Below are 144,179 nucleotides of genomic sequence, written 5' to 3' on the forward strand. Positions count from 1 at the left end.
TAGGAAATGAAGCAGGAAAGTGATTGTTCAAATCTACCAAGAAAGATAGGAACAGCAGTGTATCATAGAATCATACAGCGCCCCTTCAAGTCCACAGCGACACATTAGAAGTTTAAAGTTTATTAGTGTCACAAGTAGGCTTACATTAACACTGCAATGAAGTTACGGCACGGTAGCACAGTGGTTAGCACTGCTGCTTCACAGCTCCAGGGTCCCGGGTTCGATTCCCGGCTCGGGTCACTGTGTGGAGTTTGCACATTCTCCTCGTGTCTGCGTGGGTTTCCTCCGGGTGCTCCGGTTTCCTCCCACTGTCCAAAGATGTGTGGGTTAGGTTGATTGGCCAGGTTAAGAATTGCCCCTGAGATGCGTAGGTTAGAGGGATTAGCGGGTAAATATGTGGGGGTAGGGCCTGGGTGGGATTGTGGTCGGTGCAGACTCGATGGGCCGAATGGCCTCCTTCTGCACTGTAGGGTTTCTATGATTCTATGATTTCTATGAAAATCCCCTCGTCGCCACACTCCAGCACATGTTCAGATATACTGAGGGAGGATTTAGCACGGCCAATGCACCCTAACCAGCACGTCTTTTGGACTGTGGGAGGAAACCTATGCAGACACAGGGTGAACATGCAGACTCCACACATACAGTGACCCAGGAATTGAACCTGTGTCCTGTAAGGCTAACCACTGTGCCACCATGCCACCCGTATATCATAAAACCAGAGAATCATACAGTGCAGAAGAGGCCCTTCAGGCCATCGAGTCTGCACCGACACATTGGAAACACCTGAACTTCCCCCTAATCCCATCTGCCAGCACTTGGCCGATAGCCCTGAATGCTATATAAATTACCTCGAGTAGAATGGCTGCAACGCAGGAGAAAGCCACTTGGCCCATTATCATGATACCAGCTCTCTCCAAGAGTAAATTTGTTAATCCCAGTCCCCTGTTTTAGGGAAAAATCCCTTGTACCAGTACATTCAAGGAAGTCGAGTCGCAAGGCAAGGTTCAAAGCGTTTTTCTTTATTGTACAATTACTGGGAACCCAGGGAGACCCCCGTAGCCAGCTTAAAAACAGTGCTTGGCCACGTTGATCTCAATAGTTATACATTTGCTCTGGATATTTATAGGAATCCAAATTCGAGCGGGAACATTTGCTCATACATTTTTACAATACTTATAAAGTGGCCTGTCTGGTCAGGAAGTTCCCTGAGAGACTTGTCAATTTGCATCTGTATGGTGTGTGTCCGTGTTAATGGGACTACCTGTTCGTGCCCCGGTGTTTTAATGTGTTTCCTATTATCCTCTCGATGTGTCCCCTTATCTAAATCGACCTCTACTGTTTTGTGTCTGTATTCTATGCTTGCGAGATTAGGTGTTAATGTCATTTTGCCCTGCTGTGTGTAGGGGGATTTAATCTAATCTTTTATTCTTTTTATCCTAGTTTATTAAGTTTCTTTGCCTGCCTTGGCCATTTTATTCCTGTAATATTTTATTGACAGTCCGTTATGCCATATAACCCACTCCAGGTCTTGACTCGCAGATATCCCGATCTTCTAGCCAAAGGCCGTTTTAAAATGCAGCTTCGTGCTGTTGCTGGGCAGAATAAGGATCTTTTGTCGGCTTTGAAATTAAAGGTCTCTCAGCTGTGCAGAGGGGGATTTAAACGAATGTCCGTTCGGGTGTTCCCCTCTGCATTGTGGGCACGTTATGAATGGTGCCAATCAGTCCAATAAATGAATATGTTTAATGAGGTGAATATTGATGAGATAATAAAAATATGGCTTTTGGAAAATGGCCTACTTCACCCCAATGTCACAGTACTCCAGGGGTGTTCTCACCAACTGAAGCAAAATCCCCCTGCTTTTGTTTTCAATTTCATAGAATCCCTATTGTGCCGAAATAGGCTATTCGGCACATCAAGTCTGCACCAACAACAATCCCACTCAGGCCGTGTTCCCATTAACCCCACGCATTTACTCTGCTAGACCCCTGAGACAAAAGGGCAATTTAGCATAGCCAATCCACCCAACCTGCACATCTTTGGAGTGTTGGAGGAAGCCGGAGGAAACCCATGCAGACATAGGGAGAATGTGTAAACTCCACACAGACACTCACCCAAGACTGGAAAAGAACCCAGGTCCCTGGAGCTGTGAGGCAGCAGTGCTAAACACAATGGCACCATGCCATACATTTTGTTTTCTCAACGGCTGCCTATCCAATTAATTTGTGAAAGACTGCAGTTTCTCCCTATCTTCTCAGACTGGGCCCTCATGATTTTGAACACGTCGATCAAATTTCCCGTCAATCTTCTCTTCTTGAAGAACAACAGCCCCAGCTTCTCCAATCTATCCAGGTAAGCAAAGACCTTTGTTGCTGGAACCACTCTCATGCATGTTTTTCTGCACTGTTTCTAAAGCCGTCACATTCCTTCCAAAACTAAGAACCCCACGTGTATACTTTGTCGGAATTTGAAAAACAACCATTCGCCACTGCTTTGTTTCCCGTTGCTCAGCCATCTTTGGACCCATGCTTCCATTTTTCCTTTTATTACACGAGCTCTTATGTTACACTTCATCAAGTGCCTTTAGCAAGTTCATGCACATCATATCAATTGCATTACCCCATCAATTTTTTCTGATACCTCAACAAAAAACTCAAATCAAGTTAGTTCATCACAATTGACTGTTAACAGATCCACGCTGGGTTTCCTTAATGAGTCCAGACTTATCCAACTTTTGTCCTGAATTATAGTTTCCTAAAGTTTCTCCACCGCCGAGGTTAAACTGACTGGTCTGTAGTCGCTGGGTTTATCATAGAATAAAATCATAGAATCCCTGCAGTACAGAAGGAGGCCATTCAGCCCATCAAGTCTGTACTGACTCCCTGACATGTCCATACACGCCCTATCCCCATAGCCTCACACATTTGCCCCACTAATCTCCCTAACCTACACATCTTTGGACACTAAGGGGCAATTTAGCATGGCCAATCCACCTAACACACATCTTTGGACTGTGGGAGGAAACTGGAGCACCTAGAGGAAACCCATGCAGGCAAGGGGAGAATGTGCTAACTCTACACAGACACTCACCAAGGCCAGAATTGAACCTGTGTCTCTGGCCCTGTGAAGCAGCAGTGCTGACCACCGTGCCACTGTTGCACCCTTTTTTGAACAAAGGTAATAATGAGGAAAGCTAATCGAATGTTATCGCTTAGTGTGAGGGAAATTGAATGCAAAAGCAGGGAGGTTTTGCCTCAGTTGTACAAGACACTGGTGAGAACATATCTGGAGTACTGTGGTATTAGTACTGGTCTCCTTATTTAAGGAAGGATGTAAATGTAAATGTTCAGAGAAGGTTTACTAGACTAATACCAGGAATGGATGGGATGTCTTCTGTGGAAAGGCTGGACAGGCTAGGTTTGTATGCACTGGAGTTTAGAAGAGAAAGAGGCAACTTGATTGAATCACATAAGACCCTGAGAAGTGATGACAGGGTGGATGTGGAGAGGATATTCCCTCTTGTGGGAAAACCTAGAACTAGGGGGTCACTGTTTAAAAATAAAGGGTCACCCTTAATGAATGTTACTTACCACTTGTCAGCCCAAGTCTGAATGTTGTTCAGGTCTTGCTGTATTTGGACACGGACTGCTTCAGTATCTGAGGAGTCGAGAATGGTGCTGAACATTGCACTATCATTGGCAAGCATTTCCACTTCTGATCTTGTGATGGAGGGAAGATCATCGATGAAGCAGCTGAAGCTGGTTGGGCCTTGGACACCAGCTTGAGGAACTCCTGCAGGGATGTCCCACGACTGAGATAATTGGCCTCCAACAGCCACAACCATATTCCTTTTTGCTGGATAGGAAAACTAAGAGCATTAATTAATAAAAATCCACCCATTATTTAAGGTACGCTCACTCATTTCCCACTGGCACAAGAGTAGACCATTCTAACCCATTCTGTTATTCCAAAAGAGAAAATGCTGGAAAATCTCAGCAAGTCTGGCAGCATCTGTCAAAGGACACGAAACATCAGCTCTTTCCTCTTCTTACAGATGCTGCCAGACCTGCTGAGATTTTCCAGCATTTTCTCTTTTGGTTTCAGATTCCAGCATCCGCAGTAATTTGCTTTTATCCATTCTGTTATTTAATGGCTAGCCTCTATCTCAACCTCATTTTTTGGCTTTTAACCATATCGCTTCATACTAATCAGGTAGCTCTTTAATTTCCCTCCCAAACCCCCATGAGTTTACTTTTTAAACCAGATCATTTTGAGCAGCATGACGATAGAGTGAACAGTAGGTGTCACCATTGGAACTTGAAGGCAGTTGCTGCAGTAGATTATCCAGTTTTTTAATATTCTAGCCTCCCCATTCACACAGAGACACACGCACAGGCAAACACACAGACAAACATAGTGACACACGCACACACATAGACAAACACACTGACAAACACATTCGCCGGAATTTTACCGCACCATCCGCCCGGGAATCTGAGCAGTCGAGGGGCAGACCATGGAAAGGTCCATTGACCTCCGATGGGATTTTACAGTTTTGGGACAAGAGAGGCCATAAAATCCCACCCATTGACATAGACAAACACACAGGCAAAACACAGTGACACACACAGACAGACAGACAAACACACTGACACAAATAACACAAACACACACACGAACAGACTGACACAGGCAACACAGACAAACACACACACAAACTGACAAACACACATACAAAGTGACATAGACAGACACACTGACACAGACAACACAAACAAACACACAAACGCACACTGACACACACACATACAAACACATTGACACACACAGACAGACAGACAAACATACTGACACAGACAATACAAACACGCGTGTACACTAATACACACACAAACACACGGACAAACACAGAGACACACACAGACTGACACAGACAAACACACACACAAACACAATGATTCAGACAGACAAACACACTGACACAGACAACACAAACAAACACACACACACGCACACTGACAAACACAGAAAAACACACATGCACACAGGCACATACATGCTCAACATCCCTCATCACCCCTTACACACCCCACTTTACAGTCATCTGTCTGGCTGCACTTTCTGTGACCATTGGTCTGGAACACATTTTTTTTAGCTGAATTCTTGACAGCAACCTGGATTTAAATAGTGCCTTTAACCTAGTAAAATATCCGCGGGCACTTCAGAGGAGTGTTACCAAACAACATTTGACACTGAGTCAGATAAAGAGATATGAGAACGGGTGACAAATAGCTTTGTCAAAGGGTTAGGTTTTAAGAAGTGTTTTATAAAAGGAGATAGAGGTCAGTAAATAAAGAGGGAGGGAATGTCAAAGTTTAGTGCCGAAGGCAAGGCCATCACCATTGGTGATGTGAGAAAATCAGGGATGCACGAGAGGTCAGAATTGGAGAAACACAGAAATATTGGAGTTTTGTTGGGGATTGGAAGCGATTACTGAGGTAGGAAGGGGCAAATCCACGCAGGGTTTGAAAACAAGGGGCAGAATTTTAAAATCAAGGCAGTGTGGATTGGAAGCCAATGAAAGTCAGTGAGCACAGGGGTAATGGTTGAATGGGACCTGCTGTGTGAAATGTAATTCGCCATAGTCCCAGAGGCAGCTCTCCCCTTTGAGAGAGAGCTGACTGGTAGTGATTTAACCTGAGGATTACCCTCAGTGCACATTAGGTTAATGGCAGCAGAGTTTTGGATGAATTCAAGGTAGGAGGACAGCCAGATGAGCATTTATGGAAAGATTAGAAGATTAGAGCAAGCTGATTTGGTACTCGAGTTTCCTGCCCAAAAAGCTGGCTAAAATTAATTGTTAGGGCTGAGCAGAAATTTCCTCCAATTAAATATTGGGAAGAGTGAAGTCAAGCATTGCTGCCTCACAGCGCCAGGTATCCAGGTTCAATTCTGGTCTTGGGTCACTGTCTGTGTAGAGTTTGCATGTTCTCCCCGTGTCTGCGCGGGTTTCCTCCGGGCGCTCCGGTTTCCTCCCACAATCCCAAGACATGCGGGTTAGGTGGGTTGGCCATGTTAAATTGCCCCTTAGCGTCCCAAGATTAGATACAGCAAATGTGTGAGGTTACGGGGATAGGGCAGGGGAGAGGGCTGGGTAAGATACTCAGTCAGAGAGTCGATGGGCCGAATGGTCTCCTTCTGCACTATAGGAATTCTATGATTATTTTTGGTCCCTACTGCAAGGTCCGTTCCCAAGATACTGACTCCATCCCTCTCCCTGTTATCAGGTTAACCCTGTCTGTTCATGACGTTGGTCTCAAATTTAATTCTGAGATGAGCTTCGGACTTTATGTTCACGCCATCACTAAGGCCACTTGTTTCCACCACAGTGTCAGTGCCTGGCTTCGCCCCTGACTCAGTTCATCTTCTGCTGAAACCCTCATTTATGCCTTTGTTCCCTCTAGACTCTGACTATTCCTGGTTGGTCTTCCACATCTAAAGCACTGCTGTCCATGTCTTAACTGTTCCTTCATTGTCGCTGGGTCAAAATCCTGGAACCCCCTCCCTAACAGCACCATGGGTGTACCTACACCAGCACACGGACTGCAGCAGTTCAAGAGAGTGGATCGCCAGCACCTTCTCAAGGGCAGTTAGGAATGGGCAATAAATGCTGTCCTAGCCAGTGACGCCCACATCCCTTGAACGAATAAATATCAAAAAACTGGCAGCTTACCTCTGTGTTTTCTGATTTACATTGGCTCCTAGTCAAACACCGTCATGATTTTACAACTCTCTTGCTTATTTTTAAACCCCTCGTGGCCTCACCTCTCCATCTCCCTGTAATCTCTTCCTGCTCCCACACCATTTTTAAAATATCTGTGCTCCTCTAATTCTGCCTCTAGAACGTCCCCAAATTTAATCCCTCCACCTCTGATAGTAATGTTATCAGTTGCTTGGGTGCTAAGCTCTGGGATACCCACCCTACACCTTGCTTTCCACCTTTAAGATATTCATAGAATCATAGAATCCCTGCAGTGCAGAAGGAGGCCATTCAGCCCCTCGGGTCTGCACCGACTCTCTCTGACAAAGTACCTAAAGTAAGAAGTCTCACAACACCAGGTTAAAGTCCAACAGGTTTATTTGGTAGCAAATACCATAAGCTTTCGGAGCAGAGCTCCTTCGTCAGATGTCTCAAACAGGTTTGAGAACAGATATCCACTCCATCTGACGAAGGAGCTCTGCTCCGAAAGCTTATGGTATTTGCTACCAAATAAACCTGTTGGACTTTAACCTGGTGTTGTGTGACTTCTTACTGTGCTTACCCCAGTCCAACGCCGGCATCTCCACATCAGAAGTACCTAAACCCAGGCCCTTTCCTCTAGCCTATCTCCATAACCCCACACATTTACCATGGCTAATCCATCTAACCTACACATCTTGGGACATTAAGGGGCAATTTAGCATGGCCAATCCACCTAACCTGCACATCTTTAGACTGTGGGAGGAAACAGGAGCACCCGGAGGAAACCCACGCAGATAACGTGCAAAGTCCACACAGAGTGTCACCCAAGGCTGGAATTGAACCCGGGTCCCTAGCACTGTGAGGCAGCAGTGCTAACCACTGTGCCACCATAGAAATCATAGAAATCATAGAAACCCTACAGTGCAGAAGGAGGCCATTCGGCCCATCGAGTCTGCACCGACCACAATCCCACCCAGGCCCTACCCCCACATATTTACCCGCTAATCCCTCTAACCTATGCATCCCAGGACGCTAAGGGGCAATTTTTAACCTGGCCAATCAACCTAACCCGCACATCTTTGGACTGTGGGAGGAAACCGGAGCACCCGGAGGAAACCCACGCAGACACGAGGAGAATGTGCAAACTCCACACAGACAGTGACCCGAGCCGGGAATCGAACCCGGGACCCTGGAGCTGTGAAGCAGCAGTGCTAACCACTGTGCTACCATGCCACCCAATTCCTTAAAACCTCTCTTTGACCAAGCTTTTGGGCATCTGATCTAATATTTCTTTATGTGGCTCGGTGTTACACTTTATTTTATAATGCCTCTATGCAACTTTGAACATTTAATTACTTTAAAGGCCCCTTATAAATATAAGTTGTTATTGCGGTTTTGAAAAGAGTTTATATTCATCACGCAGACAACAGAGTTCAAAAGTTTGATCTCCAATCTGATCTTCCTTTGAGACAGCAAGTCAGGCATGGAGATAGTCTCTGCGTGTCAGTCTGAAAGGAAGAATGTGCAGGGCTACAGGGCAAAGACTGGGGTGTGGCACTAGGTGAATAGTACCTTTGCAGGGCCAGCACAGACATGATGCACTGAATGGCCTCCTTTTGTGCTGTAACCATTCTGTGATTTCTGTGTCTGGGGCTCTTGAGGAAAAGGAAACAAAATCACTGAGAGTTTCCACTATCTCTCTTTGACTTGCCAGTGTTTTATGAGTCAACCCCAACACAGCCCAGCATATAGCTGAGTTATACAGACCAAAGACTAGCTGAGATCTTTGGTTTGTGTTGTTAGCTAAGCTCAACTAGGAAAATGGAGCAAAATTAACAGTAGCTCATAAATTATCAGAGAGGTGAAGGTTAATATTTCATTGTGAGAATGCCCTTAGCATTATTTTGCATTCTTTCTGCATCCTGTTGCTCTCCCATTCCCTTCCATGAAGATGCCATCTCATACTGGGCAAGCATTCCCTGGCATCGGAATGTTTCTACAACTCAGTCCAAATGACTGACTGCTCTTCATGGGTGGAGGAACCATCGGTAGGCTATGCAACTGCAGAACTGACATCAAAGTTAATCCCAATCCCAGGAACATTGGATCAGGAGAAGGTTATTCAGACTCACGGGCCATTCAACAAGATCATGGCCCATCTGCATTTTTGGACAGTTTCTCCATGAGTCTAGGACTATTCAGCGCACCTTTAGTGGTAGTTATTGTTGGTGCAGACTTGATGGGCTGAAGGGCGTTTTCTGCACTGTATGACTCTATGACACCCCTTCATAGTCTTAACTAACATAAATGAAAGTATTGTCTTAACCTGGTGACACATCACATCCACTCACAAAATTTGGGATCAGGGGCCAAAGAGCCACAGATGACTTTCCACTCCCGGGCTTAAGACTGCCTAGTGTCAGCGGTGGCTCAATGAGTTGCTGCTAAGTCAGATGGTTTGGGGGTTCAAGTCCCACTCCAGCCTTTGAAAATAAAAATGAAGACTGACACTCCAGTGCAGCAATGAAAGCACTGTTGGAAGTGCCGTATTATAGATGAGGCACTCAAGGTGGATGAGAAAGATCCCACTGCAATTTTTGAAGATGAGTCATCCCCAGTGCCCTGGCCAATATTTATCCCTCAATCAACACCACAAATAAAAATCTGATCATTATCCTATTGTGGGAGTTCACCTACATTACAACAGTGACCACGCTTCGAAAAGTATTCCATTGGCTGTGAAGCACTTTGGTAGGTCCGGTGGTGGGGAAACGTGCTATATAAATGCACCTGAGGGGACTTGGGAGGGGGGGCGGGGGGGGGGGGGGGGGTGATGTACTGGCTGAAACTAACTGGAGATCAGGAACTGTGACTCTCTGACTTGATTTAAATTGATTTATTATTGTCAAATATATTGGTATACAATGAAAAGTATTGTTTCTCGCGCGATACAGACAAAGCATACCGTACATAGAGAAGGAAAGGAGAGAGTGCAGAATGTAGTGTTACAGTCATAGGGTGTAGAGAAAGATCAACTTAGTGTGAGGTAGGTCCACTCAAACGTCTGATGGCAGCAGGGCAGAAGCTATTCTTGAGTCGGTTGGTGCGTGTTGGTCCGTGTGGCTTGGTTACTCATCGCCTCTTATTAACCTGAACATGTTTTATTTTGCCAACGCCAGGAGGTATCCCTTTTATCTGTACAGATAAAAATGTATCTTGGTGTACACCCTACCCTAATTATAAGCCTCGCTTATCTCTCTAATTGTTGCTCCAAGTCACCTGGACCTTGACTCGCTAATTTACCCTGTTGTGTCGTGCAATATTTAGGAAAACACGCAGCTCCTGTGAGCAGCTATAATGAGTTTCCTTCGCTTTGTGAGTAATAGGGTTGGGTGCCCTGTATATGAAATATCACCACTGCTCTAATTGTAGATTCCTTCCAACTGTGTCGAAATAGTGTTTAGTTACTTGGTTGGTATAGAAATGAAACAGCAAAGAAAATTACAGCACAGGAACAGGCCCTTTGGCCCTCCAAGCCTGCACCGACCATGCTGCCCAACTTAACTAACAGCCCCTACCCTTTTGGGGACCATATCCCTCTATTCACATCCTATTCATGTATTTGTCAAGACGCCCGTTAAAAATCACTACCGTATCCACTTCCACCACCTCCCCCGTAAGCAGTGACTCAAATATTTTGAAGGTCTGCTCAGTGCAATGGGAGGGGGGTTGAGTGCATGAATAAAACAAAGCGACCCCCACCAGCCGCCTTCTTCATCAATGGCGATTGAACCTTTGAAACTATCAAACCACAATGCGCTTGAGACAATGCTATCATCGAATTTTTTTAAAAACCTTTCACTATAATTCATTCCGACATCGTAAAAATGCATTCAACATTCCAGGAAGGAGCGTGAAGAGAAATTAAAAATAATTGCTTGGAGTGAACACAATAAAATATCATTTTGGGTCCTGCTAATGAGCTCAAGGAGCTTGAACACAGGACCCCTCTGACCCAGAGGCAGGAATGCCAGCAGAGGACAGACACACAATATTGTCTTCACTTCTGTTCCTGAAGTCTTTCATCTCCATTCAGATCTGCTGTTTTAATTACTCCATTTTAATACCTTGTTATATTTCTGGAGCACAGGCCCGGTTTGACTGGGCTATCCAGAAATCTCAAATACATGAAAGCAGCAACGGACGGGGGTTTAATTCCCCTGGCACCGCATCGGTTAAATTGTACACATGGAATTCTTTTGTGCCTTATTTTACATAGCCGTTTGCAACGAAATGGGTCAGGACTGAGTAAAAAAATAATGACCCAGAAAGGAATTTGATTCAAACATATTAACTGGGGCAGTAGCTGATGGAGTACACTGTGGAATAAAGACTTGCGTTTATATAGCGCCTTTCATAAACTTTGGGTTGACCCAAAGTACTTCACAGCCAATAAAGCACTTACGAAGTGTAATCACTTACAATGCAGCAGCCAGTTTGCACACAGCAAGATCCTGCAATGAGATAATGATAATTTGTTTTGAGTGTGGTTAATTGAGGGATAAATATTGGCCAGGACACTAGGGAGAACACCCCTCTTTTTCTTCGAATGGATTTTTTTTGTTGTCGATCTGAGAGAGTAAAGTTAATTTATTAGAATCACAGGTAGGCTTATATTAACACTGCAATGAAGTTACTGTGAAAATCCCCTAGTCGTCGCATTCCGGTGCCTGTTCGGGTACACTGAGGGAGAATTTACCATGGCTAATGCATCAATGCACCTAACCAGCACATCTTTCAGACTGTGTGAGGAAACCGGAGCACCCGAAGGAAACCCACGCAGACACAGGGAGAACGTACAGACACTACACATACAGTGACCCAGGCCGGGAATCGAACCTGGGTCCCTGGTGCTGTGAAGCCGCAGCGCTAACCACTGTGCCACTGTGCCAGCGTAGATGTGGTGGCAATATTTTACAGTTTACTCAAGGAGTCTGAGCCACTGCAGGAACATACACACCGTAGCCTGGAGCTATGGATGGCGACTCCAACTTATTTTTCCATTACTTGGCTGACCAGGAAACTCTCCCGCTCTTACCACCTGCCATTGATGTATGTTGGACAGATTTTCAACCCGTTTGGCCACAAATCAGTCTTTAATTTGTCCGTAAGGAGTAGATGATGAGACGTTGCTGTTGTTTGAGATGCTTGACTCCACGAGCGCTGACTTCAGTGGTTGAGTAGTTGGTTTGGAGATTCCAGGATCCTTTAGTTTAGGTGAGAAGTTGCCTTGCTTCTTTTTCAGCTGTGGATTTGCTGAGTTGGTTCACTTCAGCGATCAGAGAGATACTGAGACATGTATTTTTACCTACCGGGACAGGGGGGACTCTGCTGTCTTTTTGTTTTTGTGTTGCACACTCTGACGCACCCAGCACTAGTCCACACTGAACATGTTTCTCAGCCAACATAAAAGCAAATTACTGTGGATGCCGGAATTTGAATCAAACACAGAAAATACTGGAAAATCTCAGCAGGTCTGATAACATCCGAGTTAAAGTCTGGATGACTCTTCTCCAGAGCTGTTCTGTAGCTGGCTTTTTATCCCAGTCTCTTGTATATTCCTGGAAGGTAAAAATCCATAAACCAGTCTAGGACACAAGATATAATTCCTGCTGAGATGATAATCAGCTTCCATTATCTCCGTAGGAGATGACAGTTTAGATTTGGAAGGTTTCTTCCTTGCAAATGTTGTCTCAGACATGATGTGATATTCCATTGCCTCTCTTAGCATCACCCACACCAGTGTAATTCAGACATTGACTGAATTTACATTTTATGAAATTCAATGTAATATATGTGAGGCTGGCAGCTACAAGGATCTTGTGGAGAGTCGGCTCTGCTCCATCAAGCTTTTCTGTCAAGCTGGTCATCTGGTCTCGAGCCACATTGGCTGTTTCTGTCGACCGTGACGCTGAGAGGGAGTGACCCCCATCTCCACTACATTCCGCTACTGAGTCTGAACAATTCCTTCCCTTGCCATTTGCTCTGTGGGGAAGGAAATCCACAGCGCACCACAGACCACCTGGTCATGATCAATCCAATCTGACACTAATTACTGACATTAAGAATATTAATTAATCACAATCCGGCCAGTTTCAGCAGAGCCTAACCTTGGCTCATAACCAGTGTCCTTTCCTCCAACTTGGCAGCTGGAATAGGCATTGCAACAACTGATTGAAGCATTGATCGTGTGATTTGTAAGCCATTCAGATATATCCGTCATGCTGCCTTCTCCAATCCTGAATCGGCGTTTTCCGTGGGCGTGGTGGAGGTCCCTGACATAGGGAAGGTCCGCTGATATCTGCATTTTTTGAATTTAGAATTTAGAATTTCTACAGTGCAGAAGGAGGCCATTTGGCCCATTGAGTCTGCACCGACCACAATCCCACCCACTCCTGTAACTCTACATATTTACCCCACTAGTCCCCCTGACACTAAGGGGCAATTTAGCACGGCCAATCTACCTAACCCGCACATCTTTGGACTGTGGGAGGAAACCGGAGCACCTGGAGGAAACCTACACAGACACGGGGAGAACGTGCAAACTCCACACAGACAGTGACCCAAGCTGGGAATTGAACCTGGATCTCTGGTGCTGTGAGGCAGCAGTGCTAACCACTGTGCCACCATGTCGCCCATGATGTTGGCTGTGGTTGGCTGATAGCCAGTCCCTGACATAGGGAAGGCCAGGTGGTTACCAATCGGTCCTGGCATTCTGGAGTGTCAGATGCTACCCAAGTGCATGCTGACCTGGTGGCCAGTGCTGACTGCCATTGCCAGAAGCTGACCTGCTCCCAGAATGCTTTGTTTGGCCATCAGGAGACTGAGGTCGATTCTGGAATGGGCTCCTGGTCATTCTAGGAGGGTTGGTAAACCTAGGCAAGCCTTGTCCTAATTGCCCGAAGACTGGTGGCTCCAGGGGTGGCGAACTGAATTGCTCCGGGATCTCTGTGAGGCAGCAACGCTGACCACGCTGCCACCGGAACGGTTCTCCCGCTGGAGGCAACACTTGGATATCTTTTGGGAGAATTCTATCCTGAATAAACATTTGAAAAGAGAAAATTTAAGGTCTGTGGGGAATGGTGGAGGTCTGAGACTAACTGGATAACTCTTTCAAAGAACCACCACAGGGTGTTTTTAGCATGTTAAAGGTGCTACGTCAATGCACATTGCTGTGAATCTCAGTGCTCTGTGTAGATTTGTCTGTCCGAGTTTGCACTGTCTATTTGGTGGCAGTGTGGTCACCTGCCTCACAGCACCAGGGACTCGGGTTCAATTCTGGCCTTGGGTCACTGTCTGTGTGGGGTTTGCACGTTCTCCTCGTGTCTGCGTGGGTTTCCTTCACGTTGTCCAGTTTCTTCTCACAGTCCAATGACATACGAATTAGGTGGATTAGCCATACTAAATTGCCCCTTCGTATTCATGGATGTGTCGGTGAGGAGGATTAGCAGAGACTCAAGGGGCCAAATGGCCTCCTTCTGCACTGTAGGGACTCTACCATTCTGCAATGACAGAAAGTTATTTTCTCTGACGCTGAACCCAAGAAACAAAGGGATACAGTTTAAATTTCAGAAGACTGAGATCCTAGAATCATCAAATCCCTACAGTGCAGAAGGAGGCCATTCAGCCCATTGAGTCTGCACCAATTCAGTATCTCACCCAGGTCCACCACCCCCCCCCCCCCCCCCCCCCCCCCCCCATCATGGTCAATTCACCTAATCTGCACATCTGGGGCAATGACAATAATCTCTCCCTCAATGTCAACAAAACAAAGGAGGTCGTCATCGACTTCTAGAAGTGTAGTGGAGGACATGCCCCTGTCTACATCAATGAGGATGAAGTAGACATGGTTGAGTGCTTCAAGTTTACAGGTATCCAGATCACCAACAACCTGTCCTGGTCCCCCCATGCCGACACTATAGCTATGAAAACCCACCAACACCTTTACTTTCTCAGAAGAGTAAGGAAATTTGGCATGTCTGCTACGACTCTCATCAATTTTTACAGATGCACCATAGAAACTATTCTTTCTGGTTGTATCACAGCTTGGAATGGTTCCTTCTCTGCCCAAGACCACAAGAAACCACTAAGGGTCGTGAATGAAGCCCAGTCCATCACGCAAACGAACCTCCCATCCATTGACTCTGTCGACACTTCTCACTGCCTCAGAAAAGCAGCCTGCATAATTAAGGACCCCACTCACCCTGGAAATATTCTCTTCCACCTTCTTCCGTCGGGAAAAGATACAAAAGTCTGAGGTCACGTACCAACCAACTCAATGCAACTTCTTCCCTGCTGCCATCAGACTTTTGATCTACCTTGCAATAAGTTGATCTTTCTCTACACTCGAGCTGTGACTGTAACACTACATTCTGCACTCTCTCTTTTTCTTCTCTATGAACGGTATGCTTTGTCTGTATAGCGCGCAAGAAACAATACTTTTCACATGTGACAATAATAATTCAAATCAAATCAAATCTTTGGATTGTGGGAGGAAACCCATGCAGACACAGCGATATGCAAACTCCAAACAGTCACTCAGAGCTGGAATCGAACCCGGGTCCTCGACACAGTGAGGCAGCAGTGCAACTGTGGTGTGCCCCAAAAGATATTTTTATTAGGTGAGGTTAATAAGGAGCATGGGTAAAATTTGGGGGGATGGGGGGTGTGGTAAGGGAACAGATAAGCTATGCTAGAGTTAAACAGTCTCCTGATAGTGAATGACCTCCTTCTGTTCCCATGTTTCCCCCTCCCCCTCAACTGCACAGTGGCACAGTGGCTGGCATTGCTGCCTCACAGCGTCAGGGACCCAGGTTTAATTCCCAGCTTGGGTCGCTGTCCGTGCAGAGTCTGCACATTCTCCCCATGTCTGTGTGGGTTTCCTCCGGGTGCTCCGGTTTCCCCCCACAGTCCGAAAGACGTGCTGGTTAGGGTGTATTGGCCATGCTAAATTCTCCCTCAGTGTACCCAAACAGGCACCGGAGTGTGGCGACTGTGGGATTTTCACAGTAACTTCATTGCAGTGTTAATGTAAGCCTTGTAAGAAATCTCACAACACCAGGTTAAAGTCAAACAGGTTTATTTGGAATCACAAGCTTTCAGAGTACTGCTCCTTCATCAGGTGAGTTGATGAAGGGGCAGCGCTCCGAAAGCTCATGATTCCAAATAAACCTGTTGGATTTTAACCTGGTGTTGTGAGACTTCTTACTGTGTCTACTGTGTCCAATGCCGGCATCTCCACATCAATGTAAGCCTTACTTGTGACACCAATAAATAAACTTTAAAAAATCCCCTGATCTAGATTGCTTTAAAATTAGGTTGATGGGTGTGGCTTCATGTGGACAAAAGGTATCGCCCACTCAGCCTGCCATTGGGCAACACCTCAGCAGTCAATCATAGCCCAGCTATGATGATTGGTCAACCTTTCCATCCATCAACGGGTCCCTCCTACTCCCTTGCCTTTGTTGACAGGTGAGGCCCCGCCCAGCGGGCAGTTTCAGGGCGCCCCTCAGGATTGTATCCAGTCAGTGTTCCAAAGATACATTTCGGATGGGAATCCTGCGCTGAATCTGAACGCCGAGGGGAGGGGGGACATGAGCAGTCCAGCTGAACGTAAGTAAGCAGCTTTCAAACCAAATTTAATAAAAAGACCATTTCTTTTAAAAAAAAACCCCAACTCATTTCATTTTAAATCAAGGTGAATCCAGAAGGATGTGTTCCGGTTGGTCAGTTACCTTGCTTGTTGGAAATTGACAATCAGTGGGCTCTCTCTGTGTGGGGCACGCAGCGAGTTGGGTGATTTATTGTTTAAGCTGTCGGGTCCATCCAGCGGGGTGATCCCAACCCATCCCTGGGAGGGTGATTTTTTTTTGGTGGGGCAGTTAAATCCGGTGTGTCCCATTTTCTTTGTTTAGTTTTGAATGATTCGAAGCCTTGGACATTCGGGTTTTGCTGCCTGTCTTTGACAATGCAACTTTCATTCATATGTCTTTTTTATTGTTGCTCTTTTTACAATCAATTCATTGGCAGTAGGGGGGGAAGTGAAGTTGCAATTTCTGTCTCTCTGGTGATAGATCATTTCTTTGAGGATAATTGAAATTTCTGCAAAGCTTTCTGGCATAACCTCTGAAATTAGTGTGTTTTTTTTTGCAATGTCTGAGGGGGTAAAGGGATCACAGCTGTAATTACTCCACACTTTGCTTCCTCCCTCCTGGCTGGGCTCGAATAGGGGGTACCTGGTGAGGGTGTCAACCTTTCTCTACACCCTAGCTATGACTGTAACATTACATTCTGCACCCTCTCCTTTCCTTCCCTATGTACGGTATGCTTTGTCTGTATAGCGCGCAAGAAACAATATTTTTCACTGTATGTGACATTAATAAATCAAATCAAAAGGGTGAAAAATCATTCGGGGAATACCTCGCTTCTATCCTTGTTCAGTGAACCCTCCTGGAGAGTAAATGGTGTATTGGGATCCTTTGACGAGGACTAGGCTGAGGCTTGGCTGAGTAGCAGCAGGCTGACGGTCAGAATCTACTGGGCTCCTGTGTAAAGACTGGGACACTTAAGGCTGAGATGTGGGGAGGGCACAGAAAACCTACTGCAGTGAGTCAGCACCTTCACAATAGGAAGAGAAAGGGGGATAAAAAGCCACCAAATCACTAAAAATATAAATAAAGCATTTTTAAAACTGGTTTCATCTCTGAGAACAGTGCAAATAATCCCTAAAGTGGCACGGTGGCACAGTGGTTAGCACTGCTGCCTCACAGCACCAGGGTCCCTGGTTCGATTCCTGGCTTGGGTCATTGTCTGTGCGGAGTCTGCACATTCTCCCCGTGCCTGTGTGGGTTTCCTCCGGGTGCTCCGGTTTCCTTCCACAGTTCAAAGATGTGCGGGTGAGGTGGATTGGCCATGCTAAATTGCCCCTGAGTGTCGGGGGACTAGCTAGGATAAATGCAAGGGGTTATGTGGATAGGTCCTGGGTGGGATTGTGGTCGGTGCAGACGTGATGGACCGAATAGTCTCCTTCTGCACTGTAGGGATTCTATGAAAGCACTTTGTATAGAAATGGACTCTCTATAAGTTAATTTACTCATGACCTTTCAGTCAGGCAGATGAATGAGTTACACAAGGGACCAGTTAATTTTCTCTAATTTAAAATAAAAACATCCTGGTAATGGTCAGTGTGGGTCTGCAGCAAACTCTCCTTTGGGTCTGGATGGTCATAGAATAAAATAATAGAATCCGTACAGTGCAGAAGGGGGCCACTCAGCCCATTGAGTCTGCATGGACTCTTAGTCAAGCTTAGAACATAGAACATTACAGCGCTTACAGCAATTACAGCTTGCCCCTTAATCCCACGCGTTTACCCTGCTAATCCTCATAACTGTGGGAGACTAAGGGGCAATTTAGCATGGCCAATCAACCTAACCCGCACATCTTTGGACTGTGGGAGGAAACCGGAGCACCCGGAGGAAACCCACGCAGACATGGGGAGAATGTGCAAACTCCACACAAACAATGACCCAAACTGGGAATCAAATCCGGGTCGCTGGCGCTGTGAGGTAGCAGTTTGGTTTTGATTTGATTTGATTTATTATTGTCACAAATATTAACACACAGTGAAAAGTATTGTTTCTTGTGTGCTATCAGACAAAGCATACCGTTCATACAGAAAGAAACGAGAGAGTGCAGTATGTAGTGTTACAGTCATCGCTAGAGTGTAGAGAAAGATCAACTTAATGCAAGGTAAGTCCATTCAAAAGTCTGACAGCAGCAGGGAAGAAGCTGTTCTTGAGTCGGTTGGTATGTGACCTCAGATTTTTGTATCTTTTTCCCGACGGAAGAAGGTGGAAGAGAGAATGTCCGGGGTGCGTGGGGTCCTTAATTATGCTGGTTGCTTTGCCGAGGCAGTGGGAAGTGTAGACAGAGTCCATGGATGGGAGGCTGGTTTGCTTGATGGATTGGGCTACATTCCCGACCTTTTGTAGTTCCTTGCGGTCTTGGGCAGAGCAGGAACCATATCAAGCTGTGATACAACCAGAAAGAATGCTTTCTATAGTGCATCTGTAAAGCTTGGTGAGAGTCGTAGCTGACATGCCAAATTTCCTTAGTCTTCTGAGAAAGTGGAGGCGTTGGTGGGCTTTTTAACCATAGTGTTGGCATGGGGGGACCAGGACAGATTGTTGGTGATCTGGACACCTAAAAACTTCAAGCTCTCGACCCTTTCTACTTCGTCCCCATTGATGTAGACAGGGGCATTAAGCTTCCTGACGTTGGTGACAATCTCCTTCATTTTGTTGACATTGAGGGTGAGATTATTGTTGCCACACTGTTAACCACTGTGCCGCCCACAAAATGTGATGTGCGTCTAGAGTTCTGGAATTGAGCTCATACTCTAGGCTCCAGTGCTGCATGCAGTCAGGGCTTGTGCCGCTGATGAAATGATTTTTGCCTATTCTGGTGGATCCAGAAGATTCTATGTCAATTGTTTGAAGTTGAGCAGTGAGCCTTCCTGACACTAGCTAATATTTCCCTCACAACTGAAGCAGAAACAGAATAAACAATCATTTTCCTGCCATCTGTGCAACTTGGCGAGGTGAAAAATAGCAGCTGCCTTAGCGTATGTTGCTCTCCAAAGCAGCTCGGTCTATGTGAAGTCCTCTGAGATGTTTCAAAAAGATATAGGAAGCTGCAGGAATTCAAAAATAGTTCTGTCTCTCACAGTCTGCTACCTTTTTTTATTCTTATCAGGATCTATGATTCCCAGTTGTGATGCTGATAATCTGTACCTCAAATATTCTTGCTGGCTACCGATGATGTTGGAGTGATAGGGGAGATGCTGCAAGCTGGTCTGACTAGAATACGCAGCCTTTTGAGATTGCGGTTAGGGTTCAGGGATGTGACTGAGTTCTCACCCAGACACGGCGAAATACTTCACCCAAATAACGTTACTAAAAACAAGATGCCATTCGTCACGGGCCTATTTCCAGAAATGGTGCAGAATGCCGGCAGGGTGTCACAGTGGGTTAGCACTGCTGCCTCACAATGCCAGGGACCCGGGTTTTATTCCCGGCTTGGGTCACTGTCTGTGCGGAGTCTGCACGTTCTCGCCGTGTCTGCGTGGGTTTCCTTCGGGTGCTCCAGTTTCCTCCCACAGTCCGAAAGACGTGCTGGTTAGGTGCATTGGCCATGCTAAATTCTCCCTCAGTGTACCCAAACAGGCGCTAGACTGTGGCGACTAGGGGATTTTTACAGTAACTTCATTGCAGTGTTAATGTAAGCCTACGTGTGACACTGATAAACTTTAGAAGACACGTACATTTTCTTTCTTTGGCTAATGTTCTTTCCTCTTCTTGAAGACAGTATTCCTATAGGCTCCACAGGTCTGGTACTTCACCCAAGCTTTCGTATTTCACGTGAAACCCAGAACAATGAATATGTTGGTATCAACAACAACAACCTATATTTGAACAGCCCCTTTTAATGTAATGAAACACCCCAGTGTGCTTCTCAGGAACGTTATAAAACAAATTGTGACATCCAGCTGTATGAGGAGATATTTGCCGGAATTTTACCACCAAGCCTGCCCGAGGCTCGTAAGATCCCGCTCGAGGCCAATGGAGAATGCCGTTCTGTGAGCCTCGCCCGTCCCGATTCTGGGGCGGACGAGGTGATAAAGTTTCGGCAGATGATCAAAAGTTTGGTCAAAGAGGTAGTCTTTAAGGCGAAAATGGATGTGGAGAGGTGCAGGGCAGGAATTCTAGAGTTTGGGGCTTGGGTAACTAAAGATTTGGCCACCCAAACGTAGAGTGATTAAAATTGGGAATACTAACGAGTCCAAAATTAAGCGAGTGCAAATTTTGCAGAGGGTTGTGGGGTTGGAGGAGATTATAGAGATAAGGAGGAGCGAGGCCCGGTGAAGGATTTGAAAACAAGGCCAAGCCTAATTGGTGAACCATAGAATCCCTACAGTGCAGAAGGAGGCCATTTGGCCCATCGAGTCTACACCCACTCTCTGACAGAGTATCTTAACCTGGCTCTATCTCCCCAGCTCTATCCCTGTAACCCTGCACATTTACCATGGCTAAGCCATCTAACCTACACATCTTTGGATACTAAGGGGCAATTTAGCATGGTCAATCCATCTAATTGTGTTAGCACTGCTGCCTCACAGCGCCAGGGACCCAGGTTCAATTCCAGCCTTGGGTGTCTGTGGGGAGTTTGCACATTCTCCCTCTGTCTGCGTGGGTTACCTCCGGGTGCTTCGGTTCCTTCCCAAGTCCAAAGATGTGCAGCTTAGGTGGATTGGCCACGCTAAATTGCCCCTTAGTGTCCCAAGATGTGTGGATTAGGAGATTAGCAGGGTAAATGCGTGGGGTTATGGGGATGGGGTCTTAGAATTATCATAGAATTCTTACAGAAGGAAGTCATTTGGCCCATCGAGTCTGCACTGACAACAATCCCACCAAGGCCCCATGCCCGCAACCCCATGCATTCATCCTGCTAATCCCCCACATTAAAGGGGCTATACAAATGTAGGTTGTTGTTGTTGATACCAACATAGTTGGATAACCTGCCCTACATTCATTGTTCTGGGTTTCACATGAACTATGAAATCTTGGCAACTCTAACCGCTGGGCCTGGGTAAGATGCTCTGTCGGAGAGTTGGTGCAGGACTGATGGACTGAATGGCCTCTTTCTGCACTGTCGGGATTCTGCGATTCTAATCCTGGCACCACCCAAATGACTGCAAAAATATACAGTTTCTAGCAGAGCTTCTACACGGGGATCAGGAGTGGAAAGTCTGACTGATTTATCTTCTCTTTAACTGAGGGTCGCCAAGGCTGATTGTAGCATCTCTGCTGAGGAAGGCTAACTTGTTACGGCCCAGGAACGTAGCTGGCACTTGCCTCATTGTATGGCTGGGGATTGCACCAGGTGATTGATTTAAGCTGGGAGCATTTAAATCGAATCTCCGCTTACGTTTTGTAAATTGGGGGCAGTGGGATTCAATCTAAGACACATTTTGAATGCAGAGCATTCCAGCGACTCAGCTCAAAGTTGCACTTTGTTCTTGATGGTAATCTTGATGAATAAGGGGCTAAGCTAATTACGGCCAGTATGTGCTGCATTTGAAATACTGCAGTGGGCCCTCATCAGTATCTTAAGCTATTGATTGGATTCAAACTCGCTTTGCAAATTCAATTTAACCTTGCTGTCAATACTCTGAGAGAGACCACCCTGGTTGCTTGCAGGACAAGATGGTCCCAACTTCATCCTCCAACAAGTGGATAGATTTATTGGCCATGCTAAATTGACCCTAGTGTCAGGGGGATTAGCAGGGTAAATATGTGGGGTTACGGAGATAGGGCGTGGGTGGGATAGTGGTTAGTACAGACTCAATGGGCCAAATGGTCTCATTCTATGATAGTCCAGGGAAATTTTGAAATCCCAAACAGGCTGGTTTTGTTAGTTTCCAGCTCATCAATTGTTGTTCTGAAATACTGGAAGGAATTTTATCGCCTCGCTCGCCCAAGGCTCGTAAGATCCCGCCCGAGGCCAATGGAGAATGTTGTTCTGCGAGCCTCGCCTGCCCCGATTCTGGGGCGGGCGAGGCGGTAAAATTCCAGCCATTGTCCTGACTGTTGAGCGCATATTGAGGGTGTACAGAGGCAGATACACTTTTTTGTATCAGGACAATGTTTAATGATATACCACCATCAACAAGGAACAAGCAAATCCAACTACAGATGTAGCAGAAAACAAGTCCCAAGTGGGAGAATTGGGAAGAGACGTGAGGAGAAGTGAGCTAGGGTGAAATCAGAGGTAGATTTTACGGAGGTTAGAATCCGTACAGTTCAGAAGGAGGTCATTCGGCACATCCTTGACAACGATCCCACCCAGGCCCTATCCTCATAACACTATGTATTTACCCTGCTAATCCCCCTGACGTTAAGGGCAATTTATCATGGCCAATCAACCTAACCCACACATCTTTGGAGTGTGGGATGAAACCAGTGCACCCTGAGGAAGCCCACGCAGACATGGGGAGAACGTGCAAACTCCACACAGTCACTCGAGGCCAGAATTGAACACTGGCACTGTGAGGCAGCAGTGCTAACCATACTGTCCACAGGTTCTTGGAGGTTGGAGGTGGAAGACAACAAGAAGAAAGGGTTTGAGTGAAGTGACCCCCCCCCCCCCCCGCACCATACCACCACCTAATAAAAATCTCTCAGTTGCAGTTTGGAAATTTTCAACTGAACTCGATTCAACAGCTGTTTGGAGGAAGGAGTCTCAGAATTTCACTATTCTTCATTTGGAGAAGGTTTTCCAGGTGTCACTTCAAAATATCCGAACTCCAATTTTAAGATTATTTCCCCTTGCATTGGACATGCCCACTAGAGGAAAGTTTACCCTTATCTAAGGGTGCACAGTGGTTAGCACTGCTGCCTCACAGCGCCAGGGACCCAGGTTCGACTCCAGCCTTGGGTGACTGTCTGTGAGGAGTTTGCACGTTCTCCCAGTGTCAGCGTGGGTTTCTTCCCACAGTCCAAAGATGTGCAGGTTAGGTGCATTATTGGGGTAAATGCATGGGCTTAAGAGAATGGTGCAAGGGGTGGGTCTGGGCAAGATGCTCTGTCAGAGTGTCGGCGCAGACTTAATGGGCCAAATGGCCTCCTTCTACTCTGTAGGGATTCTATGATCCTATCTCACTAATTTACAAAAAATAATCTTAAATGCCTCAATTAGCAGAATGGGAAGAAGTACAATTGCAAACTGTGGGAAGAGCGGTAAAGGCCCTCTGGATTGATGGCGTTTGACTGATACTATATTGGGTTGGGGTGGAAGGCATTGGGGTAAAGTCAGGCATACGGCAATGATCATTTTCCAAGCCCCATTCATTCATGATCCTCTTGCCATGTGACACCTTCTCGGCTCCTCAGGAAATTCTCCACAACTGCGGACACGGTTGACAGCTTGGCGGAGGGGGGAGGTGGCGGGGGGGTGGTGGGTGCAGGGAGCACAGAGTTTCACAAGGGCCTCTCTTCTTGGCTCAATGGGGAGAAACCCCAGCACAGACATGCTATGAGGGATGGTGGAACTTCAATTCTGACAAAGTTGGAAAAGTTAGGACGTTTCTCTTGGATCAGAGAAGGTGAACGAATGGAGGTTTGCAAGACGATGAGAGGTTTTGATAAAGTAGATGGAAAACAGCTACTCTGTCTGGAAAGTGAGTGAATAGGTTCAAAATCGTTGCAAAATATCTAGAAGCAAAAGGCAGAGAAATACTTTCAGTCCGTGTTATTGGGAACTGGAGCATTCTATCCATAGAAGCGGTGGAAGTTGATTTCATTAATAATTTTAAAAGGAAATTGGACAGATACACATCGATGAGAAACTTACAGAGTGATGCACAATAAGGGGGACCAACACATGCATGACTGGCTAAATAACCTATTTCTGTGCTGTAGGTTTCCATGACATCTTCTTATATGTCACCTGTTGCACATTGGGAAAACTATCCTGGGAGAGGTGTCTCATTACATATCTCTTGGCCAAGTCCATTGGGCCCAAGTTGCTCAACTTTAAACTGCAAGCCATTGTATAAGAGTCACGCAGAGCTCCTGTTTTGATTCTGTTTTCTCTCTTCCCCGCCCTATTCCACTGCCAAATGTATTGACTTTTGACAAGGGGGATAGGGGTTGGGGAGAGCAAGGCATGTTGGAGCCTGCACTACCGCACAAAGATGGGAGGAGGTTGAAAGCACGGGATATATATGCAAAGTTTGAGCGGGTTTAAAAGGCCATCCGTGCCTCAGTATGCTGGTACCTGAAGCAAGCTGTTACTGCAGTGGACTCAGCCTCACTCACATCGATTCGACCTCCCCACGATTGGAAAGCCGGTCGATATTCAGTCAATCAGGATAATTGGGTCACATGTCAAAGCTTACTCTCATCCACCCCAATGAATAGGAACCGTGATCCAATATCAGTGCTATTAGTTACCAAAAGCTGTGTTGCAGGGATTGCAAAGACAGTGGCCGGCATTCACTGATGTCCCCGCTGCCAGCGAGAACGGGGAATCTGGCGCTCAGCCAAGTCTCCATTCATAGCAGCGGGATCGGACAATCCCAGCCGTGGGCGAAGTCAGAGAATTTTGGCCTCCATTCACTGCAGTGGGACTGGAGAATCCCAGCCGCAGGTCAGGTCAGAGAATTCCAGCCTCCATGCACTGCAGCGGGACTGGAGAATCCCAGCTGCAGGTGAGGTCAGAGAATTCCGGCCTCCATTCACTGCAGTGGGACCGGAGAATTCCATCCGCGGGTGAGGTCGGAGAATTCTGGCCACTGGAGTATAGATCACAGAGCTTATTCAGCACTTCTTGCGCATCCTTCCACAGTACAAGCCCACCAATACAGCTTTGCCTGAGTGGGAAACAGAGTTTTATTCAGCAAGGCAAGAGTTAATTTTGACTTGTGATAAATGATCGCCTGACCCGATTGCGATAGCTTTCCTGTCGAGGGTAGAGTTTGAGTAGTGACCTCACAGTGAACCTGTTTACACTCTTAAAATTATTCCAAACCACCTTCAAAGCATAGACCTTCATAAAATTAACAGCAGGGACACCGTTTGTGTTTATTTAACGTCTTGAGTGGCAAAATGTTCCAAGGATGTCCAACACTGATGGGAGATTTCGTAAGTGACAGAAAGATAGGCTGCGGTCTTTTAAAGTGGGGAGAGAGAGTGCGAGAATAGCAGCAACTTACTAACCAAAGGTACTCTCGCCTGTCGTGAAGGGAGCAAATGTACAGAAAAGCAGTGGTGTAGCTCGAAAGGCTTCAGAGATGAGGTGGGACAAAACAGGCAGGGATTTGAAGTTGAGAGCTAGGGAGTTGTATTTGTGGGAATGGGAGGAGGACATGAGTAACAGTGAGCAGGACTTCATACATGATATCTCACTCTCTTTCTCAAATCTTTGTCATGTCCCTCCTTTTTTTTAAAGCCCATGGTGGAATATAACGTGAGATATGACCTAAAGACTTCATCTGCCACCCTCAAAAGTAAATGTCAACTGCATCTACCTCAGGAAATGAGGTATCAATTAGGAGTAGGAATCCATGTGTGCGTGTGTGTGTGTGCCAATCCTTCATTTAATTCAGTACAAGCTTGATTGTGCCACTCCCATGTATTGTCCCAGCTGGGATTAGTTGATGCAGCACAAACCAGGGATTGCATGTGACATCTTCTACTCCCCTCAATTCCGTCCTCTTTGCGTGTCCTGATTTTAATTGATGATCACGCTTTCAGCTGCCTGGGGCCCTAAACTCTGGATTTCCCTCCCTAAACCTTTCTGCCTCGCTGCCTCTCTATTCTCCTTTAAGCCACACCTTGAAACCTATCTCTTCGAACAAACCTTTGGCCATCTGCCCTAATATCATAGAATCCCTACAGTGCAGAAGGAGGCCATTCGGGCCATCAAGTCTGCACCCACCACCATCCTACCCAGGCCCTACCCCATAACCCCATGCATTTATCCTAGCTAGTCTCCCCGACACGAAGGGACAATTTAGCATGGCCAATCCACCTAACCTGCACACCTTTGGACTGTGGTAGGAAACTGGAGCACCCGGAGGAAACCCATGCAGTCACGGGGAGAACGTGCAAACTCCACACAGACAGGAATCGAACCCAGGTCCCTGGCACTGTGAGGCAGCAGTGCTAACCACTGTGCCACCGTGCCACCCATATCTTCTTATGGGGCTCAGTGCCCAGTTTTGTTTGATAATGCTCCTGTGAGGTGTTTTTTTAAAAACTATGTTTAATGGCGCTATATGAATGCACAACGTTGTTTGCTCAGCTCTGCTGTTCAGGGCAGGAAACAGCTGAGCCATGGGGGAGAAGAGTTTGTAATACATGAACGGACATTCCCCTGCAGCGTGTATCTCGCATTACTTGGCCATCAGGGCTACGTTGGAAGAGGTACAGAAGCTACATTTACTCTGTGGTACCTTGATAATGTTACCGAGTAAAGGGCTTGCAGACACAAAGGAGCTTTGTCCCCGTTCTTGGCGAAGTGGGTTATTTCCAAGAGCAACTGGAGCACGTCAGAATATTCCACTGATGTTAAGTGCAGTGATGGCCCCAGTCCAGCTCTTTCACTGGCCAACATCCAGAGTTGGTGCAGTGCTTCGGAACTCCAACCTTGAGAATTGCTATTCCCAGATCAATTATATATGAAGAAAAGCCTCCTCCTTGCGGATCCATCAGGGAATAATGTCAATGTTTTGCAATGAACTGAAGCAAGCTGGAGATAGAGTCATAGAGGTTTACAGCATGGAAACAGGCCCTATGGCCCAACTTGTCCATGCGGCCCATTTAAAAAAAAAACCCTAAGTTAATCCCAATTGCCCGCATTTGGCCCATATCCCTCTATACCCATCGTACCCATGTAACTATCTAAATGCTTTTGAAAAGATAAAATTGTTCCCGCCTCTACTACTACCTCTGGCAGCTTGTTTTAGACACTCACCACACTCTGTGTGAAAAAATTGCCCCTCTGGACACTTTTGTATCTCTCCCCTCTCACCTTCAACCTATGCCCTCTAGTTTTAGACTCCCCTACTTTTGGGAAAAGATATTGACTATCTACCTTGTCTATGCCCCTCATTATTTTATAGACCTCTATAAGATCACCCCTCAGCCTCCTACGCTCCAGAGAAAAAAGTCCCAGCCTATTCAGCCTCTCCTTATAACTCAATCCATCAAGTCCCGGTAGAAAGATGATCTTTCTGTATGTTCAACGGCATCTCCACATCATGTTCAACGGTGATCAGGGGTGACGAAACATTCTGACCCCGGTAATATCCTGGAGTAGCTGATTCCAAGGTTCTCAGATCTTTGTGTGTTACTGTTTCCTAAAGGGCTTTTTGTTTGAACAACACCGTTTATGAGGCCACGGAAGTGTTTAAAATTATGATCGGACAGGACAAGATAGATAGAACCAACTGGTTGCAGTAATTGGGTCAAGGCAAGAGGATAAAATTAAATACATGTAAAGAGAGGAAACAAATAAAACCATTTTACGCAGAAGATTCCTGAGACAGTGGATTTCTCTCCCAGCATCAGTGATTGAAGCAGAAATGATGTTACTATTTGAAGGTTGGATGGGGGGATGGTAATGGGACGTTGGAAGAGGGTGGGTAAATGCGATTAGGACTATTTGTTTATTTGGAGGTAAACACTGACATGGGCTTCTTAAACGGCCCCAAATGACCACTTTCCATGTTTTAATGTCTAAGAATCATTAAAAGCTCTGGCAAAACCAACAACCATCATGTATTATGTGTACATCAAGATGAGGGATGTTATGGAATGGGACATGAGTTCCGTAATGACCTCAACGAGGCCCATGAGGTTGGCCTCTTGGAGTACGAGCTCCCTGATTGAGGTAATGATTGCCTGCCCAATCAGGGAGTCTCACCTGTGTATATAATGAGGAGCTTCGGGGCTGCTGACCCTCCGGATTCGGACTTTGTACCTGAAGCACTCTTAGGACTGGAGACAAGTTTGTAAATAAAGGGAATCTGGTGAAGGGACACCGGTCTCTGAGGAGTTATTTCAAGTTCCTCCTTTGAGATCCTCAGTGAATCAGCCCCAGATTCCCCGTTTTTTTTTGTGCCTCATGGTGATCCGCTACCTGGTGGAGACTTCCCGTCTCTCTCTCCCTCAATATTTTATCATTCACCCACTAAGAAAACTATTTGCTGTCATGTAATAGGAAATTGAGATATAAAGACAGCAGGCAAAAATGGAGCCCGTGATGAGGTTAAATGAGGTTATAGACTCAACGCTGGCTCTAGTCTCTCCCCACAGATGCTGTCAGACTTGCTGAGATTGTCCAGCATTCTATGTTTGTGTTATATTCTGACAGGTTAGTTTAGCAGTAATGCTATTTACCCAGTACATAATGTTTCAAAGACCCTGCTCATCATTGCTATCCCTCCACCGCTGACACTGGTTTTGAGGTGATGCATCAAACCTCCCCCCCCCCCCCCCCCCCCCCATCCCACCCACCCCTTCTCCCCATGAAGAGGCTCATTCTGCTTCAAATATTCTGCCTGCAATTTGTCAGAGCACTCTGGTGCATTATAGATGTTGGTGTGAATCTTTCATGCCATACCTTTTTGATGTTCAATAACTTAGGGGCAGCTCAGTGGAATGCTCTTTCGGAAAATCGGTGCAGACTTGATGGACTGAATGGTGTCTTGCTGCACTGGAGGGATTCTATGGTTCGAAAAAGTTACCCAGACTGCATTGGGGTGGCACAGTGGTTAGCACTGCTGCCTCGCTAGCACCAGGGACCTGGGTTCGATTCCCGGCTTGGGTCACTGTCTGTGCGGAGTCGGTACGTTCTCCCCATGTCTGTGTGGGTTTCCTCCGGGTGCTCCGGTTTCTTGCTGCAGTCTGAAAGACGTGCAGGTTAGGTGCATTGGCCATGCTAAATTTTCCCTCGGTGTACCCAACCAGGTGCCGGAGTGTGGCGACTAAGGGATTTTCACCGTAACTTCATTGCAGTGTTAATGTAAGCCTACTGTGACGCTAATAAATAAACTTTAACTTGACTGAGAAAAATCACCATGGAATATTTTGCTTCTGAAAGCTCTCAGCAGATCCTGCGTTATTCTTGCGTCCATTTCTGAAGGTGCTGGTACTTACCTGCTGCCGCATCCCATCAATATTCCATTCTTCATGTATGACCTTCAATGGGGGGTTAACGGTTTGACCTTGGAGATGGATCTTAACCCCAGTCTTGTCTCTACCTGGCATCAATACACCTACACTTTCTCGAGGGGCAACAATTTTAGTTCTCTCCGCAGGTGTGGATGCTAAGTCTAGCACGTGGTGCTGCAACTGTTGAGATTAACTAACGCAGCAGAAGCTGAGAATTAAAAATGTCTCCCCGTGGCTTCCTAACACACTAGGCAACACGAGGCACCTATCAGGGAACTGGGAGTGGAATGACAGCTGCACTGGAAAATTGAGGGAAAAAAAACTCCAAAGACAAAAGTCCAGGACTGAGAAAAGGTCATGGACAGAGGTCGGCACCTTGCAGCTTATTTCTCATCAAGAGTTTCCTCCTCCTCCTTTTGGTACCATACTCCGATGAGGCCATTGGTAACCATGGATTTCCATTGGATTGGTCCATGACTATGCTCGATAAAGAACTGCTCTGGTTTACCATTCCTTTCTGCAGTCAGGGCTGACCAGGAAACTCTCCTGCTCTGACCGCCTGCCATCAGTTGTACTGGAAGGATTTCCAGGCCTGGTTGGCCACATTATGAGTTCTCCCTCCGTGACCATCTAGTCCCAAAATGGGACCTGAACCCTGAGCTTCTGGCCCAGCCATAGGGATGGTACTCACTGCGCCACAAGACCTCACTTTCAAGCATGTCAAGACCATAAGATATAGGAGCAGAATTAGGCCATTCGGTCCATCGAGTCTGCTCTGCAATTCAATCATGGCTGATAAGTTTCTCAACCCCATTCTCCCATCTTTTCCTCATAACCTTTGACCCCCTTACCAATCAAGAATCTATCTGTCTCTTTCTTAAATGCACTCAATGACCTGGCTTCCACAACCTTCTGTGGTAATGAATTCCATAGAATCGCCACCTTCTGACTGAAGAAATTCCTCTTCGTCTTGGTTCTAAAGGATTGTCCCTTTACTCTGAGGCTGTGCCCTCGGGTCCTAGTCTCTCCCACTAATGGAAACATCTACTCTACATCCAATCTATCCAGGCCTTTCAGTATTCTGTAAGTTTCAATGAGCTCCATTGAGTACAGACCCAGATTCCTCGAACACTCCTCATACATCAAGCTTTTCATTCCTGGGATCATTCTCATGAACCTCCTCTGGACCCTCTCCAAGGCCAGCACATCCTTCCTTAGATAAGGGGCCCAAAATTGCTTGCAATATTCCAAATTTCAACTTGTGGAACTGCAAAAATGATGGGAGGTAAGAAGCTAAAAGCTCGATACTCCCACAGTCTGATCTGAGAGACTCTTAGTGAGACCTAAACTTCAGCAAGCAGTGGACATCCTTGTTCACGTATGACTGTGTGGCCAAATTCCCCTCCAACTCGATTTTCAAGTTTGCTGACAACATCACGGTAGTGGGTTGGATCTCAAATAATGACGAGACAGAGTACAGGAATGAGATAGAGAATCTGATTAACTGGTGCGGCAACAATAATCTCTCCCTCAATGTCAGCAAAGTGAAGGAGATTGTCATCGACTTCAGGAAGCATAAAGGAGAACATGCCCCTGTCTACATCAATGGGACGAAGTAGAAATAGTCGAGATCTTAGGTGTCCAGATCACCAACAACCTGTCCTGATTCCCCCCCCATGCCGACACTATAGTTAAGAAAGGCCACCAACGCCTCTACTTTCTCAGAAGACGAAGGAAATTTGGCATGTCAGCCAAGACACTCACCAACTTTTGCAGATGCGCCATAGAAAGCATTCTTTCTGGGTGTGTCACAGCTTGAGAACAAGAACAAGAACAAAGAACAATACAGCACAGGAACAGGCCCTTCGGCCCTCCAAGCCCGTGCCGCTCCCTGATCCAAACTAGACCATTCTTTTGTATCCCTCCATTCCCACTCCGTTCATGTGGCTAGATAAGTCTTAAACGTTCCCAGTGTGTCCGCCTCCACCACCTTGCCCGGCAGCGCATTCCAGGCCCCCACCATCCTCTGTGTAAAATATGTCCTTCTGATATCCGTGTTAAACCCCCCCCCCCCCCCGCTCACCTTGAACCTATGACCCCTCGTGAACGTCACCACCGACCTGGGAAAAAGCTTCCCACCGTTCACCCTATCTATGCCTTTCATAATTTTATACACCTCTATTAGGTCACCCCTCATCCTCCGTCTTTCCAGTGAGAACAACCCCAGTTTACCCAATCTCTCCTCATAACTAAGCCCCTCCATACCAGGCAACATCCTGGTAAACTTCCTCTGCACTCTCTCTAAAGCCTCCACGTCCTTCCGGTAGTGTGGCGACCAGAACTGGACGCAGTATTCCAAATGCGGCCGAACCAACGTTCTATACAACTGCAACATCAGACCCCAACTTTTATACTCTGCCCCATCCTATAAAGGCAAGCATGCCATATGCCTTATTCACTACCTTCTCCACCTGTGACGTCACCTTCAAGGATCTGTGGACTTGCACACCCAGGTCCCTCTGCATATCTACACCCTTTGTGGTTCTGCCATTTATCGTATAGCTCCCCCCTATGTTAGTTCTACCAAAATGCATCACTTCGCATTTATCTGGATTGAACTCCATCTGCCATTTCTTTGTCCAAATTTCCAGCCTATCTATATCCTTCTGTAGCCTCTGACAATGTTCCTCACTATCTGCAAGTCCGGCCATTTTCGTGTCGTCCGCAAACTTACTGATCACCCCAGTTACACCTTCTTCCAGATCGTTTATATAAATCACAAACAGCAGAGGTCCCAATACAGAGCCCTGCGGAACACCACTAGTTACAGGCATCCAGCCGGAAAAAGACCCTTCCACTACCACCCTCTGTCTACTGTGACCAAGCCAGTTCTCCACCCATCTAGCCAGCTCCAACTTGGAGCTTGGTATGGCTCCTGCTCTGCCCAAGACTGCAATAAACTACAAAAGGTCGTGAATGTAGCCCAATCCATCACGCAAACCAGCCTTCCATCCATTGACTCTGTCTACACTTTCTGCTGCCTCGGAAAAGCAGCTAGCATGATTAAGGACCCCACGCAGCCCAGACATTCTCTCTTCCACCTTCTTCCGTCGGGAAAAAGATACAAAAGTCTGAGGTCAAGTACCAACCATCTCATAAACAGCTTCTTCCCTGCTGCCATCAGACTTTTGAATGAACCTACCTCGCATTAAGTTGATCTTTCTCTACACCCTAACTATGACTGTAATACTGCATTCTGCACCCTCTCCTTTCCTTCTCTATGAATGATATGCTTTGTACAGTGCAAAAAAAATACTTTTCACTGTATACTAATACATGTGACAATAATAAATCAAATCAAATCAGGCTGCTGAAAGGTGAATGGCCATTCTGGGCAGTGTTGTCAAAGGAACAGGATCCCAGAAAGGGCCAGTCAGTTAATCGGTATCTAATTTTGGAGCGACTGCCAGAATGACCTGTGTGTTGATTACATGAGGGATCACTATGACAAGCTGTAATTAAAATGGCAACGTTAGTGCTTGAATAGCATGAATGAAAATGTAACTTTTAGTACTCGGTGTTTGGACTTGTCTTTCTACCTGGCACCAGTTCAGTTATGTGTTGATCCAGGATTAAATATTTGCCTAGATTTTAACTCCTGGTAGTCATGTGGACAAGAGGGCTTGGTGGGTGCAGGGAGCAAGGTGGATGACAGATTGTCAGGTCTACTGCTGACCTCACCTGTAAAATGGTCATCAAACTCCCACCTTAACATCAGTGTGATGTTGAGGAAAAGCTTAAGGTTGGGAGTTGGGGGGCGGTTGGACAAATACTTCCGAATGGAAGTTATTGTGAACTTGGAGCCACAACTGACTAACTAGCCAATGACTGTTTCCCATTCCCAGCACCTCATTACTCAGACTAAGGAAATTTGGCATGTCGGTTACGACTCTCACCAACTTTTACAGATGCACCACAGAAAGCTTTCTTTCTGATTGTATCACAGCTTGGTATGGCTCCTGCTCTGCCCAAGACCCCAAGAAATGACAAAAAGTCGTGAATGTAGCCCAGTCCATCACGTAAACCAGCCTCCCATCCATTGATTCTGCCTACACTTCCCGTTGCCTCAGCAAAGCAGGCAGCATAATTAAGGACCCCAGACTTCAGGACCCCAAGCAGCCTGGACATTCTCTCTTCCACCTTCTTCTGTCGAGAAAAAGATACAAAAGTCTGAGGTCACGTACCAATCGACTCAAGAATAGCTTCTGCTCTGCTGCCATCAGACTTTTGAATGGACCTACCTTGCATTAAGTTGATCTTTCTCTACACCCTAGCTATGACTATAACACTACATTCTGCACTCTCTCGTTTCCTTCTCTATGAACAGCATGCTTTGTCTGTATGGTGCGCAAGAAACAATATTTTTCACTGCATGTTAATACACATGACAATAATAAATCAAAAATCTGGTATTTTTGATAGTACAGTGTGTATTAAGAAGTAGGATCAAGATATTTGAAAGAAACATTTAGAGAACATGGCCTCCTCCTGTTCCTTTTTAGCTTTGACAAAGGGTCATCTGGACTCAAAACGTCAGCTCTTTTCTCTCCTTACACATGTTGCCAGACCTGCTGAGTTTTTCCAGCATTTTCTCTTTTGGCCTTCACCTGTGCTGTAACTATTCGATGCCACCTAGTCCATCACAGCTCATTTGGTAGTAAACAGGTCAGATGCTGTTTCTTGCGCACCATACACTAGTCACACTGCTTGCCACTTGGAAAAAGACCGTTTATTCCGACTCTTTGTTTCCTGTCTGCCAACCAGTTTTCTATCCATGTCAATACACTGCCTCCAATCCCATGCACTTTAATTTTGCACACCAATCTCTTGAGTGGGAGCTTGTCGAAAGCCTTCTGCAAGTTCACACCCACTGGCTTCCCCTCATCATCTCTACTAGTCATACCCTTGAAGAATTCCAATAGATTTGTCGAGCGTGATTTCCCTTTCATAACTCTATGCTAAGTCTGGTCGACCCCGCCATTGTTTTCCAAGTATCCTGCTATTAAATCTTTTATAATGGGTGGAAGTTGTTGAGATGAGATTACACAGTAATGTACTGGATGAAGAATTATTTAACCTTTCAAATGTCAGACAAAGTGCGATTTACCAAGAAAATATTTCCTCTATTTGTCATTGGTTTGTGTTGAGGCATTTAATTTGAGCCAGATATTTGGTGATTCTTGGTGTGTGATGTGCAAAAGATCAGTAGATTGCTGGAATGTTCTTGGGAAGATCCCACGTTCAGCACGGAGGGTTACACTTACGAGATCCTTATCTAGGGTATGTAGCAGAAGATTCCTTCTACCAATTATATCCTCAAAGAACAAAGAAAGTAACAACACCGGAACAGGCGCTTCGGTCTTCCAAGCCTGCACCGACCATGCTGCCCATCAGAACTAAAACCCTCTATCCTTCCGGGGATATTATCCCTCTATTCCCATCCTATTCATGTATTTGTCAAGATGCCTCTTAAAAGTCACTATCGTATCTGCTTCCACTACCTCCCCAGACAGCGAGTTCCAAGCCTAAAGCGGGCAATTATGCGTGTTGGCATCAGGCTCAAATCCTCAGACTGGACTTTTGGGTCAGATACCCACCACATGTCCTCAAGCCAAATCTGCAATCATCACCTAGCTCCTCAAGAAACATTGAGTTTAACTTTGGAGTATGAATTATCCTTCAACTCCACTCCATTTCCATTTATTTCATTTCTCTTTATCATATTAATCCATTACTTTACATTTTAGTATGTATTTTAAATTTTAATTTCTTCCATCGTGCTATTTGTCCATTTCTAAACCTCTCTTTCCATCTGGTCCTCCCTGGCCCACCTCAATAGGACTCTCTGCCACATTCCTCAGGTTGTCCTTTGACACATTTTCTTTATCTCTAGTTCTGATGAAGGGTCATCCAGACTCGACGTTGGGTCTATCCTCTCTCCGCAGACATTTCCAGTTTTTGTTGCAGATTCCGGCATCTGCAGTATTTTGTTTTTAGCCTCAGGAAATGCGACAAGCTTGGCTTGGTTGACAGCACACTTGCCTTTCATTCGGGAAGTTCAGGGTTTTAACTCGTTATTTGGAAGCTGAGGTTCCTGACGTTATGCTGACGGGTAACTCATTGTTGGAGGCGCCATCCTTTTGACAAGACTCTATATCCATCCCCCACATCCAGTAGCCCACCACCACTTCCATACATTCTACCAGTCAGATGCACTGCAACAACTCATAGAATCTACTTCACTGGCACCTCCCAGCTCTGCAGCCTCCATGACCAGTGAGGATTAGAAGCAACAAGAGCACGGGAACACTAGTGCCTCCAACTCACAGACAATCCATTCTTTCTCCACACCCTAGCCATGACTGTAGCACTACACTCTGCACCCTCTCCCTTCCTTTCCTATGAATGATATGCTTTGTATAGCACGCAAGAAACAAAGTTTAAAAAGTTTATTTATTTGTCACAAGTAGGCTTTCATTAACACTGCCATGAGGTTATTGTGAAAATCCCCTAGTCGCCACACTCCAGCGGCTGTTCGGGTACACTGAGGGAGAATTTAGCATGGCCAATGCACCTAATCAGCACATCTTTCGGACTGTGGAAGGAAACTGGAGCACCTGGAGGAAACCCACGCAGACACTGAGAGAACGTGCAGATTCCGCACAGACAGTAACCCAAGTCGCGAATTGAACCCGGGTCCCTGGCGCTGTGAGGCAGTAATGCTAACCAATGTGCCACAGTGCCTCCCTTTTCACTGCATACTAATACATGTGACAATAATAAATCAAATCAAATTACACAGTTACTTCACTGCTCCTTCATTGTGACTGGGTCAAAATCCCTTCTGGAAGCATCATCACCACAAAAACTAATGGTTCAAGACCCACACCCACACGTCACAGAGATCTGGGGACTGGCCATTAATTCTGGCCTAGGCAGTGCCGCCCATCTCCTGTGAGATCATTTAAAAAAACAAAGTCCCGTTTGCATTTTCGTGTGGACTTTTTTATTAAAAGCCATAAGGAAGAGAATTCTTTTTGTCTTAAAGTGTATCTTCACACCCACACTTTTTTTACCCTTTTGAGACATACCACAGGGAAGTATTCCTGAGGTAATTATCAATCCTTTGAATTGCATTGAACTCTCCTTCCATGGCCAACAAGTCCTGGCGCTGGACTCGAATCCAGAGTTTCCTGTCCAGTGGTAGGGTCGCGACCATTACAGCTACAAGGCCTCAACAAAGTTCCTAGATGACTGTGGGAGAGGAGAGCTGAGCTCAGCGGGAGGTAGGCCGGGGGGGCAGGAAAATTAGCAGCACCCTCATTGTAGACTGGCTGTCTATGCATATACATGAAATAGTCAGCGCAGACAAAGGGGATGTTTCACTATATCTATCAATCGGTCACAGATGAATGTCCTTGCTAACAGCACTGAAACTGTGATTAAGACATGATTAAATGACCATTGTCTGAGCGGACATTCCATCCATTTACCACTAAAGATTATGACATTACCGATGGGACGCGATTAAACAGCTATTGTCTCGGGTCTACCTCTTGTATGTAAATTTACCGGTGTGTGGGATTAGAAACAATTATCTTTATTAGAAGTTGTGCCCTATTTTTTAAAAAAGCTGACTGTACAATTGAGCAGAACAGACTGAAAAAGCCTTCGGAATTCCTCAGTTCTCTCCTTCTTGATAAGAGGGCAATAAAGGATCCATCACTCATGAACGCTGTGTCCGAATATCTTTTTTAGCTCCGACACGACAATCCTCCCTTAACACTTGAACTGGAAAACAAACTGCCCGTTCATCTCGTTGCTGTTTGGAGATGTTTCTGATGCAGGATTATTGTGGCATTTGCCTAAATAATAATCACTGCACCTCAAACTGGTGATTCATTGGGTGAGGCCCTTTGAAATCTTTCCATTAAGTGACAGGATGCTATATAAATAGAAGTATTTTCTTTTCAAATTACTTCCAGAGAGAACCTGTGAAGTCGGACTTTACTGGCACCGCAAACACACAACATTGCAATCACCCTGTCGTCTCTTACACAGAGTTGATATCAAACGTGGGAGAGTTGTTGGGTCTGTCCAGCCACCAGCTCCAAAGGAGCATTGACGGACACAACGGAATGTGAATATGTTTGTGAAAGAGAGAGAGACAGAGAGAGATGACATCTACCCCAAACGTTCATTTGATCAGAACAAAAGCAAAACACTGCGGATACTGGAGATCTGAAATAAAAACAAAATGCTGGATAAACTCAGCTGGTCTGGCAGCGTCTGTGGAAAGAGAATTTTGAGTCCGTATGACTCCTCTTTGGAACTGAAAATGTTTGGTAGCGGGGGGGGGGGAATTTCTGCTCCCATTTTTGGGGGGTGGGAATGTTTAGAAATCATAGAAACCCTACAGTGCAGAAGGAGGCCATTCGGCCCATCGAGTCTGCACCGACCACAATCCCACCCAGGCCCTACCCCCACGTATTTTACCCGCTAATCCCTCTAACCTACACATCCCAGGACTCTAAGGGGCAATTTTTTTTTTTCACCTGGCCAATCAACCTAACCCGCACATCTTTGGACTGTGGGAGGAAACCGGAGCACCCGGAGGAAACCCACGCAGACACGAGAAGAATGTGCAAACTCCACACAGACAGTGACCCGAGCCGGGAATTGAACCCGGGTCCTTGGCGCTGTGAGACAGCAGTGTTAACCACTGGGTCCCCCAGATGACGCACTGTCTTCCTACACCAACTGGAAAGCAAAAAGACTCATCCCCCAATTGGATAATGATTGACTAAACAAACTATTTTTCCCATTTACAATATTTTTATATCTGGTAAAAAGGAATGTTCAAAGAAAGTAGGGGGAAAAAAAGCTTTTTTAATGTCCCGATCATTTTTCTCCCGAGTTGTACATAGCTGTGTCCTGGAGATTCATCTTCAATTCCTGGAAACTCCAGCCCTAACCACAGCCCATTTTTTAAAAAGTACAAGAACATGTTTGAGGCTTTCCAAAAGGCAGTTGTTGCAAGCTTGCAGCAGTGAGATGTGAGTTAATGGAATAACTTTGTGAAACCCTGAAACATGTTTCTTCTTGTGTCTTGCAGAGTGATCCAGGTGTGTGACCATGTCGGTGAGTGAACATGAGATCCGCAGGAACCGGAGCAGCAACGGTGGCTCCAACAACATCTCTCTGTTCCACAAGCCTTCCCACCCGGAGAGTGTCCTGGCACAGCTCGACAGTCTGCGGAGGCAGCACCTCTTCACCGACGTGACCCTGTGGGCCGGCAGCCGATCCTTCCTGTGCCACCGGGCGGTGCTGGCCGCTTGCAGCCGCTACTTCGAGGCCATGTTTAGCAACGGGCTGCGGGAGAGCAGCGACCGAGAGGTGGACCTGCGGGACAGCGTGCACCCCGAGGCGCTGGAGCTGCTGCTGGACTATGCCTACTCGGCCCGGCTGGCCATCAGCGAGGAGAACGCCGAGTGGCTGCTCCAGGCCGGCGACATGTTGCAGTTCCCCGACATCCGAGAAGCGGCGGCCGCCTTCCTGGAGAAACGCCTGCGGGCCTCCAACTGCCTCGACCTCTTGCTCCTCTCGGATGCGCACCAGTGTCGCCGCCTCCGACAGCAGGCCCGAGCTGTCTGCCTGGCCCACTTTGAGCAGCTGGTGGCCGGGCAGGCCGAGGAGCTGTGCGGCCTACCCGAGGCCACTCTAGCCGAGCTGCTGTCCTGCGACGAGCTGGAAGCCGAGGATGAGCGGACGGTGCACCGGGCCGTCCTGCGCTGGGTGCGCCACGACCCGGCGGGGCGGCGGGGCTGCCTGGCCAGCCTGCTGCGCCACGTCCGCCTGGCCTTGCTGCCTGCCACCTACCTGGAGGACTGGGCCGCGGCTGAGCACCTGCTGGAGGACGACCCGCTCAGCCGGGGCCTGGTGGAGGAGGCCCGCCGTTGCCAGGAGCGGATCCGGCGGCGGGAGATGGAGAAGCCAGGGGAGATCCCTACGTTGGCGAGGCCACGGCGCGCGGGACACACGCTGCTGATCCTGGGCGGGCGGACATTCCTTTGTGACCAGGTGTACGAGCTGGACCGTGCGGAGGGCCGGATCGTTGCCAAGGCAACGCTGCCCAGCCCACGCAAGGAGTTCAGCGCCTGTGCGCTGGGCCGCCGCGTCTATGTCAGCGGGGGGCGGGGCCCAGAGAACGGGGTCTCGCGAGACGTCTGGGTCTATGACGCGGCGGCCGGCGATTGGTCCAAAGTGGCGCCAATGCTGGTGGCCCGCTTCGGTCATGGCTCGGCCGAGCTGAGGGGCGGGGTGTTTGCGCTGGGCGGGCACACGGCCTCCCCCCCAGCCTCGCCCTCTGTCTGCCTCAAGCAGGTGGAGCGTTACGAGCCGTCCGCCAACACCTGGACCATGGTGGCCCCGCTCCCTGACGGGGTCAGCAACGCGGCGGTGGTGAGTGCCCAGCTCCGGCTCTACGTCTTTGGTGGAACCTCCACCTCGGGCCTCCCCCAGGCCGAGCGGCTGGCCCGGGTGCAGCGGTACGAGCCACTGGAGGACCGCTGGGCCGTGCCGGCCGTCTGTCCACATCCCTGGCGCTACACGGCCGCTGCCGCCCTGGGCAGCCAGATCTTCATCATGGGCGGTGACACCGAGTTCACAGCGGCTTCGGCCTACCGCTTTGACTGTGACACCAACCAGTGGACGCGGGTGGGCGACATGACGGCCAAACGCATGAGCTGCCACGCCGTGGCCTCCGGTAACAAACTCTACGTGGTGGGCGGCTACTTCGGCACGCAGCGCTGCAAGAGCCTGGACTGCTACGACCCAACCTCGGACACTTGGAACAGCATCACCACGGTGCCCTACTCACTCATCCCCACCGCCTTCGTCAGCACCTGGAAACAATTTCCTGACTGACTCTTCGACTTGACACGGGGTGGAAGGACAAGCTAGGTGGGTCCTACAGAAAAGGCATGAAGTAAAATGAAGACTTGCATTTGTATTGCTGAAAAAAAGAGACATGTTGCAAAAGTTTTTCATCCGGTACTCATCAGGACAAATGCAAGAATGCCAAATTTCAAACTATCACAATTTGTTCTACTGTAGGAGAAAAGGGTGCTGATTGGTTCACAAGTTAACTTTGATTGAGGTATTGCCATGGAGAAAGCAATCAAAGTTAGCCTGTGAACCAATCAGCAGCCTTTTCTCCTGCAGTAGAACAAATTGCAATTGATTGAAATTTGACATTCTTGCATATGGCCTGATGAGTGCATGATGAAAAACTTCAGCAATGTTCGTGTTCTGTACTGCCAAGCGACTTGCATTTACTCTGATGAAGGGTCATCCAGACTCAAAACGTTGGCTCTATTCTCTCCCCATAGATGTTGTCAGACCTGCTGAGATTTTCCAACATTTTCAGTTTTTGTTGCATTTACGTGGTGCCTTTTACAACCCCAGATGTCCCCAAAGCACTTAACGGCCAATTTTTTGACAGTTGTTGTAAAAAATGCAGCCAATTTGCTCCCAGCAAGGCCCTACAAGCTGCAATATGTTCACAAAGAGACAACCTCTTTCTGTGGTGCTGTGTGTGGAATGAATATTGGTCAGGCACAAGACATAACTCACCTTTGCAGAATGAGAAAAAGGGAACAGGAGGTGATCACACAAGCCTCTCGAGCCTGCTCTGCCATTCAATACAATCATGGCTGATCTTCTACCATAACTCCACTTTCCCACCAACTCCCTTGAGATTCTTCGAGTCATAGAATCCCTACAATGCAGAAGGAGGCCATTCAGCCCTTCGAGTTTGCACCAACCACGATCCCTATTCCTGTAACCCCACATATTTACCCTGCTACTCCCCCTGACATTGGGGTCAATCTCACATGGCCAAGCAACCTAACCCGCACATCTCTGGACTGTGGGAGGAAACCGGAGCACCCGGAGGAAACCCACGCAGACACGGGGAGAACGTGCAAACGCCACACAGACCATGACCCGAGCTCGAATTGAACCTGGGTCCCTGGCGCTGTGAGGCTGCAGTGCTAACCACTGTGCCACCACGCCACCCAAAGACCTGAGACCCAAAATCTGTCTTTATGTGTGTGTGTATGTATGTATGTGATATATAATATATATTTATATATATTCTATATATTTATATATTCAATGAAGCAGCATCTTTCCAAAGATTCACAACCCTCTGAGTGAAGACATTCCTCCTCATCTCAGTCCTAAATAACCAACCCCATAGCCTGAGACTATGCTCACTTGTTCTGGATTCCCCAGCCAGGGGAAACATCCTCCTGGTTTTTGAAGCCCCTTCAGAATCTTGAGATGTTTCAGTGAGACGCCTTTTCAAGGACAATTAAGGATGGGCAATAAATGTTGGCTTTAACAGTGATGCCCACCGGGGTGGCACGGTGGCACAGTGGTTAACACTGCTGCCTCACATTGCCAGGGATCCGGGTTCAATTCCGGCCTCGGGTGACATTCTTGGCACTGCCCATCGAGCATCGGGCAGTGCCAGGGTGGTGGTCAGAGGGGGCAGGGCCCATCGGTGAGGGCAGGGATAGGGGGTCCCACTGCCACTCTGCATAGGGATCAGTGACAGAGGGAGGGAAGAGGGTGACCGGGACTGGCCATCTGGGTCGGGTCTGCTGGGGGAGGGGGTGTCGGTTCTGCCTGGGGAAGGGGGGGGGGGGGGGGGGGGTAACAAGTGCATCAGGGCGGGTTGGGGTTGGGGTGATCAGGGCTCGCCTGGGGGTGGGGGGAGACAATCGGGGCTTGCCCGGAGAGGTCCGAGAGGCCAGCAATCGAGGGGTGGAGGGGGAGTCGGAGTGGCAGCAGTTGGCGGGGGGTGGGGGTTGTGGGCCTGGCCAGTGATCGGGAGACCGGCAATGCGGGGCTGCAGCACATGCGCTGATCTCAGCGCTGACAGATCGGTCCATGCGCAGTGGCTCGCTCAGTGCTTTGCTGCCAGCCTCTCTGACGGGAATTGGCCCCACTCACTGATTTTCAGAGTGAATCCCCTCGGGTACTCTGCCGTGCTCAGAGTGTGGGAGATTCATTTGGAAAATCCCACTAAAGAAATCGGCGTGAGTTACTCCAGTTCTCACACGAATTCGGCATTTCGAATTTCTTTGGGAGAATCGCCCTCACCATCTCCTCTATATTCGCTGCTGTACGTTAGCTCCCAGTCACACAGTACCTCAATTTGAAAAATTCACCCCCTTGTTTTCAGACTGTTCTCTGGCCTCCCTCTCCTTCTCTCTGCAATCTCCAGCCCCGAAACCCTCTCGAGTATCACTGATATTTATCACTGCGGAATCAGCATTTGTACCTTCAGCTGTCAAGGCCCTAAGCACTACAATTCCCTCCTTCTATCTCTGTCTCTCTTTCCTCCTTCGAGATTCTCCTTACAACCTCTACTCCTTAAACCAAGTTTTTGTCGTCTGGTTTAATATCTCCTTACGCGGCTTGCCATCAAATTTTCTTCCATAATAACCCTGTGCAGCTCCTTGGGGATGTTCTGTTACATTAAAGGCACTTCATAACTGCAAGTTGTTGTAATTTTGACCCACAAACAAAAAGCATCTTCTCTACTTCTCAAATCACCCACAATTCTACAAACTCTTATCACCCCTCAGTCTTATCTCTCATCGAGGAAAGAGCCCCAGCATGTCCAACCTTTCCTGATAGTTGTAACCTCTCATTTCTGATGTTGTCCATCTTTTTTGACACTTCCTCTCATGCCTTTACATCCTTTTTCTAATCCGCGCACAGTGCTTTAAGCGTTGGCCTAAACAATCTTCTATCGCCTACAGGTTTGGCCGATAGCTGATGTGTGTGTGTGTGCTTTTATCTCCTTGTTCACCCTCAGAACTTTGAAATTGTGCGTTAGGGCCCCTCTCCTCTGCTGCTTCAGGCTGCCCTTTTAGGCCTCCTACTTAGGCATCTAAAGCAACAATTGGAGGGAGGAATTGAGAGAGATTTAATGTAGTCTTAATTTAAAAATTGACGTGGACTTCAGTAGGCGGTGAATCATCCCACGTGCTGAAAGCTCCCAATTGTGCTCTGTAATATTCATCATCAGTGTCAGAAAGTTCACCAGCATTGCTCTCATAGCAACAGCCTGATTCTGCAGGCCCCAAAAGGTTTAATTAACTGGTAGACACGGTGCTTTCCTCAAGCAGACTAATGAACGGGAACAAATTATTTTTCTTAAATTGGTTCCAAAGCATTTCATTCTCGTGAGGCTTTCAGTGCAGAGTCTAAGTGATAGATTTATTAATGTATTGGACACCTCAAAATGTGGGGGTACAGTTCTGTTATAAGTCCTCAAAGGCCCTTCACCAGAATCCCTTTATTTACAAGTCTGACAACAACATACAGAGTGCTCTCAGTTAGCAGCCTGCACTCGGAGTGCCAGAGGAACTGGTTAAGGAGAAAGCAAGAGGCTCCCTGATTGGCCCATCAGTTTGGCCCTTAATCAGGGAGTTCATATTCTAACAGGCCCACCTCAATTGCCTGATTAAAGTCATTACAAGTCCAAACTATATTTTGTTTCCCTCTTATTAGTATGGGTTATTTTTGTCCCCCTAGAACATAGAACAGAAACAAAAACAGAAAATGCTGGAAAATCTCAGCAGGTCTGACAGCATCTGTGGAGAGAGAATAGAGACAACGTTTAGAGGCTGGATGACCTTTTGTCAGAGCTCCGGTGGTTCCATTCTCTCTCCACAGATGCTGTCAGGCCTGCTGAGATTTTCCAGAATTTTCTGTTTTGGTTACAGATTCCAGCTTCTGCAGTATTTTGCTTTTATAGAACAGTACAGCACAGGAACAGGCCCTTCGGCCCAAGATGTTTTGCCAAACATGACACCAAATTAAACTAATCCCTTCTGCCTGCCCTTGGTTCATATCCTGCTATTTCTCGCATTTCAGGTGCTTATCTAAATGCCCCTATCGTATCTGCCTGCACCACCACTCCTGGCAGTGTGTTCCAGACACCTACCACTCGCTGGGTAAAAACTTGCCCCTTGCATCTCTTCTGTGCATCATTCCCGAGGCAAAAGGATATCCCCTTGCCAAGGTTTGACTTTAAGTTACTAGCTGGACAGTGGAAGGTCAGTGGGGTCACTCTAGAGCTTGAGTTGTCGGTGGAAATACATGAAAAACTAAATCCAGAACATAGCGGCTGCTAGATTGGCTCCCTATCCGCCATCTTAAATGTTCCTTCCCTAAATGCGCAAGGTTACGGGGATGGGCAGGCGGGGCAGGCGCATGGGTAAGATGTTCTTTTGGAGAGTCGGTGCAGATTCAATGGGCTGAATGGCTCCCTTCTCCACTGTAGGGCTTCTATGGTCAAATTCTTCCTTTTGTCAGTTGACTGCCTCTTTCAGTCCCCCTTCAAACAGGGTGTGGCCTCGTGTGACACCAGACCGTGCAGGCTGAAAGGTGCTGGGATTGACAGCCTAGGATCTGCGTTAGACAGATGCTGTCAGCCAGGCCAGCAGCTGCAGAATTGCAGTTGACCTCAGTGGAGATCAAAGCTGGAACTTAACTCACGTTCCCGCTCCTGGTCACTCCCTTGGGAGCTCCTTCTGTAATGGGCCTGTGTGCAAACCACAGACAAGGAGAGAGGATCAGATTTGGCTACGGTGCTCTTCCCAACTGAAAACCTCGCTAGGACTTTCTGTCTGACTCCACACGTACAACATGGTCGTTTGGGCGAGTCCCTGGATGGTGGCCGAGACCGTTGGAACTGTAACTGCTGGAGAAGCAAAAAAATTAATGAGATCGAGAAATTGAACAAGGGAAGGCAAAAAGTGACTGCCCTGCAAGAGTTAATTGAAAATCCTTTTGAGAGATCAAAGAGCCAGGAGCAGGCAATGATTATGGCATTGTTAGTCCCTAATTGCTCCGTGCCTGAATAATGGAAGCAGCATCCAAAATAGGAACAATGGAAGTAGCTGGGAACTTGGAGTGAAATCTCAAAGGCAGCTAAATCTGTGCCAAACTAGAATGGCTGTTTTGTTTTCAAGAATCACAGAACCCTACAGTGCAGAAGAGGCCCTTCGGTCCATCGAGTCTGCACCGACGCATGGAATGCCCTGACCTGCCCACCTAATCCCACTTGCCAGCACTTGGCCCATAGCCTTGAATGTTATGGCGTGCCAAGTACTCATCCAGCTGCTTTTTAAAGGATGTGAGGCGTCCCGCCTCCACCACCCTCCCAGGCAGCGCATTCTAGACCATCACCACCCTCTGAGTAAAAAGGTTTTTCCTCAAATCCCCCCCTAAAACCTCCCACCCCTCACTTTTAACTCGTGTCCCCTCATAACTGACCTGGCCCTTCAACTAAGGGGAACAGCTGCTCCCTATCCACCCTGTCCATGCCCCTCATGATCTCGAACGCCTCGATCAGGTCACCCCTCAGCCTTCTCTGTTCCAGAGAAAATAACCCAAGCCTATCCAACCTCTCCTTATAACTTAAATGTTCCATTCCAGGCAGCATTCTGGTGCATCTCCTCTGCGCCTTCTCCAGTGCGTTCCTATAATGTGGCGACCAGAACTGCGCACACAGGTTTGAACAGTTCCTCTCCATGCGAAGAAACAATGAATTGTGATGAGTTTAAAATGGCCTAAAATTCTTTTTAGTTGTCTTCATTTTAGCAATAATGTAATCTTAAATTTTATGGGCGGCACAGTGGCACAATGGTTAGCACTGCGCCAGGGACCCGGGTTTGATTTCCAACCTGGGTCACTATCTCTGTGGAGTCTGCATGTTCTGCCCTTATTTGCGTGGATTTCCTCCGGGTGCTCTGGTTTCCTCCCACAGTCCGAAAGACGTGCTGGTTAGGTGCATTGGCCATGTTAAATTCTCCCTCAGTGTACCCGAACAGGTGCCAGAGTGTGGCAACCAGGGGATTTTCACAGTAACTTCATTGCAGTGTTAATGTAAGCCTACTTGTGACACTAATAAATAAAACTGAAAAACATCTAAACCTGATGGCTGGAATTATACTGTCCCCCCCGCCACAGGAATCGGAGTGGGCGAGGGGCAGAGCATGGAAAGGTCTGTTGACTCAGGCGGGAATTTACGGTTTTGGACAAATGAGGCCACAAAATCCTGCCCAATATCTTATTTATAATACCAGTATATAGAACATAGAACATAGAACATTACAGCGCAGAACAGGCCCTTCGGCCCACGATGTTGCACCGACCAGTTAAAAAAAAAAAAAAACTGTGACCCTCCAACCTAAACCAATTTCTTTTCGTCCATGAACCTATCTACGGATCTCTTAAACGCCCCCAAACTAGGCGCATTTACTACTGATGCTGGCAGGGCATTCCAATCCCTCACCACCCTCTGGGTAAAGAACCTACCCCTGACATCGGTTCTATAACTACCCCCCCTCAATTTAAAGCCATGCCCCCTCGTGCTGGATTTCTCCATCAGAGGAAAAAGGCTATCACTATCCACCCTATCTAAACCTCTAATCATCTTATATGTTTCAATAAGATCCCCTCTTAGCCGCCGCCTTTCCAGCGAAAACAATCCCAAATCCCTCAGCCTCTCCTCATAGGATCTCCCCTCCATACCAGGCAACATCCTGGTAAACCTCCTCTGCACCCTCTCCAAAGCCTCCACATCCTTCCTGTAATGTGGGGACCAGAACTGCACACAGTACTCCAAGTGCGGCCGCACCAGAGTTGTGTACAGTTGCAACATAACGCTACGACTCCTAAATTCAATCCCCCTACCAATAAACGCCAAGACACCATATGCCTTCTTAACAACCTTATCTACTTGATTCCCAACTTTCAGGGATCTATGCACACATACACCTAGATCCCTCTGCTCCTCCACACTATTCAAAGTCCTCCCGTTAGCCCTATACTCAACACATCTGTTATTCCTACCAAAGTGAATTACCTCACACTTCTCCGCATTAAACTCCATCCGCCACCTCTCGGCCCAACTTTGCAACCTGTCTAAGTCTTCCTGCAAACTACGACACCCTTCCTCACTGTCTACCACACCACCGACTTTGGTGTCATCAGCAAATTTGCTAATCCACCCAACTATACCCTCATCCAGATCATTAATAAATATTACAAACAGCAGTGGCCCCAAAACAGATCCCTGAGGTACACCACTTGTAACCGCACTCCATGATGAATATTTACTATCAACCACCACCCTCTGTTTCCTATCCGCTAGCCAATTCCTGATCCAATTTCCTAGATCACCCCCAATCCCATACATCTGCATTTTCTGCAGAAGCCTACCATGGTGAACCTTATCAAACGCCTTACTAAAATCCATATATACCACGTCCACTGCCTTGCCCCCATCCACCTCCTTGGTCACTTTCTCAAAAAACTCAATAAGGTTAGTAAGGCACGACCTACCTGCCACAAAACCATGCTGACTATCACCTATCAATTCATTACTCTCCAAATAACTATAAATCCTATCCCTTATAATTTTTTCCAACATCTTGCCGACAACAGAAGTGAGACTCACCGGTCTATAATTCCCGGGGAAGTCTCTGTTCCCCTTCTTAAACAATGGGACAACATTCGCTAACCTCCAATCTTCTGGTACTATACCAGAGGCCAACGACGACCTGAAGATCAGAGCCAGAGGCTCTGCAATCACTTCTCTTGCCTCCCAGAGAATCCTTGGATAAATCCCATCCGGACCAGGGGATTTATCTATTTTCAGACCCTCCAGAATATCCTGCACATCCTCCTTATCAACTGTAATACTGTCTATTCTACTCCCTTGCAACCCAGTGTCCTCCTCAGCTATATTCATGTCCCCTTGCGTGAACACCGAAGAGAAATATTGGTTCAATGCTTCACCAATCTCCTCCGGTTCCACACATAACTTCCCTCTGCCATCTATAACTGGCCCTAAACTTGCCCTAACCAACCTTCTGTTCTTGACATACCTATAGAACGCCTTAGGATTCTCTTTAACCCTATCCGCCAAAGTCTTCTCATGTCCTCTTTTAGCCCTTCTAAGCTCGCTCTTCAACTCCCTCTTAGCCAATCTAAAGCTTTCTAGTGCACTACCCGAGTGCTCACGTCTCATCCGAACATAAGCCTCCTTTTTCTTTTTAACCAACAAAGAAACTTTTTTGGTGCACCACGGTTCCCTAGCCCTACCAATTCCTCCTTGCCTGACAGGGACATACCTATCACAGACTCGCAGTAGCTGCTCCTTGAAAAAACTCCACATGTCGGACGTTCCCAGTCCCTGTAATCTCCTAGTCCAACCTATGTTTCCTAATTCTCTCCTAATAGCCTCATAATTACCCTTCCCCCAGCTAAAACCACTGGCCCGAGGTTCATGCCTATCCCTTTCCATCACTAAGGTGAACGTAACCGAATTGTGGTCACTATCACCAAAATGCACACCAACTTCCAAGTCTAGCACCTGGTCTGGCTCATTTCCCAGCACCAGATCCAATGTAGCCTCACCTCTAGTTGGCCTGTCTACATACTGAGTCAAAAAACCTTCCTGCACGCTTTGAACAAAAACTGACCCCTCTAACGAGCTAGAGCTATAACAATTCCAGTCAATATTAGTCAAGTTAAAATCCCCCATAACAATTGCCCTATTACTTTCACTCCTAAGCAGGATTGACTCCGCAATCCTTTCCTCAACCTCTCTAGAACTTTTAGGAGGTCTATAAAAGACTCCCAACAGGGTGACCTCTCCTCTCCTATTTCTAATCTCCGCCCATACTACCTCAACAGATAAGTCCTCATCAAACCTCCTCTCTGACACTGTGATACAATCTCTGACCAATAATGCTACCCCTCCCCCTCTTCTACCTCCTTCCCTACTTCGACTAAAACATTTGAACCCCGGGACCTGCAGCATCCATTCCTGCCCCTGCTCTATCCATGTCTCTGAAATAGCCACAACATCGAAGTCCCAGGTACTGATCCACGCTGCAAGTTCACCCACTTTATTGCGAATACTCCTGGCATTGAAGTATACACATTTCAAACCCTGCTCCACCCCACCTCTGCAATGCCGTGCATTGCAGTCCCCATCCATGCATCCCTCACTTTCAGCCCCACTACTCAGGATCCCTCCCCCCCCCCGAATCAGTTTAAACCTCCTTGCATGGCCTTAGCAAATTTACCCCCCAGGATATTGGTCCCCTTCTGATTAAGGTGTAGACCATCCTTCTCATAGAGGTCACACCTTCCCCAGTACGAGCCCCAATTGCTTAAGTACCTGAACCCCTCCCTCCTGCACCATCCCCTCAGCCATGAATTCAAACCTTCCCTCTCCCTATTCCTCTCTAAACTATCCCGTGGTACAGGCAAGAGTCCAGAGATAACCACTCTGTCAGTCTTGGCCTTTAGTTTCCACCCCAACTCCATAAATCCCTGCCTAATATCCCCTTCCCCTATCCTCCCTATGTCGTGTGTCCCCACATGTACAATAACTTGTGGTTTATCTCCCTCCCCCCTAAGAATCCTGAATACCCTGTCAGACACATCCCGGACCCCAGCCCCTGGTAGGCAACACACCAACCCTGAGTCCCTACCTTTAGTTCCGACCCTCCTATCTGTCCCCTTAATTGTGGAGTCCCCAATCACAAGGCCCAGTCTTTTACAGCCCCTAACCACCTGAGCTTTCTCACTCGGCTCACCCCCAGAGATCTGCTCTCTATGCTCAGTTGATTCCTCCTCAACTGTAGCCTCCAGCACCGAAAACCTATTATGGAGGGGAACCGCCCCAGGGGATTGTCTTCCCGATTGCTTCTTACCCCTCCTCCTGGCATTGACCCAAGCCTCATTTCTAGGAGTTACTATTTCTCTATAACTCCTATCAACTTCCACCTCCGCCTCCCGAATTATGCGGAGTTCCTCTACCTCCCCCTCCAGCTCCTTTACACGCTCCTCCAGAAGCTGCAATCTAATGCACTTCTTACAACTAAAATCTCCTGAAACACTACTGGATTTCCTCACCACATACATCCCACAGGAGATGCAGCATACTGCCTGAACTGCCATCCCTGAAGCCATTACCAGCAAGAAAAAAAAAGAAAATATGTAGCAATTCTTTTGAAGTTTCATCTTCTCTCCTGAAGATGTACCTTTAAATTTCACCTGTAAAATGTCACTGAGGGCAGGCGATGGCCTAGTGGCATTATTGCTAGACTATCAATCCAGAAACTCAGTTACTGTTCCGGGGACCCAGGTTCAAATCCCACCATGGCATCTGGTGGAATTTAAATTCAATAAAAAATATCTGGAATTAAGAATCTACTAATGACTATGAAACCATTGTCAATTGTTGGAAAAATTCATCTGGTTCAGCCATGTCCTTTTAGGGAAGGGAATCTGCCGTCTTTACTTGGTCTGACCTACATGCAACTCCAGAGCCACAGCAATGTGGTTGACCCTCCATCCCCCTCGGGCATCTCGGGATGGGCAATAAATGGCAAAATACTGCAGATGCTGGAGTCTGAAACAAAAACAGAAAAAAGCTGGAGAAACTCAGCAGGTTTGACAGCATCTGTGAAGAGAGAATAGAGCCAGAGTCAGGATGGCTCTGTTCTCCAGCTTTTTCTGTTTTTGTTTCAAGGGTAATAAATGCTGGCCAGCCAGCGACGACCATGTCTCATAGAACCATAGAATCCCTACAGTGCAGAAGGAGGCCATTCAGCCCATCCAGTCTGCACTGACCACAATCCCACCCAGGCCTTATCTCCGAAACCACATGCATTTACTCTGGCTAACCCGCACATCTTTGGACTGTGGGAGGAAACCGGAGCACCCGGAGGAAACCCACGCAGACATGGGGAGAACGTGCAGACGCCACACAGACAGTGACCCAAGCTGGGAATCGAACCCGGGTCCCTGGCGCTGTGAGGCAGCAGTGCCGCCCCATGATTGAATAAAAAACATTACCCAGGGTTGGTGTGGAATTGGTTAGCGGGGGTGGGGGGGTCTTGATGTCATTCTCATCCTTTCTCATGCCATTCTCAGGGAAGGCAATGGCCTAGTGGTATTATCACTAGACTATTAATCCAGAAACTCAGTTCATGTTCTGGGGACCCAGGTTCAAATCCTGCCGCGGCAGACGGTGGAATTTGAATTCAATTTTTAAAAATCTGGAATTAAGAACCTGCTGATGACCATGAAACCATTGTCGATTGTTGGAAAAATCCATCTAGTTCACTAATGTCCTTTTAGGGAAGGAAATCTGCTGTCCTTACCTGGTCTGGTCTACATGTGACTCCAGAGCCACAGCAATGTGCCCTCTCAACCGCCCTCCAAGGGCAACAAGGGATGGGCAATAAATGCTGGCCAGCCAGCAATGGCCATGTCCCACGAATGAATTTTAAAAAAATCCATCTCTCCCAAACCTGTGCACCTGTCGGAAGGGCGAGTGAATGGGTACCCCTGGCTGATTTCCTCCACTCCCACGACACCTGTCCACCCCAGGGCTCACTGAAACAAGCCTGGTGGTGAGGTTAAGAGCTCTTCGCTGGGCTAACTCTGTGCAATTGAATCTGGGACCTAATAGAGCAGTTGGCTTCATTCTGCTTTACACATTGCAGGCACCCTATCCAGCACTGCTGGAGCTTTAAGTAATGAATATTAAACAAACACTTTATATAACTAGAACAAAGAGATAAAGAAAGGTTCAGAAGTGTGGTTGATTTTATTCTGAGAGTCAAAGTGGCTTCAGAAAATGACCAGCTGTGCCTAGATTGGTGACAATACGCAGACCTAGTTTAGTTGAATTGATGCAACTGTTATGGACTCAGCGAACGCAAAACTCGCAGATACTAGGTGGCTTTCAGAGCCACTGAATCGTTGGCTTCTCGAGTCTCCTGTCAAGTTGGTCTCCACCACAGCAGAACTGATTATGTGCTCTGTGATAAGGGAACAATGCAAGCCTGACAGGCTTTGTCTAGCAGACAGGTCATATTAAATCTGCGCCGTTCCACGTTGCTCTATTAAACTTCCTGCTCAGCTGTACAAAAGGTTCTCTGTGCTTTGAAAATTGTTGGATGCGGACGAGGTTGGTATTTATTAACCCATCCCTCACACCTGTAATATTTCAGTCCGTAGATATTTGGCCCACTGTGGACATCTTACTCCCAGTTTCATTCCCCGTGCTGAGGCAGCTCATCTCAACTGCGGGAACGTAGCAAAACTATCATCTGTTTCCATCATTAAGGTGGAGGCGAAAGTGGTCATGGTTCTTGCTCCTGATCGTTAAATAGTTATTGCTGCTGAACAGTAGCGGGTGGACGTTGTTTGAGAGTAATATTGCTCTTGGCTGCCACGTCAGATGACTAAATCATACAATCCCTACAGTGCAGAAGGAGGACATTCTGCCCATTAAGTCCTCACCGGCCCTCCGACAGAGTATCTTACCCAGGCCCTCTCCCTTGGTTTGATTTGATTTATTATTGTCACATGTATTGGTATACAGTGAAAACTATTGTCTCTTGTGCACTATGCAGACAAAGCATACCGTACATAGGGAAGGAAAGGAGAGAGTGCAGAATGTCGTGTAACAGTCATAGCTAGGGTATAGAGAAAGATCAACTTAATGCAAGACAGGTCCATTCAAAAGTCTGATGGCAGCAGGGAAGAAGCTGTTCTTGTGTCGGTTGGTACGTGTCCTCAGAGTTTTCTATCTTTTTCCCGATGGAAGAAAGTGGAGGAGAGTACGTCCGGGGTACGTTGGGTCCTTGATTATTCTGGCTGCTTTTCTGAGGCAGCGGGAAGTCTAGACAGTGTCAGCGGATGGGAGGTTGGTTTGAGTGATGGACTGGGCTTCATTCACGACCCTTTGTAGTTTATTGCAGTCTTGGACAGAGCAGGAGCCATACCAAGCTGTGATACAACCGGCAAGAATGCTTTCTATGGTGCATCTATAGAAATTGGTGAGAGTCGTAGTGGACATGCCAAAATTTCCTTAGTCTCCTGAGAAAGCAGCGTTTGGTGGGCCGCCTTAACTATAGCGTTAGCCTGGAGAGACCAGGACAGGTTGTTTCGTGATCTGGACACCTAAGAACTTGAAGCTCTAGCCCATTTCAACTTCGTTCCCATTGATATAGACAGGGACATGTTCTCTACTACGCTTCCTGAAGTCGATAACTATCTCCTTCGTTTTGTTGACATTGAGGGAGAGATTATTGTTGTCTCCCCAGTTCACCAGATTATCTCTTTTCTGTACTCCGTCTCGTCATTGTTTGAGATCCAACCCACTACGATGGTGTCATCAGCAAACTTAAATCGAGTTGGAGGGGAGTTTGGCCACACAGTCAGAGGTGTATAAGGAGTATAGTAAGTGGCTGAGGACACAGGCTTGCAGAGCACTGGATGATTGTGAAGGAGGTGTTGTTGTTTATCCTTACTGACTGCGGTCTGTGGGTTAGGAAGTCTAGGATCCAGTTGCAGAGGGAGGAGCCAAGCCCCAGGCCACAAAGTTTGGAGATGCTTCTCATAGGAATAATGGTGTTAAAGGCTGAGCTGCAGTCTATGAATAGGAGTCTGACATAGGTGTCTTTGTTATCTAGGTGTTCCAGGGTTGAGTGTAGGGCCAGCGAGATGGCGTCTGCTGAGGGCCTGTTGCAGCAATAGGCCAACTGTAGTGGATCCAGGCAGTCTGGGAGGCAGAAATTGATTTGTGCCATGACTAACCTTTTGAAGCACTTCATAATGTTGGGTGTCAAAGCCACTGGATGATAGTCATTAAGGCACGCTGCCTGGCTTTTCTTTGGTACCGGGATGATGGTCGTCTTCTTGAAACAGGTAGGGACCTCAGATTGGTGTAAAGAGAGATTGAAGATGTCTGCGAATACCCCGCCAGCTGGTCCGCGCAGGATCTGAGTGCTCGTCCGGGTACCTCACCTGAGACCGTTGCTTTCCTTGGGTTGACTTTTTGGGACACGTAGGGGTAATTTAGCATAGCCAATCCACCTAACCTATACATCTTTGGCTGTCAGTCACTGAAGGATGGACACTAGAAAAGCAGTGCTAGTGCCTGTGGGATCATATGTTTCACCAGGCAAGCAATCTTATTACCACTCTGGTTTGAAGTAGCGATCATGCAGAAATCTTGTCTAATGTTGGCTCTACATCAAACTGCTTGTTTTCTCCCTTTGGCTCTGGTAATGAAACTATAAACTTGCATTAATTAACACCTCAAAAATGAAGGACTTTCTAAATGTCATGAAGTTGCGAATAAATGTGATGCCTTCCTTATAGAAAATGTGACTACACCAGCAAGTACTAATAGAAATATCTTTGGATTAGTTTTTGTATCCTTATTCACTGTAAGACTAAAGTATAACTAATATGTTAATTTTGCTATTTTTTTTATGTGGGTGAGCTCATAAAACGTCATTTTAAAGTTGGGAGCATAACTACATTTAAATTTATTTATTAGTGTCACAAGTAGGCTTACATTAACACCAATGAAATTACTGTGAAAATCCCCTAGTCGTCACACTCCGGCGCCTGTTCGGGTACACTGAGGGAGAATTTAGCATGGCCAATCCACCTAACCAGCACGTCTTTCGGACTGTGGGAGGAAACCGGAGCACCCGGAGGAAATCCACGCAGACACAGGGAGAACATGCAGACTCCGCACAGACAGTGACCCCCCAAGCCAGGAATCGAATCCGGGTCCCTGGCGCTGTGAGGCAGCAGTGCTGTGCCACTGTGCCGCCCCAAATAGACCAATGACTCCATCATAGGGGAGGAAACCCACAAGGAACAAGGTCGATGTATCCACTACTCTTAGGTTGGCACCAGGCAAGAGAGAAGCAACCCAGACTTGTTCAAGGTGTCAGGAGGGAAGAAAGGTTGTCATTTAAAGAGTGTCTCCTCATGACTCTCGGGAATGTTGCAGAGCAATGATTTGCTATGCAGGCAAACAGCAGCTCCTTTAATAAGCACAGCAAGATCCCAAAATACCCATGAGGGAAATGACTGAACCTTTTGTAGTTTTAGTTAAAGGAATGCCTACCAGGACACCAATGCAGCATGGGATGTCTCATTATTTACATTTGTCTAACAGCTGTGTAAAACATATGGCAGAATTCTCTGGCTGTTCACGCCGGCGGGATTTTCTGGACCCAGTGAACGGAGATTTGCCCGAGCACTAAATTCTCCATCCTCGCTGACAACAGTGGTGGGATGTGAATGGTTGGAAAATTCCAGCCATGATTTCTATATGAGAGAAGAAAAAATATCTTGCGTATGGGAACAGATGGGGGATGACCAAGACAGTTAAAAGGATGAATCTTGAGAAGTTTTTTTTGTTTGGAAGGTGGGTGGATAAGAGTGAGTTCCAGAAAGGATGGCCACTCAGCAGCTGAGGGTTTTGCCCCAATGTTGGGGTGAATGGACCGAGGTGGGGTGGGTGGGGGAATGGATGTGGGCACAGGGGTGCCAGAGCTAGAACAAGCACAGGTCACCTCAGTTTTACATTCCTACTGAAGGGCTGCCCGCAATTCAGCTCTGGAGTGTCAAGTTATGGCTATACCACTGCTTAATTCCATCCCCTCCTGAGTTTCGGGTGTTACCACGCTATGCCAAGGTGAAAACCATGCACCACCCAGTTTCACAGAACTCCCATTGAAACGCCTCATGCACAGGCACAGCAGAGCGCTGTGATATCCTTATGTTTGTGTTGTTAAGCCAGGAAAGTTTACTGTGTTTCTGTTAACAATACCATTCAGGTGATCTTCCTTTCACTCAGAAAGACTCCTTTGTATTTTTCATGTCATCGGTTGACTTGTTTTCCAAAGATTGCCGGAAAGGGCAGTGTTCGGATTCTGAGCCAGGTGAAAGGAAGAACTATCAAATGGCAATACCCTTGAGAAGTGCAATTAGAGCCTATAAATACCTTAAAGAATGGTTGACCTAGACAGGAAGGGAGGAGCATTGCCTTTCTCTCCAGTTCAAGACAAGAGAAAGTGTCTGTAAAAGACTAGGCCTATGCACACAAGTCAAACTTTGACCCCTGTAACTGTTGCACTGTCCTTCTCCATAAAGCTTTATTTTCAGTTATTTGTAAGCTTTGAAAACGTCTCCTTTGATACACCCTGCCCCCAACTTTCTTTAATTCAGTGATTTGAACTTGGATTAAGGGGTCCAACAAAAAAAAACACTTACCTTCCTATTCTCCATGTGTCTCTTGAGATGAAGCCTTGGGATTGTTTGACCTTGAAATTTTCTGTCCTTTTAGGGCAGCACGGTGGCACAGTGGTTAGCACTGCTGCCTCACAACGCCGGGAATCCAGGTTCAATTCTGGCCTCAGATGACTGTGTGGAGTTTGCACGTTCTCCCCGTGTCTGCGTGGGTTTCCTCCAGGTGCTCCGGTTTCCTCCCACAGTCCAGAGATGTGCGGGTTAGGTTGATTGGCCGTGCTAAATTGACCCATACGCCGGAATTCTACTGCCCCACCCGCCACGGAATCAGAGCGGACGAGGGGCGGACAGCGGGAATGTCTGTTGATCTTGGGTGCAATTTTCCAGTCCAGACAGGAAAACCCCGCCCTTAGTATCAGGGGGATTAGCAGGGTAAATGCACGGGGTCACGGAGATAGGGCCTGGGTGGGATTGCTGTCGGTGCAGGCTCGATGGGCCAATTGGCCTCCTTCTGCACTGTAAGGATTTAATGGTTCTATAATTTTAACACTGCAGCAAGTTATAAAGCGTTAAACCTAACACTGTCGGTGCTTTCTACACTGGGAAATATATGTAATGTATTTCCTTGTTTTTTTACATTGACTCTCCTTCACGTTGATTTGGCTTGATTGGTGGCACTCTTCCTCTGATTCGAAGGTTGTGGGTTGATTATCTTCTTGGTGTTTCAATAGAGGGTTAGACCCAGCTTCAGGGGTGAGTATTCTTCACATCTGAACCCATGCATCCTGCATCAATCCTGATACAAGACATCGAGGGTGTCAGTCCCAGTTGGTCATAGCGAGAATTGCACCAGAATTTCCCAACACATTGGGGTCCCTCAGATTAACTTTTCCCAACTTGTCCCATGTTCTTGGGTTTGTTTAAGTGGATTGTGTCCCTTTAGGAATTATGTGTGCACTCGATATTGAGCAGAGAGAATCTCTACTTATGTACTTTCCATGGCAGTTTTTTTGTTTGAATCTTAATGCAATTTTGTGGTTGCATTTGGTTGTGAAGGCTCAGTTGTTGAGTTTAAGAAAATGATTGATAAATTTCTACATGTTAAAACATCAAGTGATCCTGGGATAGTGCAGCAAAATGGTGTTAATGTCGAAAACCAGCCATGATCTCATTGAATGTTAGATTGGACTCAAAGGCCTACCACTGCTCCTATTTCTTAGATTCTGCCACCTTACATGCCTGAGGCCTGAAGGCCTTGTGCGCTGAAGTTTGAAGTTTTAAAAAAAAGTTTCTTTATTAATGTCACAAGTAGGCTTAAATTAACACTGCAATTCTCTCTTCCGTCGGGAGAAAGATACAAAAGTCTGAGGTCACTTACCAACCGACTCAAGAACAGCTTCTTCCTTGCTGCCATCAGACTTTTGAATGGACTTACCTTGCATTAAGTTGATCTTTCCCTAGCTATGACTGTAACACTTCATTCTGCTCTCTCTCGTTTCCTTCTCTATGAACAGTATGTTTTGTTTGCATAGCACGTAAGAAACAATACTTTTCACTGTGTACTAATTCATGTGACAACAATTAATCAAATCAACGAAGTTACTGTGAAAATCCCCTAGTCGCCACACTCCTGCGCCTGTTCGGGTACACTGAGGGAGAATTTAGCACGGCCAGTGCACCTAACCAGACTGTGGGAGGAAACTGAAGCACCCGGAGGAAACCCACACAGTCACGGGGAGAATGTGCAGACTCCACACAGACAGAGACCCAAGCCGGGAATTGAACCCGGGTCCCTGACGCTGTGAGGCAGCAGTGCTAGCCACTGTGCTGCCCTAAGTGAAGCCTGCTTCCCAATCTCTCTCAAAATAGCTCTGAAGCAGTCGAATGAAGCTGATACCAGTGAGCTGAGGGAATTTGCTTACAGGAATGACCAAACTTGACAGTGTTGTCCTCCCACAATGGCTCTGAGAGCTTCACGTGGCTCTTTCGCCTTCAGTCTGACTGTTGTTACACTTTATTCGCCAGTTTTCCTCTCATCCCCTTCAAAGTAAAAAGTTCCTCCAATGAAAATACTCATCTTTATCAGCCCGGTTGACAGCCAGACAGATTTATTGCCAAGCACTCTGGTTTCATTCAGTAAGAGGTGAAATAAGGAGCACTTTTTTCCCTTTCTGCGCCCCATGTTCTGCTTTCCTCTGCTTCCATCTCCAAGCAGTAGACAGTTAAATATTAGCAAGGATTGGGAATGAGTCCAATCCTGATATGCACACGGGAGTTGTTGGATAGAAATCAAAAGCAGGGATATTGGATGTTTTAACTGCAGAGTCATCGGAGAGTTCTCTGGAAATCTATTTATAGATTAGTCAGATACCTAGTTCGTGACATCTGTTTTCCAACTTCCCAAAGTCAATTTCAGATGTGTTTGCGATACTTGTTAATGTGTTCCAACACATGCTTCTTTACAATTCTTTACAGTTGTTAAAACCTCAGTTATTTCTTGACGCCTATTTTGTGTTTACAAGCCAACAAGCCCAACGTGAGTAATAAAAACAAAACGTTGGAAATACTCACCAGGTTTGGCAGCAGCAGTGAAGAGAGAGTTAATGTTTCGAGTTGAATACGACCCTAATTCAGAACTGAAGTAATGTGATGAGTTTTATGCAGGGGGTTGAGGGTATTGGGAAGGGGGTAGGGGTGGGGCTGGTAGAGGAAGAACAAAAGGGAAAACTGTGGGATAAGATGGAGGGTGGCAGAGATTAAACGGCAAGAGAAATCATGGAACGAAAGGCAAAGGGAGTGGTAATGGTGATTGTAGTAAAGAAACAAATCATTTGTCCAGACTGAGGGCGGAATCTTATAGCCGTCCAGCGGGAATTTCTGGTCTCGCTGCAGTGAACGGAGATTTAACTGAGCGCCAGATTCTCCATCCTCGCTTGTATTGACACTGTCTAAACTTCCCGCTGCCTCGGAAAAGCAACCAGCAAAATTAAGGACACCACGCACCCCAGACATACTCTCTTCCACCTTCTTCCATTGGGGAAAAGATACAAAGGTCTGAGGTCATGCATAAAAGCCAATTACTGCGGATGCTGGAATCTGAAACCAAAAGAGAAAATGCTGGAAAATCACAGCAGGTCTGGCAGCATCTGTAAGGAGAGAAAAGAACTGACGTTTTGAATCCAGGTGACCCTTCACAAAGGGATTGGAAAGGGTGCAGAAGAGATTTACCAGGATGTTGCCTGGTTTGGAGGATATGGACTATGAAGAAAGGTTGAACAAACTTGGATTGTTTTCATTGGAGCGTTGGAGGATGAAGGGGGACCTGATAGAGGTTTACAAGATTATGACAGGCTTGGATAGAGCGGATAGTCAGAGCCTTTTTCCCAGGGTCGAAGAGTCAATTACACGGGAGGGATAGGTTGAGAGTGAGAAGGAGAAGGTTTAAAAGAAATGTAAGGGGTAAGGTTTTCACATACAGGGTGGTGAATGCCTGGAATGCGCTGGGGGATGTGGTGGAAGCAGATTCTGTAACAAGGTTCAAGAGGCATCTGATTAGGTACATGAAGAGGCAGGGAATAGAGGGATATGGACCATGTAGAGGTAAGAAATTATTAGATTAGAGAGGCATGTGTGTCGGCACAGACTTGGTGGGCCGAAGGGCCTGTGCTGTACTGTCCTTTGTTCTTGTTCTTTGACGCGATGCTCTGTTCTGCTTTGTCCGCAGGATATTTTTGCACCAAGCTGCCAGTGGCTGGCCCCTCCCAGGATCTTGGACAACGGCTTCCCTCGGCTTTCGACGGAGCAGCAGACTGCAAAACCTGTGCCTGGCCAGCGGATCAGATGGACTGCCATTGTTAGTGTAGCTGGGAGTTTGAAAAATGATGTATCATTTAGAAGCTTTAGAGGAAATGAAGGAGGAGATTGGGGGGTGGGGGGGTAAAATTAAACTATTGAACTTGACGTTGCCCTGACAACTTTGGAACTTGCCTGAGGGTGTTCTTGGCACCATTGGCCCAGCTGGTTGTGAGAAAGCAGTGCTGTTTTATCTAGAAACCTGTTCAATTGCACAGAGCCAGCTTTCGAGGGAACTGCTACCATTTATGAAAGGGATTTTTTTATGGGGGAAAGAGCAGTAGATCACCATTAGAGAATTTGGCGAGTTACTTTGAATATTTCAGGAAAACGCACACCTTTCTAAAATTTTGTTACTAGCAGTTACATCAGAAATAGATTAATCTTTTGAAATGTCTTTTTCAAATATCAGTTGGGAATTACTGTGGAACATGCAACTCAATAAAAGCGATTTCTGTGTATTGTATTGGATACGTTTTTAATTATAAAATAAAATTCAAACAAGAAATAAATCTTGAGGACTCTATTATGAAGCATAAAGGAAGAGGATTGGAAATGTATTTTTCTCGTTAAAATATGGAACACATTACCACAAGGAATAATCAAAGATGTGTGAATCAGCCTGAGAGAGTATGTTGTGTCTAACCACAGGAGAACCCAGGTCTGGAAACTAATCCATAGTTTTACAGTTTGTCACAGCCAGGGTGTAGAGAAAGATCAATGAAATATATAATAGGAATATTTAAAAGTTTGATGACAGCAGGGAAGAAGCTGTTCTTGAGTCGGATGGTACGTAGGCTTTTGTATCTTTTTCCTGACAGAAGAAGGTGGAAGAGAGTATGTCTGGGGTGCGTGGAGTCCTAGATTAAGCTGGCTGCTTTCCCGAGGCAGCGGGAAATGTAGACAGAGTCAATGGATGGGAGGTTTGAGTGATGGACTGGGCTACGTTCACAGCCCTTTGTAGTTTCTTGCAATCTTGGACAGAGCAGGAGACATACCAAGCTGTGATACAACCAGAAAGGATGTTTTCTTTTGTGCATCTCTAAAAATTAGTGAGTCATAGTGCCAAATTTCCTTAGCCTCCTGAGAAAGTAGAGGCGTTGGAGGGCTTTCTTAACTATAGGGTTGGCGTGGAGGGACCAGGCCAGATTGTTGGTGATCTGGACACCTATACCGAAATTTTACCACCTCGCTTGCCTGAGGCTCGTAAGATTCCACCCGAGGCCAACGGAGAATGTCGTTCTGTGAACCTCACCCGCCCCGATTCCGGCCCCAGAAACTTGAAGCTCTTGACAATTCCCACTTCATCCCTGTTGATGTAGACAGGGGCATGTCCTCCACTACACTTCCTGAAGTCAATAACTATCTCCTTGTTTTACTGACTTTGAGGGAGAGATTATTGTTGCTGCACCAGTTCACCAGTATCTCTACCACTTTTCTGTACTCTGTCTCATCATTGTTTGAGATCCGACCCTTAACGGGGATGTCATCAGCAAACCTGAAAATTGAGTTGGAGGGGAATTTGGCCACACGGTCAGAGGTGTATAAGGAGTATAGTAAGGAGCCGAGGACACAGTCTTGTGGGGCACCGATGTTGACGATGATCGTGGATACTGCAGGTATTGGATACTGAAGGGGGGAAGGGAGGATATAAACATAGGAATTAGGAGCAGTAATAGGCAAATTTAGCCCTCCGAGCCTGCCCCGCCATTCAATCAGTTCATGACTGATCTCTTCCTGGTCTTAAATCCACCTCCCCACCTTTCCCCATATCCCTTTAACCCATCTTTTTTATCAGAAATATATCTATCTCCTTGAAAGCATTCAATGATTCAGACTCCATCTACAAATTCACCACCCTCTGTGAGAAGTAGTTCCTCCTCATCTCAGTTTTAAATCTACCGCTTCTCAACCTATACCTGTGACCTCTTGTTCTAGATTGCCCCACACGGGGAAACATTTGGTCTATATTTACTTTATCAATTCCTTTTTAGTATTTTATATACCCTGATCAGATCCCCTCTCATCCTTCTAAACTCCAGCGAGGAAAAGCCCAAACTGTTTAATCTCTCCTCATACATCAACCCTTTCATCCCGGAATCAATCTTCTCTGAACTGCCTCCAATGCCACCACATCCTTCTTCAAATAAGGAGACCAAAACTGGACACAATACTCCAGATGTGATCTCACCAACACCCTATACAATTGCAACAACACTTCTCTACTTTTATACTCCAGTCCTTATGCAATAAATGCTAACATTCCATTTGCCTTTATAATTACATGCTGTACCTGCATACCAACTTTCTGTGATTAATGAACAATGACACCCAGATCCCTCTGCCCGGACACATTTTGAATCCGCTTTTCATTTAGGTAATAATTTGCCTATCCATTTTTTTCAGCCTAAATGGATAACATTGCACTTATCCACATAAACGCCATCTGCCAAATAAGGGGTCCAGACACAGGAGGAGCCCATGATCCCCTCTCCCTGGCTTTGTCTCCACACATCTTCCAAGATTTCTGCACTTCAATTCTGGCCACTTGCCTTTCCTGGATTTTGTTCGCTCTGAGTCCTGGAATCTTCTCCCTGAACTTATATACCTTTTCCTCCTTTTGACCTTAAGACCTGCTCCCTTGGCCCAGCCTTCTGGCCTAATATCTCCTTCAATAGCTCAGTGTCAAGTTTAGTTTTTTAATCGTTCCTGTGAACCGTCTTGGGTTATCTTACTGTGTTAACACGGCATGTTGTAATGGCAAAGAAAAATTTCAAGGGCCATTTGGCAGTACAGAACTTGAGCATTGCTGAAAAATAAAGACTTTTCTGTCGAAGCTTTTCATCTTGCATTCATCAGGACATTCGCAGGAATAAAAACCCAAACGAGACAATGGCCGAAATTCTCCCGTCCCGCACACTGTGGGAGTCGTAGCGGACGGGATAGAAAATTCAGAGGACCATTCAAAAGCCCGTTCAGCTGTGGCGGGAATGTCTGGTCTTGGGTCGAGCACAGCTGGAGAAGCCCACCCAACATCTTATACCATATGAGAAGAGGGTGCTGATTGGTTGGCAAGTGGATTTCTCATTGGTAGAGGCGTTGCCATGGGGAATGCACCAATTCAAAGTTATCATTTCCAAGATAATAATAGAAGAGGAAGGCCATTAAGCCCAACGAATCCATCCTTCCCTAGAAGTCTATAATCTCCCTTTATTCTGCCTTACTGCCCCTTAAATGACTCCAGAGTGTTTCTATTCCTCTTCACAGACACCAATACAGTTAGAAATAGCTCTTTGTGCGAAAGAGCACTTCCCAATATTGATCCTGAACTCATCCCAATTTGTACCTCCTACCCCACAGAGTAGCTGCGGAAGAAAGGAACCTGTGTTACTTCACTACAGGAAAGTGATAGCACTGTGCACGTGTATTCCTAACGTTTGGCCATGTATTCAATTGTGGCCAAACATTTTATTACCTTTTAAAACATCAGGAATTCTGGTGGCTTTAAAACAGCCGCTTCTATTTGATGAAAAGAATGCCAACTTTTTTTTCTGCCGTTAGATTACCTCATCCCCTTGCGATCTCAGAAGTCACTAACATCCGTTCTAAGGATTAATCTGTCTGATTCAATTAGTGCCAAACAAGCAGTTTTTAAGGAGTAAGAAATTGTTCCAGTCATGCTGGGTAATTGGTCGGCCCTTTTGTTTCAATGCGGTGAACCAGAGCAGCTGGTGATGCTGAGCTGAGCTCCTGTCAATCATAATTACCAAACCCAGTGCAGGGTGGTCCTCGGGTTTCTCCTTTACCTCTCCAACAGCCTCCTGGCCAAAGTCGAGAAATATACATCCTGCAACACAGGCTAGAAGCCTTCATCCATTAATAGAAACATAGAAGATAGGAGCAGGAGGAGGCGCTTTGGCCCTTCGAGCCTGCTCCGCCATTCATCACGGTCATCCAATCAATAGCCTAATCCTGCTTTCTCCCTATAACCTTTGATCCTATTCGCCCCAAGTGCTATATCCAGCCACCTCTTGAATACATTCCATGTTTTGGCATCAACTACTTCCTGTGGTAGTAAATTCCGCTTTGGGTGAAGAAATGTCTCCTCACCTCCATCCTCCATTGGGGTGTGGAATGGACTGCCTGCAGTGATAGTGGAGTCAGACACTTTAGGAACATTTAAGCGGTTATTGGATAGGCACATGGAGCACACCAGGATGATAGGGAGTGGGATAGCTTGATCTTGGTTTCAGATAAAGCTCGGCACAACATCGTAGGTCGAAGGGCCTGTTCTGTGCTGTACTGTTCTATGTTCTATAAACAGTCTACCCTGTACCTTCAGACTGTGACCCCTGGTTCTGGACCCTCCACTATCAGGAAAATCCTTCCTGCATTTACCCTTTCTAGTCCTGTTAGAATTTTATAAGTCTCTATGAGATCCCCCCTTATTCATGCGAACTCCAGCGAACAATCCTAACCTAGTCATGGTTATGACATGATCATGATTGATTATTGAACTCAATAGCCTGATTCTGCCTTCCCCCCCCATATCCTTTGATCCGCTTCACCTCAAGTGCTATATCTAATTGCTTCTTGGAAACATTCAATGTTCTGATCTCAACTACTTTCTACGGTGGTGGATTCCACAGGCACACCACTCTCTGGATGAAGAGAATGAGAACACCCTCTGATCTCCTGCATCATTGTCCAGAGACCTTCAGGAGGAATGGCCATTTGGATGAGTTACTGAAGGGAATGCAATGGCCCTTGGACTGGACCTCAGCAAGGATATCACCTGCATCCTAATCATCTCATTCTAAGAACGTATAGCCCTGTGGAGAAACCCTCAAGGCCAATAAGCTCCTTTCATTCTCAGATCAATCCCGTCTATTGAACTTCTCAGTACATTTCTGAGTCAAACATGCATCCAATTTGCTTTGCCCTCCGCTTATCCTGTTCACTTCAAGCTTCTTCCTTGATATCTAATATCACTCTCTTACATTTTTGTTCAAATGCTTCCCTTAGGACTTCCTTTTTTTGTCCTAACTTGATTATTTTTAAATTTGTGTCATAGTGCGGTTGCTGTGTAGCGGGTAATTTAAACTAATGTGGTTTAAAATTCGAATAAATACTTTTGAACACATTGATGGCTTCACCAAAGTAAGGAACAGAGGGACCGCTTCCCCGTTTGTTTAAAGGTTACCTTTCCCAGTGACCACAGAAAATCATCCGCACTCTCTTTTGATCTTCTTACCACAGTAAGCAATATGTGGACTTTGAGCTTTATTTAATCAGTCAGGAGGGTACCATGTCTCACCAAGAAGACAAACATGAGAGAGCCACAAAGCCTGTCTAATGCTGAATGAACCCTAAACTCCACAAGTTACTGTGTCACCCATCCTTGTGGACTACATATGTCCACTCACTCTTAGCTACAATTGGAAAGAGTGTGTGTGTGTGTGTGTGTGTGTATGTGGTGATTGGGGTTAGGTGTGATGCCATCCACTGTCAAATAGCCTGTAAACCCTCTCACCTGAAGAATTAGCAATCGACCGAGGTCTGGGCCCAGTGCCCATGGTTAAAGTCAAAGCTTGTTTATTAGTCACAAGTAAGGCTTACATTAACACTGCAATTAAGTTACTGTGAAATTCCCCTAGTCGCCACATTCTGGCACCTGTTCGGGTCAATGCACCCTAACCAGCACGTCTTTCAGAATGTGGGAGGAAACCGGAGCACCCGGAGGAAACCCACACAGACACGGGGAGAATGTGCAGACTCCGCACAGACAGTGACCCAAGGCAGGAATCGAACCCGGGTCCCTGGTGCTGTGAGGCAGCAGTGCTGACCACTGTGCCACCGTGTCACCCATGGGAACCGGTGACTTCAATAGAGGATTAAGGGATAAAATTGGCCCTCCAGCCATCCAGCCCACACTGGCTAAGTGCCTGTGGCTCGGTGAGACTTTCCCCTTCAGTACTTACAATGCTCCAATGAGGTTGGGCCACAGGAGCCCCCCCAATGCTGCATGGCCATGGCTGTGCAAACCACCCCACACCCTCTTTAGAAGCTTATCTCTGATTTAATCTCAATGTCGCGGGACAGAAATTAAGCTTGGATTCAGCTTTGCTTCGATGTTGCAATCTGGTGATGGGTGAATGGGCGCTTCTCTCTAAATTAGCTCTGGGACAAACAATTGCACTTTGATTGCAGAAACTGGCCAAGGATGAAGGTAAGCCCATCTGTCAGGCTGAGCTACATCATACATTCACTCAACCAGATGGGAGGAGCCTCCCCAGCCTGGGGCCCTGACTAAAAAAAGATGAACTTGCATTTACAGAGTTAATTCCCAGAAACATCTCCAGAGTGCTTCAAATGCAATGACTTACTTTGATCTGAGATGACAGTTGCCTTAACGCACTCAGCAAGATCTCACCAGCAGAGGGTTAACGACCAGGCGTTCCACGTTTGAGGTGGTGTTTGAGAAAGAAATGCTAACCAGCATGCCGGATATAATCCCTGCTCCTCCTCAAACAGGGTTAGGAAGAGACTTTGCAAAAACAGGATCTAAAATTTGAATGACCCACAAGTCAGAGCATTGGTATGATGAAGTGAAACTCTTGTCCTTATAAAACAGAGCGTCCCCTAACTTACCGCCTGCAACAGGTTAGAGTTATAGAAATGACATGTAATTCAGGGCATTTTATCTATTTTCACTATTCATTCTCAGGAAACGCTGGGAAGGCAAGGCCAGCATTTATTGCCTATACCTGTTCTGAAGAGGTGGTGGTGAAAGGTAGTGGTGAGCCACCTTCGTAAACTGCCGCTGTCCATGTACTGTTCAGGTCGGGACTTCCAGGATTTTGACCCAGTGATGATGGAGGAATGGCAACATATTTCCACTCAGTCTCTCAAACTCAGCCTGTGTTCTCCCAAGAATGAATAATTAAAAAAAATGAAATGCCCTGAATTACGTGTCATAGAATCATAGAATCCCTGCAGTACAGAAGAAGGCCATTCGGCCCATCAAGCCTACACCGACAACAATCCCACCCTATCCCTGTAACCTCACGTATTTACCCAGCTAATCCCCCCAAAACTAAGGTCAATTTAACATGGCCAATCAACCTAACCCGCACATCTTTGGACTGTGGGACGAAACCGGAGCACCCGGAGGAAACACTTTAGACACTTTAGGAACATTTAAGCGGTTATTGGATAGGCACATGGAGCACACCAGGATGATAGGGAGTGGGATAGCTTGATCTTGGTTTCAGATAAAGCTCGGCACAATATCGTGGGCCGAAGGGCCTGTTCTGTGCTGTACTGTTCTATGTTCTATGTTCAGACACAGGGAGAACGTGGAAACTCGACACGTACAGTGACCCAAGCCGGGAATCAAACCCGGGTCCCCAGTGTTGTGAGGCAGCAGACCACTGTGCCACAGTGCTGCCCTTGGTGGGTGTGTCATTTGTATAACATTGCTGGTGAACCTGTTGTGCTGTTGCACACAGTAAGTTAGAACATTGAGAGTGCAGAAGCAGGCCATTCAGCCCATCGAGTCTGCATTGACTCTCTGAAAGAGCATCTAACCCAAGCCCTATAGCCGTAACCCTATGTATTTAGCCCTGTGAAGGCCTCGTGGTATTATCGCTAGACTATTAATCCAAAAACTCAGCTAATGTTCTGGGGGCCCAGGTTCTGCTGTGGCAGGATTTGAATTCAATAAATAAAATTTGGAATTAAGAATCTATGGCTGACCATGAACCCATTGTCAATTGTCAAGAAAACCCATCTGATTCACCAATGTCCTTTAGGGAAGGAAATCTGCCGTCCTTACCTGGTCTGACCTACATGTGACTTCAGAGCCACAGCATTGTGGCTGACTCTCAACTGCCCTCCAAGGGCAACTACGGATGGGCAATAAATGCTGGCCAGCCAGCGATGCTCATGTCCCACAAATAAATTTTTAAAAATGTTAATCCGCTAACCTACACATCCTGGGACAACTGAGCATGCCCAACAACCTAACTTGCACATCTTTGGACTGTGGGAGGAAACCAGAGCACTCGGAGGGAACACAAACAGACAGGGGGAGAACGTGCAAACTCCACACAGACAAGGAATTGAACCAGGGTCCCTGGCACTATGAGGCATCAGTGCTAACCACTGTGTCACTGTGCTGCCCACGGATTATTTTTTATAAGAACAAGTGTTTCACTTTATCAGGACTTGTGGGTCATTAAAATTATAGATTTTGGGTTTGAAAATATGATACAGTTTATCGTAGGGCAAAATAGCTTTGAGTTACCATTTAAACAGGCTCCATTTGTATCCCCCAATCTTCATGAGAAGAGATTAAATCCCAGCCTCGAGATATTTACTGCTCCAGTAATAAGAAGGAATGATTAATGGTTCATAAAGCCTCTGCAAGCAACATCAATCACGTATCGCAGTACAATCAGTTATAATAGGAATCATTTGACACCGCCATGTGGAATGTATATGCAGTTACTGATCCCACTCCCTCAATAAATGATGAATGTAACTAGGCCCTCCCAGATTTTGTCATCTTTTCCTTAAGGCTGTCTTGACCTAAGCAACATTATTAGCTTCGGATAATTTATATCTTAATTACTCGCACACTTCATCCCCTCAACCACTTCTCCCCCCTCATGTTTCTAGTCTCACAATGCACCTGTAGGAAAAGGATCGCTGGGCAATGTTTATGGGTGGGTTCCCTAATGGGCCACTTTGAGTGATTGATATTCCGACTATTTCGCTCTGTTGTGTAGAAACACCTGGATATAACCTGGCATCTCCCTGCACTGATTTATTCGTGATTGGAGAGCCAGTGTGATGGGACTGTGGTTACTAATGTCTGACACAAGGTGGGCAGTCCTTTTGTTGTTGATCTGCACTAAATCGAATCGCTTAATGAGTGAAGATGAACGTGCAGAATGAACATGGTGTTTTGACCCTTCAAGCTATTTCCTCCCAATTGGAGAGATTGGCGAGATCTCATTCTGTGTTGTTGCCCATTCTGTGATCAGGGGCGGCACGGTGACACAGTGGTTAGCACTGCTGCCTCGCAGCACCAGGGATCTGGGTTCAATTGCAGCCTCAGGTCACTGTCTGTGTGGAGTTTGCACATTCTCCCCATGTCTGCGTGGGTTTCCTCCGGGTGCTCCAGTTTCCTCCCACACTCCAAAGATGTACGGGTTAGGTTGATTGGCCATGCTAAGTTAACTCTAGTGTCAAGGGGATTAGTAGGGTAAATATGTTGGGTTATGAGAATAGGGCCTGGGTGGGATTGTGGTCGGTACAGACTCGATGGGCCGAATGGCCTCCTTCTGTACTGTAGGGATTCTAAGATTCTACAACAATAGCTTATTTAACGGCTTCAGCAGAATTCAATAAAGTTTCATCCTGTTTCATGTAAACTAAATGAAGCAACATTATGTTTTGTCCTTGTTTGTGGGTTTCCTCGCTTTGTTCACAAGTCCTTTGACCTTGATCTTGGGATCTGCTTATCTCAAATCTCTCTGGCATTGACTCTTGTTTCTTTGCTTTGATCTTATTCCACCCCCCTCCACTCCACTCCACTCCACTCCACTCCACTCCTGTTCCTTGATTCTTTGTGTCGTGATGTTGAGTCCATTTTGTCTTGATGCTCGATGTGATCTCCTACGCTGTCTGTGATTTTATTTCTAGATCTTTGACACAAGTGTTCTCCAGCTCTGATATTGAAACACCTGGAATGGGGATTATAAATTTCCCTGACACTGATACCTGGGACTCTAATTTCTGCAGCTGACCTGCATTCATCTGAACAAGATGATAACTTGAGAATCATAGAATCCTGCAGTGCAGAAGGAGGCCATTCAGCCCATCCAGTCTGCACCGGCCACAATCCCACCCAGGCCACATCCCCATGCATTTACCCTAGCTAGTCCCCCTGACACTAAGGGGCAATTTAACATGGCCAATCCACCTAACCTGCACAACTCTGGACTGTGGGAGGAAACCGGAGCACCCAGAGGGAACCCACGCAGACACGAGGAGAAAGTGCAGACTCCACACAGTCACCCAAGCCGGGAATCGAACCTGGGTCCCTGGCGCTGTGAGGCAGCAGTGCTAACCACTGTGCCACTCAATGAAGTTATTGTGAAAATCCCCTAGTTGCCACACTCTGGCGCCTCTTCGGGTACACTGAGGGAGAATTTAACATGGACAATCCACCTAACCCGCACGTCTTTCGGACTGTGGGAGGAAACTGGAGCACCCAGAGGAAACCCACCAGCACAGAGAGTCCGTGCAGACTCCGCATAGTGACCCAAGCCGGGAATCGAACCTGGGTCCCTGGCGCTGTGAGGCAGCAGTGGTAACCACTGTGCTACCATGAACATATACCTGAACAGTGAGCTTTGAAGGTGTCAGTTGCACCTTGGCCAGAACATTTGCAAGATATTTGGGAGTGACCACTCTTTGCAAAACATCAGAAGAAAAAGTGAAAAGCAAGCACGATTCAGTGTGGGATCTTTGCCACCAGAATCTGTACCAATAAAGTGCACTTCAAAATCAATTCGAAAGGCTAGAATAAATAGCACAAGGCATAGCACTGTGATACACCAATGACAAGTGAGGATTTGTACCTGTGGTTTGCCAGACCTTTGACTACAATCTTGGTTGTGTCATTAGGAATATCTTGAGTAGTGAAGATACTCTTCCACAACCACCTGGACAATAATCTGTGGACTGAGACATTCACTACGATAAACCATTGATTGGATGGTATTTGGAGTGCAGTGTTAAAGGAGTTTTGATATCTTGGATGCTAGATGGCACCAGGGCACCATTTAAATAGAATAAATGGACCCATAGAGAGGAAACTAGGCCAGAGTGAGATGTCGACCGAGTGAATAGTTGGACATTTGGTTTAGGTGGGAGGTTCTGGTAAGTTTTTTCTCAAGTACAAGTCAGGTTCTGACATAGACCTTTCAAACAGCAAGCAGTTTGCAAACTGAAACAATCCTTGTCCAAATGCAATATCCAACATAGACAATATCCAGGTTGGGTTAATCAGTGCCAAGCAACATTCATGCCATACAAGTGCAAGGCAATGACAATCTCCAGAAAGAGAGAATCGAACCATCTCCCCCTGACATTCAAAGGCATTACCATCGCTGAATCCCCCACTAGAAACATCCTGGGGGTTACCATTAACCAGGAACTGAACCGGACCAGCCTTATAACTTCCATGGCTGGAAGAGCAGGTCAAAAAGCTAGCAATTCCGTGGTAACTCACCTCCTGATTTCCCAAAGTCTGTCCACCATCTACAAGGCATAAGTCAGGAGTCTGATGGACTTGCCTGGATGAGTGCAGCTCCAACAACGTTCAAGAGGCTCAACATCAACCTGGACAAAGCAGCCCCCTTGATCGATACTCCATTCACTACGTTTAACATCCACTCCCTCCATCACAGACATACAATCTACAAGATACAGCTCAGCAACTCACCACGATTCCTTTAAAAACGCCTTCCAAACTCACAAACTGTATCACCTAGAAGGATAAGGGCAGCACACACATTGGAACACCACTACCTGCAAGTTCCTCTCCAAGTCACACACCTTCCTTAGGAAATCAGAAGCACAAAGGGACTTGGGAGTCATTGTTCAAGAGTCTCTTAAGGTTAACGTGCAGGTTCAGTCGGCAGTTGGGAAGGCAAATGCAATGTTAGCATTCATGTCGAGAGGGCTGGAATACAAGAGCAGGGATGTACTTCTGAGGCTGTATGAGGCTCTGGTCAGACTCCATTTGGAGAATTGTGAGCAGTTTTGGGCCCCGTATCTAAGGAAAGATGTGTTGGCCTTCGAAAGGGTCCAGAGGAGGTTCACAAGAATGATCCCTGGAATGAAGAGCTTGTCATATGAGGAACAGTTAAGGACTCTGGGTCTGTACTCGTTGGAGTTTAGAAGGATGAGGGGAGTTCTTATTGAAACTTACAGGATACTGCGAGGCCTGGATAGAGTGGATGTGGAGAGGATGTTTCCACTAGTAGGAAAAACTAGAACCAGAGGGCAAAACCTCAGGCTAAAGGGACGATCCTTTAAAATAGAGATGAGGAGGAATTTCTTCAACCAGAGAGTGGTGAATCTGTGGAACTCTTTGCCGCAGAAGGCTGTGGAGGCCAGGTCATTGAGTGTCTTTAAGACAGAGATAGATAGGTTCTTGATTAATAAGGGGATCAGGGGTTATGGGGAAAAGGCAGGAGAAATGGCAGGAGAAAAGACAGCACGGTGGCACAGTGGTTAGCACTGCTACCTCACATCGCCAGGGACCCGGGTTGGATTCCCGATTTGGGTCACTGTCTGTGCGGCGTCTGCACATTCTCCCTGTGTCTGCGTGGGTTTCCTTCAGGTGCTCCAGTTTCCCCTCACAATCCGAAAGACATGAGGGTTGAGTGGATTGGCCATGCTAAATTCTCCCTCAGTGTACCCAAAGAGGTACCATAGCGTGGCGACTAGGGGATTTTCACAGTAACTTCATTGAGTGGCACGGAGGCACAGTGGTTAGCACTGCTGCATCACAGCTCCAGGAACCTGGGTTCGATTCCCGGCTTGGGTCACTGTCTGTGTGGAGTTTGCACATTCTCCCTGTGTCTGCACGGGTTTCCCCCGGGTGTTCCGGTTTCCTCCCACAGTCCAAAGATGTGTGGGTTAGGTGCATTGGCCATGATAAATTGTCCCTTAGTGTCCTGGGATACATAGATTAGAGGGATTAGCAGGGTAAATATTTGGGACTACAGGGATAGCTCCTGAGTGGGATTGTTGTCGGTGCAGACTCGCTGGGCTGAATGGCCTCCTTCTGCACTGTAGGGTTTCTATGAATGGTGATGAGAAAAATATCAGCCATGATGGAGCAGATTCGATGGGCCGAGTGGCCTAATTCTGCTCCAATGTCTTGTGGGCTTATGGTCTTCCTGACCTGGAAGTATATCGGCCATTCCTCTGCTGTCACTGAGTCAAAACCATGCAACTTGCTCCCTAACAGCACTCTGAGTGTACCTATCCTACATGGACCGCAGTGGTTCAAGAAGACATCTCACCACCATCTTCTGCCGGGCAGTTAAGGATGAGTAATGAATGCTAGCCTAGCCAGCAATGCACACATCCCATTAATGAATAAATGAGAAAATAGCCTTGTTAAACAAGAAGCTCTCTTGCAGTGGCAGTTATCTGTCAATCTGCGGGAAGTTGTTGGTATAATGTTAATTCCTGTAACAGGAAGCTAAATTGTCTAGTGACTCATCAGAGGCTCTCTGTAAGCAGATAGGTTTTTAAAATTGCTCAGAGTAAGGGGATGCATGGAGTAGAACCATAGAATCCCTTCAGTGAAGAAGGAGGCCATTTGGCCCATCGGGCCTGTACTGACTACAATCCCACCCAGGCCCTATTCCTATAACCCCACACATTTACCCTGCTAATCTCCCTGACACTAGGGTCAATATTACGGGGCATCAAGGAGAATTATTGGGCAGTTTGTTCCAGGAGGCAGTCCAGGAGGCCATTCAGCCCGTCGAACCTGCTCCATCATTCAATATGATCGTGTAACTAGTGTTATCCTTATATATATCTGGAAAGGTAAAGCTGTGAGTGAAGGAATGGTGTAATAAAGTTCATCTTTTCAGTTTAAATAAATATTTTATTCTTTTGTTAAAAGTTTATCAGTGGACTCTGTGAGTCTGCTCAGTAGCTACTCTCCATGCTTTGAAACAAAAAAATAAAAGTTAGAATCATAGAATCACTACGGTACAGAAGGAGGCCATTCAGCCCATCAAGCCTGCACCGACCACAATCCCACCCTGGCCTTATCCCCGTAACAACCACGTATTTACCCTGCTAGTCCCCCTGACACGAAGGGACAATTTAGCATGGCCAATCAAACTAACCCGCACAACTTTGGAGTGTGAGAGGAAACCGAAGCACCCGGAGGAAACCCACACAGACATGAGGAGAATGTGCAAACTCCGCACAGACAGTCACCCGAGGCCGGAATTGAACCGGGTCCCTGGCGCTGTGAGGCAGCAGTGCTAATCATTGTCAGGCCTTATTCCACCCTAGGATCTGACTTGTCCAGTATTAATGCCAGTTGGGATTGTAATAGGAGCAGAATTGTTTTTAAAAAGGTGTGAAACTTCTAAGTGTTGTTGTTCAAAGAGACTTGGGTGCGCTTGTACAAGAAATGCAGGACGTTAGCAGGCAAGGGCAGGAAGCAATCAGGAAGGCAAATGGACTTGGTTACAAGATTAAAGAAGTCCAGAGGGTCCAGAGGGCAATTTTTTCACACAGAGGGTGGTGAGTGTCTGGAACAAGCTGTCAGAGGTAGTAATAGAGGCGGGTACAATTTTGTCTTTTAAAAAGCATTTAGACAGTTACATGGGTAAGATGGGTGTAGAGGGATATGGGCCAAACGCGGGCAATTGGGATTAGCTTAGTGGTTAATAAAAGGGGCTGCATGGACAAGTTAGGCCGAAGGGCCTGTTTCCATGCTGTGAACCTCGATGACTGTATAAGTCTACAATTGTTCAGAGTTTTGGTGAGACCACATCTGGAATATTGTGTAGTTTCACTCTACATTTAAGAAAGGAAACACTTTCATTGGGGAGAGTACAGTGAACGTTCATTGGATTGGACCCTGGGATGAGGGGGTTGTCCTATGGAGAGAGGCTGAGTAAATTTAGTTTATATCCTCTGCAGTTTAGAAGAATGAGAGGCAATCTCATTGAAATCTATTCTGAAGAGGTTGACAGGGTGGACGCTGGGAGGTTGTTTCCATTGGCTGGAGGAGGGGGGGTGGAGTCACGGGAACATGGTCTCAGGATTAGCAACCAATCTTTTGGGACTGCGGTGAGAGAGGTTTCTTCATTCGGAAGGTTGTGGAAGCTTTGAATTCTCTACCTCCGAGGATTGTGAATGCTTCATGGTTGGATATATTTAATGTTGGGATGGGCAGGTCTTTGGTCTCTCATGGAATTGTGGGATATGGGAGTGGGCAGAAAAGTGGAGTTGAAGCCAAGATTAGCCATGATGGAGTTGAGTGGTAGAGCCAGCTCGACAGGCCTTATGGTCCACTTCTGCTCCTATTCCCTGTGGTCTCATACCTGTTCAGGTCATTGTTAAAGATCCCATGGAAATGTTCAGAGAAGGGCAGGAAGTTTTTGGAGGGTCTCACCAACATTTTGCCCTCCACCAAAGCCATGAGCAATAGTAGGAGGCACGCTTTCATAGAAGATAGGAGCAGGAGGAGGCCATTTGGCCCTTCGAGCCTGCTCTGCCATTCATCACAATCATGGGCTGATCGTTCAACTCAATAGCCCAATCCTGCTTTCTCCCCATAACCTATAGAAACATAGAAGATAGGAGTGGATTGGAAGTGAGAAGATTGGAGTGATAGCCTTTGGGTACAGAGGCTCTGCACCCAATCTGTGCAATGCCTGACCCTTCTAAATTCTTTCATGGGATGTGGGCATCGTTGGCAAGACCTGCATTTGTTGCTGTTCCAACCAGTCCCCAGACAAGGTCCCCAAATTTGTTATCCCGGGTGACAAGGGATGAACTGGCTTCCTTTCTTTATTCTTCTCCCTGGGTTGGACGCAACAAGATTAATTTAAAAAGGATTCCTTCCCTTGCGGATACCCTTATCCAGTCCAATATTTATATTTTAAAAGGAACCCATTTAACCAGCCTTTCTTGAGTGAAAGAGTGAGTTTGTACTAAACAGAGCTCGTAAACACGAGAAAAATGATAAAAATGATTTCCCTCCAGGAAACCAGATGTGTTTTTATGATAATCACTGATGGTTTCATGGTCACCATGACACTAGCTTTCAATTCCAGTTTTTATTAATCAAAATTACGTTCTGCTGGCTGCTATGGTGGGATTTGAACCATGTTCCCCAAAGGATTAGCCTGGGCCTCTGGATTCCTTGCCCAGCGACATTACCACCGGCCCAGCATCACTTCAGTTTGATGCTGGAAATGGGCATCTGAAATGGAAAATATAATTTCTGAACTGTCTTCAGGTGTAACAATTGTCAAAAAGAAAGGGAATATTTCCTAACTGTCTTTGTCTTATCCACAATCAGAGTGGCATTAAGAATTCTGCTATTTTCAAAGGTCCGGGTGATTTTTGTTTAGTGTTCTTTCATGTAATGTATCTTAAGGCTCAGAATCATAGAATCCCTACTGTACATAAAGAGGCCATTTGGCCCATCGGGTCTGTACCGACCACAATCCCACCCAGGCCCTATTCCTGTAGCCCCCCACACATTTACCCTGCTAATAACCAGGGGCAATTTAGCATGGCCAATCATCCTAACTCACACACCTTTGGACTGTGGGAGGAAACCGGAGCACCCGGAGGGAATCCACGTAGGCACAGGGAGAATGTGCTGACTCCACACAAACAGGGACCCAAGGCCGGAATTGGACCTGGATCCCTGGCGCTGTGAGGCAGCAGTGCCAACCACTGTGTCACCATGCTGCTTGAAAAATTATTTAAGAAATGATTGCGTTTTACCAAAGCCTTGTTTAGGCTGGATTCTGACTTAGAGGCGTTCAGTCATAATCCCACGGATGGTAGCTTCGCACCATTGGCTCCTCAGCCAAGCACATACACCAAATGTCCGAACCTGCGGTTCCTCTCGTACTGAGCAGGATTACTATTGCAAGCACCTTGCTGGTGCTGGCCCAGTATTGTGTTAACCCGGCGTCTGTGGTATGATAGTTATTCTTCATATCTTGATGCATCTGTCTCAGATGCACTTCACTTCACTGAATAGAGAATCACTTGTTTATATTGAGAGATTTTCAGCCAAGTAGAGATACACTCTCCTTCTATCACAGTTAGTATGCAACAGAATAATAATCCAGAGACCAAGACCAATGATTGGGAGATATGTATTCCTCTCAGGGGTGAGAAAGGCTTCAGGATAAACAGCTTCATGACATAATTGGGTTAAAACCAAAAACAAAATCTTGCGAATGTTCAAGATCAGAAATCAAACCAGAAAATTCTAGAAGCTCTTAGCTGGTCAGATGAGAAACATAGGAATAGGAATTAGGAGCAGAAGTTTGCAAATTCAGTCCTTTGAGCCTGCTCCGCCATTCAATCAGATCATGACTGATCTCTCCCTGCTCCCAAATCCACCTCCCCACCTGTTCCCCACATCCCTCTTTCCCTTTTTTTTATTAGAAATATATCTATCTTCCTCCTGAACCATTCAACAATTCAGACTCCACTGCGCTGGGGTAGCGAGTTCCACAAATTCACCACCTTCTGCGAGAAGTAGTTCCTCCTCATCTCAGTTTTAAATCTACCGCCTCTCAACCTATACCTGTGACCTCTTGTTTTAGATTTCCCATAAGAGGAAACATTTGGTCTACATTTAGTTTATCAATCCCCTTTGAACTTTTATATACCTCGATCAGATCCCCTCTCATCCTTTTAAACCCCAGCGAGTACAAGCCCAAACTGTTTAATCTCTCCTCATACGTCAACCCTTTCATCCCCGGAATCAATCTGGTGAACCTCCTCTGAACTGCCTCCAGTGCCGCAAGATCCTTCCTCAAATAAGGAGACCAAAACTGGATACAATACTCCAAATGTGGTCTCACCAACACCCGATACAATAAGCCAGCATTCCCACTTCTGGATCAGATGGTGCAGAGTTTGACCCCCGCTCCAGATAAACCCAGTGAGTGGAGCCCCAGCTCGGAATTCTGAGATAAAATCTGGCATGATATCTGCATCCTGTGGGGTTCCTGGTCCCCTGGGAGTGGGCCTGGGGAAGGCTTACATAATCATTGTCCAGTATTTTCACTTCACAGGGAGCACCGCACTACTGAGGGAGTGCCGCACTGTCAGAGGGTCAGTACTGAGGGAGCACCGCACTGTCAAAGGCTGGCAATGAGGGAACACCGCACTGTTGGAGGTCGGCAGTGAGGGAGTGCCGCACTGTCAGAGGCTGGCAGTGAGGGAACACCGCACTGTTGGAGGTCGGCAGTGAGGGAGCGCCGCACTGTTGGAGGTCGGCAGTGAGGGAGTGCCGCATTGTTGGAGGTCGGCAGTGAGGGAGCGCCGCACTGTTGGAGGTCTTGGCAGAGGGCACCATCAGCAGGCAAGGTGATTCATTTTGGCAGGAGGAATGGGAAGGAGCAATATATATATAAAAGCACAGAACTGAAGAGTGTGCAGGGACCTGGAGGTTCATCGGCACAGATCTTTGGAGGCGTCAGAACAAATTGAGAGTAATTGGCAAAGCATATGGGCTTGAGATATTGAAAACAAAATCAGGGAAGTTACGCTGAACATTTATAAAGCTCTGGTTAGGCCGCAAGTTGTCCGAATGCAGCAAAATCCAGACAATTTTGGGGCTTGGGCTGGCAAATGACAAGACATTCATGCCACACAAGTGCCAGGCAATAACCATCTCCAACAAGAGAGGATCTAACCATCTCCCCTTGACTTTCAATGGTATTACTGTCTCTGAGTCCCCCACTATCAAAATCTTGGGGGTTACCATTAACCTGAAACTGAACTGGACTAGCCATATAAACACTATGGCTAGCAGAGCTGGTCAGAGGCTAGGAATCCTATAGTGAGTAACTCACCTCCAGACCACCCAAAATCTGTCCACCATCTTCAAGGCATAAGTCAGGAATGTGATGGAATACTCTTCACTTGCCTGGATGAGTGCAGCTCCAACAACACTCAAGAAGCTCGACACTATCTGAGACACAAGGCAGTTCACACTTGATTGCTACCCCTTCCACAAACATCCACTCCCTCCATCACCGATGCACAGTGGCAGTTGTGTGTACCATCTACAAGATGCACTGCAGAACTTACCAAGGTTCCTTAGGCAGCAGTTTCCAAACCCATAACCACTACCATCTTGAAGGACAAGCGCAGCAGACAACTGGGAACAGCACCACCTGAAAGTTCCCCTCCAAGCCACTCATCATCGCTGTCTTGGAAATATATCGCTGTTCCATCATTGTCGCTGGGTCAAAATCCTGGAACTGCCTCCTTAACAGTACTGAAGGCGTACCTACACCTCAGAAACTGCAGCAATTCAAGGCGGCGGCTCACCAAGGGCAAACAGGGATGGGCAATAAATGCTGGCATGGTCAGCGACGCCCACATCCTGTAAAAATGAATTAAAGAAAACTCTAGAGTGTCACATCCAAGGGTGTGAAAGGCCCGAAAGGTGCACAGGGAGATTAGAGTCATAGTTTACAGCATGGAAACAGGCCCAACTTGTCCATGTCACCCTTCTTTTTAACTCCCAATTGCCCGCATTTGGCCCATATCCTTCTATACCCATCTTACTCATGTAACTGTCTAAACGCTTTTTAAAAGACAAAATTGTACCTGCCTCTACTACTACCTCTGGCAGCTTGTTCCAGATACTCACCATCCGCTGTGTGAAGAAATTGCCCTTCTGGACCCTTTTGTATCTCTCCCCTCTCACCTTAAACCTATGCCCTCTAGTTTTAGACTCTCCTATCTTTGGGAAAAGATATTGACTATCTACCTGATCTACGCCCCTCATTATTTTATAGACCTCTATAAGATCATCCCTCAGCCTTCTACGCTCCAGAGAAAAAAGTTCCAGTCTATCCAGCCTCTCCTTATAACTCAAACCATCAAGTCCCAGTAGCATCTTAGTGAATCTCTTCTGCACTCTTTCTAGTTTAATAATATCCTTTCTATAATAGGGTGACCAGAACTGTACACAGTATTCCAAGTCTTGTACAACTTCAACAAGACGTCCCAACTCCTGGAATGGTTCCAGGAATAAAGGGATTTTAGCCACAAGATTGGAGTAGCTGGGGATGTTCTCATTGGAGCAAAGGAGATTGAGGGTGGAATGGATAGACATGATTTCAATGAGGTAGGCAAATAAAAATTATTCCCTTTAGCTGATGGTACAAGTACTAGGGAGACACAGATTTTGGGATGCAGCAAGGGGTTGTGGGGAGGGGCATGTGAGAAAGAAACTTTTTGCACAGCCAGTCTTAATGACCTGGATGTCACTGCCCACGAGTGTGCTGGAAGCAAAAATAACCAATGATTCAAAAGAAAATTGGATGGGTACTTGGGTGAAGTAACCTTGCAGGGCCACAGGACTAGAGTGGGTGAATAGGACTGACTGCATTGCTCTACAGAGAGCTGGTGTGGGAAACCCCATAATTTGCAATGATGACATGAATCCAGCAAGGAGTTACTGGATATTGAGTAAGAATGGCACTGTGGTTAGCGCTGCTGCCTACACTGCCAGGGACCCGGGTTCAATTCCAGTCTCGGGTCACCGTCTGTGTGGTGTTTGCACTTTCTCCATGTATCTGCGTGTGTTTCCTCCGGGTTCCTCTCACACTCCAAAGATGTCAGGGTTAGGTTGATTGACCATGCTAAATTTACCCTAGTGTCAGGGGGATTAGCAGGGTAAATATGTGGGGTTATGGGAATAGGACCTGGGTGGGATTGTGGCCGGTACAGACTTGATGGGCCAAATGGCCTCCTTCTGTACTGTAGAGATTCTATGTGCAGGTTAGGGGGATTAGCCATGGGAAATGTGTGGAATTACAGGGATAGGGTGGGGGAAGAGGACCTGGGTCAGGTACTCTTTGTCAAATAATTTGTGTAGACTCGATGGGACTGTTTGGATTCAATGATAATTTTATGATAACATCACTTGCCAATGTCCCATCCTTTACTTCAATCCTAGGAAACTGAGACGGGAAGCAGTTTCTGACAGTTAGCAGCTGGCCCCAGGGGTTTGCTTGGCAGAAACCAGGCAGGGCAATGCTGTTACCAGCAAGGTTGTTCAAGCGTGAAATTTCTTCAATAAAAGGGCTGAAACTGCCACCATAAAGAAATCAGGATGGTTTGAAATGAAACGATTACTCCGCATCCCCTTTGTTGACTTGTTTTGTCCTCAGTTTTTGTCAAATTCTCAGCAGAAACGATTTGCAAACTCACATATTGATGCAGTCGGCCCTGTCCGTCCAATGGTTAAGCAGCAATGTGAGCCTTTAATTCGTCCCAACAATCACCCACACCAACAATCAGATTGCAATGCATCACTGGGGAGATTAGTTACTGAGCTATCAGCACTCAAAGCTTCCGCTGTTTGTGATTTTCAGTAAACACTGGTGACTAAGCAAGAACCATCAATAGAAAATAAAAAGGTTAATGACCTGCCAGTCATTTCCAAAAACAGACTTATTAAATCAAACTTGATTTCCTCCCTGCACAGCCATACACTCCTGACTTAATAAGTGTCACCCTCCCCACCAGTCAATCATCATGTACGGGGCTGGTCGACAGGCTATTCCATCGCAGGAGGCGTCACAGCCATGCCCGATCCCTTCCTCTGTACATCCACGTACAGCCCTGCAGGTGTCGCTGGATGGCAAGCGAGATGGGAGCTATGGGCCGAATGGCCTCCTCCTGTGCTGGAACAATTATCTGGGGGACTGTGACCACCAGGGTTGCTCTGGCAAAGAGCTGGCGTGGACACGTACAGCTGAATGATTTCCTTCTGTGCTCTAACCGTTCTCTGGTTCCTCCCCCATCCAACACCCATTTGGTTTACCCCAAGAGTAGGAGTCAATGGCAGCATTCCAAACTGCCCCTGTCTACATCAATGGGGATGAAGTAGAAATGATTGAGAGCTTCAGGTTTTTAGGTGTCCAGATCACCAACAACCTGTCCTGGTCCCCCCATGCCAACACTATAGTTAAGAAAGCCCACCAACACCTCTACTTTCTCAGAAGACTAAGGAAATTTGATATGTGCACTACGACTCTCACCAACCTTTACAGATGCACCATATAAAGCATTCTTTCTGGTTGTATCACAGTTTGGTATGGCTCCCGCTCTGCCCAAGACCGCAAGAACCTACAAAGGATCATGAACAAAGCCCAGTCCATCATTCAAACCAACCTCCCGCCCATTGACATTGTCCGCACTTCCCGCTGCTCAGAAAAGCAGCCAGCATAATTAAGGCCTCCTGTGATGGAATAGCCTGTCGACCAGCCCCGTACATGATAATTGACTGGTGGGGAGGGTGACACTTATTAAGAGTCAGGAGTGTATGGCTGTGCAGGGAGGAAATAAAGACGGGAGTTTGATTTAATAAGTCTGTTTTTGGAAATGACTGGCAGGTCATTAACCTTTTTATTTTCTATTGATGGTTCTTGCTTAGTCACCAGTGTTTACTGAAAATCACATACTCTCATCCACCTTCTTCCATCGGGAAAAAGATACAAAAGTCTGAGGTCACATACCAACCGACTCAAGAACAGCTTCTGCCCTGCTGCCATCAGACTTTTGAATGAACCTACCTCACATTAAGTTGATCTTTCTCTATGCCCTAGCTATGACTGTGACACTGCATTCTGCACTCTCTCATTTCCTTCTCTATGAACGATATGCTTTGTCTGTATAGCATGCAAGAGACAATACTTTTCACTGTACACTAATACATGTGACAATAATAAATCAAATCAAACCAAACTGGTATCAAAGGCAGTGATTGTCCAATTCAGCAAAGACCTCAAATCAAACCTGAGATCTTGCTGCCCTCTGAACAGTTCACTGCACCACACCATACGATGACCAACTACATTTTAAAAGGTCCCAGTGCTTCACAAATCCAACCAATATCTTTCAGGGCGCAGTGATTCCGCAGCACAAGGCAGAATACGCGAGTGTGAACATTGTATTATCATAGAATCACAGAATCCCTACAGTGCAGAAGGAGGCCATTTGACCCATCAAGTCTGCACTGACCGCAATCCCACCCAGGCCCTATCCCCATAACCCCAAGCATTTACCCTAACTAGTCCCCCTGACACTAAGGGGCAATTTAGCATGGACAATCCACTTAACCCACACATCTTTGGACTGTGGGAGGAAACCGGAGCACCTGGAGGAAACCCACACAGATATGGGGAGAACGTGCAAACTCCACACAGACGGTGACCCAAGCCGGAAATCGAACCCGGGTCCCTGGCGCTGTGAGGCAGCAGTGCTAACCACTGTGCCACCCGCATTGACGAGTTATTTGACTGCAGGTATCAGGAGCTAGTCCGATCGTGCCCACACCAGAAATGATGCTTGGCTCCTGTGATCACCAACTAAAACAGGTCCTCATAAACCCAACACACCAAGGTGCTTCACAAAGGGGCCAGATTGGGCTGTGACCAGGAGGTTTGTGGAAGGGAGTGAAAGGGTACGAATGCAAGCATAATACTCGGAGTGAACCTTACCACTTAAAATCATAGAATAGAATCATAGAATCCCTCGAGTACAGAAGGAGGCCATTGGCCCATCGAACCTGCACCCACAACAATCCCACCCAGGCCCCACCTCTGTGACCCCCACCTATTTACCTTGCTAACCCCTTACACTAAGGGACAATTTATCATGGCCAATCAACCTAACCCGTGCATCTTTGGACTGTGGGAGGAAACCAGAGCACCCGGAGGAAACCCATGCGGACACGAGGAAAATGTGCAAACTCCACACAGTCACCCGAGGCTGGAATTGAACTCGGGTTCCTGGTGCTGTAAGACAGCACTGCGCCACCGTGCTGCCCCGCTTCTGACACTTCAGTGCAGCACTGAGGGAGTGCAGCAGTGTTGGCATTTGGGGAATGAGATGAGACTGTCCTTTCGGGGGGAGGGGGGGGGGGGATGTTAAAAGCTCCCACTGGAACATTATGAAAAACAGGTGAGTTCTCCACAATATCCTTGACCCAATATTCATCCCTCCTGTGACATCAATAAAAATAGATCTGGTCATCTTTGCAATGCTGTTTGTGGGAACTTGCTGTGTGTAAATTGGCCTCTCTTTCCTACATTACAACGGCAACCAACCACACTTCAAAAATATTTTGTTGGCTTAAAATGCCTTGGGCCATTTGGAAGTCAGGAAAAGTTCTATCTCTTAAACATCTTAAAATATTTCAAATGACCAATTGAAGAGGTGCTGTTAACATCTGGGGGAGCTTTTGAAGGCAGGAAGATTGAGGAACAGGATTGAGAAGAACACAGTTGAATGACTAAAGGTTTAGCCAGCAATACCAATGGGGTGAAGAGAACAGGCCACAGAGGTGTAGTGTGAACTGGGAGATGGGCTGGAGGTAAGCTGTGGTCAGATAGGACTAGGCCATGGAGGATTAAGGCAGGACAAGGAATCAATGCATCGTTGGTTCAATGAGGAACCATTGCGAGGAAACAGTCTCGCCCTATCATGTAAAAAGTTTCAGTCAATATCACTGCTACACTTTAGGACAATTGACTATGTTAAAGACACAACATAAATCCAATTGCAGAGTTTCAGTGAGACTGTGTCTGGAATATCATGTGCAGTTTTGGTCTCCTCAGTTAAGAAAGGATATATTTTCACTGGAGACGGTACAGCGAAGATTCACTAAATTGTTCCCTGGGACGACGGGGGTTCTCCTACGATGAGAGGAAGAAAGATTGAACAGTTTAGGCCTACACTTTCTGGAATTTAGAAGAATGAGGGGAGATCAAATTGAGGTATACAAGATGATAAAAGTTATGGATAAGATAGATGTGGAGCGAATGCTTCCTCTTATGGGGCATTCTGGGATGAGAGGTCATAGTCTTAGGATAAGGGGTAGCAAATTTAAAACAGAGTTGAGGAGAAACTACTTCTCCCAAAGGGTTGTGAATCTGTGGAATTCGCTCCCCCAAAGTGCGTGGATTCTGGGACAGTGAGTGAATTTGAGGAGGAGTTAGACAGATTTTTAATTGGTAATGGGTTGAAGGGTTATGGGGAGGAGACAGGAAAATGGGGATGAGGAGCATATCAGCCATGATCGAATGGCAGAGCAGACTCGATGGGCCGAATGGCCTAACTCTGCTCCTATATCTTATGAACTTATGAGAGGCTGAGTAAACTGGGTCCATGTTCACTGGAGTTTAGGTGAACGAGAGGCGATCTCATTGAAACCTACAAACTTCAGAAGGGGTTTGATAGGGTGGACGTTGATGGTTTCGGCTGGGTGAGGAATCTGGGGGTGGGGGGAGGGGGAGGGAAGCAGTGTTAGGATAAGGGGCCGATCATTTAAGACTGAGAGAAGGAGAAATTACTTCACTCAATGGGTTGTGAATCTTTGGAATTCTCTTCCCCAGGGAATTGCAGATGTCCTATCGTTGAATCTATTTAAGGCTGAGATAGACAGGCTTATGATCTCTCCAGGGATTAAGGGGCAGGGGGAACAGGTGGGAAAATGCAGTTGAAGCCGAAGATCAGTCATGATCGGAGTGAATGGTGGAATAGACTCGATGGGGGTTTGTGGTCTCTTCCTGCTCCGATTTCTTATGCAAGTTGTAATAGATTCATAAAGATATAGAGTCATTGGCATCACAGTGGCAAACATTGCTGCCTCACAGTGCCAGGGTTCAATTCCGGTCTCGGGTCAGTGTGTTTGTGGAGTTTCCGCATTCTCCCGTGGCTGCGTGAGTTTCCTCCCACAGTCCAAAGATGCGCGGGTTAGGTGGATTGGCCTTCCTAGAGTGCCTCTTAGTGTCAGGGGATTAGCAGGGTAAATACGTGGGGTTACGGGGATAAGGCCTGGGTGGGATTGTTGTCGATGGGCCGAATGGCCTCCATCTACTCTGTAGGGATTCTGTGAGATATACAGCACAGAAACAGACCCATCAGCCCAACTCGTCCATACTGACCAGGTTTCCTAAACTGAACTAGTCCCATTTACCTGCGTTTGGCCCATATCCCTCTAAACCTTTCCCATCCATGGACCTGTCCAAATGTCTTTTAAATGCTGTAATTTAATTCATCCACATCTACCACCTCCTCTGGCAGCTCATTCCAAAAACGCACCACCCTGTGAGAAAACGTTGCCCCTGAGGTCCCTTTTAAATCTTTCCCCTCTCAGCTTAAACCTCTGCCCTGTAGCTTTGGACACCCCTAGGAGCTTGGCTATTCACCTGATCTCTGCCCCTCATGATTTTATAAACTTCATATAAGGTCACCACCCCTCATCCTCCTACGCTCCCGGGAAAAAAGTCCCAGCCGAGCCAGCCTCTCCTTATAATTTAAACCTTCCAGTCCCGGTAACGTCCTTGTAAATCCTTATTTGCACCTTTTTCAGGTTAATAACATCCTTGAGAACATGAGGGCAGACCTGATAAGATACATGCAACTCATCACTGCCATCTGGTGTACAGTGTTGGCCTTGTCCCTCGGGAAGAAAGCAAAGTAGTCAAAAAAAAAGCACAACTCCTTCAAGTAAACCTATTGTGTAAATGTTTATTGTGTGGGGGAGGGGGGGGGGGGGAGGGGAATGAAATTTACATTGGTTTATAATCTATTACGGGAAAATGATAAATAAAAGTTTAATTACAAAAAAGCTACCAGCGATCACAGAAACATTACAGAAATGTAACTATGTTTACAGTTTCCACTTTTATACACTAATTACATCATAGATAAAATAATTCGGTTTTCGCCCTTATAATTTTTTGTACACAGAATCGAGAAAAATACAAGGTGTACCTTGGTACAAGTAGATTTTTTTTGTTTATCCTCAGGAATTTTTTTTTTGAAAAGCAGAGAGGTATATAAAAATGCTTGAGAGACATCCTGAGTACGTCCACGATTCAGTTAGTGCATAAATGTTTTCAGTACAAGGCAGGTGCGTCTGAATCAAGCGGTTTGAAAACAAGTGTGGAGAAACTGGGAGCTGGGGAGGCGGGGGGGCTGGAGGTTGGAAAGTGCAGAGACCGTTTAACTAGCACTGGTGAATGCCTCTGCCCACCACCATGAGGAAGGCTGGTCTAGAAAAGTTCTGGAGAGTTCAAAACCTGACAGCACTCCTGAGAGTCGGATTCACAGGGAATGTCACCTTTTCCAGAAAGATAATGGGCCCGGGTTTCAACTCTGTGGAAATGAGTGAGTTTCAAGTGAATTAAAATTTCGCCCCCCCCCCTGATGTCTCCCTTTGGGAACTGGGCAATGGTCCACGATTATACACAGGCTGGTGAGGAGGAGAGGTAAGGTTGGTGTGCAGTTACCAAACTCTCAGTACACAGCGAAGGAAAGCGAGAAGCATTAAACACTTGTTAAAAATTCACTCAGCAAGTGATCACGAAATATATAAAATCCCTGTTCTCAGATTCCACAGGAAGACAGAATTCTTAAAAAAAACAAGGCTTCCAAAACTTAAATAAAAATCTCTCCTGTCAATTAAAAGAAAAAATCGATACAGTTTGGGGCTAAATTCCTCTGCCCCATCTCCAGCGGTTAATGCATTACTATTACATTTCTAAGCCTCACAACACCGGGTTAAAGTCCAACAGGTTTATTTGGAATCACGAGCTTTCGGAGCGCCACTCCTTTCTTAGGTGACTGAGGAAGGAGCAGCACTCCGAAAGCTCATGATTCCAAATAAATCTGTTGGATTTTAACCTGGTGTTGTGAGACTTCTTACTGTGCCCACCCCAGTCCAACGCCAGCATCTCCACATCATTATTACATCTCTGTCTCTGCTATTTCAAGAGACAAAAAGTCTCAAACGGATCAACTCTGCTGAATTAACACAGACAGGAATTTAATGCGAGTTAACCAGTGTACAATAATGATGTGGCAATTCTCAAAGTTGGAACAGTCAATAGCGGGGGGCTGCAGCTTTTGATAGAGGTGAACTCGTAAATAAGCAAGAGTTCCCACTCCTGTAGAACACTGTGCAAAGTGATGACGGCAACAGATAGAGGGAAAAGAACCACTTACGTTCTGTTGAACAGGGAGGACAGTGTAATTTGAAAAGGCGCCATTTTAAAACAAGACCGATATATAATTGCATCTATGGGTACCTGTTTACAAATAAAAGTATTACCCATTAACTGAATCTGCCAATCCTGTAGCTATTTAGTCAGCTCTCCAACTGAATATTTCAAACATGGGTTCTGAACAAAAGAGGAAAATAGGCAAATGCTGAAATCCATAATAAACAAAATGCCAGAGGGGACACGTTAATTGGGGTGTGAAACAAGAAAAGACCCATCAGCAGAACTGACCATTTAAATTTGCACTCGCTGTGTTAGCGCCCCCCGCCTCCTTGTTCCCCCGCTCCCCCCCGCCTCCTTGTTCTTTACGGACCTGCCATTTATTTCCCGTGTCAGATTTTAAAATTGGCCAATGTTTGGTATAATGTTTGACACTCTGCCCGCCAGCCCCTTCACAAATGAAACCAAATTCCACACGGATGCGAGTCTTGCGACAGAGCGCATATTTTAAACAAAAACACAGTAGGACTGACCAGCATCGAATGCTGTGTGCAGGCTCCACACAAACACCAGGAGGTGAACCACAGGCTCGAGTGGTTTCATGACATGCGAGTACCATTGTCGGATTGTTAATCCCAGTTTCCCTAGAAAGGAGCTTTATTCCAGTAGCACACGAGCACTGGTTTGCTACATTTAGCCATACTTGCACTGGATACACAGTAGCTCCCTCAGTGTTGGCGTCCTTCACTGGGGCAAGCCATTTGTACAAAGTCATTGGGCGCTTAATGGTCCAGAATTTAGCTACCCAGATAATGAAGCAAGCCAATTGCGGTGATGGTGCATTACCAGGATTTTCTCATCAAATCATCGGAGTCAATTCATTTCCCTTTGAAAGGAAAGTTGTGTTTCTGTTTGTATTGAACAGTCAAGACTGGAGTGGAAGTGTGAATGCTATCGCAGTCTGAGGATGCTGAAAGATGGCCGCGGGGTGGAAAGAGGGCACTTGGTCTGTGTCAGTGACACTGGCAACAAACAATATGTGCTTGCCTGCGCTTGGGCAACAGACCAGGATTAGATCAAGCTTGGACGTGGTGCCCTTCGTGGTAAATTATTAATAAATTACAAATATCAAAGTTAATTAATTTAGCTAATTAGCATATTGTTACAAGATGCCATCCTCATTAGAATATGGGAAATTGTCTTTGGGAATAGGTGATAAAACTCTGTGGATTGGTGAGCAAGACAAGAAATAAACAGTGAGGGGGGCATAAGAACAAGTGTCTCACCACAGAGAAGAGTGAATTTAATCAATAATACCATGTTTTCAATCTTTTTTTGGGGGAGCGGGTGAGGTGAGGGAGGGGATGGGTGTGTGGAACCTGCTGTGGATGTGTTCCCTTATTGAAATTACTGCTATTCCTTCTTTAATTACAAAATCAATAGCAGCTGTTAAGATTGTTAAATCGAAACTAGACCACAGGATCTGGTAGAAGCTGGTAACGCCGGCACAGTGGTTGTATTCTCCCTGAATGTGGACTGTGCATTTGGTAAAATGCATTTCCCCTGTCCCCTGGGGCAGGAGGAAGTTTAAAATGTAATTGAAGTGGCAGCTTACGTGAACATTTACTTGGTATGATTCCCTGGCACGCGCATTTGGAATCGACAATTGAAAGCAGTAAGAAAGCTTACAACAGTGTACAGGCTTAAAAAACGCTTTGTCCATTTAAAGTGCTTCACGGCATCACACCATGCTGAGAGATGATACCCCTTTCAAACTGGCCTTGTATCGTCTGGAGTGGACTATAGATCAGCAACAACTCTGACTTTTGTTAGGTAAGGGTATATTAAGGGTTAAGGAATCTAAATGGCTCACGTGGAGTTTAAGATGCAGAGAAGCCACGTTCTAATTGTATTGCAGAACAGGCTTAATGGGCTGAATGGACTCCTCCAGTTCCTATGTTCCTGACCCAAAAGGGACCACCTATTCCTTCACAATCCACAAGTCAAAAGTCATCTGAGACACAAGAGCAACTTGATCTGCTGGTTTCCCCCATGTGGCTCCAGTTTGCCTCACTTGGTCTCTGTTTTAAGCTTCAAATTCCCTCCTTCAGTGTTCTGGTACCTTGCAGTAAACACAGTAAGAAGTCTCACAACACCAGGTTAAAGTCCAACAGGTTTATTTGGTAGCAAAAGCCACTAGCTTTCGAAGCGCTGCTTCTTCATCAGGTGAGTGGGATTTCAGTTCACAAACAGGGAATATAAAGACACAAACTCAATTTACAAAATAATGGTTGGAATGCGAGTCTTTACAGCTAATCAAGTCTTAAAGGTCAGGCAATGAGACTGGAGAGAGGGTTAAGCACAGGTTAAAGAGATGCACATCTCTTTACACATCTCTTTAACCTGTGCTTAACCCTCTCTCCACTCACATTGTCTGTACCTTTAAGACTTGATTACCTGTAAAGACTCACATTCCAACCATTATTTTGTAAATTGAGTTTGTGTCTTTATATGCCCTGTTTGTGAACTGAAATCCCACTCACCTGATGAAGGAGCAGCGCTTCGAAAGCTAGTGGCTTTTGCTACCAAATAAACCTGTTGGACTTTAACCTGGTGTTGCGAGGCTTCTTACTGTGTTTACCCCAGTCCAACGCCAGCATCTCCACACCTTGCAGTAAGACAGAGGTATAAGGGCCTAAAGGTAAATTGGTGATTGCGATCCCTCTGCAGTAACTTCCTACCATGTCCCAAACCGGTGCTTTCCGTATCCAGTACACACCCCTCCAAACATCAACACTGACAAACCGGAGGGTGTTGAAGAAACTGTCCAGTGTCACTTGACGAGGTGTATTTGGAAAATTGTAGTTGTTCAGTGGCGACATGCGAATGTGCGCTCATTGAGGTGAAGGACTTTAGTGCCTTGTGGAGTAGGACACTTCCCCGCTTCGGGAAACTGGTGTTAAACTCAAGGACATACAGGTGAGAGTAAGGCTTCCTTTGACTGTATGTCTTAAGCACCACCCACCCAAGCTGCCAAGGTGACATTCCCCCATTTTCTCACACCAGCTAACCGTGTCCACACCTCACCCCGTGAGTGAGATTCCCTATTTAGTGCCAGATTAGAGGCAGTTTTGTGCTGTGACTCGACCGAGACTGCCCAAACTCGGTCCACGCAGGACTCTTTGTTTTTAGGCCGACTGCGGAGACTCCTCTGAACCCAGGTTCCGGTACCTTGCACACTCTGCCAGTTCATATTCCCCCGTCAAATCATAAGCAGGTCAGCCAAAAGAAGACACTTATCAATTTTTAAAAAAATAATGAGATGATCTAAACGTAGACAATTAAAATATCCCAATTCTAGTAGAATGGAAATTAAAGCAATAGGGAAAAGAAAATCAAGTATAAACCATCCTGCATTAATTCCACCTTTGTTGCTTTACAGTTTCTGCTTTTAAAAACATCATACATTCAGAATTTAATTTTACACCGATATTTGACAACTTCTTCGCCCTCAAGATTTAAATATTAACATGTTTGAAGGAAAAAAAATCTTAGGGGTGAATCTTTTGCTCCCTCAAATGGGAGAAATGCACAAATTAAAATTGCACTCACTGCAATTTCATTTACAATGTCTAGGTTGGTATTAGGGGAGAATCAATCGCGCGCACCAACGCCAGAAATTCAAAGAGACCCACACCTAGCTGACAAATCAATCTCTCTAGCCCCTGCATTTCTCGGCTTTGCCTTTCCTTATTTCAGTCGGTGGTTCAGTCACCAGAAGGGCTGGCTGATTTTGGAGGTTCAAAAATGCCCCAACCCTCAAGCCAACCACATCAACGTTAACAGCCAAGGCCAGAATGAATGCAAGAAGGGAGCAGAGTGTTGCTATTAGCTTGATCCAACGCTCATCCTGTGCTGGAACTTGTGTAAAAAAAAAGCATCACTCAAGTATTCCAATTCCAAATGTCGTCCTTCCCAACCAGTCAGGAGAAAGCATCTCAGGTTGGAGGTACTGGTGGCAACACAATGGTCACTGCTGGTGGTAGTGGGTCAATTCTGAGGTGCGATGCAACATTGCACAGAGCAGTGCTTGACTCCAGTACAGTATCTCCTGTATTAGAACAGGCTGAGTGAAATTGCCATGGCTTGGAAGACTGCACCACTTCAAGAAATACTGAACGATTTGTTTCTCCACTCCAATTAATCTACATCAATTTCCCATTGCATCTCAAAGCTTTGCCGACAATTTTGGTTAAAAGTTCCTGGCAAAGACGAACTTCAATTGTGTCAGATTTTGTTTTTTTTTGTCCTCTTGGTCAATGTTTTTCAATTAGTTTTTTTGTTATACAGAGAGAGAGAGAGAGAGAGATCGATGTACCAACTAAATATATATATATTATATATATATTATCTATGCATGCAGTTCCATCAATACCATCATCACAGAGCAATGGGGTAGGCAGTGCAGATGACACACATCTGGTCGCACAAGTTATAGACACCCACACAACCTTGGAGGAGTACTCTAAGGGGTCTCAGTCCTCTCTCGACAACCCCTCTCCTCCAATCTCCAAACAGTCTCTAAAGTAGGAAAGTTCAGCAGTAGAAAACCTCTTCGTTCCCCAGTAGTTCAGTTTGAGAGTGCTTTTTATCTGATGTTTTCTGATTCAGTGAGGAGCTGTCTGCTGCTGATAGGGCATCTGAAAATGTAGAACAGAAAGAAATGTACACGTTACTTTTATAAACATTCATATATACATAAATTATATATATTTTATTAAGACTTGTATTTACATAACACCTTTGACAATATCCCCTCAGTTTAACAGCTTTTAAAACCAAATTTTTTATTACCCAACAAGTAAAAATGAAACTATAAACTATTTTTTCCCACGTGTTTGCTCGTTGCTGTGTCCTGGGCATCAATGTTGAATCGCTGGAAAACTTTTCCTGGAGGGTTGGTATGATGTGGGGATGCTGGTGTTGGACTGGGCTGGACATGATGAGAGGTCACACGACACCACGTTATAGTCCAACAGGTTTATTTGAAATCACAAGCTTTCGGAGCGCTGTTCCTTCGTCAGCTGAAGTAGTAAGCACAGGTTCCTCAAATCCCCCTCAGAGCCTAACACTGCTCCAACTCAGACTGAGTTTCTGAGTATGGCTTGGTAGGGGTTAATTAGCCAAAACATTACAACACATCAATTGCTCTTTCAACAGCCAACCTGCGAAGAGTTAACGCAACATTCCACCTGGTCCAACTCTCAACTGCTGGCCATCACGTACCTGGATTGCACTCGGGTGGCACGTTCCCAGACCGGTGACCTTTGCCCTTACGGTGTTTGGACTTCTTCTCCTTTGGTTTTGCAAGCTTGAGTAACCGTGGTGGGAGTGGGTTGTTTGTGGTGTTCTGCGGCTGACCCGTGAGGTTCTTGGCATTGCTTTGTGTGGAGTCTTTCCAAGGGGGACTGGAAGAAGTCTCCGTGTCCTCCTTTTTAAGATGCACGTCCAAACGTTCCTGGTTTAATGATTTACAACTGAGGTGCTTTGTTAAGCTCGGGGTTCCCTCAGTCAAGCTACCTACTGGTGTTGTAACCTCGCGATCTGAAGCCTAGGAGCGGAAAGGAAAAATTGGAAACTGAATTTTGAAACGAGCACAACTATTTTTGCTCTAAATTAGTTTCTGCCCCGCCTGTCTTGCAAGTAAGAACAACCCCTTTGCTGGGTTTATTGGACACCGACTCCTTCACTGGATGTCTCCTTTTGTTGGCTGCCCTCCTCACTTGTGACCTTTCTTTGTACAAGTTTATACAGTGTGTGCCTGCAGGCTACAAAATAATCTGGGGGAGGGTGGGTAATTTTTAAAAAGGTTTTATTTATTAGTGTCACAAGTAAGGCTTACATTAACACTGCAATGAAGTTACTGTGAAAATCCCCTAGTTGCCACACTCCGGCGCCTGTTCAGGTACACTGAGGGAGAATTTAGCATGGCCAATGCACCTAACCAGCACGTCGTTCGGACTGTGGGAGGAAACTGGAGGGCCCGAGGAAACCCACGCAGACATGGGGAGAACATGCAGACTCCACACAGTGACCCAAGCCGGGAATCGAACCCGGGTCCCTGCCCCTGTGAGGCAGCAGTGCTACTGTCCTGCCCACTACGGGAATATGGGGAGAGTGGGCGGCGGACCATGCAAAGGTCCATTGACCTTGGGCAGGATTCTCCGGTTTTGGGGTGAGTGTGGCCAGAGAATCCCGCCCCAGATTCTGTTCTCAACCATGTGAGCCTGATAACAGGGATAAAGAACCAGGAAGCTGCCAATTAGGCCCTCCAGCCTGTTCTAACATTCAACTAATTCACTCAGTATCAGAATTTCATTTACCCATCACCCATTAATCATCACTCTTAATAGCCCATGCCTAATCAATTTCAGAAATTTTCAGTCGCCAGGTTATTTGGGGAAGAGTTTCAGATTCTCACTCCCCTTTGTGGAACAAGATGCTGACATCCCCTGGTCTGGACTCCTCACCAGAGCGAATAGTGTCTACCTACCCCGCCAATTCCTTCAATCACCCGAAACATCTCACTGGATGCTGCGTGATTCAGGAATATTAGCTGAATTTCCACCTCCTTCCTTCAGAAATTGGGAATCTTTTTGTAACCCCAGGTGCCCCCTTAAGGAAGTGACCTCAGCTCAGAGCAGGAATTGAACTTGGGACTTGCCGGCCTGTCTTAGAGACATCAGACAAGTACTTTCATCCACTGAGCCACCAAAATAGCGAGAAACAAAACTTGAAGACAAGATTATTGGAAGCGCTGGAGAAAATGGGCAGTGTTAATGGGCTGTAGAACCAATCTGGACGGCATATACAGTGAGAAGTGTACGTTTTTGGAATTTCATGTCTTAGTTTTGACCCCAAAAGGTTTTGGTGTTACACTAGGGACAGGCACCTCCACCCAATGGCGGGTTTTCCGGTGGGTAGTGGCCGCTTGCCATTAGCTGCTAATGGGATCTTCTGGTCCCACCGAAGTCAATGGCTACAGTCAACCGGACTTGAAGCGTTGGCTCTATTCTGTCTCCACAGATGCTATCATACTTGCTGAGTTTCTCCAGCATTTTCTGCTACTGATGTCAATGGCTACTTGCATTGCTCTCTGTGCCTCTGGGGAACCCTGCCTGGGGGAGGTGGTGGTGTGGGGGGCAGAATCACGGAACCAGAAAATTCCACCGGCCAGAAGAGCCGGAAAACATTGGCCAAGGATTTTGCTAAAGTTTAATGGTAGGCTTGTAAAGTTTTCACGTGTGTCTAAATGGGCTGAAAACACACAAGATGACTATTGTAGATTCTGCCCTTCCCAACCTAGATTGCATGTCTAATGTGTGCTTTGGTTTGTGGAACACCTGGGTGTTGGATTGGTGGTTGCAGTGGGAATAATCTAAAGAGACAGGTGAGAAATTTCACACCTCCTGAACAACGTCAACGTGAATTGGCTAAAGTGCAGTCTTTCATGCAGCACGTAGGGATCAACACGCGAAACAACGCCAGTGACACCAGTGCAAGGAGTTTGCTAATGTACAAACCACTGCCGCACCCAGCCACAATAAATTACTGAAGACCAGTCATAGACCAATTGGCATGGGCAGAAACAGGACTGCGAAACATATCAAGGAGTCAGATCATGGAAGGACATGTAAGATTCTGGAGGAAATCAGTGAGCAGGACTTCGTGTGAGACAGAAGAGAAGCTTTAAGCGTGTTGGGAATTTGGACAAGATGGAGATAAGGGGACTGGTGAGAAGAGCTTTGATGTAGTCCAATTTGGCGTTAGTGAAAGTTTGGATAATGGGAGTGAATAAGGGTGGAAATGCACAAGACTACGAGAGGTAAGTGATCTTAGTAATGGATTTGATAAGAGGTTGAGCCGGGGCAAATAGGATACAGAAGTCATATGCCATCTGATTCCATTTAAGCAAGCACTGGGGTGAGTGAGTAGAGTTGGGGGCTCAGGTTAGAATGTGGAACACACTGCCACAATGAGTAGTTGAGATGAATAGCACAGAAATATCTAAGTGAAAGCTAGACACACATGAAGGAGAAAGGAATAGATGGATAGGTTGCTGTGGTGAGTTGCAGCAGGAGGGGAGGAGGCAGTTTGGACCAATTAAGCTGAATGGACTTTTTCTGCTATGTTGGTGGGATCTGAATAGACTGGCTTCAGTTTTCCCCCCCCAATATTGAACTGTAGAAATGTCTGGTTTATCCAGGGCTTGAGGTCAGGCGACAGTCTGAAACCAGAGAGGTAGCTTTGGGGAACTGAGGCTGCTGGTGCAGAGGGAGCTGGATGTCATCAGTATACAGAACGAAACTTGCATCGTAACTAGATAATGGCTGGAATTCTCCAATCTTGTACTCTCCGCCACCAGCGAGAATGGAGAATTCGGCACTCAGCTAAAACTCCATTCATTGCAGCAGGCCTGGAGAATCCCAGCCGCGGGCCTGGAGAATCCCAGCCGCGGGCCAGGTCAGAGAATTCCAACTAACGTCCCAGGATAAGAAGTCAATAAAATAGCAACTCAATACAAGCAGCGCAGCATCAGATTGGACTGTATATACAGTGAGAAGTGAAAATATTTTACAATTTTACCTTTTCATTCTGACCCTGAAAGATTTTGGTGTCACACTGGGGCCAGGAGTTTTGCCTCCCCCAATAGGTAGGCAGCTCGCCATTGACTGCTGGCGGGATCTTCTGATCCCACCTAAGTCAATGGCCATTTACATTGCTCTTTGTCCATGCCTCCAGGGAACCCTGCCCTGCGGGGGGGGGGGGAGGGGGGGGACTATTGCGGGGTAGTCTTTAAATTTTGGCTTCTGCCAACCTTTGACCAAGTTCGATGGACTCAGCTAAGCGTGGGACGGCAATGCATACATTGTCTACAGTGGTGGTGGTTTGGAATCATTCAACATGAGGGTGAATTGCTATAGGTCACAAGCAGTTAGCTTGCATGTTTTGTATCGTCTTACACGCTGTTTCTTCCACCGAGGATAGTGGGGAAAAGTTAGAAGGATTACCAGACTGGATATCAACTATTTTAAACTACAACATTCCATGGCCAACAAGTCCCGGAGTGGGACTTCAACCCAGAGTTTCTGGCTTCAGTCAGGGCCATTGCCTATTGAGTGACAAGGTCTCCACGCTGCCAACTAACAAAAAGGAAGAGAGGATTCTGCTGGTACTGTGCTGTTTACTGGACGGGGAAATCTGTACCTGTGAACTGAGGGAGTCCGAGTGTGAAAGGTGATCCTGTCTTTGGTGAGTTAGCAACTCTTCTTTCTTCCTTAGCTGCTCTTTCTCCTTGTCCAGCTGCTTCTGTGTGGTCCTCAGCCTCTCCAGGTCTTGCTGATATTCCTCCTTTCTCAGCTGCAGCTCCTCCCTCTGTTTCTCCACTTCCTTCTGTAACCTTGCTGTCTCGGTGTCCTGCAGGGTCACCCTGGCCTCCCGCTCGCTGAGCTCTTTCTCCCTCGCCTCCCATTCCCTTTCCCACTTCTTCTTCTCCTCCAGGTGCTGCGCCTGTTGTCGCTTCAGGTTTGCCAGCTCCTGGCGGTGTTTCTCCAAACTCCGCTGCTTCTCCTGCTCAATCAGCGAGTTGGCCCGCAGTGATGGCCGTGTCAAACGCTCGCTCCTCTCACTCAATGCCTGTTTCTGGTCCTCAATGAATGAATCTTGTTGCACCACGACAGCCTGCCGGGGCCAGAAGGAAAACAATCGTTAATTACAGCAAGTATAGGAAATGATTTTTTTGGGGGGGACGGGCGGGGAATTACTTCAGGCCATATGACAGCTGGGAGTAAAACATTTTCACACACACTTGGTAAATTTTGTAACAAACATTCACAATTAGGCACACCTTTGGATCCATTGCCCTTGTTGTGTTGTGCAGCCATCATTTCAATTTATCCATTAAATAGTCTTAGAATCCCTACAATGCAGAAGGAGGCCATTCGGCCCATTGAGTCTGTATCAACAACAATCCCACCCAGGCCCTTTCTCCGTAACCCTTTATATTTATCCTACTAATCTCCCTGACACTAAGGATTACTTTACCATGGCCAATCCACCTAACCTGCACATCTTTGGACTCATTAAGAAGTGTCACAACACCAGGTTAAAGTCCAACAGGTTTATTTGGAATCAAAAGCTCGTGATTCCAAATAAACCTATTGGACTTTAACCTGGTGTTGTGACACTTCTTACTGCGCCCACCGCAGTCCAACGCCAGCATCTCCACATCATCTTTGGACTGTGGGAGGAAACTGGAGCATCCTGAGGAAACCCATGCGGAAATGAGGAGTCATAGAGGTTTACAGCATGGAGACAGGCCCTTCGGCCCAACTTGTCCATGCCGCCCATTTTAAAAAAAAAACCCTAAACTAATCCCAATTGCCCGCATTTGGCCCATATCCCTCTATACCCATCATACCCATGTAACTATCTAAATACTTTTTTAAAGATAAAATTGTACCCGCCTCTACTCCTACCTCTGGCAGCTTGTTCCAGACACTCACCACCCTGTGTGTGAAAAAATTGCCCCTCTGGACACTTTTGTATCTCTCCCCTCTCACCTTAAACCTATGCCCTCTAGTTTTAGATTCCCCTACCTTTGGGAAAAGATATTGACTATCTACCTTGTCTGTGCCCCTCATTATTTTACAGGCATCTATAAGGTCACCCCTCAGCCTCCTAAGCTCCAGAGAAAAAAGTCCCAGTCTATCCAGCCTCTCCTTATAACTCAATCCATCAAGTCCCGGAGGAGAACGTCTAAACTCCACACAGTCATTCGAGGCTGGAATTGAACTTGGGTCCTTGGCGCTGTGAGGCAGCAGTGCTAACCACCGTGCTACCATGCCGCCTCTTAATCTACATGTTTTTCCTAAGCATTCTGCCAAAGCTGAGAAGCTTGCTGGGCTGTTTCAGAGAGTTGTTAAGATTCATTATTGTGGATCTGGCACATGTGGGCCACACTGGGTAAGGACACAGATTTCCTTCCCTAACGGGCATCAGTGAACCAGATGGGATTCTGCAACAATGCAATAAATTTATTGTCACCATTACAGATACCATGGGGCTTGATCCTTCTCTCAATTTCTCAAAAGAAAATCTTCAGTAGATTTGCCTTTACAGTAAGTCTGTCAAAGTACACGCCCAACCCCAGGAGAGATTAATTTTAATAACTGAGCTTATTAAAAATGGACAATAGAGGGCAATGTTGGAACACAAAACAGATCTCATCTTCCTCCAATCGCTATTTAGCTCCTCTGAAGAAGCTTCTCAATTGGTACTAGGGAATGACCAACTCACTCCTTACTCATTTCAATAAGCACGGAGCAAACTCTCGCTGATTCCAGGGATAAATGCATCACCTAATGTGATGCTAGAACTACACATCAGGATGGTCCCCTGTTCGATTCTGATCTGCAGATGGGGCAGTAGTTGTTGGTCTCAGTATCCCTGGGCTGGGGAGTGGAAATCAGCAAGTATTCCCTGCTCCTGATCACTCCTGGGCATTGGGAGGACAATGGATGAAGACCATCTTCATTGGTTTATCATTAGCCTCCATCCATCAAAAGGTCAGGAGTGGGGAAGTTTGCTGATGATTGCAATGTTCAGTCCCATGCATAACTCCTCAAATAATGAAGCATTCCCTACTTGCATGCAGCAAGAGTTGGAGAACATTCAGGCTTTTGCAAAGAAGTATCAAATGACATTGGCCTCACACTAGTGCAAGTCAATGGTCATCAACGACAAGAGTAAATCTAATCATCATCCCATGACATTTAATGGCATTACCATTGCTGAATTTCTCAGCATCAACATCCTGGGAGCGGTGCTATATTTGAACAACTTAACTGTTAACTTAGGTAACTGTTATTAACTGTGTAATAAGAGTAGGGTTAGAGACTGGGAATTCTACGGTGAGTATCTCACCTCCTGACTCCCCACAAGTCAGGAGTGTGATGGAATATTCCCCATTTGCATGGATGAGTGCAGCTTCAACAACACACAAGAAGCTTGATACCATTCACGACAAAGCACTCCATTTGACTGGGACTCTTTCACTCCTTCCACCACTGACACAAAGTGGCAGCAGTGTGTACTATTGACAGAATATACTGCAGAAAATCACCAAGGCCCCTTTAATAACATCTTCTAAACCATGACCTTTATTATCTAGAACAAGGGCAACAGGCACATGGGAAGACTCAAAGCCAGACACCATCCTGACTTGGGAATATAACACCAATCCTTCACTGTTGCTGGATCAAAATCCTGGAACTTTCTTCTTGGCAGCACTGTGGGGAGACAGTGGTCTAATCGTATTGTCACTGGACTAGTAAACCAGAGACCCAGGCTAAGGCTCTGGGGACCCAGGTTCAAATCCCACCATGACAGATGGTGAAATTTGAATTCAATAAAAATCTGGAGTTAAGAGTCTAATGATGATCATGAAACCGTTGTCAATTGTCGTAAAAACCCATCTGATTTAGGGAAGGAAATCTGCCGTCCTTATCTGGCCTGGTCTACATGTGACTCCAGACCCACAGCAATGCGGTTGATTCTCAAATGCCCTCTGAAATGGAGGGCACTTAGGGATGGGCAATAAATGCTGGCCCAGCCAGCGACACCCAAATCTCATGAATGAATAAAACAAAAGCATGGACTACAGGGGTTCAAGAAGGCAGCTCACCGCCACCTTCACATGGGCAATTAGGAATAGGCAATAAATGCTGGTCTTGCCAATGACACCCAAATTCCCCAAACAAATAAAAAGTAACTGGTGACAATGGCTATGTTCGGGTGCTTTCATGGTCAAGCTTTGGGACTTCAATTCACAGAAAGACAATTAAGGGGAAAATCTTAATATGTCACAGCCATGGTTCTCAGTTGATTATGGTAGCTTTAGAAATCATTGCTAATGGGATATGTCCTTTGGACGTACCTGTAACCCAAGTAGCAACTGCTGTACCGTCAACACCTTCTGAAGCACATACTGTAACAGAAACAAGTTGTGTTAAGTGAAGCAGGAACAAGAGCCTATATTAACACTGAACTGAAGAGAGAAGCAGACAGGGAGTGCGAATGGTTGTATACTACAGACCTGAACCTGATTTCTCTTCCCATCATCTTTATGCATCTAAAATGTCTTGCTTCAAAGTTACATCCTAATTTATAAAAGTTAGGCAATGTGTCTAAACAAAAAGAAACCTGACCGCATGTCCCCTTTGGGCACCTAAACAATGCTAATTGGGATCAGCTGTCAGATTAATTGGATTGCCTCTCCACCTAAACTGAAAAAAAAAACCCTGGCCCTGCTGCCTTTTCTCTCAAATTAATGCAAGTCATTAAAAATCTGCAAAAGCAAAATAAAAAGTCCTCAAATCCGTTTCTCATTAACTGGGGCTGCAAGGTTGGTCTTGTGCAATTGTTGTTGGAAGTTCTGATGCAATAACTTCGATGTAACTCTTTTGGATTTGCCAAGGGATGCTTCCAGGAGATGCTGGAGAAAAAAAACATGTCTTCCTGGAGTCTGGTTGTAGGTTTGCACTGTGTCTCAGCCAGGATTCGCAGACCTGCACTGCAGGAGACCAATAACCGAATGATATTAATATAAAAAGCAGCAAAATAGCACGGGCTGGATTTTCATTTGAGTCTCATTGGAGTTCTGGAGACTCTGTGGAGGGGTGCAAATGGTGCTTTTTAAGGGTGTGGGCTAGTTCAGCTGATGAGCCCACACACACTGCGTTCCTGACCTAGCCGGCTCCATTGTGGGGATTGGCTTATCCTAAACATTTGCAATTTTCACAATGTCGGCCCAACTTTCCAAACAGTTACGGCACCTCAAGAGATGTCATGAACCTTCATCTGCATGAGGAAACCTTTGGAAAGGTAAGTTCAAAAGGTCCCTCTCATGCCCCCTACAACCCACTATGTTTACCACCCACATCCTATGGCCTCTCATGCCAAGGTGCCTCCTGCTAAACATCCCTTATGGTCCCTCGTGCCCCCTGCTAAGCAATGGTACTTCCATGCCTATTCACCCTCCATACACTGTACAGAATAATGACCCTATAGTGACAATAGGATGTGTAAAAATACTTCAAAAAGTAATTCGTTGACAATTTTCCACTTTCTTAAAAAAACCTTTTTACTACGTGTCAATACAAGTGTCAATCATCCAGGCTGTTTAAAGTATGAACAGCAAAAACTGCAAGCACTTAAAACATCTTTATCTTGTATAAATAAAGATTGTACAATTGACAGAAGGGATCAGAGAGCCAGAACTGTCAATCAATGTTTTCACTGGAGTTGAGGTGTTTCAATAACCAAATGGATTTTTGGATTCTGAGCCAAGCCTTATTATGCATGTGGGGTGAGGGATGTGAAGGGAGTGGACTAGAGTGCCGTATGTTTCAATTCTAACCCGGGACTCCTTTGAAGCAGCCTGTCTCAGCACCAGGCAGGCGCGCTGTGGCTGCCACTGCACTTTGTCCGAGGTTGGCTGGCCCGACTGCAGCCCACACCCAACGACCCCCCCACTTCCTTTCCTGGCACTTTGTCCGAGGACCGAGGACCGAGGCTGAGCCGACAATTTTCCTGAGTCTTGCCACCCACCCCAAGGATGAAAATCCAGCTCTATAAATCAAACTAGTTTTCAAGAAAAATCTAACAGGGCTTTCGCTTTTGTAACCTTTAAACCACCTCGTGAATCGATGTCGTGAGAGGAATGAGTTGGATTGGAGGATAGGCGCGGCCTGAGCTGTCATGTGGAGACTAGCTGACCTGAGTGAGGTAGAGAAGAGTCGTTTATATCTGTGGAACCCAGAACCCCAATACCTTCCGGGAGCTGGGGGAGGGCGGCGGGAGGTGGGGGAGGGCGGGGTGGAGGGGAGTGATCAACAAGAGAAGTAAAAATGATAGATCCTGAGTTACACAAACGGCCAATTGTTACGAAGCTTTCTATTTAGGGCAGTGTAACATTATTACATTCCACAACCCTCAGTTCATAGAATCCCTACAGTGCAGAGGGAGGCCATCATTTGGCCCATAGGGTCTGTACTGACTCTCTGAAAGAGCATCTTACCTTGGGTCACCCCCTCCTCCATGCCCTATCACTGTAACCCCGTGCATTTACCATGGCTAATCCACCTAACCTTCACATCTTTGGACTGCAAAGAAATACATTAAACACTTTCATAATTTGCAGTCTTCAATTTTCAATGTTTGTCCAAACCAAGCTGTCAATCTGTTTACAAAATTCAGTCTTACCTCATTCTTTCTGATTGGTAGCAGCAGGTTCGTGGTCAGTCCCTACGACAAAAAGGGAAAATACAGATGTGAGACTTTTAATCAGACTTGTGTTTCTTATCAGCTGACTTGCCCTGAGAGTTTTCTGGGCCCAGAATTTGGGAGAGGTTTATGCTTTTGCTGTTTTTCTTCCCTTCCTCATTCCCATTTTGACTTTGATCTCAGATACTGGATTTTCCTGCCTGGAGATCAGAAATTCCCACCCGAGGTCAACGGGTCTTTCAATGGTCCGTCCAATTTTCCATCCCACCCACAATGCGGGGGACCAGAACCCGTACTCCACTGTTCCAATGAAACTCAATGGTAACTTGAGGAACAGCACCTCATCTTTTGCCTGTGCATTTTACAACCTCCTGGACTCAACACTGAGTTCAACCATTTAAGATAATAATCACTGCTTCCATCTTTTGGAGAGCTGCTGTTAATGATTCTGCTCTTGCCATTTACACCTCCTCTCCACCCATATTTGTTTCTTTACTTGTCCCATTATCACCACCAACCCCCCTTTTGACTTCCACCATCATCTCTTTTGTCATTTAATCACAGTCTAACCTATCAATCAGAGGCCTTTCCTTTTGTTCTTTCCTCCTCTTTCGCTTTCTCTGCCCCTGTACTGGCTAAAACTATGTTCCATCTCCAATATTTAGCAGTTCTAGCTAATGCTCATTGACTATAGAAGCTATAGAAAAGTTATAGCATAGAAAGAGGCCATTCAGCCCACTGTGTCCATGCCGGCCAAAAGCAAAGGGGGGAATAAAGAAACTGGGCGCTCATTTTAATCCCATTTTCCAGCAGTGGGTCTGCAATCTTGCAGGTTCCAGCACTTCAGATGCAGATCCAGGTACCTTTTAAAAAAGGTTGAGTGAATTCCAGTGAGGAATAGGCAGTGAATTCCAAATGTCTACCACCCTCTGGGTGAAAAACCTTTTCCTCATGTTCCCTCTAATCCTTCCATCAATCAGCTTAAATTTCCCCCTAGTAAATGACCCCTCAGATGGGGGAAATAAGTCTTTCCTGTCTACCCTGTCTAGGCTCCTCATAATTTTGTACACTTCAGCCTCCTTTGTTCTAAGGAAAACAACCCAACCCGAGTTTATCCAATCTCTCCTTGTAGTTGCAATTTTCAAGCCCTGCCAACATTCTTCTAAATCTCCTCTGCACTCTCTCCAGAGCAATTATGTCCTTCCTGTAATGTGGTGACCTGAACTGTACATAAAATTGTAGATTTTTAAAAATTTACTTGTGGGACATGGATGTCGCTGGCTGACCAGCATTTATTACCCATCCCTAGTTGCCCAAGGACAGTTGTGAGTCAACCATATTGCTGTGGCTTTGGAGTCACATGTAGGCCAGACCAGGTAAGGATGGCAGATTTCCTTCCCTAAAGAACATTAGTGAACCAGGTGGGTTTTTGCGACAATCGACAATGGTTTCATGGTCATCAGTAGGTTCTTAATTCCAGATATTTTTATTGAATTCAAATCTGCCGTGGCAGGATTCAAACCCGAGTCCCCAGGACATGAGCTGAGTTTCTGGATTAATAGTCTAACGATAATACCACTAAGCCATCGCCTCCCCATAGATGTGGCCTAACCAGCATTTTATACAGTTCCAACATTACATCCCTGCTTTTGTATTCAACACCTCGCCCAGAAATAAGTATTCCATAAGCTTTCTGAAGCACCTGTGTTGCCACCTTCAGGGATCTGCGAACATGCACTCTAAAGGTCTCTCACTTTCCCCACCCCCTCTTTATATCCTGCTGTTTATTGTGCATTCCCCTCACTTTGTTTGTCCTTCCCAAATGCATTACTTCATAATTTTCCGGATTGAATTCCATTTGCCACTTTTCTGCCCACTCAATCAAACCAGTGATATCATTCTGGAGGCAAAACCCAGTGGATTAACCCAGTTCTCTCTGCGAGGAAGTTGCTTGAATATTTACAGCATTTTCTGTTTTTAGGCTCTGTTGCCTAATTAGTAGAATAATCCTGAATCAGACCAACTGGAAATGTGGCAGCTTGAGTAGTAAACAGAGTAACGGGAACATGGAATTTAGGACCAACACTGACACTTCACACCTCCTGGCAAATTGCAGTCTGGTTTCTAACTCTGTACTCATCTTAGCCGGTAGCCACTCGAAAACCTGACAGAAAATTAATTCGTCTTCTGATGGAGATTGTGGTTTGAGAGAGAGAGAGGGAGACCGCTCTGATCTCGCCACTGGCAAAAGCTATTTGGTTTTTGAGGAAACACCTTTTAGCAGTGGACTTTTAAGTTTACTTATTATTAGCACAAGTAGGCTCACATTAACACTGCAATGAAGTTGCTCTGAAAATCCCCTCTTTTCTAACAAGCGCTGGTGGTGTTTAAAGTCCTAACTGCCCATCTGTTTGTGCCAAAGGTACAGAGTGTAGAGAACAGGCTCACAGAATTGGACATTGACCATCAAGTAAGAACATAGAAGTAGGAGTGGACTATTCAGCCCCTTGAGCATGCTCTGCCATTCAATCAGACCAGGGCAGACCTTCAACCGCAACTCCACTTCTCTTCACCCTCACCCCATCCCCAATTCCCTTAGTATCCAAAATTCTATCATCTCCTGAATATACTCAACGACTAAACACCCACTGCCCTCTGGTGTAGAGAATTCCAAATATTTAGAATCATAGAAACATAGAATCCCTACAGTCCATTCGGTCCATCTAGTCTGCACCAACTCTCTGAAAGACGTATTGTTTTTGATTTGATTATTGTCACATGTATTAGTATACAGTGGAAGTATTGTTTCTTGCGTGCTATACAAAGCATACTGTTCAAAGAGAAGGAAATGAGAGGGTGCAGAATGTAGTGGTTCAGTCATAGTTAGGGTGTAGAGAAAGATCAACTTAATATAAGGTCGGTCCACTCAGAAGTCTGATGGCAGCAGGGAAGAAGTTGAAACAATACATCTTTCAGGTTCTCTTCCCTCACCCTATCCCTGTAATCCCACACATTTACCATAGCTAATCCCATCTAACCTACAAACCTTGGGACACTAATTTATCACGGCCAATCCACCTAAGCTGCCCATCTTTCCATTTATCATCCTTTGAGTGAAGAAATTTCTCCTCATCTCAGTCTTAAATGATCGACCCCGGATCCTGAGACTATGACCCCGAGTTCTAGATTCCGGAGTCAGGGAGTAGCCTCTCAGCTCCTATCCCATCACGTTCCTTACGAATTTTTAAATGCTTCAATGAGAGATCACCACTCACTTTTCTAAACTCGGAAAGTAAAGGCTCAATTTCCTCTCAAGAGGGCAAACACTCATCACATGAATCAATCTGAAATATATCACAAGATTTTCTTATGATTTCAAAGCAGGGACAATATCAATAATTCTAGATTGAATAAAAGAAGAAAGGATTGTGATTGGGAATTTGTCGATTCCTTTGTTTGGCCCTTGTACGTGGCTAGATGTCGTCAAACAACTTAGACACTAGAGGGCACAGAAGTAACCAGAAAAGTTAGGCTGACACTGTGCCAAGATGATCCCACAGACAGAGCGATTCATCAGATAGAGTTACCAACACTATGGGATTGCCCTAGTGTCTGCAGGAATGGGAGATTAATCTCGAGGACAACAGCAGCAGCAACCCGGGAGAGAAAATAAAAGTGCTCATTTAAATTTTCTATGAATACTTTTTATTAGGGTAATAAAAATGTTAAACAGGCAATGAAAAAAGGCTGCTTGACTGGGTAGGGTGGCCAGACACAAGAGGTCCAGCCTTAGCACCCGTTATTGACTGGTATGGCTGAGGAAGGAATGTTGGCCCAACCGCCGACTCAAGAACAGCTTCTTCCCTGCTGTCATCAGACTTTTGAATGGACCGACCTTCTGTTAAATTGATCTTTCTCTACACCCTATCAGGACTCTAACACTACATTCTCCACCCTCTCCTTTCCTTCTCTATGCACGGTATGTTTTGACTGTATAGCGCGCAAGAATCAATATTTTCCACTGTATATTAATACATGTGACAATAATAAATCAAATGAAAAACAATACATCTTTAATGTACTGCTGAAGGTGCAGCTCGAAACTTGAAGGAAGTTCTGTCGGCATGACGTTTTGGTGAGGATTATTTACCTTCTTTAAAACGCTGTCTGACTCAGTTCTACGAAGGTCTTGCCCATCTTCCACTTCATCTTTCTCTCCGTCTGCAAATAAAGATGCTGCAGTTTAGCTCCAAGAGCTTGTTCAACATTGACAAACATGTTAAAGTGCTTAACTACAGCTCTTCAAACCCCACGTCCTGTAAGAACTCCATCCCATTCTCTCAGTTCCTTCACCTCCGCCGCATCTGTTCAGATGATGCCACTTTCCAAAGTAGCGCTGCCGATATGTCTTCCTTCTTCCTCAATCGTGGGTTTTCCACCCACTCTTTCTGACCATGTCCAACCCATCACCCAGACCACTGCTCTCACCCCCTCCCCTCCCCTCCCAGAACCAGGATAAGGCCCTCCTTGTCCTCAGTTTTCACCCCACCAGTCTCCACATTCAAAGGATCATCCTCCGCTATTTCCACTAACTCCAGCATGATGTCACTACCCATCTTCCCCTTACCACCCCCCACCCCCCGCCCCTCCCCATCAGCATTCCGCAGAGACCGCTCTCTCTGGGACACCGTGGTCCACTCCTCCATCACACCCAACACCTCATCCCTTGCCCACGGCACGTTCCCATGCAATTATAGAAATCATAGAAGGTGTAACACCTCCCCTTTTACCTCCTCCCTGCTCACCGTCCCAGGACCTAACCACCTCTTTCAGGTGAAGCAGCTTTTCACATGCGCCTCCTTCAATCTGGTCTATTGCATTCGCTGCTCCCAATGCGGTCTATTCTACATCAGGGAGACCAAACGTAGACTGGGTGACTGCTTTGCTGAACACCTTCGGTCTGTCCGCAAGCAGGACCCAGGACCCCTTCCTGTCGCTTGCCACTTCAACCTATCACCCTGCTCTCCTGTCCACACGTCTGTCCTTGGCCTTTTACAATGTTCGAGAGAACCCCAACACAAACTGGAGGAACAGCACCCCACCTTCTGATTGGGCACTTCACAGCCTCCTGGACCGAACTTTGAGTTCAACAACTTCAGAGGATGAACTCTCTCCTCCACCTTCACCCCATTCCCATTTATTTTATTCCACTTCATTTCATCTCATTCATCCATTTTATCAACCTTCTTTCTCACTTCTATTTTTGCACTTCTCCATTCCAGCTCTCCTCCTTTCCACACCTTCCTCCCCCCTCCCCCCAACCTTCAGTGCAACTGCCTCAGGCAATCTGCACCTCTGTTCTGCCATTCTCACATTCTGATTACTTAATGGACACTTTTAACACCTTCCTCAGCCTTCTTTATCCTCAATTGCATTCCCATTGTCCAATTCCACTCCTCCCTACCCCAATAGTATAAATCTCTGCTGATTCCCTTTGCTCTGATGAAGGGTCATCCGGACTTGAAACGTCGGCTCTATTCTCTCCCCAGACCTGCTGAGATTTCTCCAGCATTTTCTGTTTTTGTTAAAGTGCTTTTCAGAGAGGGCTGTAGATGTTGAGCAAATATTAATGCAATTACATAGAATTTGCAGCACAGAACTGGTCAACTGGCCCTACTGGTCTATGATGTGGAGATGCCGGCATTGGACTGGGGTGAACACAGTAAGAAGTCTCACAACACCAGGTTAAAGTCCACCAGGTTTATTTGGTAGCAAATACCATAAGCTTTCGGAGCGCTGCTCCTTCGTCAGATGGAGTGGAAATGTAAATGTAAATTTCCACTCCATCTGACGAAGGAGCAGCGCTCCGAAAGCTTATGGTATTTGCTACCAAATAAACCTGTTGGACTTTAACCTGGTGTTGTGAGACTTCCTACTGGTCTATGCCAGAGTATGTCCTCACACCTTATCAGTATAACTTTGTATTTCCTTCTCCTGTCTAGCTTCCCCCTGAGGCAAGAGACCAAAGACAGTCAAAAAGGCTGAATTTTGGGAAGACTTTTGAAGTAGGCAGGGAGTTAACAAAAGCAAAACAGTTTGAGAAGAGAATTCCGCAGTGCGGGATGTTTCTGGCAGTGGTGGTGTGAGGTGCATTGTATGCAGGAGAGTGCAGGGTGCAACTGGAGGCTTGATGATGATAGAAGCAGGACATTAGAGAGATTTTAAGAGGTGAATGAGGATTCATGTAGAATTTATAGCCAGTTTTCTCTGAAGTGCGATATGCTTCATTCTAACAAATGTAAAACCAAATAATTAACAAAATAAGAAATGTAAATATATTTTTAAAAAATAAGTCTGAAAACAACAAGGTGAGATGCGATGAGACGCAGAGGAACATCTCAATACCAAATTCCAGGAGGGAGAATCCCACATCTGGAGTGCTGTGTTTGGTGAACCCCAGCACACAACGTGACTGCTTTATTGCCATTTAAGTGAAGGTGTTGACTTGTGCCATGGCACAGTTCTGCACCATAGCTCTGATAGTTATTATACGAGAGTTTAACAAGAGTGAGTGTTTAATTATATTCAGGTGGTGGGCATTACCTTGAGAGTCACTGAGCAGTGGGCTGAAAACCGTGGCGGTTTGGATTTGGAGGTGCGTGCTTGTAATGTGTGTCTCTGTCAATAAAAGCTTGCAGAAGCATGAGAGGATTGGGCTCCAATTCTAACTTGCGCCACCTGGCTACCTAGAATCAAACACTCTTTCCTCCCTGCAGCGGTAATCATTCTTATTGTGAGAGCTTCGGCCCAGACACTGAGAATCAGTCAGCAATTCAATTACGAAGGAGGTAAGCACCGAGCCTGATCCAGTTTCTCACCCGTTATTCATACATTCTAGCAGAGATCATTCAATGATGACCAGGAACTCTGGCTGTTATTTTCTCTCATCCCGAAGCAAGGGAACACCGTGGCAGAGAAACAAAGAAAATACGTGTAGGAATAGGCCATTCGGCCCTTCGAGCCTGCACCACCATTCTATATGATCACGGCTGATTATGCACTTTCAATATCTCACTCCCGCTTTCTCTCCATACCCCCTGATCCCTTTAGCCTCAAGAGCCGCGTCCAGCTCCCTCTTGAACATATCTAACAAACTGGTCCCAACAGCTTTCTGTGGTAGAGGATTCCACAGGTTCACAACTCTCCGAGTGAAGAAGTTCTTCCTCATTTCAGTCCTGAATGGCTCACCCCTTAATCTTAGACTTTGACCCCTGGTTGTGGACCTCCCAAACATTGGGAACATTCTTTCCACATCTAGCCTATCCAGTCCCATCAGGATTTTATATGTAGCAATACCAACTACTGCCTTGGTTATGATAACCTAAGTTGGCACATTGCAAGGATCTGAGAACAAGATTGCCATTTCACCTTGCCTACTTTGGTAGATATAAGACCCGCTCTGAAAAGGAACAAGACCCCTGATTTAAAGCTGACTTACTTTTCGTAGCACTCATCTGATGGCTGTCGAAGCCTCCAAAGGTCTCGGCCCTCCTGGGTAAGGAGATGTGCCCCATGATTCCCTCCTGCTCGGATGTGCTGGCTGTCTGCTGTCCAATAGCACCTCCAAAGCTCAAAGACAGGATATTGTGTAGAGTCTCGACTGGATAGAGAGAGTTCAGTCAACACTTGCAAGGCATTTAGAACAAATTAAGACAAGATGAACACAAGAACATGCCAGTGCTGTCAACCAGATGTATCTGTTGGATGTTAACAGATCAAGAGAACTCACAGTTAACCCACTTCAAGATTGTGACACTTTTTTGCATTTCATACACACAGAGTTCCTGCCCTGAAACTGCACCAACTCTCAGAAAGTAAGATTTGCATTTATAAAACAGTTTTCACAACCACCAGACATCTCAAAATATTTTATAGTTAATGAGGGACTTCTGAAATGAAGCCATTGTTACGTTGTAGGAACTGTGGCAGCCAATTTGTGCACAGCAAGCTCCCACAAATAGCAAGGTGGTAATGATCAGATAATGTGTGTTTTTTTTCCTTTGATTAAGGGACAAATATTGAACAGGACATCAGGGATAACTCCACTGACCTCCTCTGAAATACTGCCATCATAACGCTTACACCTACCTGAGCAGGCAGCTGGTAGCTCGGTTTAATGTCTCATCCAAATCACTGTACCTCCAACAATGCAACATGCCCTCAGTACTGCACTTGAGTGTCAGTCTTGATGTCTCTGCTCCACTCCTGGAGTGGGAATTGAACCTGGAACCTTGTATCTCAAGAGGTGCGAGTGCTACCAACTGAGTCACAGCTAACCAGGACCAGCCCAACCCTTCCAGCACGAACAATGGCAGATCCACAAGCCCCAGTTGTTCACTCTAGAACCCCAAGTTTAAAGTTCATTTATTAGTGTCACAAGTAGGCTTACATTAACACTGCAATGAAGTTACTGTGAAAATCCCCTAGTCGCCACACTCTGGTGCCTGTTCGAGTACACAGGGAGAATTTTAGCATGGCCAATGCTAAACCAGCACGTCTTTCAGACTGTGCAAGGAAACCGGAGCACCCGGAGGAAACCCATGCAGACACGGGAAGAACGTGCAGACTCCGCACAGAAAGTGACCCGAGCCAGGAATCAAGCCCAGGTCCCTGGTGCTGTGAGACAGCAGTGCTAACCATTGTGCCACCTGTGTTTCAGTGGATTAGTTTCAGGGGAGAGGGGTAGAGTGGGGATGAAAATCCTGGGATCATTTAAAAAAAATAATGGGAAGTCGGAATGGGAGGAGAGGGAATGAGGATCTTCTGGGTGGATGAACCAAGATGGGCTGAGTGGTCTTTCTCAACCGGAATTGTGTGAAACAGGTCGGTACTGGAGGCCAAAACTGGAAAGTATTCTTCTTCCTCACTCACATGAGCAGAAACAATTCACCACGAAGCAAAGAAACAGACATCAACATCGCAGACATGGTTGAGTAAAATGTTTAGACATGAACTGTCTGCATCTTCTCAGCTCATTTTCATGCCTTCAGATTGTGCTTTGCGATTGGGTTGATTTCAATCCAAGCAAATCTCCTGCTTGGTTATTTCCAGGATATGGTCAGCCGTTTGTTTACAGAGCGACTACACTTTCTGGTCAGATAACAGTATCAGAAAGACAGCAGGATGAAAGCTGAGTGATGTTGATCTCCTATCTCTCCAGACAGGCTACTGCATGTCTGAAAAATGAACGAGCTAATCAATTTTCTGTTCCTGTCTTCCACTGAAGACGCAGGCTTTTGTTTAATTTATTCTTGGGTCACGGGCTTTTGTTTGCAGGGGCAGCATTTATTGCCCATCTCTAGCTCCCTTTGAGAAGGTGGTGGTGAGCGCCCTTCTTGAACCACTGCAACCCCCGTGTGGTGAAGGCACGGACAGGTTAGGAGTTTCAGGATTTCAACCCAGTGACAATGAAGGAATGGCCATTCTTGTTATACTACTGCTCTGCAGACAGCTTTTCCAAGTATTAACCCTGCTCTTGTTTAACTGTTGATGTTGTAACAATTCCAGAATGGTGCCCTGACTCAAAAGAATTTGTCACTAGTGCAGATATCTTTCTGGCCACTCACAATCCAATTGCTTTTCAACTCTGTGACTTTATTGGACAGCAATATGTTCTGGTTCCCAGATTTCTCTGTTCTATTAACTCCAGACTTCTCTGAAACTTCTCCTCATTTTTCCAGTTTCCTCAACTAGTTGCCCTTCAAATGCCTGCCCTTGTTTTCTTAACCATTACTCCATGGCATGGCTTTTCTTCTAGCAAAGCTGAAACAGATGTCCCTCTCTAGCTTTCTAAACCAACAGCTTCTAACAGAGCGAGAGCTGCCTTCACTCGCAATACTTATCTTCAACTGCAATCAAATTAGCCAAACTAAAACTTAAAAGTTTCTTCACCTTACAAGGCCTCAGTTACTAAGCAACAGCACATTTATTCTTCATGCCGTAGCTCTTTCTAAGCACAATAGAAACACAATTGGAACTTAACCAACCCTCACACATGCAAACACCCCACGTCCAGCATGAATATACCTATAGGTTTTACCTTTCCAGGCACAGACACATTAAAATAAAGTAATTTAAAACTATATCTTATTTCCAATGTCCATCAGTACAAACATGAATCCCTTAAAACTACCTTTATTTCTTTAACAGTGGACACATGCACTATCCAGCAGGGATACCCATATAGGGATCTGAAGCATAGGGTGGGATTTTCCATGCAACCCGCTATATGTTTTGCCGCAGTGGCCCACCATTGGTCGGCGGCTGGATCTTCTGGTCCTGCGTTGTCAACGAGGTTTCCCATTGAATGCACCCCTCGCCGCTGTGAAACACATGGCAGGTGTGCGCCATTGGTGGGACCGGAAAATCCCGTGTGAACGGCTGAAAAATTCCGTAGGCTTGCATTACTGTCCCTGCCTGCACCAATTCCCACAAGAGGAGGGGGACACTTAAATCCACAGGACTGCCTCGGCCTCAACCCAACTCATATCATACAATGAGCACAGACCAAGGACTGAACCTGGGACCTCAGTGATCGGTGCAGCTCAGTACCACACTGGGGTAGTGTACTGATCATCTGAGCCATTGCAGCAGTGAACAGGTCATTGGAACTCACCGCCGAGTTTACACTGCGCGGGTTTGCATGGTAAAGGAAGCCATGCCCTGGCATTGTCACACTGAGTGATTCAGGGAAACCTTGCCCTTCGTCTGGGATCCTTTCTCCCACCTTCACTGTGTGGTCCGCTGTGGTTCAATAGGGTGGTTCACCATCTTCCCAAGGGCAACAAGGGATGAGTAATAAATGTTGGCCTTGCCAGCAACACCCACATGTAAAGGCAATTTTCAGTTGCTTTTCTCATTTGGATGTGAAATTCCACCCATTTGGTCTTGACAGGCCACACATCACCATTTACAGTAATAACTTGTAACTGTTTGTTGGTTTAAGACCACTTCGAAGTTGGTTAGTAAACAGAATGACTTGGCATGAGTCAGGTACGTTAAAAAAAAGTCACAGAAAAATAAGATTTTTCTCAAGGGACTGTGAATTGCTAACTTGCAGGACTGAGCTAATAATGATTTATTGAGAGTCCTTTAAATTCATTTGGTGTTCTGCCATTTCAATCTTGCAGGCTGCCAACTCTGTCTATAGATTGGGGTTAGTGGTAGTTAGCTACATGGTTATGTTTTGAACAGAAGACCATTACTGTATTCAGCCTACCCTTACACACCGCTCACTGGCTTCCCGGCTGTGATTTCAGGACGAGAGGCCCTCTATCCACTTTCCAAATATGAATTTAACTCAAAGTTCATTGCAAAGTTTTCCCTTGGTTTTCTTGCCCTAACATGCCAGCTGGTGACCTGTTCCAGAATTTGACCCTTTTTATAAAAATACTGAATAAAATGTTGCATTAACATTTCCGGGAAATACAGGAGCGATCGCAGTTTGGCTCCAGTTTTGTTTTGAACTGACCTTCTTTCATTGCATCTTTGAGCAGTGACTCTCCCTTTGGGGCATCCTCTGAGTTGGCTCTGAAGAAAGACCTGGTAATCAGACTCTGAGAAGCTTCTTCATGCCCGCTGGTCTCCGCAATTTCCTTGTACAGTCTCAGCTTCTCTTCCAAGAGTGAAAGAATTTGTTGGTCTCTTTCCTGCAGCTTCTCTGTGTTTCAAAGAACGAAATGGAATTACTGAATGCCCATTAAACTTGTGAACAACACGACGGTGGGGAGAAAATCAACAACTCAATATAACAGTCAGTAGATCAGAGAAGGGAAATACTATCGTCCACCTCCCAGTCTGTTATTCAGCAAGATGGTTGAAAACCCCAAGTTCAAACTTAACTTGATGCTGAGCCAATGGACTCTAATTGGTTAGTGGCAAGGGTCCTACTATTTGCATTAATGCCCTGGGGCTAAGGAAGGGGGCACTGGCGATTTGCCTCTAGTACCTCTTCCAGTAAACTGTCCTTGCGTTCTTGGTGAAGATGGGGCTTGATCTTGGCTTTGATGGCACAATGCAAGAAGCAGCCAATGTTAAGTATACAGAATATACAAAAAAGACGGACAGCAAGGGACCAGCCAGTCTTTGGTCTTGGCCCACGCTCAATGACGGGAACATCAACATTATACCTATTCTACCACCCGGCAAGATCCTTCTCTACCTGCAGCCATGCAATCTCTTGGAAGAGACACCCGACTCCACAAGCCCCCTGTCTCTAATTACAAAGTCCAAGGTTTGACTTGCTTTAGTAATTTTCTTGAACTAGTATCCTTGCCTTTACAATGCTGCTGCACTGTGACTTTAACAGTCGGTGAAATTCTCTGCTTGGTGATTCCGTAAGGACAATTTCAAACCCCTTGCCAGCCTCCCAGCAGACGCAAGAGAAAGAGAACTCTGGAAAGTTCCTCTCTGTCCCCCTCGGGCAATGGAAACCAGTACGGGTGATCACAAATCAACCAAGTCCAAATTCACAGCTGCGGAGGGGTTACTTGGCTGTTGCCCCCCTCACGTGGAAACTTCACTCTAGACGTCGACAGGCAGAGTGGGTGGGGAAAAACCCAAAAATACTTCCACAAAAAAAATTCTCACGGGCAAAAGTAAACATGAAAGTGACACTTTATAAACTAAGACTGTCAGTTCCTGATTAAAATTATTTTCCTAATAGCTAGCCAAAAAAAATCATTGTATTTGACACCAGGTTGCAACTTAAACAGAACTTCTATTAAATCATCCTTAACTCTGTTAAAAAGCTACTAATGAAAAATCGGTAAATTTCCTCAAGCAAGCTTTTCATTTATATTTTCTTCAAATTAAATTCATGACAAACTGGTACAAATATAAATTTGTCAGTGATCTGCTCATTTCCTGTAACAATTCAACCCCAATTGGCTGCTGGACAGACACAGGAAAATCAATCCGGGTTCCTGCTCCCAATCACTAAACAGTGATCCCCATCCCCCACTGAAATGTTGGACATGTGTCCCCAACATGCCCCCTCAGTGCCACCAAACCGTGGCAAGGAAAATTCAAAGTCTGCCCTTCAAGTAATAGAATACATCGCATATTCTTAAGGTTAATATTCAAACTCATTGTTGATGACCTGCCAAGCAAATTCTGAAAGGGAGAACATACACCGATAATCCTTTAGGCTTTGATTTAGTGCAAGTATTGATTGATGATCACTCCTGCAAAATACCTTGAGATGTTTTATTGCGTCAAAGGTAGTACAAGTTGTTTATGATGCTCTCCCTCCCTCCAGGGTATTTGCTGTCAAATTTCACTCGGGAATCATTGGAGAGGCATGGCTATCGCTCTGGACCCTCACCCACTATGTGCAAGCTACCGCATTCAAAATGGAGAGGTGGAGAAAAATACTGGCAAGAAAAACTGAAACTCCCTCCTTTAAGTAGCAGAATACTCTCCATACTTGTACATAATAAAACAGAAAGTGCTGGAAAATCTCAGCAGGTCTGACAGCATCTGCGGAGAGAGAATAGAGCTAACGTTTCCAGTCAGGATGACCCTTCGTCAGCTCTGACGAAGGGTCATCCTGACTCGAAAGGTTGGTTCTATTCTCTCTCAGTAAGAGTTTTAACAACACCAGGTTAAAGTCCAACAGGTTTATTTGGTAGCAAATACCATAAGCTTTCGGAGCGCTGCTCCTTCGTCAGATGGAGTGGAAATGCATCTGACGAAGGAGCAGCGCTCCGAAAGCTTATGGTATTTGCTACCAAATAAACCTGTTGGACTTTAACCTGGTGTTGTTAAAACTCTTACTGTGTTCACCCCAGTCCAACGCCGGCATCTCCACATCTATTCTCTCTCCACAGAGGCTGTCAGACCTGCTCAGATTTTCCAGCATTTTCTGTTTTTGTTTCAGATTCCAGCATCTGCAATATTTTGCCTTTACCATACTTGTGCATCACTGACTATCCAGTTTTGAATGGCCTGTTCCAACAATCTCCAAATGACCAGACATAAATATTCTTAATATAAGATCATTATTCTCTCCACCCACGTTTTGTGTCTCAGGAGTGCAAACACTTTGAAGCCTCTCACTGAATTTTCAAACACAAACAACTCAAGTTCTGGCCCCATTCTTAATCATCATTCAAATCTGAAACCTTCAGTTGTGGTTTACTGTCTCTCTATATATCCAATTAAATAAAGCAGACGCACCTTTCAGCTCCTTGGCCCTGCTCTCTAGCTGCCGCCTGTCTTCCTCAGACTCGCTCGGGATTCCTTCATCTTCATCCTGTCCCCTGCGTGAAGAACCAGAACAGAAGGTTAAAGGTGTTTTTCTGACGTTCACAGCACCGTTGGGTCTTATTCAGCGGGGATGGAGAAATAAATTTAATGTCTTTTAAACGAGTGGTTGGGCAAATAGTGAGAGTAGGAAGTCCATAAAATCAAATGGGTTCTTATGGGTGAACTAAACATCCACAATACGCTGGCCAAAATGAATAGAGCGGAATTAGAGCATGATCCCAACTTTTTCTAAACTCAGCTCTGATGAAGGGACATCCAGACTCCTGAAACATTGGCTCTATTCTCTCTCCACAGATGCTGTCAGACCTGCGGAGATTTCCAGCATTTTGTGCTTTTGTTTCAGATTCCAAAATCCGCAGTATTTTGCTTTTTTTCTAAACTTCCTTGGTGATAAGCCCCACCCTTTTCTTGTTGGGATTCTTTTGAAGGTTTGGGCATTGTCAGACATTTCTTACCAGTAAAAGATGAATCCACCTGCCAAGTGGCAGAGGTGATGGGGCAGAATCCTGTTTGCTGATGAGGGTTACTTTGGCTGATAGCTTGTTAACCGCAGCCTTTTGCCAAGAAGCCTTGTTTATCAGCTACATAAGCTGGGCAATGTTGATGAGCTCCCTATCCATCACTGACAAAAAACTGAGAGCAGCACTCGAGTGAATTCCTAATGGGTGTTTTCTGTGGCCAAAGCTCTATTTGGAAAAATCAGTCCTTTGGAACCAAGAATGAACAATGTAAGTGTCTAACCCCTTGTTTTGTCTCTAAATGCTGCTAAAGAATGTTCTTCATCAGGTGAATGACCGATAAGAGAAGAATAACTGGTGATCATGGATCAGAAAAGGTACAGGGGAAATTTGAGCTACCCAAACACAATTCCAAGAACCTCCTCCCTAACTTGGGCTTCATATTCTTCTCCTTGACTTGTCAACCTTATGTATAAATTCTACTAACTCCAACAGATACCAGGGAAGGTTGTTGGGATTTGGTTTCTCTTTGAAAAGTTGCCAAAATAAGAAAGATGTTTGAAGTATTAATCTGCGGTGAATGGCAAGGTGGTGTTCAGCTGTTTATTTCACGCCATCCTTGGTATTACTCACATGCCGACACAAAAGCCACTTACATTGTGCTTGCAGTTTGCTGAATGATTTGCATCCAATTGGTCCTCTCCTCTTTGGAGCTGGTGTGTACCTCATACATCTCTGGCACCTGGGCTGCAGCACTGATGAGGAATAACCCCTTTTCCTCGTGTGCTATCTCGCGTACGATAAGCTTCTGCAGGGGCACCACGGTAGACTTCTGGTCCTAAACAAACATTCAAAAATAGGCATAAATAGGTTGAGAGAAAAAAAAAGGGAGTAACCTCTTCACCTAAGAATGCAAAGATGACCTGGCTTAATGGGCCTGGAACCAAGAATAACATTCCGTCTGGAGCAGAGCGAGAGCGCAATGGGGGAGTGGGAATGAGAGAGGGGGAAGCGGGGGTGGGTGAGGGAGGGGAGAGGTGGGGTGAGGGAGAGGTGGGGCAAGGGGAAGGAAGGTGGGGTGAGGGGGATGAGAGATATCGCTGATGAGCAGCTGAAAAAATGACAGCTGGTGTCCCAGTCAGTTGTACGTTGGGATTTGTTGACTCTAGTTGACAGGTTCAGAGAAAGAAGTCGGAATAAAATATGACTAAAATGTAAGGGAGGAAATGACATGAAAATGAAGAATTGGTGTTGACGGATGGGACAGTAATACATGGTGCCAGGGATGGGTGTGCTACGAGTTCGTGAACAGTGTGAGCAAGATTCAGTGCCAGAAAGCGTGTGAAAGGGCAGCAACCCGATACTGAGGTGATGGAAAACCAGATGCTTTGTGAGAATGCCAATGAAACCCCGGCTGTGCTGGGAAGGGCATTGTGTTTGGATTAATGACAAACCGCTGAAACATATCCTGTACAGAGAGTTCAAACGTTGCAGTGTTCCCATGTTGTGCGAAGGAAGCATTTCAAGGACTTCTTGAAGTAGAATGGGTGTAAGTGGCATTGGCACAACAGTTGGGAGGGAGGAGTGAGGACCCTTGCAGCACATCCACCAGGTTTGCTGTTCCATAGCTACTGTGTAGAAATCCAACAGCATCTGCAGCGAGAAGAAAGGTTGCGGGAATACCATCACGAGTGATGGCAGGAGTCAAGAGATTTCTCGTGGTCAAAGGATTAGCCATCGAGTAACCTCATGCCCAGCTGCTTTACCACCACTGCCAATGGGTGATCTCGGAGCAGAAACAGAGGAGATCATTCCCAACCGCTTTCACAAAATGAGCAGTGCCAAACAGGATGTACAATGCAGTTGGAGTGGAGTAAGTTGGCAATCTGTCACTGAATCCTCCTTGGAGCTGCTCATTTCAACTCATCTGTCAAATCTGATGTCTTCAGCAGTTGAAAAGCCTATGAATTGGGATGGATTGAGGCAGGGCAATAACATATAAATAGTCATCCTGCTGATGACTCAAAGTCTAAAACTGGTGGGCTAAGTAAGTGTCAAAGAAGCCACAAAGTTCACATCAGCATTTTCTAATTGCGATGACTGTAAGGCAGTGATGTCATTTTGAATCTCATACACATAAGAGCTGCTCAGAGACTGAAAGGTTTGTGTGTTAAAACATGTGGCAGACAGGAAGTCTAACTGTGACCAACATCATTCCTCTGCCCCATGTCAAATAGTCTTAGTCACTGTTTGTGGACAAAGATGTGTGGCACTTGCCTCCAGGATACGACGACTTTCAGGGCAGCCTAGTGGCCTCACAGTGCCAGGGACCGGACTTCAATTCCGGCCTTGAGTGACTGTCTGGGTGGAGTTTACACATTCTCCCCTGTCTGCTGTTTCCTCCGGGTGCTCCGGTTTCCTCCCACGGCCCAAAAGCGTGCAAGTCCAAAGATGTGCAGGTTAGGTTGATTGGCCAGGTTAAAAATTGTCCCTTAGAGTCCTGAGATGCATAGGTTAGAGGGATTAGCAGGTAAAATATGTGGGGGTAGGGCCTGGGTGGGATTGTGGTCGGTGCAGACTCGATGGGCCGAATGGCCTCCTTCTGCACTGTAGGGTTTCTATGTTTCTAAGTTAACTGGACTGGCCATTCTAAATTGCCCCTTAGTGTCAGGGAGATTAGCAGAGTAAATAAGTGGGGTTACGGGGACAGGATCTGGGTGGGATTGTTGTTGCTGCAGGCCTGATGGGCCGAATGACCTCTTTCTGCACCGTAGGGATTCTATGACTCCATATGACATACATTTATATATTTCTCCAATATGATTCAATGACCAGGGGGTTTAACAGGAGCATTGCAAAGCAAAGTGTGAGACTTAGTCACAAAATGAGATCCAGATGGCCAAAAACTTGGTCAATGAGAAAGGTTTGAAAGAGTTTCTTAAAGGAGGAAAGTGAAGTGGAGGGAAAGAATTCCAAAGCTCATTGTCCAAGATTCCCCTTCTATCCTCTCCTTGCTCCAGTGCAGCTCCATGGGAAACATCTCCTGCTGTACCTCACTTCAGACAATAGCTTCGACTGTGCATGTCTGCAACTTCTGTGACTGGGGTATAATAAATATCTAATCTATTCTCGGCTTGTCCCAGTGCCCACGTATATATGCTCATGACACTTGCTACTCTGAGACAGTCGCAATAGGGGAATTTCCCACTCCAAAATAAAACAAGTAATGGTTTGAAAGTTCAGCTTATTTCCTGCAATTACAACATCTCATTACAAATGTGGAGCAGGACGCTGTCTCTCGTCAGAGCTCTCTGACTGGATGAATGCCAATTCCAGAGAGTTCAAAATATGATCACATCAGAGTTTGCCGAGGATGGGAAAAATAATCAAGGATTACTGAGTCAAGATTCACAAAGCTTTCTTGTTCTCTTCTTTTATGACTGGAAACAAAATTCTTGCTTGTGAGATCTTGCTGTGTACAAATCAGCCACTATGTTTCCCAAGGCAACAATAGCGACTGCTTGCTGGAGGGTTCTGGATGCAAGAAGCTGAATGAGTGTAAGCCTTACATTTCCTCAACTCCTCCAAGCAACTGGCAGACGCAGCAGTAAGATCATAGAATCCCCACAGTGCAGAAGGAGGCTATTCAGCCCATCGAGGCTGCACCGACTCTCTGACAGAGTGCCTTACTCAGGCCATCTCCCTCTACCCTATCCCCGTTACCCCGCACGTTCATCATGGCCAATCAACCCAACCTGCACATCTTTGGTCTGTGGGAGGAAATGGGAGGAAACCGGAGCACCCGGTGGAAACACATGGAGACATGGGGAGAACGTGCAAACTCGATACAGACAGTCACCCAAGCCTGGAATCAAACCCAGGTCCCAGGTGCTGTGAGGCAGCAGTGCTAACCACTGTGCCACAATGCCGTCCTTACTCAAGTGCAAACATACACCCATAACGGTTGCTCTCCAGAGGAGGGAACTAAGTGCCAACAGTGAGAAACACCTTGAATGAAACAAGAGACACATCCTTTTGATGTCATAGGCAGGGTTAGATCCATTCCCAGACTTCTCAACACTTTACTTATTTTGAATTAGCTCAGATCAGGAAGTCCATTGGTGATTTCATCTCTTTTTACAACCAACCCTGCTGACTTCCTGCTGCAGCTTCCAATATCCACCCAGACAGCTGAGAGGACTAACGCTTCATTGGAATCAACCACTAAATGGCGGAACAAGCTTGAGGGATGGATGGACGGCCATTCCCATTCTTAGGCTGCTTTGAAGGAACAATGCAGCACTCTCTCGGTACTGCATTAGCCCAGCTCCTGCGTGGAATTCAAATGCATCGCCATCTAAAAATGCAAGCAGGAGATTCCCAATTCAATTGTCTAAATTAGAGCGGTCCCGACCTGAATTTTTATCAGTTTTTCCTTACTTGACCTGAATTGGAATCAATATCATAGTGGAGACGCAACCATTAGCACTAAGTTGGCGGGGTGTTGTGCAGAATGTTACATGAGCAAGTGTGCTATTAACTGGACGAAGTAATATCTAGAAGTGATCAAATCTCCGAGGAATTCAAACTCACCAGTGTAGCAAACGTATACTTCTGATCCTTCTCTTGAAGAAACACCAGCACATCTGAAAGCAACACGGCCTGGACTTCTGCAAAGCAAGAGTAAACATTTTAGATGTCGGCAGTTATAGTCACAGAGTCATGCAGCACGGAAAAGGCCCTTCGGCCCATTGCATCTTCACCGACAATAACTACCACTAAGGTTGAGGCACAAAACGTCGTGACCACAGTAAATGAGCCTAAACTGAGTTGGATGAGTTGCTGCAGGTTAATCTTCCTTTGACAGTCGCTCATCTTTCATGTTAAAGCAGGATGATCAAACCTTTGGGAGGGGGGGTGGGGGGGGGGGGGTAGGCATAGGGTGGTGAGGGAGAGGGAAACACAAAAAGTTTGTGTTCCATTGTGCCCACTATTTTCCTGCTAGACTGGCAAAGAGCGAAACATATCATTCACCCCAACCCACACATGTACAATTTCCATTTGACTAAAATGGAATACCAGCACTCAGAGGCACACACTGCATTTACCCAGGCTCAAGGATTGTCAAGCAGCGATTGTCAAACACTAGGATTTGGGGGACCCAAAGTATCTGCAGTGACACTGCTGGAGTTTAATTAGTGATGATTGTGACGCTTGCTGGTAAATAGAAACAGCTGGGAACATTTACTTCCATTAAAAACACATGGGAGAGCCCAGAAGCAAGGTTGGGCCAGAAGCAGCTATGATGAGATTCAGAAAGGGACTAATTGAGTTCTGGCAGCTTAAATAAATCAGGGTGAATAAATTTAGAAATATATCAAGGTTAACACTCAAAGTTGGGATTAATAGGGCGGCACGGTGGCACAGTGGGTAGCACTGCTGCCTCACGGCACCTGGGACCCGGGTTCAATTCCCGGCTTGGGACACTGTGCAAAGTGGGACACTGTGCGAACCCACTGCACATTCTCCCCGTGTCTGCATGGGTTTCCGCTAGGTGTTCCGGTTTCCTCCCACAGTTTGAAAGACGTGCTAGTTAGGTGCATTGACTATGCTAAATTCTCCCACAGTGTACCCAAACAGGCGCTGGAGTGTGGCGACTAGGGGATTTTCACAGTAACCTCATTGCGGTGTAAGCCTACTTGTGACACTAATAAATAAACTTTTTAAAAAAAAACTAGGTCGAGGTGTGACTTAATATGCCTTTAAAGAATAGCAGAATACCATCACGAGAAGGGAAATGTGTCATGTGATTCAGTCAGTCTCACTTTGGCCTGGAGCAGAACACAGCACATACAGCTCTGCGGCTGTCTTCATGCTTTCTATCCGTGTGCATCTGTTGTCCTGTGTCTAATTTAAATAAATGAAGCTGCAAAGTGTTTAAACAATCTCTTATGAGTGATTGCTGCCATCATATCATCATAAAAATATGACAAGGTGGACCAACTGGAAATTGCTACAAGGGGAGTTAAATAAGAATTACAGAGGTGCCCAACTTGCAATGCTGATGTATTCTCCTAGTCATTAGCACCAGGGGACAACTCACTCTTCATTTACTCCCATGGTTGCAGGTTAGCGTGTGGGGGGGAAATATTAGATGTAGTGTTACTGAGTCTCACTGCCATAGATAGTGGACCTCTACCGTAACCCAACCAACAGCCCTTAGTGGTGTCACCCTCACTTCACCAATCAAATAGTGCAAAGACTGTACCTTTTAGTCTTCCTGCTGAAGTCTTTAACGTGACGAGGCCATCATGTACCAGCTTTCTCCTCATCAAGTCTTCCTTCGCAAACATCTGGCCGCTCTTCAACCTCATGATGGCTTTGGTCTCCGTTCTGCTGTGGATCTCCTGCAGCCTGGTTTTCTTTTCATATTCACTGACTTTGTTATCCACTGCTGCAATCACCTCTTTTATCATTGCCAGTGCTTTTATGAGGTCAGCATGATCATCATCATTTTCTGGGCAGAGAAGAATAATAACATTGGATCCGGCTGAGCTATTATATCAGATATACCACACAAAAACAGGCCCAACGTGTCCGTGCCAGCATTCATGCTCCACCCGAGCCTTCTCCTGGCTTTTCTTGTCTAAATCTACCATCGTGACCCTCTGTTCCCTTCCCCCCTCATATGCTTGTCTGGCTTCCCCTTAGATTCAGTTCAACCACTCCCACTCCTTGTGGGGTACGGGGATAGGGCAGGAGTTAGGGCCTGGGTAAGATGCTTTGTTGGCGAGTTGGTGCAGATTCAAGGGGCCAAATGGCCTCTTCTGCACTGTAGGGATTCTATTCCAAGATTCCATGGTTGATTTTTTCCTTTCTTAATCCTAAATGGCAGCTTGCTGAACAGGTTAGATAGACTGAATGACCTACACCTGTTCCTGCGCCTGTGATGCTCTTATTACTGGGAAAGACAGACATTGGAGACACTTAGAATGAATCAACAGTCCCGATAGGACAGGGATTGGACTATTCTGGCTGTTTACCTTTGGTGTGCTGTATTATCCTCTGGACGATCACTGGATACTTGGTAATCCTTTGAGTAACCAGTAATATACATTCCTGGATTCCTAATCTCCGAACTATGGAACTACTCATTTTTTTCTGGAAATACAAAATAAAATATTTTAAGATACATAAGACTTAGCAGATTTCAAATACATCAGCTTTGCAGTCAACGGGCAGGCCGCTGGCTGAGTGGAACCAACAACTCACCCTGACAAAGGCCTGGAACTTCTTCTCTCGTGCCAAGAGCTCCTTGCAAAAATTCACCGCATCGTTGTGCTGCCCGCAGAATTTCCCGTAGGTCTTCTTCATGCGCTCGGCACTTGGCCCAGAGAACTGCCAAATAAAACATCACATTACACGTGAAAGACAGCAAGACTGCAACCATTACAGGTAAGGCCTTAAGGAGCTGTCGTGGGCGGGAAAGGGGATGTTTATTGTGGCCTCAAGGATCTCTTGGAATAATTAAAAAATCACTGAGGTATTTAAGATTATGAGGGGTGCGCCATAACCTTTGCCTGGTGGCACAGTGGCTAGCACTGCTGCCTCACAGCGCCAGGGACCCGGATTCAATTCCAGCCTCGGGTGTCTGCGTGGGTTTCCTCCAGGTGCTCCGGTTTCCTCCCATAATCCAAAGATGTGCGGGTTAGGTTGATTGGTCATGCTCAACTGCCCCTTAATGCAAGGTAAATACGTGGTGTTGCAGAGATAGGGCCTGGGTGGGATTGTTGGCGGTGCAGAATCGATGGGCCAAATGGCCTTCTTCTGCGCTGCAGGGATTCTATGATTCTATGGAACATCTTGTTCGAAAGGTGGTCATGCTTTTGTCTTGATGGGCTGCACATTTGTGAATCACATATAAAGTTTTAAAACTCTGTGCCATTGTCTGGCTTGGTGTTCAGATGCTGAGGGTTTATGCACCAAAAATACAACAATAGCAGTACTAAGAACATAGAAACTGGAAGCAAGAGTAGACCATTCAGCCCTTCAAGCCTGCTCTGCCATTCATCTTGACCATGATAGTCCTGTCAAAGTCTACAGACTCATAAAACTTACACAGAAAAACTAAAGGTTGCAGGTCAGAGTCAGATCAATATATATCTGGGGGGGAGGGGGGGGGGGGGTGGTTTGGTGGGCGGCAATTGACGCATTGAGTTTATGTGGACTCCGTACAGCAATCCAGGCAGTCCCATTCCCCACCACTATCCCTGCAGGTGGCCCAGTTGATACAATTTGCACACTTCAGATCCAGTTTTAATATTTTTAAGAAGTTAACGACACCATAGCTCAACGAACCCTTCTTACCTGATTCATCAAGATATCACCGATCTTTTTGATAAAGAAGTTCCGGTCACTGTTTGCTGCCAAGGATTCTTTCTTCTTTTCTAGAATCCGGTTGAGGAACTGTGTGTGAATGTCGATCAGATCTTCCAGACAGGGAAAGATACGTTCCACTGTTGAGGTTTCAAACTGCAGCTCCTTTGTCATCCCTTTGCTGTAGATTTCAGACATGATCTTCAGGGTTCGAAGATGGTGCATTTCTGTTTGCATCAATTCTGTGGAAGCAAAATCTCAGATTAATTGGGTGCTAAGTACACACAGGGCTCTGCACTAATACCTGGACACTAACACTGTTCCTTACACACACTGGTATTTGCATATTATTAAGATCATAGAATCCCTTCAATGCAGAAAGAGGCCAGTCAGCCCATCGAGTCTGCACCAACCACAATGCCACCCAGACCCTATTCCCATAACCCCACACATTTACCCTGCTAATCCCACTGACACTAGGGTCAATTTGGCATGGCCAATCAACCTAACCCGCACATCTTTGGACTGTGGGAAGAAACCGGAGCACCTGGAGGAAACCCACGCAGACACGGGGAGAACATGCAAACTCCACATAGACAGTCACCCGAGGCTGGAATTGAACCCGGGTCCCTGGTGCTGTGAGGCAGCAGTGCCAACCACTGTGCCACCCACTATTTTATATCGATTCTCCATTTCCCTCTTCCCTGCTGCAGCTTTTAAGGTCTAAGTATTTAGTGGTCACGCCTTCCCTTTTGTTCTTTCCAACTCCAAATGCACACACTTTCTCCACTCTCCATTCTCACTATATTGAGTTTTTTAAAAAAACACACTGCCCTCTGCCTCAACCTCCCAAGAGTGGAATGTCTCTGTTTTCCCAACTCGCTCCCACCTCTCTATTTACCTCACCTTCTCACTCTCTCTAACCTCTGGACCGCCCTGTACGCTGAGCCTTGTCCCTTTACTTATGATTCAGTGATATGAAGTGAAAACAACTCATCAAGTGAAAGGAACAAAAAGGGAGCTCGGTGAACTTTCACAACCATGAGGTAATAGAGATGCAGCAAGGACATTGGAACATCCAGATATATTTCTGGTGACCAGATTGGGACACCATGGTGGCACAGTGGTTAGCACTGCTGCCTCACAGCTTCAGGGACCCAGGTTCAATTCGGCCTTGGGTGACTGTCTGTGGATTTCCTTTGGGTGCTCCTGTTTCCCCCCACAGTCCAAAGATGTATAGTTAAGTGGATTTGCCATGGTAGATGCGTAGGGATATGTGGATAGAACAGGGGGCAGTGCCTGGGTGAGATCCTCTTTTTGAGTTGGTGCAGACTCGATGGGCAAATAGCTTCCTACCGTACTGTAGGGATTCTATGGATGTAGTATGGGCAGCACGGTGGCACAGTGGTTAGCACCGCTGCCTCACAGCGCCAGGGACCTGGGTTCGATTCCCGGCTTGGGTCACTGTCTGTGTGGAGCTTGCACGTTCTCCCCCTTTCTACATGGGTTTCTGCCAGGTGCTCCGGTTTCCTCCCACAGTCCAAAGATGTGCAGGTTAGGTGGATTGGCCATGCTAAATTGCCCCTTACTGTCAGAGGGACTAGCTGGGGAAAATGCATGGGGTTATGGGGATAGGGCCTCGGTGGGATTGTGGTCGGTGCAGACTCGATGGGCCGAATGGCCTCCTTCTACACTGTAGGATTCTAAGAAAGTAAGAATGTTGGTTGGTGGAGTTCATATTACAAAAGGGACAAGACTAATAGGGCTTCATGGCCTCTTTGTGTACCTGTAAACACTTTAAATGTCAAAGCGACCCCATTTAAAATGGGAATAGTGTTAACTTTTACCATAGATGACATCCTGCCGCTTAATCGCATCCTTCTTCTGCTGGCACACAAAGTTGTTGTCCACCACCAGACTCCAGGAGTCTGCTTCCAACTCCTTAGCGTCCGACTCAAATTCTCCCATCAGCTGCCCATCCATGACGTCTGTACCTGTGGGAATGTGGAGTACAAATGCAGAGTCTACCAATAAACATCTATGTCTCAGCACTTACTGGAACTACACATCACCACATTCACACACACTCGACTGACAGCTACCTCCAAGATTGAGGCATCGTATTTTGATGGCCACTGCAATAACTCATGTCTCAGGTACAACCGGGGCACATTGTAATTGCCATTTTATGCAGCTGAAGGCACCTGAGCTCCTCAAGGAAAATGTACATTATTCTGTTCTTTAAATGCACCCTAGACCAAGTGTTATTTCATGCTAAGTGTAAATCAACTTTCAAACCATCGATTTATTGTCATACTATCCTACTGTTGCGGGGGGGTCAATAGGAATAAAGTAGATATGTTTTGAATATAGGTTGCTTCCCTTAGTGCATCTTCAGAGGCGTACCATTTTTTCCACTGGGGATGGTTGGGTGATGTGGTGGAAGGATTCCCAAGCAGATTATCAGCTTGTTGAACTGCATCATTAGCGCTCCTTCCATGGCCAACAAATCCTGGCGGTGGACTTTCACCAAGAGCTTGTGGCCCAGAAGTAGGCCACTAGACCTCCTATTAATATTGGCAGTGGGGGTCAGTTTTGCTCAGTTGGCAGGACAGCAATGTAGAGCAATGTGGATTCAATTCCCATACCAGCTGAGGGTACTCATGAAGGTCTTCTCAACCTTGCCCCTTGCCTAAGGTGTTGTGATCCTCAGGCTAAATCACCACCACACAGCTCTCCCCCTCAAAGGGGAGAGCAATCTATAGTCATCTGGAACTATGGCGACTTTCCCTTTAATATAGGCAGTAATGGTAGTTGATTCAATTACTCTTTACATTATGCATGGTGCAAGTATTAAAATTAACTGTTACTTTCTGTACTGATGACTGAGCCTCTTTCAGCTCAGATCTTTGCAGACTATTACACAACTCTGTCAGGAACAGAATGTAATCTTGGTGGTGATTATGCACAACCCAGTGAAGATATTCAGAGGTGGATCCTGACCTGAATGGTTAGATTTTAATGTTCTATGATGTTAAGTCTCATTGGGCCAGCTCAGACTGTGTCTTTAGCCTCTGAAATGATGCTCTGTGAGCATTAGAATATGAACAGGCTATGAAATAGAATCCCTACAGTGCAGAAGGAGGCCATTCAGCCCATTGAGTCTGCACCGGCCACAATGCCACCCAGCCACTATCCCCGTAACCCCACGTATTTATCCTACTAGCCCCCCCTGACACTAAGGGGCAATTTACCATGGCCAATCCACCTAACCTGCACATCTTTGGAAATGTGTTAACTGTCTCCATTATAACAGGAGTTAAAGGATTATTTGAAGGCTTTGAGCTATCTTTTGCACAGCAGAGTTTCCAAGGGTTCACATATAGTGGAATTTAATAATCCTCTTCCCTTTGGCGAGATACTGTAATTGTTTGAGTGTTAACAGTTGGTGTTCATCATTTTGTAATTCTGTTTCACCCTCTCACTGTTTTATCAGCACTTTACTTTCACCTTTCCCAGGGCCCTTACAAATAAAGAGAGGAATGATACACTAAACACTACTCTTACCTTCATCAGTCAGCGACTCCATCGACTCTGTCACTTGTTTTATGTGGTTCAGAGAGTCCGTTGACTGAGATAAAACACGCCAAGAGGCAAAGGAGGTTTCATCAATCGCGGGTCTGCACAAGACAAACAAAACAAATTCAACTCAAGTAAAAGGGAAACAAGCTAAACTGCAAGAGTATTAAAGTATAAAAAGAGTTTAGTGAAAACAATGCTTTGCTGGATCTTCTGATTGCTTCATGGGTAGAAGTAGTGCTTGCCATCTGAACCATACAGATTAGGGCAGCATGGTGGCACAATGGTTTGCACTGCTGCCTCATTGCACCAGGGACCCTGGTTCGATTCCTGGCTTGGGTCACTGTGTGGAGTTTGCATGTTCTCCCCGTGTCTGCGTGGGTTTCCTCCGGGTGCTCCGGTTTCCTCCTGCACTCCAAAGATGTGCAGGTTAGGTGGACTGGCCATGCTAAATTGACCCTTAGTGTCCCAAGATGTGTAGGCTAGAAGGATTAGCCATGGGAAATGTGTGGAGTTACGGAGATAGGGCAGGGTAGAGGGCCTGGGTAAGATGTTCTGCCAGCAAGTCAGTGCAGATTTGATTGGCTGAATGGCCTCTTCTGCACTGTAGAGATTCTATGATCTTATATTGAATTATAGAATAGAATCATAGAATCCCTACACTACAGAAGGAGGCCATTCGGCCCATAAAGTCCGTACCAACCACAATCCCACCCAGGCCCTATTCCCATAACCCCACACATTTACCCTAGCTCATCCCCCTAACACTAAGGGGCAATTTAGCATGACCAATCAACGTAACCCGCACATCTTTGGTCTGTGGGAGGAAACCGGAGCACCCAGAGGAAACCCACTCAGACCCGGGAAGACTCCACACAGACAATAACCCGAGGTCGGAATTGAACCCTGATCACTGGTGCTGTGAGGCAGCAGTGCTAACCACTGTGCCACCATGGCGCCTTTAGTTTGGTGGCCTTTAGTTCTGCTCTTCCCCACAAGCGTCCTTTCTGCACAAGTGTCTTTCTGTATTCACGATCAAAACATTTGATAATCTTACAGGCCTCTATTCGGGCACTCCCTCAGTCATCATTTAAATAAAAATACATTGTGCATCATCAACGTGGAGTGTAGAACAGCTTGGCTTCTTGGTTCAAAACAGGCAAGTTTGCACTTTGCACGATGTACAATTTTGGTCTTCTTGCTAAAGAATATACGTGCTTTAGAGAGGGTTCAGCAAAGGTTCGCTAGACTGATTCCTGGGATGTCTTATGAGGAAAGACTGAAAGGAATGGACCTATAACCTCTGGGAGTCTCATTAAAATGCACAAAATTCTTCGATGGCCCGACAAGGCAGGGGTTGAGAGGTCATTTCCCTGATTTGAGAGCCTAGAGTTATGAGTCAGTGCCTCAGGATAAGGTCTGGCCATTTCGGACTAGGATGAGAAAGAAATGTTTTACATTTGTATAGCACCTTGCACAACCTCAGGAGTCCCAAAAGAATTTTACATCCAATTAAATACTTCCGAAGTCACTACCTTAATGTATGAAATGCAGCAGAGAATCTGCACACAGCAAGCTCCCACAAACAACAATGCAATAAAGACCAGATCATCGTTTTCTTGGTGATGTCAATGAATGGGTAAATACCGGCCAGGAAACAGGGAAGAACTCCCCTGCTCTTCTGAATAAAGGTGCGCAGGTTAGGTGGATCGGCCGTGTTAAATTGGCCTTTAGTATCCGAAGATGTGCAGGTTAGATGGGATTAGCCATGGTAAATGTGTGGGGTTACAGGGACAGGGCGGGCGAGATGGCTTGGGTAAGATACTCCGAGAGAGTCGGTACAGACACAATGGGCCGAATGGCTTCTTCTGCACTTTAGGGATTCTGTGATTACTAAAGGATTTTTTACATTCACACTAGAGGATTGGTGCGGCCTCTTTTGAAAAATTGGGAAACATTTTTATTACCCTAGAATTGTAAATCTTTGGAATTCTCTACCCCAGAAGGATGCGGATGATTGTCAAGTCAATCCCTGTAGCATTTTGGAATTCTGCCATTTCCTTTTTGGATACTTTGCTACATCAAACACGCCAGACAAGCGCACGCTGTTGTTGCTTCCAGTTCATTAAAACAAATCTGTTGCACGAATCATTCAGCACTTTAACACTATACAAATAACCAAACTTACCCTGCAATATTGGCTATTGACATGCTCTTGGAGAGTGATCGATAGAGAGGCATTTTCCTATTAGGAGCATTCAATACATTGTCATCTTGAAGGATTATTGCTGATCTTGGGCGTTCTTTGGGTTGGAAAGCTAAATAAATAGGACACAAGCATAGCAGATAAATGTAAAATTGATTGCTAGCCTACTCATAACGATCAGTGTAAATGTTAGGAAGCACATTATGGAGTAGAATATCGAAGCTTTAATCCATGGAGGCTACTTAGGTTCATTTTAAAGATTATTTTACAGGATGTGGGTGACACTGGCTGGTCGAACATTTATTGCCCATCCCTATTGCCCTCAACCACATTGCTGTGGCTCTGGAGTCACATGTAGGACAGACCAGGTAAGGATGGCAGATTTCCTTCCCTAAAGGACATTAGCGTTCTACAACAATTGACATTGGTTTCACGGTCATCATTAAAAGTTTTAAAGTTTATTTATTAGTATCACAAGCAGGTTTACATTAACACTGCAATGAAGTTACTCTGAAAATCCCCTAGTCGCCACACTCTGGCGCCTGTTCGGGTACACTGAGGGAGAATTTAGCATGGCCAATCATTAGATTTATAATTCCAATTTTAGTTTTATTGAATTCAAATTTCACCATCTGCCATGGTGGGATTCGAACCTGGGTTCCCAGAGCATTACCCTGGGTTTCTAGTCCAGTGACAATACCACTTGGCCAATTAAAGTTTAATTGTTGTTAATTTGAAGATACGGATGTGGACGATACTACCCCAGCATGGGAAAATATGTTCAGATTATGAAGTATCTATGAATAAAGATCGTGGTTAGAACAGTCTTTTGCAAATCCCCAGGTCCACAAAGTTATAACAGGGCAGTGCAGCAAATAAGAAAGACAAGAACATGTAGTGCTGGGCATTATTGCCAGGCCCCTGTATGGAAGGTGGTCTTGCGGAGTCGCATCATGGAGGCCATTCATGAACCAGACAGAAACCATTGACCAATAATGTCAAAGAATTAGAGATTAGCCAATCATCTCCCAAAATTTTAATCAACTTCCACAGATCGCTGTTCTTTCAGCAAATCAGGCAGTGGTATTTTGGATGGTTCAGATACAAAAACTACCCATCACACTCTCCCGAAAAAAAAATTCTGCCCCAGACAACAATCCTTCCAACACAGCACCCGATAGAAAAAAAATCCGTATTCAAAAATTCACAAACCAAAATCATAGACATCAGCATAAAATCTTTCCTAAATCCCCTTTCAAGTTCTCCAAAGTATCTCCCCCCCCCACCACCCGTGGATAACCAACAGCCTTAACTCAACGTACATGCCTTGCTCACCCCCAAGTGCTCATCATTCAGTTCACCTTTGAAACTCCGAACATTGTGGGCCCCGGCTCCAGATAGCAGGCATCCACCACAAGACCCAGTTTTCCAGTGGATTGAGACCTGCTGCAGACTCGAGATGAATGATCCTGGCTGACTTGCTCAGTTTTACTGTGCTAAAGAGACATTCGTGATACTCATGCAGCACACAGCTATGCAACCTATCGATTTCTTTAGCTAACTGCAACCCATGTTCCCCTCCAAGCCACTCACCGTCCTGACTCGCCATTCCCTCATTGTCGCGGGGTCAAAAATCCTGGAACTCTTTCCTAACATCCTATGGACTGCTGCGATGCAAGAAGGTTGCTCACCACCACCTTCTCAAGGGGCAATTAAGGATGGGCAACAACTGTTGGGCTTGCCTACATTGCTCACATTCCATGAAAGAATTTTTAAGACTAGGTTAGAAAACAGTCACACCTCTGATTTAGTCTCGAGCTGTTTGGATTCTTGAATGCTACTTTTTGATGCATCGCTTCCAATCAGTGACAGGCCTGCACCCAGCAGTGTCCCACTTTAGCATTGTACAGCTCAAGGTGCAGCCTCCCAACAGAATCCAAGCCTGGAACACCAACATCCGCACTGTTGGGGTATTTCACAAGTGGAGACAGTGTGGAAAATTTTACATCCTTATCAAAGTGGGGAAGTTGTCATGACAGCGCTGTGCAAACCTTGACGGAGTGAAACGTACAAATATCCCCTGGGTACCACCAACGAGCTAGAATACAGGTCAAAAGATGCTTACTTTTATTCCTCATGTTGACCGCAGTGGGTAATGTCAAAGAATCCTGGGCCTGAGGGGACTTTTGTTGCTGAAATAAAGAGACGGACACAAATTAAAACACTGTACGTTACATTAGAAGATATACAGGTTGTTACAGATTCACCTTACGGTTTCCCACTGGCATGTTTGAGCACTTCCCAATTTAGGCAACATTTTAGGAATAGTTAAGGCAGTTAATACAAGTGCAAAGGTGGTACAGTTCAAAAGATATATAGGGCGTGGAATGCCCTGCCTGCAGCAGTGGTGGACTCGTCAACGTTGAGAGCGTTCAAGTGGTTTTGGATAAACATATGGATGATATTGGAATAGTGTAGATTAGAGGGGCTTTAGATTGGTACCACTGGTCGGCGCAAAATCGAGGGCCGAAGGGCCTGTACTGCGCTGTAATGTTCTATGTTCTATATATGAAGACAGTCCTCCAGCCTTCTATCCAACTGTGCCTTACATTATTATAGAGCTTTTGCCTACAAAATTCCACCCATGAGTTCCTCATTATTCTTAACATGAAGGCATTCCAAACCAGAGTCCGATATTTGCTTTTCACTGATCTGAATCTCTCTCAATTTGTCCCACTATTGTGGTTTGATGTTTTGATTTTTACACTCCATCTCCGCAAGGATCCTGACCGAAGTTAGGTATCAGTCTCATGGTTATTTCTCTGCGCTGGGGCGGCACGGTGGCACAGCGGTTAGCACTGCTGCCTCACAGCGCCAGGGACCTGGGTTTGATTCCCGGCTTAGGACACAGTTGGTGCGAAATCTGCACATTCTCCCCGTATCTGCGTGGGTTTCCTCTGGGTGCCCCATGGACCGGAAGATGTGCTAGTTAGGTGCATTGACCATGCTAAATTCTCCCTCAGTGTACCCGAACAGGCACTGGAGTGTGGTGGATAGGAGATTTTCACAGTAACTGCATTGCAGTGTGAATGTAAGCCTACTTTCTTTGATTTGATTAATTATTGAGACATGTATTAGCATACAGTGAAAAGTATTATTTCTTGTGCACTATATAGACAAAGTATCCTGTTCATAGAGAAGGAAACGAGAGAGTGCAGAATGTAGTGTTACAGTCATAGCTAGGGTGTAGAGAAAGATCAACTTAATGCAAGGTAAGTCCATTCAAAAGACATTAATAAATAAAGCTTAAAAATTGCTCCCAGGCTTTAAAAGCTCAATTGTAACAAAACTGGACATAGCAGGCATGGTGTGGCTTACTGTCTTTGGATCCAGAGTTATACCTAGCTCTGGCTGATGGGACACAAGCCCCACCTGTCTTGTTGGTGGCTAAGTCCCTCTCTGTCACTAACCTGGGCAGACTCAATCCTGCTCCTTTATGGAACAGGCTCAAGTACAAAAGCAGTTACACTAGATGAAGGATCTCATTCAGGCGGGCTGTTTGATTTATAGGGTGAGCAGGGGACAATCCTTCAAGATACTTTTGAGATGTACTCACTGTTGTAATGTGACCAAATATGGAAGCTAACTGAACATAGCAGTACCCCACAAACAACTGTCAGATTGATGGCCAAATTAATTCATTTTAGTGGCTTTCATAGAACCCTCCAGTGCAGAAGCAGGACATGTGGCCCATCAAGCCTGCACCGACAACAATCCCACCCAAGTCCTATCCCCATAACCCAACATGTTTACCCTCCGAATCCCCCTGACACTAAGGGGCAATTTAACATGGCCAATCCACCTAATTTGCACATCTTTGGACTGTGGGAGGAAACCCACACAGACACGGGGACAAGGTGCAGACTTCGCACAGACAGCGACTCGAAGCCGGAATCGAACCTGGGTCCCTGGCGCTGTGAGGCAGCAGTGCTAACCACTGTACCCCCGTGCTGAGGGGGAAGAAACATCGGTTTGGCTACCAGAACCCCTCTACTCTTTTTCCAGTAGTGCCATGTGATCTGTTCTGTCCACCTGGTCCTCTGTTTCACATCTCACCCATTAAACTGCATTTCCCACTGCGCGGTACTGCAGCCTGGGTGACTGTCTGTGGGGAGTTTGCACGTTCTCCCCGTGTCTGCGTGGGTTTCCTTTGCTGCGGTTTCCTCCCACAGTCCAAGGATGTGCAGGTTGGGTAGATTGGCTATGCTAAATTGCACCTTAGTGTCCCAAGATTTGTACGCTAGATTGATTAACCATGGTAAATGTAAGGGGTTATGGGGATAAAGTCCACGGAGTGGGTCTTGAGCTCACAAGCTTCTGACTCAGGTGAGAACGCCGCCACTGTGTTAAGATCACAATTGGAGCCTCAGGCTACATCAGATCTGTGCTTTGCGCCACCTGGAAATGCACGACATGAGGTTCTCTGGAATGAAAGGAGTGTTCCAGTTCCTCGCATCAACATCTCCCACCTAGAGTACAACAAAAACTGACCAGGAACAAGTACAAATTAATCTCGCACCATACTCAGAGATTGAGAGAATAAATAAATACCTTCTGTTTAATCTTGTTACAAGAAGGCAAACTATCCCTGCAGCCCTTGTGAACTTGTGCATTACAACCTGGGAAGATAAAGAAAAGTTCAGTTGTTAAAAAAAAAATGACGTACAGGAAACTGAATGTAAACCACTAAAAATTACGTATGTATTTGTCAAAACAGTCAGCCATGAAGGGTAGCAGTACTTTTGGTACCTAATTTTGTGGTGGTTTCAGAGAACAGGATGCTTGTGAGACAATCATTATAATGCCAGTTTTGCACAATTTCTTCAGTGAAGTAAAAAGTCCCAATGTGGCTCGCAGGAATAGAATCAGTCACAATAAAACAGAGTAATACACATGGGAGAGTCAGAGATGGAGTAAGAGGTGTGGGAGGCAGTGGTGTGATTATGTTGTCACTGGACTAATAATCCAGAGTGCCCAGGGTAATGTTCTGGGGACCCAGGTTCGAATCCCACCACGGCAGATGGCGAAATTTGAATTCAATAAGTATCTGTAATTGAAAGAAACCATTATCAATTGACCTTCTCATGACCTTTAGGGAAGGAAATCTGCCACCCTTACTCGGTCTGGCCTACTTGTGACGCAAGACGAAAGGCAATATTTGCTGACCAACCAGTGATGCCCATATCCCATGAGTACAAAAAGGGAATAGAAAGATTTGGCACCCGTGAGGCAAAGAGTGGGAACAAGGAGCAAGGATAGTGACAGATACGCAGATGCTTGACAACTAAGAACAAGAATGATTCAGACAGTGCAAACCCTACAAACACAGCAAATCTGAAACCAAAACATCAGATGCTGGAACAACAAAGCAGGTAATGAGTAAGCACATGTTGGGGGGAGGTTAAATCAAGGAGTTCCTTCAGCTGAAGGCGAGATGTCTCATCTGTAGGATTGAAGACAGTCACATAGGCAAATTCTGTTCATTAAACTCCGCACTGAAAATTCTACAACAACTTGTAGAACTTGCCTCTGATGATCCAACAAGCGTCAGACACAAGACGTAAAAAAGGCTACCCTTACCCGGACAGGTCGGGGTGACAAATAAGCTTGGTCCAAGAGGTTGCATTTTATCTCGAAGGAGCAAGAGGAGAGAGGGAGTGGGGGTTAGGGATGGAAACACAGACCAGGAGACCAGGGTGGCTCAATGCATGGTTTCCGAGAATGGGCAAAGGGCTTAGAGGGACAGACATTTTCAGCACAACGACAGCTCAGGGTCCTACCGTTTGTAAATAAATTTATTAATCTCTTGATCATGTGTATGTTCCAAGAAGGTTGGCCTTTAGTTAGGAGCTCCTCTCCCTACAACACAACTACTATCAGACAGCTGACTGTCCAAGTAATTACAAATAGCATTATTTAAGTTATTAACTATGTTCTGCACCGTCGCTGCACTGCCAGCTAAAGCAAGCCTGTTCTAGTGGGGAGTCTGGAACATGGGGCAGGAAACGTTTCTGCCCACTCACATCAACAATATTTTAACAATCATAACATCAATATTTTAATGAATTTTCATTGTACAAACTGACAACACAAAAAAAATACAAGTGCCACAGAGCCGTCTTTCAAATTGAATAACTTCCTCCCCATAAATCCAAAACAGGACAGAAATCAGATTTAAAAGCAAATTACTGCGGATGCTGGAATCTGAAACCCAAAAGAGAAAATGCTGGAAAATCTCAGCAGGTCTGGCAGCATCTGTAAGGAGAGAAAAGAGCTGACGTTTCGAGTCCAGATGATCCTTTGTCAAAGTTAAAAGGCACAGAAAGTGGGAGATATTTATACTCAAGGGTGAGGGAATGAAAGATGAGTCATAGCCACAGAAACAAGGGGAAAGGCTGCTAATGGCAGTCCATAGACGGAATAGAAGGCGTGAATGGCCAAACGGCAGAGAAAATCAGATTTACCTAGACGCACACATTTCGATATCAAATAACTGACCCCCTTCAATTTCTTAACTTGAAACCACATTGTCCTACATTCACTTTCACCCCCCTCACTCCCCACATCCTCAGTGTTATAATCAATACTCTTCTACACAGTCACAACCTCATTCTTTTCTCGTTTCTCAAAAGCAAGGACCCTCTCAGCTCCTTCAGTCCAAGATGACCACCAGTTTCTGGTTTACCCCCTCTTCTCTTTCACTCTTTCCGACCTTGGTGTTTGTCCTGTGTCATGGCCCTTGGCTTTCCACCTGATTGCTCAATAACTCAAACACAAAAACATACACATTGCACTGTTGTCGCCTGCAATTCACTAAATGCAATGGCTGACATGTGAAATGTACATATTACATTCGTATGAATTCGTGCACCCAAGTGATACAATTATTGCTTCTGTTCTTCCCAGAGAGTATTTTGTGTTAAACAAAGACAATGGTGCAGCATTAGTGATGGGGGGGCAATTAGAAATGATGAAACAGGAGGAGCAGACAATAAGCGATACAATGCCTTGCATGACCTCAGGATAGCTAAAGTGCTTTGGAGTCAATGAAATATTTTTGAAGCACTTTACCAATGCAGGAAATGCGTATTGGCTTGCGAGAGATTTTTCCTACTGTGCATGGTGTCACATCAGCCTCACAAAAACTGATCTTACTTGGAGAGCAGTCTTGTTCACTGTCAGCTGGGAACACAAAGACATGGATTCCACAGTAAGAGCAGAATACAGTTACCGTGACTGCCAATTGCAATATGACTGCCAACTCAAACACACTTTCTTATTGCTTATATAGTTACAATTGTCAACCACAAGCTGTTTAATGCTATGAGTTCAATGTTTACTCTCAGTTAATCAATTTAAGTTTGAACCTTGCAGTTCATTTATAGAATGATGCTGTTTATGGTGTTGTTGAAGTCTTTGGTTGCCTTAGACTTTAGTGGTGTTGGACTCGAAAGCATTAGGCAGAAATTTGACTGGAACAAATCTCATCGATGAACTCCAGTCATGGTCTACTTCTCAAAGAGTTCTTCAGAACAGAAAAACTTCATGTCCCAAGAAGCATACACCTTTTCCACAAACCTTTACTCTGCCTAACATACCATCCTTCTGGAGACACATCCGTTTCTCTCTAGACTGTTTATATGGAACGCCTCAACATCCTTTTTTGGTAACTTTTACAAACTCATTTACTCTTTTGAAGAAAAAAATAATTGTACCCAACTGTTTTCCTTACTATTCTTTTAAAAAGCAAAATACTTTGGATGCTGGAAATCTGAAGCATGAAAAAAAAAGCAGGGAATGCTCTGCAAGTCAAGTAGGATTAGCATTTTTAAATATTTTATTAGTGTCACAAGTAGGCTTACATTAACACTGCAATGAAGTTACTGTGAAATTCCCCTAGTCACCACATTCAGGTGCCTGTTCGGGTACACCGAGGGGGAATTTAGCATGGCCAATGCACCTAATCAGCATGTCTTTCAGACTGTGGGAGGAAACCAGAGCACCCGGAGGAAACCCACACAGACACGGGGAGAATGTGCAGACTCCAGACAGACAGTGACCCAAGCCGGGAATTGAACCCGGGTCCCTGGCACTGTGAGGCAGCAGTGCTAACCACTGTGCCACCGTGCCGCCCATGGGGGAAAAACAGAGCTAACGTTTCGGGTCAGTGACCTTTCGTCAGTTCTGGGCATTCGTTGGTCTGGATTTACTGACTGACATTTTAATACCAGTGTTGTTGAGGCCTTGTGGCGCAGCGGTAACATCCCTTCCTCTAGACCAGAAGCTCTGGGTTCGAGTCTAACACCGGGACTTGTTGGCCATGGAAGGAGGGTTTAAAGGGCTGATAATCAGCTCAAAAATCGTTCCCTCACAATTCCCCAAAAGGGTGAAAGAAAAGTACTGGTGTGAAGATACGCGAGACAGAGAGAGAGAAAGAGAAAAAGAGAGCGAATACCAGTGTTCAGAATGAGAGCTGAATACCGATTACGTTAAAATCAGAAGAAAATCAATTTCAAATGCTTCAGTGTATGGAGAACTTGGACATGCAAGAATGACTTGCAGGCTAGAATTTCATCAAGGAGTTCAGTTGGCTTACATCTAGAATACTAGAAATAATTACTGTGCAGTTTTCCAATCAATGAGTTTAAACCACATCAAATCTGAGTAGTAAATATCAACCACTCACAAATATCAGAATCCAAATATCAGATCTCGGGCTTCAGAAACCTAGAATAGATCTGCCGTACTCTCATTCAGAGTAACTTAAAAGTTAAATGAAGGGGACGGAGAATTGAACGTGAAGAGTAATAAGACAAGTGAAGAATTTGGAAAGAAGACTGTATAAGGACGGCACAATGGTTAGCACTGCTGCCTCACAGCACCAGGGGTCCCGGGCTCAATTCCGGCCTGGGGTCACTGTGTGGCGTTTGCACGTTCTCCCCGTGTCTGTGTGGGTTTCCTCCGGGTGCTCCGGTTTCCCCTCTCAGTCCAAAGATAGGCAGGTTAGGTGGATTGGCTGTGCTTAATTGCCCCTTAGTGTCCAAAGGATGTATAGATTAGATAGATTAACCCTAGTAAATGCATGGGGTTACAGGACAGGGCAGAGGGGAGGGCCTGGCTGGGATGCTCTTTTGGAGAGTCAGTGCAGAGTTGTTGGGTCGAATGACCTCTTTCTGCACTGTGGGGGTTCTATGGTTCCAAATAGATTTGCCCAAAAATGGTGGAGGAATGTTTTACGTGTTTTTATAGTTTTATGGTCCCTTCTCTTTCCTAAATTTATCTGCTGATGCCAGCAGCTTTTTGCTGGAAGAACCATTAGCATGGATATTGACTATCCTCAGGTAACTAGCTCAAGTGAGAATCTTGTGCACTAGATCATGAATAATGACTGGCTATTCTACCTGCAAAGCAACACCTCGATTTTCAATTTCTCTTCCTGGCTCTCCAATTCCTCCATGGCCTCACCACTCCGGAGCTCTGTAATCTCCTCAAGCTCCATGACTCTGATATCAGGACTCTACGAATTCTAGCCTCTTGAACATCCCCAAGTCTAATTCCTCCACCAGTGGTGACCATACCTTCAGTTGCTAAGGTTCTAAGCTCTAGAATTCCCCACAGAATCTTTCTACTTTCATCTCTTTGATCAAATATTTGATCACCTGCCCTCATATCCTCCTCATTTGGTTTGAAGTCAAATTTTGGATTAGCTCAGTTGGCTGGACAGCGGGTAAGTGATGCAGAGCGACGCCATCAGTGAGGGTTAAATTCCGGTAGCAACTGAGGCTTTTTATAAAGGCCCCATCTTCTCCATCTTTCCCCTCGCTTGAGGTGTAGTGATCCTCAGGTTAAATTACCACGAGTCAGCTCTCACCCGCACTCAAAGGGGGAGAGCAGCCTATGTTCAACTGGGACTATGGCGACTTTATATGTTGTTATGCGAAAAATAGCATGTAAATACAGCTTCTTGTTACAAATTGGGCAGGTGAATCACAGTAAAGTTAGATCATGTCGACAACGTGCTCTCCAAATGCCCATTTTCCAGTAGGGGGAACTAGATATCGATCAGGAGCAGCAACCCTGACTGATTCCCCATTTCACTAGCTCAAGCAACACAATTGTAATGCTTCTTGCGTCACTGGAGATCAGTTGGGACAGGACAGACCAGAGGTCAAACCTGAGCTCTTTTATTCGCTGTTGTGGCTCGGTCCCTGTAGCTGCATTCACCTACTTCTGACCGGAGAACCTTTGGTGACCTCATACTTTCTGCAGTTGTCTGAAGAGTTCTATCCAATTCTCCAATGTTGCAAACAAAAGAAGCCAAGGCCGGAATTCTACAGCTGTTAACGGCCCGCTGCAAGCTAGGACGCTCAGCCAAATCTCCATTCACAGCAGGGGGACCAGAGAATCCTGCCGACGTGAATGGCTGGAATATGGGATGAGAATAGATAGGTGCTTGATGGACAGTGCAGACATGATGGGCCAAAAGGCCTCTTTCTGTGCCGTAAAACTCTCTACCATCAAACCAGATTCAGATCGTCTCTGCACATTTTAAAATGAATTGTAATTTCACATTATAAGAATGTGCACTGAATATCGGTACTGAATGTTGAACTTCCGAATGGCCTCTCTGTACAGCTGCAAAAATTCTGCGATTTTCTTGAGACATGGGAGCGAGAAAAAGTTTTAGGTTGCTGCAGGGCCATGGAACTGAGAAGGCGGCAGCAGCCTTCCAGAACCAGCAAGGTCAGTTGGTTCAACAAGCCAGGCCCCTCAATACTTCCTTCATTTTTTATTAACATCAAGTCTTAGCTCAGATAAGTCGGTTCCAGTCTTGTTTCGGATTCAGAAGATGGTGGGTTGAAGCTCAATTCCAGAAATTGAGCACACATCCAGGGCAGCACTCCAGTACAGAGGACTTGCTGCATGTCCAGCACCCCACTCCAGTACACAGGGCTTGCTGCATGTCCAGCACCCCACTCCAGTACAGAGGACTTGCTGCATGTCCAGCACCCCACTCCAGTACACAGGGCTTGCTGCATGTCCAGCACCCCACTCCAGTACACAGGGCTTGCTGCATGTCCAGCACCCCACTCCAGTACACAGGGCTTACTGCATGTCCAGCACTGCACTCCAGTACAGAGGACTTGCTGCATGTCCAGCACTGCACTCCAGGACAGAGGCAAAAACAGAAAATGCTGGAGAAACTCAGCAGGTCTGACAGCATCTGTGGAGAGAGAATAGAGTCAATGTGTTGAGTCTGGATGACCTTTCGTCCAGGCTGTAGAGAGGACTTGTTGCACGTCCAGGACCGCAGTCCAGTACAGAGGACTTGCTGCGTGTCTCGGTGAG

General features: G+C 46.0%; 2 protein-coding genes across 9 annotated transcripts in view; one reads left to right on the forward strand and one right to left on the reverse strand.

Annotated features, from left to right (window-relative positions):
• The first annotated feature begins 16,262 nt into the window (after positions 1–16,262).
• LOC144511193 (kelch-like protein 25) lies at positions 16,263–61,086 on the forward strand. Of its 3 annotated transcripts, XR_013500761.1 has the most exons (4): positions 16,263–16,417; positions 38,717–40,563; positions 57,472–57,528; positions 60,500–61,086. XR_013500761.1 is itself a non-coding variant. In XM_078241265.1 (3 exons), the coding sequence occupies exon 2, from the start codon at positions 38,737–38,739 to the stop codon at positions 40,525–40,527; it is 1,791 nt and encodes a 596-aa protein (XP_078097391.1). In that variant the 5' UTR covers positions 16,283–16,417; positions 38,717–38,736; the 3' UTR covers positions 40,528–40,563; positions 60,500–61,086. The 3 variants fall into 3 exon arrangements, 2 of the variants coding, with proteins under 2 accessions (XP_078097391.1, XP_078097392.1); XM_078241265.1 differs by lacking the exon at positions 57,472–57,528 and having other exon boundaries at positions 16,283–16,417; XM_078241266.1 differs by lacking the exon at positions 57,472–57,528 and having other exon boundaries at positions 16,311–16,421.
• Positions 61,087–90,996: 29,910 nt separating this feature from the next.
• The window catches only part of LOC144511194 (A-kinase anchor protein 13-like), a 441,197-nt gene continuing 388,014 nt past the window's right edge, over positions 90,997–144,179 (reverse strand). For 4 of the 6 annotated variants that reach the window (XM_078241273.1, XM_078241272.1, XM_078241270.1 and 1 more), the window contains 20 exons: positions 137,382–137,449; positions 134,896–134,962; positions 132,753–132,882; positions 130,553–130,665; positions 128,833–129,009; positions 126,977–127,227; positions 125,882–126,007; positions 125,653–125,770; positions 124,878–125,126; positions 123,203–123,279; positions 119,266–119,447; positions 118,062–118,144; positions 115,354–115,542; positions 111,322–111,483; positions 107,974–108,044; positions 103,803–103,844; positions 101,476–101,526; positions 97,746–98,219; positions 93,765–94,089; positions 90,997–93,178 (listed from right to left, as the gene is read on the reverse strand). In XM_078241273.1, coding sequence (XP_078097399.1) covers positions 93,075–93,178; positions 93,765–94,089; positions 97,746–98,219; positions 101,476–101,526; positions 103,803–103,844; positions 107,974–108,044; positions 111,322–111,483; positions 115,354–115,542; positions 118,062–118,144; positions 119,266–119,447; positions 123,203–123,279; positions 124,878–125,126; positions 125,653–125,770; positions 125,882–126,007; positions 126,977–127,227; positions 128,833–129,009; positions 130,553–130,665; positions 132,753–132,882; positions 134,896–134,962; positions 137,382–137,449 — 3,059 coding nt within the window. In that variant the 3' untranslated portion in view covers positions 90,997–93,074. The remainder of the gene's footprint in view (positions 93,179–93,764; positions 94,090–97,745; positions 98,220–101,475; positions 101,527–103,802; positions 103,845–107,973; positions 108,045–111,321; positions 111,484–115,353; positions 115,543–118,061; positions 118,145–119,265; positions 119,448–123,202; positions 123,280–124,877; positions 125,127–125,652; positions 125,771–125,881; positions 126,008–126,976; positions 127,228–128,832; positions 129,010–130,552; positions 130,666–132,752; positions 132,883–134,895; positions 134,963–137,381; positions 137,450–144,179) is intronic. The other 2 variants (XM_078241271.1, XM_078241268.1) reach the window with 1 other exon arrangement.

This window comes from Mustelus asterias, chromosome 24, assembly GCF_964213995.1.
Source record: "Mustelus asterias chromosome 24, sMusAst1.hap1.1, whole genome shotgun sequence".
In the NCBI taxonomy this organism is placed as follows: domain Eukaryota; kingdom Metazoa; phylum Chordata; class Chondrichthyes; order Carcharhiniformes; family Triakidae; genus Mustelus; species Mustelus asterias.

What these genes read in the sequence shown, in the direction of transcription:
- LOC144511193 (XM_078241265.1), top strand. Translation starts at nt 38,737, where the DNA reads ATGTCGGTGAGTGAACATGAGATCCGCAGGAACCGGAGCAGCAACGGT.